Source organism: Erithacus rubecula (assembly GCF_903797595.1).
Source record: "Erithacus rubecula genome assembly, chromosome: 1".
NCBI classification, from domain to species: domain Eukaryota; kingdom Metazoa; phylum Chordata; class Aves; order Passeriformes; family Muscicapidae; genus Erithacus; species Erithacus rubecula.
In genome coordinates this window covers 81727232-81835940 of record NC_136658.1, presented here as the reverse complement: position 1 = coordinate 81835940, position 108709 = coordinate 81727232, and the positions used below count along the sequence as shown (strand labels likewise).

The following is a 108709-nucleotide window of genomic DNA, read 5'->3' as shown; positions in this document are numbered from 1 at the left end:
TCTGAAGCTTCAGTGAAGGTGTAGAAGGGCCTGGTTTTCCTCTGGACCTAAATCTGGCCAATGATAAAGAGAGAGTGTGTAAGATGAGCATGAGCCCCTACTTAGGTTCTGTAGAATTACAGAATTGTGTGCAGCAAGATATGAAGCATGCACTGAAAATGCAGTGGTTCCAAGTGTTTATGGATTATATTTTCATCTTGTATTAAGTTCTAATTTAATTCAATTGAAATTGTGACACCCTTCAGAGGACTAACAACCTGAGACAACCTTTGGATGGATAATAAGATCGAAACAATCATCTAGGGATATTTCTCCAGAATACATTCCCAACCTATGGGAATACATCAATGTCCTTTCCCAGGCCACATAATACAACAGTAGCCTCTTGTCATCAAAAAGCAAACCTGAAAAGCATGTTTCCTTTTCAGTGCATGCAACCAGTTGAAAAGGGGCAGGTATATAATTGCTCTGAGTTCCAGCAACAGCAGCAGAAGTTTTTCCCTTCCACTGATTTGGATTGTATTCTAAATGAAGTACCATATTAAGGAAAGATGTGATTAAATGCATAAGCAATAAGAATAATGTGCATTCTACATGCTTTGTTTCATGAATAATGCTTTAGTAAAAAATATTCACTCTCCAAAGATAATTTATTAGCAAGCTGAATTGCCATTTTTATGTACAAATGAGGAGAAAATTGAGTTATGCACTGGCAAACAGAGGAATTCTTTGGAGAAGTAACTGAAATGAATGCACTAAATGGAGTTTTGTTAGAACCCCTACTTTTTATGAGGGCATGGAAGTGTGTTTTCCAATGAAACTTGTTATTGTATTTCTAAAATAAATCCCTCCCTCCTATGTCTTACTTAGAGGGAGACACTTCAGCATGGGTGTGCACAGATCTAATGAGAAAGTGCTGACAATGTTGACAGGAACCATGCAGAAGCATAATTTATTTGAAAGGAATCAAAAATTCTGAATGCAGTGTGATACTAAATTCTCAAAAAGAGACCAACCCTTTATGCTGAGTGCTGGAGTAGTAAGGGAAAAAATTAAAAGGCATTTCACAGGTTTCCATGTTGACAAGAAGTCGCCAGTGCCCACAGATGTATTACAATGGTTTGGCTAACTCCAGTTCTGAATTGTTTGGGATTGTCTTTTAATGTTTTTGTGGTGTGTATTAGGGGTTCTGCTTAATTGACTAATCTTTAGAGGTATTAATGTAGCTCTTACGATTTTACTATGAAACATTAGTGTCTGTTTGGGGCACTTTTCTGCTGTCACTATGGAAAGAAATAGTTATAGCAGAATAAGCACTCTGCAAATGTGGTTAACAAGTTTAATATGTAAAGTAAAACACACAGCAAAAGGGTCTTTTTTGCCAATGTCCTTTCTGGAGTCAAAAGAGGCAGATACGATTAAGGGCCAGAGTCCTGTTTTAGGCTCTCCTTCACTTATTTTATTAGTGAAAGGAAAACTGTATTGTAGGACATTTATAGCCCTGTCAAATGGTCAAGAGTGTGAGAAGTCCTTCTTTTGTCAGTACTGTGAGATGTGGAAAAAGGTGAAATCTATGTCTTGTAAAAGAGGCTTTATGAGATAAATGCTTTTAGCTTTGTGGATTTCCTCTTCTGGTTTTCCAGCCTGAATGGTGAGGCTACAAAGCCCTGCCCTCACCTACCAGTGGAAGAAGAAGGAAGAGAAGAAGCAAAGAAAAGTCTTGTGAAGGAAAAGAGGGGGGGAAAGAAAAAGAAGAGAACAACAGTGGGCAAAAGACATCCCAGGGAGATTATGTCAGACTTTGATAATCTTTTGTTTCCAGAAGTGAAGTAAAACAGGATGAAATTCACTGTCTATCAATAAGGAAGAATTTAGAGGTAAAGATGTAGCTCTGGAAAAGTACAACTATTAGGAATTAAGCATTTACTGTAAGGGGCCTTTAGCTATTCCCCACACAAGAACCAGGTTTCTGCATTTCTAGGTGTTAGCCAAGTTAGCTTTCCCATGTCCTATATGATTAAATTCTTTCACCTCCTTTAGAAACTGTTCTTGACACTTTCTCAGCATGTTTTCACAGCAACAGCAAGAAATGAATAAAGCAGATTCCAGCATATGCCACGTTAATTTCTCTAACAGTTGTAGTAGCAGTGAGGATACAGTAACACCAACCCTTAGTACCTGCTTGTAAGCAGAGTATATATTCCAGTCCCTCTACTGCTTGTACTTTGTTAGATTAAAGTTATGTTTATATTGTGGGTATTAAATTATTGCACCTGTAGCTCAATGCTTCAGAGGTTAAATTGCTTTTGTTGTATGAGCTGGCTCAGTTAAAGCTAACAGCATTGCCCATACTCCCTGTCACTCTGGAGCAGAGGCTGGTCTAGTGTAGACCTGACATTACATGTCAGTCAACTCTTCATTTACAAGATCCTACTGTCAGTGGAAAGATAAACAGGGTTTTTATCCATACTTGCTAGGTGTACCTCCTTGTACCATTTAAAATAAGTTTTCAACAGCCCCATTGTTTATTTATGTCCAGAAGTGATGGGTTATCTTGTTTTCAATGAACTTGATTTGGCTCATCTGAATGTTCCTTCTGTGTTCTCACTCAGCCTTTAAAGATTGCCTGCAAATTCCATTTACATTGCTTACAGTGGGTATTAGGGTGCTCATTATATAATGGGCATTTTAACAGTGGTCTGATCAGAATTATATGAGAGCAGAGGTGTTGGCCTTGTCCAGTGGCAAACCATGTTTTCCAGAGGTAGGACTATGTTACTGGAAATGCTCAGTTATCCAAGATGCCTTATTCTTGGACATTTTGAGATGCAGATGCTGAGGAAATGTGACTTAATCCTAATGTGATCAGCAAGTCCTGTAACTGATTCCTTGCAGCTTGGAGGAAAGATTACACAAGAGCAGTGGTTATCTATGCATTTTAATCCCACCTAGACTTAGCAAATAATCTCATAGTGTTCTAACAAGGCTTCAATGTCATATGCAGGTCAAACATGCTGAAGAAAGTACCTTGTCCTCTTCTTACATGACAACATAAATATTGAATATGGGTTTCTTTTTCTAGAATTTAATTTCATTTACATGTCCTTCTGTGTTTTATCAGAAAGGGAAAATCAGAGTTGATAAAGATGTTACGTAACACTATATGGTCATCCTCACATGATTTCATTAGAGATCTCTTTTTCCAATCCCTCTATGTGACTGTGTATTTATTCTCTTTGAGTGTAGATAGTTGCTCCATTTTCATACTGTGCAAATGTTTCACAGCACTCTGTGTATAAAATTTTGTAAGTTATATCAAATGTGCTACCTGACCTCTGATGTACACATCTCTTTGAACTGTGTTAGTGCTGGATTTCATTTTAAAGATGAAGAGAATAAAGATAACAAATTTGCCTGGCATTGTTTTTTTCTTTCTGCTTAACTTCCAGTCAAGTATGAACTATAAGTTTACACTTACTGTTTGTCAGTTTGATATGTGTTGAAGACTAGATCTGTGAGATTTCCCTGTGCAGGTTAACATTTTTCCTTAGAAGTTGTCATATTTGATTACATTGATGTGGGTGGCTGTTAAATAACATGGATGAGGAGCTGGAAAGCCCTGCCATTCTAATGAATTATTCAGTTAGTCTCTATGGACCACCTATTAAAAATATCAGGTATCTAACAATGGAGTTTCCATTCATGGAGTTTTTGTAGTGCTGAAATAAGGCTGGATATTCAAGTCAGAAGCCTAAACTGCACAAGTGAAACACCCTGTTTTCCTCTTCAGACCCCTGTAGCACTCTGAAGTCTCAAGTATTGCCTTTTATATGCTGGACATACCAATGTTCATCAGAATGATCCCTTTCCACATTTTCCTAGTAGTTGCTTTCATTACTTCCGTATTTCTGAATTGTTTATAACAAAGGCAGATTTTAAAAAATAGTCTGCATCTCAGATAAATGTTTTGAATAGCTGTAATATTAACAACATTTGTAGTTAGGTTTCTTTTACAGAAAAAAGTTAATGCTTATTTTTTTAGATTTCTAAAAGCAGTCTGTTAAACTGGGTTTGTCTGAAAGATGTATATTCCTCCCACATATTATTTTCCTTGTCATGTCAAATGCCTAGATAATTTGGATATCTTTTAACTTCTGAAAAAGCTCAATAGTCCTGATCTGTTTGACTTAAGTAAAGGCATTTTCTTCATATATATATATATATATATATATATATATATATATATATATGTATGTATGTATGTATATGTTTGTATATATACATATATATGTGTATATACACACATATATATACTTAATAATCTGACTGGGCTATGTCTTGTAACTATTTGGTGTGTTAATCAACACTCCTGCCTACCTTTCTGCTGCCTTCATGTGTACATTTATCAGTTATATGAGGAAGTAAGTTCTCCTAAACTTGAATGAGCATTGCCAGATACCAAGATGGATTTTTGTGCTCCCCAGGTTAATGTGGATTCAGCTACATGGCTTTTATATAGGTGGTTGTTGAAGCCTTGTTTTCCCATAAAGCCTCATATTTCCACAGAGCTGTGGGCTTTATATGTATTAAGGGAATTTGGACTGTTTATGGTTTGGTTTATCCTCAGCTAAAATATTTCTGATTGTTAAGAGGAATCAACAATCAGAACAGCCCATTCCTGTTGCTCCCTCTCACGGAAACAGCATGAACAGAAGTGAATAAAGATTAAGCAATTGTGTTAGTTATTTAGCATATATTAGCTTCATTGTTGTGTTGAAGTGAATTCTCTTTTATTTTTTCCAGAACTGCTATATTTGAAACATTATTATTTTGGTGTCTATACTTGTCTCTCTTACTGGGTTAGTTAGCTCTGTGTGCTTATAGGAGAGTGAATGAAAGCCTGGCAAATTCCTGCTGACTGTTGTCTAATCATTCTTTGTTATGGTAACTCAAATAATACTATTTGATGTAGCAAGACCATTGATACTTAACCCTGTCCTTGGTTATTGCAGTAATTGTTTTTATAGGTGCAATAAAATAATATATCTCTTTCTGTAGAAAAATTCTTCTGCCTGTCTTTCTAGTTTTCTCTCTGACAGAGAAATGTCTGTGTTTGTAATACCTAATGTTTATTAATGTAATAATGTAATGCCTAATGTTTATTCCACATAATTTGTAATTATGTAATGCCTAATGTTTATTCCACATAACTTCCTTGTCAATTTTCTAAAATGTGTATCTAGTAAAAATCAGAAGAAAATTGAAGTGCAGGTATGATACAGAGTAATACACTGCATTGCCTGATGCATTAGCTAATACTAGCTGCCAGAGCCAAAATCTCCTTTTCCATTTGTAATGAGATGTGACTTGAAGCAATTATGCTAATAATTACTGTAACTGCCAATATGGGGTAGTTGGGAGACCTTTGAAAATGAACATTTTCTATTCTTTTCTGTGGCAAACGTAGTTTGTCTGAATTGGGTTCAAGAGTGGAGCAGCTGTGGCACCTGGCATTCTAGTGGATTGGCTGGATTTCCTGCAGTAGGATTTCCCATTTTTAGCACCCACTCATTTTCCAGTCTCATTTTCCATCTAGTTCATTCAGCATTTGGAGAAGGCTATCATAGTAAAACAGTGTTCCCATCTGTTGGTCATGGCTTATTTAATGAGCAGTTGATGTCAATGCAGCTATGCCTGCATCTGTTCCTTGCTGCAGCTGTGTGTGGCTAAGGGCTCCCCAACAGCATCCAGATTTAGCTTTTGTTTGTCTCTTGATACCATGGTACAGCTTGGCCAGAAACAGTCTGTTTTCTCTCAGGGTTGTCTGCTCATGGATAGAGGAAAGTGTGCTAAATTCTCCATCTCTTTCCTCATAAAGAATGAAACATGGAGACAGGCAAGGGAAAAAAAGAGCAGTTCATTGGTTTAGGAGGTGTGTTTGGGGGTATCTGAGGGTAGAGATGGAGGACAGTTCAGTCTGGATCCCGAGAGCAAGACCAAAATGGGTTTTTTCAGCATCTTAAGAAGAAACACAGAGAGCCTGTGCACTAGCTGAAGACAATAAACAGGTTGTGAACTGCGTGTGATGGGGAACACTCATTTAACAGTGCAGCTTTCACTTTACTCAGGGAAGCAGCATGGCCACAATACCTTTCAGTATTTTAGTCTGGCAATGCTTTTGTATTGCAGGCAGACAAGACACAGTCAAAGAATTTCTTGACCCTTGCACATGTGAACTCTATAGATTTCTGTCTCTTAGAGTGCTGAAGAAGAATCTGAATGTTCCTTTTGTGTATGTAATTGCTGATGGTGCACATTTATTAGACAATTTTCAAAGGCACATTTTTGATTTTTAAACTGCAGCTTCAGAGTTTCAGTGGTAGCTATGGATGACAATCACTCCTAAAACTAATCATACTCAAATCTCATACTCTGTATGCATTCAATCTGTGCTGTTGCTTCTCCAGCCTGTACATCATATACTTATCCTTCTTTATTCTTCCAATTCTTTCTGCAGTATTGTTTTCTACTACACAAGTGGTTTTTATATGATCATTGAAAACCAAAGTTTGAAGCAAAATAGATTATATGCTTTTGTTTACTTTGTTTTTTCCTATTTTATTCTCTTTCATTTTTCCTCCAGCTTCAGGTCTTGTCATTTATTATGATTGTCATCATTTTGTGCTAGGAGGGTGCCTAGTAGTTGGTGATCTTGTTTGATATGACTAAGAAGTGACTTTTCAGTGACCCTTCAGTGACCACATAGCCTATGCCTGACCCCAGCAGTTCCTGGAAGATGATTTTGAGAAAGAGTAAGAGAAGTGAATAAACATTTAAAAAATTCTCAAGCTTGACTCTGCAATTTCAAGGTAGATGTGTGTATTTATCTTTACTTCTGAAGTGGTGTTGAAAAGATACATTTAATCAAATAGAAATAGGTGAAAAATTAAAGTATATACATTTATACATTGACACATATACAGGGGTACATTTATATTGGGCAAATTCCAGGTTTTTGGTAGCCAGTTCATCACAGATCTTTATTGTGTTCCAGATGCATGACACATTTATAACTAGGTCTGACGACTAGGATATTACTCTGATGTAGCAATAATATCTCAGGTCTTATATTTTCCTTTATTACCTCCTCTACACTTTGATTCTTCTATTTTAAATGCCTTTATCAGATGAAGAATATTCTTTGGTTGATACTACATTCTGCATTATGTTCTGAGCGAATTAGCAAATACTAAACATTGCTGCATGATTAAACAAAGAGTAATAGAGACAAAAATGAGAATAGCCTTGCACCATCATTTAAGAGACAGTATATATAAAAAATATTTCTATAGTCAATGGAGGCAGAGTTTTTGAGGATATTTGTACATATCTCTTGAGTGCTTCCTTTAGGCATCTTTCAATTGCCTGCTCTAGGTAGCTAATTCACGTGTACACTTGGCCAGGAAAACCCTACACAGTGGCTGTGCAGGTATTTCCCACGAGAATGCTGGTTTCACTGGAGATCAGTTTTCTGGAAAATCTTGAGGGTTTGATACCTGCTTTTGTCTCAGTGTGAAGAAAACAAACAAACAAGCAAAAAAACACAATGGACATTTTTATTTAGAAAAAGAGAAATACAGAGTTTGTGCAGCTAAAATCACCATGAAGCCAGGATAGGTCAGTGGGGATGTGAGAGAGTGTGGAAATTTTTTGCCTGGTATAATTTAGGGAAGGCTCAAATCAAGGAGAAACTGAAATGGTCTGTCCTAGAAGTTTCAGTTTGCATAGGTCATATCACCTTCTGTTCTTTCCTTTGTCATGTCCTAGAGTTTGCTCTTGGAGAATGGAGCTGGCACACAGATGGAGTCCCTGGTTACAGGCAGTCACTGAGGGTCTTTCTATACAGTGAAGAGATATCACTATACCACAGCATTCAGGAAATTTTAGGACAGGGCATTGGAAAGAAATACTTTACTGTGGATATAAACATTTCATTTTGTGAAGGAAATGGCACTACCAATGGTTACAAAAGGTCCATACCTGATGATAGAGGAGGTATTTAAATGAAAATTTCAATATTTGTTGTATCCCCAAGAATGGCTTTCAGTCACACAGACTTTGAAATCCACTTGCTTACATTTTTTTTTGAGGAAGATGTGTCTCAAATTATTCTAGCATTGACATGATCATCTCACCTATATCTCTTGTGATTACTGAGTGTTTGAGGCTGAGCAGGTGCAATTCCAATGACATGAAGAAAATGGAGAGTAGGCCAATTTTGTATGTCAATACTGTTAAGTATGTGCAGATGGATTATGTGCCCTCTCAGAGTGACAAAGACTCGGATCCTGTTTCAAAAAATGGCTGAAGAAACTTACCATAGTTTACATTGGGTGCAATACAAACTGTGAGAAATACAAATAGGAATGTTAACCAAGCACAAGATCAAAATAGTCAATACAGCTATCTGAATTGCTAATTCTTTTTATAAAAGGTGGCCATAAATCACTGTTAGTTATTTAAATAAGTTATGTTTAAAAACCGATGTATTATAGAAATATGGATGGTGATGGATGAGTTCCCTTTTCAGTTGTTGTTCTGGATGTGTTCTTGTTCTCAAGAACCACCTGTCATGGGATAACATTTATTAATTTTCCCTACTGTGGCCACAGGACTTTCCTGCTTGAGTTTGGTTAAATGTTTTGTTGAATTGCTTTTCAGTAAGCTTGGGAATTGTTAGGGTGTTCTTTTCATTCAAATATTCCTGTTGGTCCATTTGCACTCTGTCCTGAGTTCTGCACCCTATGTGAGGTTATGTTTTCATATGCTTGTGTTTGTCCTCCATCTCTTTTAACAAGATGAATTTTTCACTTGGATTTACCAGATACCTGAACCTGACCAGGAGGGTCTAATTTCAGATTCTGTCAAGGGAGCATAACCAGACCATCAAAAATTCAGGTTGCTGCTTCATCACACTGCCTCACACAAAGTTGACAGAGGTGGGCTTTGGGTTGTCAAGACTATGCTCAGACTACTTGTTTCTGTTCTTTTCCAGCTACTAAGATGGTACTTTTCCTACTTGCTAAAGAAACAGCCTACATAGCAAAAACAACTAAACACAAGCCCCAAAACAAACAATTAGAAAAGAATATTCACCTGCATATGTATTCATCATTCTGGACCAAGGCTTGGACCCAGGGGCTGGGACTCAGCCCCTGGCATTCAGGTCTGCAGGAAAGGCACAGGGAGAGAACACTTGTTAGCTGTCCTGTTGGTACCAGCAGTTAGAAAGGCAGGAAGTAGAAAAGTGAGACTGAATTCCTTTAGAAAGTCATCAGTAACCTCCTAGCCAGTTGTGAAAATGGGAAATCAGATCAATCATTCTCATATCTGAGAAAAAGAGAAGCTTCATGGAAGTTTGTATAACAAACTTTGTCTCAATCTGCACAGGTATCCAATGGACCACTTTTTCCAGGGCTGTTTCTTTGCTTGCCTAGGGCTTGGCTGCTGCATAAATACAGCAACACTGTGAGAGAGCACATAGCTCCTCTTAATCACACATGCCCATGGCTCTGAGTGCTCCAGGGCCAACTGTAACCCTCTGCTGTTGATAAAATGAGTGTTGGCATCAAAGCTTAGGTTTTCCTCCAGCTGGGAGGTGCTTCTCCTGGGAGATAGGAGTGCTCAGCAGAAAAGGATGCAGGTTTATGCTGAGTGCCCTTGAAATCCAAGCAGTTAGTGATCTCAGTCCTCCCCACAGTGGCTCTGGAGCCAGGCCAACAGCATTAAGCAAGTGCTGTGCCTGCCCAAGCTATGAGACAAAGTTTGCTGATGCAGCTTTGCTGGTTCTGCACAGACACACCTCAACCTGGCTCAGTGGTGCCCAGGTTCCAATTTAACAGGAAACATAACGAGGGCAAAGCTGGGTGAGTTTTTTCAACCCTTCGTAAGCTCAGTCTTCTATTTACAGGGCTGTAAGAAAAGGTCAGAAGCAAACAAATACAAACACATCTGTGGCCTAAACTGAACACCAGCTCTTTTTGCTTAGTTCTTCTGCTCCAAAAGCTATTAAGGTTGAGGTCTCAGCGCTGCCAGTGTCATGCCTTCCTGTGAAAGTTACCCTATGTCTTGGTTCTTAGCAGGTTTAGAAGAGGTAATTATCCATCTCCCATGGTACTCCCTGCTCCAGTTTCCCTCACAGGAAACCCAAAGCTGAGCATTACAACATCCAAGCAGCTGCTTTTCTGTGTCTTCCACGATCTTTGGTCCCTTTGGTATTTAAGGTGAGAATGTAGGGAAATTTGTGACACAGGCTTTGACATGCACGGATCCTGAGCACAGATTTGTGACCATAAGCTGTGTTTTTGCTAGATCAGGCAGTGATGAGGACAACGGAGACCTCTGCACACCTCACCTTTGTTTTGTGTGGTATGTATGCAAATTTATTTTTTGCAAACACCTCTGGCAGTCCCCTGAGTCAAACAGAAGCCATCTGACAGTGGCTACTGCAGCACTGATGCTGCATTGATCAGCCCAGATAAGAAGCAGCCTGCCCTGGTTTAAGCTCCACTCTACAATACTGGTGCTACACAGTTGCTTGTAGACTCAGAGTTAATGTAGAGCTTGCGTGCTTGTGCTTGAAACCAGAATCTGGGACAGAAGTAAGTAATAAATATTTGGGGATGATGACTCTTCAAGCCCAACATTCTCCTCAGATGGGTCACTGACATGACACATTCCTGCAGTGTGCTGTTAGCCGCAGCCGGAGGGCGCAGCCGGTGCTGCAGCGCCGCTGCCTCTCCTGGCTCCGGCCGCTGCTGGAGCTGCTGCAGCTCTGCCTCTTCTGCCTCTTCTCTCCTTGGAACATGCTCTCCCTGCTGCCTGGGGTGGTGTCACCGTGCTGGCAACGTGACAGGCGGTCCTGGGCTGAGATGGTCTCCTTACATGCCAGAAATTCACAGAAGCACCATCTCCCCATCTCTCTTTCTAATACAACATGCTTGAATCTACCCGCTTTTCATAGATGAAATGGGAACTGAAATCTTTAACCAAGAAATGTGTGAGGGCAGTAAATTCAGGCAATGCAGTGAATACAGATGGCAATTATAGAAGAAATGGTTTTTGTTTTCTTTCTACTATACTTCATGATTTCAACCTTCTCTGCCTGTCAGCAGAGCCTCATTTTGTTCTGGAAGTATTTTCACACATACTGCATTGGTCTACTACCCACAGATGCTGCCTGTTTATTCTCTTCTGCTGTTTTCATTGATCCTACATGAAAGTCATCTTGAAATGAAAGAGCTTTGCCCTTGCTAGGTGTGCAAAGTATAAAAATATGAATACAAGCATAAAAAATACAAGGACTAAGCAAGTTTTTGTAAGGATTACTGTTACAGGAGGTCATGGATACTGAATCTGAATTGTCCATAAAAAGGCAAGATGCTCTTGCATTTAATAGATAGATCATAGAATGGTGGCAGACTAGACACCAAGGGAGGGTGTGTTAAATGTGTTATACTTTTCATTATTTATCTTGGTCCTTTTCTTCCTGAACTGAAGCATGGTTTGGTATTTACTGACCATTTTTTTACTTACACATTAATGGTAAAGAGGTAATTTGCCTGTGGATAAATTATAAGAAGTACAACACCAGAGAAAATTTCTTCCACAAAAATATTCATGCCAGTATTTACCATCAATCTTTATTTTATGCAGCTGCTTTACAGAAGAAGGAAACTCAGATCCTTCCACGACAAACAAGAGGCAGCACTTCAGCCTAACAGCTTTGTATTAGGTGCCTAAATATCTTTTGCACATGAATTTAGAAATGTTTCCAGATAATTACATTGTGAGTATGCCTGCAAGGCTGGCAGCTGAGTGTTGGCCTGTTTGTTCCCTTAATTAAATGTATGGCTAAATGCATTCAGCCACGTTAGCTCTGGCTGGGATGAGCAATGCTGTGATTGCTGATCCCCTCAATTCTGCCAGCCCTTGAGGTCACAGAGCAGCTGTACTCTCTCACTGTGTGTTTTCAGCCTGAGCACAAAACCAACACAGACTTCCTTCATGTCCTAAACAACAAAAATTAATTTTCTTTGCCTCCTCTTTCTCATTTTCTTACTGTGGAATCTTTAGCTTAATTCTGGCTATAAGAGCAACAGGAGATTGCAGGTTTTAACTCCTCAGAGAAATGGGTTACACTGGAAAGCTTCAGGGGATGTGCTTTATAATTGGCACAGAACAACAGAGCCCAAACATTTTCCATAGTTGGCGGGAATTTTGGGAATCCTTTCTCTCATAAATGTGTGAAATTTTGTGCAGGGTATCTGATCCACCAAGAGGGACTTTCCTAGTGACAAACTGGCAGCTGACTAATAGCTCATTTTTTCTCCCTCTTCCAAGCCTACCCACTTTGTGTTGTTTAAGTGATCAATACAATCAAATGACCAGTCTGACCAGCTTTGACCATTACCCATAAAATGGGCTGCAAAAGCCTTGAAGTTCTCAGCATTCCAAAGCACTGAACAAAAAAATTCCTCATCTCCTACCAGTGACTAAAATTTTTGCTCCTGTATAAATGTGACCTTGTGTGTATGTGGTTTGCAGGTGCTTTGCAGTGGCAAAAACTTTTTAACTTCAAAGAAGTCAGGGAGAAGCTGAGAGGACAAGGCCACTCCTGCACAGAAACCAGCAAAGACAGATCTCAGAATATTTATGCAGTGGCTCTGGCAAAGTAGGTAATAATAAAATTTTATTATATGTTGTATCTACATGCACATCTCTTGCTGTTTGCCTTTTTTTCTTTAATGAAGCCACAAACACTTCTACAAGGGCTTTGGACTTCCTACAAGCTGTGTAATGCTGAGCTCAGTGGCACTGCCCTTTTGATCTTCCCAGCAGTGGCCCCAGATAAGTGTGAGGGCTTGTTGTTACAGGAACTCTGGACACCAATGTTCAGTTAATTCCCATAATACTTACCTGGTACTTACAACTGTACAATACTTCAAAAATGTGTCTCATTTGTTGTGTTCATGGGGTTTTATGAACTGAAATGTACATGGAAATGTACAAAAATAAAGGTAGCCAAGTTTGTGGTAAGACCACACTTGACAATTTTAATCTGAGAGTTGAAATCTAAATGCAAGCCCTTAGTGTGTGTCCAGGACACAGATTTGGCATCTAAGTGAATGGAAAGGGAGGAAAGTTCCATGATTCAGGATTTTAGATGTGATACTCATGAATGCTGTAGCCATAAATATGCTTCCTGAGGAACTCTAAATAAGTAATGGAATTTTAAAAATCTCTCTATATGTTCTTTCTCTTAAGACCCACGGAATTGAAACAAACAGGATGAAGTGCAGCTGCCCAAACATCAGTCCAGAGCTATCTGAGATGTCTAACATTCAGGCTGGCATATATGACATAAGACTTATTAAGGATTCATTTTGTCTGGCTGCTAGATGCTGGGGGAAATAATCCACAGCACCTAAAATAGCACTGAGCCCTGTCAGTAAAGTCATTCCCTCTGGTGAGTACTGCAGGAGAAGCTTAGGTTTGTCCATTTATATCCATTACCATTTATATCTCTAATTATGTCAAGAGTGGAAGAAATTGTTTTGACATTAGGAAGCTGCAGAAAACAAAGGCAAATCTAGTGATACTGAGGCATGCTACAAAAAGAAACAAACAAAACCAACAAAACAACACCTAATTGAAAACATTTTCTGAGCTGCTATCCAGAAAGTCATCAAAAGAATAATTATCCAATCTGCAAGCTAGATTGAAAAATCATTCAAGTCTATTAATTAGTCATGAACGACATAAAAAACAGGGGGACAGTCTCTTCTGCCAGGTAACAAATGACAGAATGGGAGGAAATAGCCTCTAACTGTGCCAGGAGAGGTTCAGATTAGATATTAGGAAAAACTTCTTCATTGAAAGGAGCACAGAAACAGGCTGCCCAGGTGAAGTCACCATCCCTGGAGGTATTTAAAAGGTGTGTAGATGGGACACTTGGGGACATGGTTTAGTGATGCCAGGTTAATAGCTGACTCAATGATCTTAGAGGTCTTTTTCAACCTAAATAATTTTAGAATTCTATGATTTTAAGAGGGGTTTGTTTGCAATTATTTTTTTTCCCCTTTACTTTGCTCTTGAGGTAAGGTCATGAACAGGTTCCCTAGTGCCATTTACACCAAGAGACTTCTCAGCACCTGATTTTTTTCTTTTTGGGAATTGTATTAAACAGGACATATTCCACAGAGTTAACTCAAGTTTTCCTTTAAGCTAACACCCTCTACTGTTCACTCCTGCATATTATCCATAAACAAAACAGCCACAATTAAAGTGACTACTGACTTTGGTGTGGTACAGCAATTTCTAGAGTATTGTCCTAATTTTAATTTTGTTATTCTTTGAAATGAGTGCAGCAGTGGCTTAGTCACCCACCCTCCTTACATCCTTCAGAAAAATAAACATGCTGCAATGTCCCTTTCCAATAGTTTTGATGTGGTATACATCTTTATAAGTTATTTTTTGAAAATAACTGTGATTCCTGCAGTGCCAAGAACAGCCTGATCACAATTTGATGTTTTTGTATGCTGGGGCTTTACTTTAGCAACCAGAAGGTTCTGAAGTTGACTTCTCTCATTTTTTTTTATGCTGTATTTTTAACATAGTTATGAAAATTGAATGAGTTTCCTTGTGAATGATGATTTCTCACATTTCAAGGTTTTGATGTAGGAGAAGACAGTTCTCTTCTGTATTTAGAGTCCATGTGAATGAGTTACCTGATTCAGAATTGCCATGCAAACCAGACATGTGTCTTGCCTACCTCTGAATTACAGCCATGTGCTGTTCACCAACTGTTTCTATACTGATCAGTATATCAATATCAGGATATTAATATATTAATATTGAGGATAAGGACAACATAAAGGATATAGCCCTAGAATTAAACATTATTTGTCACTCAAAGAAAGGTACTAACACCAAATGGACTCAGCTCTTCTCTAGAAAAGACCACTGCATGGCAATGCAAGGGGCAGAAGAAACTGCAGAGCTCTCCTTTCCAGTCTCTCAGTAGCGTGATACAAGTGTCTGAAGCTTGGTTTTAACCTCCTCATTTCTGTATAAAACACCTAGCACATCATGCTTTCTAACAATCCCCCCTCCTGAGAAGGGTTTAAGGATAAACTTTAGGAATGCTGTTTGCTAAGCTCATGAAACTCATCCTTCAGGGCTATTCTTTATATGTAAGGCAATAAATGGGAAACTAATTTTAATGATTATATTCTGTGAAATTATTCCTTCCCCTCTAACCATTACCAGCATCAAATCAGCCACTATTTGTTGTTCTGTGCATGAGAAGGTAAAAACATTATTAAGTCCTATTATTAGGATTTTAGCAGTGTTAATCTTGTAAATTCTTCAGTCTTAATGCCAGCTTCTGAAGGTTTTCCCAAAAACTCTCTGGGTCTATCTCTAGCCCTCAGGAAAACCACTCAGGGTTTTCCCTGAGTTTCTCCTGTGCTGAAAAGAAGACACCATTCTGGGAAATCCCTTTTCCCAATGGCAGCTGTGCTGCTATTTCTCATTTGACTTTCAAGTGACATCAGAAGATTAGTTGCAATCTCTTTGCAGGCTGCTAATCCAGAGTGCTGCAGTGTCTTGATGTCCCTCTGGATATGACTTTAAGTTGATAAGAAACAGAATAGTGTTCATAGGTGCTGCACAGATATTGGCAAAGACATCTTGACACCCCTGTCTTGAGTCCCCTAAAATAGCTGTAAAACACCCAAGGCAATTCCATGGGTCTGCTTGGGGAAAGATTCACAACTTGAGGCTGTTGAGGTTTTGTCCTGTCCTGTCACTGGTTGTCTGGGAGAAGAGGCCAACCCACACCTGGCTGCACCCTCCTCTCAACTGTAGACACCAAAAATGTGCCCCTGAGCCTCCTCCAGGCCAAACAACCCCAGCTCCCACAGCTCCTCCTTAAAAGTCCTGCTTATTCCTCATGAACTGGCAGCATCAACTTTGAAACAGCTTTTGCTGCTAGTTATTGCTATGGAAGGCCTTTGATCACTGTCATAGTACTTTCAAGTGTGCTATTTGCTGAAATAAAACCACAGTTGGAACCAGGACAAGCTGGCTTGAAACCAGGATGATTTCACTGTCTGGGGGAGTATCTGCACTCTGGTAAACTCTGATGGGCTATGCCAGGCCATGGTGAGTTATGCTGTAGCCATGTGTGTGTGTAAGCCAAAAGGAGATAGAGCATTGGTAGCCTGGCACTCACACTACACAAGAAGGCATGTCCCCAAAAGAGAGGCAAAAGAGTCATCCAGCAGGAACCTGTCCCTCCCACCAAGATTACAGTGAGAGCCAGTAGCCTGCCCAGCTCAGGCACATCAGCAAAGGAGCACATCAGTCAGATCCCAACCCTCACACAGCTTGTTTGTTCAAGCAAAGCTTGTATAAAGAATGTTCCATTGGCAAAGATTTCCTGAGTCTTTGCCTTTGTTGTCTGTGGTTGTTTCCATTACATAAGACAACAGTTCCCACCTGTCCCAGCCACTGATATTTGTTCTTTAAAAGCATTTCTTATTTCAGCATTTTGCCTTTGCCTTATCTGACTTGTATGAGCTGGACTGTTCCTGCCCTGCTTTAATCTCTGGTCCACAGAAAGCACTAGAAAGACATTTAACAGTGCCAGATAAATGAAGGTATAGCAAAACTCAGCACTCTACTGAAATATTGAACTTTCTGTCACATTTTCAAATGCTTGCTATTTATGACTACTGTAACAGGAGTATTAGTGAGACAGATCTCACTTGGAGCTTTTTATACAGCAGATGGAAATAAAGGGTGTTGCCTGAAAAAACTCCAAGGCAAATAATAGAATCATAGAATGGCTTTGGTTGAAAGAGACCTTACAGATCATCTAGTTCCAACCCCTAAAATGAAGAGGTTAGGGTTTTTTCTTCTCCTCTTTCTTCAGTTGTTGAGGTAAGTCACTGCCTCACTAAGAGGCATTTGACTACTCAAACTGCTGTTAAAATGAGGATCAGAACGATGAGGGTCAGAACAAGGACACTTGGAGCTGCTAGCTCCCAGTAGCCTCCTATACACATATTTTAGTTCTTTGATTTCTTTAGTTCTAAGTTTACAGCTTGGCACAGTGCTTACAGACAGCAGTCAGAGATCTACCATTCCTCATCTGGCTCCTGTATCTCAGAGCAGTCCATCACAGAGCCTGTGCAGGCTGTTGTTAGATCTAAGTAAAGGTATTTCTGAGTTTATGAAAGAGACTTCTTTAATCTGTGATTGCCAACATTTGGCTGTAGACTGTCAGCTGGGCTTCCTCAGACTCACTAGTGAGGCCCAGCAATGGCAGTGATTGCCATCATATAGCACAATGGGAAAGGCTTTTAAGCCTTAATTTATATTTCACATAAGTGTCTCTCTTTCCATTAGCTTACTGCTAATGGACCACAATTATGTGACTGGAAATGTCAATTCATTCTGTTTGGAGTATCTGGGCTGTCTCCCTATCAGTGCCTCAAGCCTGACTAGCATTTTACTGAAATTTCCCTAGGGACAGCAGGATAGTTTTATTTTCATTAAGAGAAAAGATTGTCCTGAAAACCAGCATAAAAAAATAAGTGCTCTTGTGTGTACTTATTACCTGAAGCTAGGGAATGTTCACCTGGGGGACATTAAAAGGCAGCATTTGTAAATGTGTTTGTTTAAATAGAGGAGAATGAAAATTCACAGGAGGATTGCACAGCTCCCTGATTGTCTGTAGTGTTTCTGCATGGCTCACAGAGCCTGATTGTCTGTAGTGCTTCTGCATGGCTCACAGAGCCTGTGTCTTCGGGCAGTTTGGCTCATGTAAGATGGTGAGGGAGCTCACAGCTAGGCTTGCAGTCAGCAGGAATTTCCACACCTCTCCTAGGCCAGAGCAGTGTCCCAATTCCTGTGGGAGAACAACCTGAGTTAGAGGGTCACCATTCATGCTTTGGATAGTTCAGCCTGTAATGGCTTGCACTGTGATCTTGCTTGGAGAAAATCACTGGCTTTAGGTGAATGCTCAGGCTTTTGTATATGTAACAAGGACCCAACCCTGTTACACCAAAACCTGTGGGATGCTTTCCATTGATTTCAAAGGGACACAGCTGCTACTTTGCATTCAGCATCTATTTTTAGTCAAGCCAGGTAAAAACACATTAAATTTGGTTAAAAGAAGAGTACCAGACTCCTGTCTTACCCCTTTACTGTATCTCACTCCAGTGGTGCAGAGTAAGGTAAAATAAATAGATCTCATTCACTTATAATTAGGACAACATGGAGATTGCAGTGTAGAACACTGAACAGGTATATGTGACCTTTTATGTATGTGTGACCTTTTATTTATCAGGACATCCTTAGCTCTCATGGGGCTAGTTTATGAAAGCAGCTTGGCTATGTTCAATTTTCTACAGTAGTCAGTTCCTCACAGGATCAGGCTGTTTAAAAACTCTGAAAATACCTGTAATGGACTTCCCATGCCTCATCTGGTTGTTTCTATTCTTTGTTTCTATTTATTCTGTCTTTTGAATCTTTCTGTCTTGCATTTGCACATCATAACTTCACGGTTTTGTTCAGTGGAGCTCCAATTTTGCAGGTCCTCTGCAAATCATAACTCACATTGTTCAAATGAGAATGGCTTTGTAAGGCAGATATAATCAGTGTTTCTTTTGAAAACAAAACCAAATGAGCTTTTCTAAGGTTGGCAACTCAGTCCAATTATTTCACGGATCTTTGTTCATTTAATTCCTCTGAAGTGGAACAATCAGAAGAAAACAGGGCAGAGCTACAATGCAAATGGGAAATTATGATTTCTCAGATTGAAGAAAATGAGATTTTATAACACATTTATTTATTTATTTATTAAGTCTTATTCTTTTGTCATGCATCTCAGCAGTGCTTTATTGCAGAGCACTGCAGTCTTGAGGGAACTATCAGAATAATGTCAGTGCTCCTCAAAATGGAGCTGTGTAGACAAAGCCACAGGTACTATAAATAACCTCAACTCCATTGATTACCTGGGACTTACATTATCAGTTTAGAACAACTGAGAACTTGCAGTTTACTGCAGTGAAAGGATGTTTTTTTCACTCCTTGGATAATAACATTATATAGAATCATAAAATATCTTGAGCTGGAAGGGATTCACAAGGATCACTGAAGTCCAGATGTGCTGGAACTCCAGACTTTCCTTGTCTTATTAATTATAATTTCCAATCACAAACAATCATGGAGGTTTTGCTTAATTCTAAGCATCATGTCACAAAATTAATCTTTAGTTTCCATATAAAACTGAAAAATACTTTGTTGAAATTAGACATGGTAATTCATGCTTGTGTTTTAAAGAAATGTCTATCTAAGACCAATAACTTTAAGCCACTGAAATAAATCATCAGTAGTGCCCTGATGAACATAGTAATTTTGATGGATGATATCTTGCAGCTGCTAGCAGGTTGAACCTACTTGTTGATGATTCTCAGGGGACTGGCTTAATGATTATACAAATGAAGCAAGAACTAAACTTGGAAAGAAAATTTCATGGAAATTATGAAAATGTTGGAAAGAAGCAATATTTGCTCCCTGAATAAGCATGTTTTAATTTATACCTAACAACTCAGAAAATGGAAAAGGAAAACAGAATTTTTTTTTTATTGTTGTCTTCAATTCCTTGGCAACTGTTTTTGAGGTACTGTGAAGATGTATTACAACTTTAACACAGTCTTTTCTCCAGAATTTATTGCAGCAGCACCAGTAAATGAATGCAATGACAGACTTTGGACAGTGATGCCATTCTGGATGTGGGCATTCATTTTTGTCTATTCAGCCTGATCCCTTTCTGTCCAGATCTGGAAGTCTCCACAGGTTTTTCCTGTGTTCCATTCACAGGCTTCCTTCACGTGGCAACCAGAACATAAGGGCAAGATGTACAGCCAGACCTTCCCTGAGGAGGAGGCCAGGACCTGTAAGGGGCATGTGTCTACAGAGACACTTGGGGATGTGCAACCAATGCTTGAGCCTTTGGAGGGACAGCAGCAGCCTGGCACTTGGTGCACGCCTGGTTGGTTAGCTGCAGTCCCAGTGCTTCCAAAATGCTGCCTGGAGTACTCCTGAAAGATCAGCCCAGCAGGAAAGGACATGACAAAGGATGCTCTTCAAATGTTTCTGCTTTTCTGCCTAGCGTTTCTATTCTGATCTTCCAAAACCTTGTTACTCTGAAGACTGCTGGGACAGCTATAGGAGGCAGACACCTGGAGTTTCTGATGGGGTTTTAAGAGTTTTAGCCATGGTCTTTTCCTCTCCTCAGTCCTTTTTGTGTGACGTGGTTCATCTTTCAGGCAAAATAACCCGAGCACTTAGAATGCCTTTCTAACATCCCATTGTGTTCAATCTGGCTCAATTGACATGCAGCAAAGTGCAGCAGCCTTTCAGTTAGGAATGACATGGCTTCTGCTGACATTTCCCAGCTGAAGAATCATTTTATGAATCATACACACTCTTTGTTTCCAGCTCTTCTGAACCCTGTGAAAAGCAGAATAAGAACTGAACAGGTGGAGATCGGGGGAGTATGAAAGCCTCGAGGGAGCTTCAGCAGAGGAAAATGAGGGTCAGCACCCTCAAGGAGGTCAGGGAGCGAGCACTGAAAAAGAAATTTACCCTGGGTACCGCGAGGAGAAGCGCCTCTCAGGATGGAGAGGGTGTCGGCCCAGCAGCAGGGCTGGGAGCGGCTGTGGGCTGCCATCCTCTCGCGGCTCCCCTCGGGCAGGACGCGCAGGGACAGAGCCAGAGCCCGGGACATCACTCCCGACGGCTGCCGAGGGGGAGCAGCGAGCTGGCAGCAGCGGCACGTCCCCGCCGCCTTCCCGAGCATCCGCGCCGCCCCCGGCCGCTCCGCCGGCCCGGATGAGGGAGCCGCGGGCGCTGCGTGCAGGGGAGGCGGCGGGAGCCGGCCGGGAACGCCGCCGCACCTCCCCGCCCCGCACGGGCTCTCCCGGCGGACCGGAGCGGACCGGAGCGGACCCGACCAGCGGCTGATGCGCAGCAGCAGGCGGGTGGCCGCAGCCAGACCCTGCCCGGCCCGGGGCCGCTGGGGCCGCGGCCAGAAGGGCTGAGCGCCGCCGGGCACGGCTCCGCCCCGCCGGGGACAGCGACTGCCGCGGGCACGGGGAGTGCCTGAGGGACAGCGAGCACCGAGGAGTGCCTGAGGGACAGCGACTGCCGCGGGTACCGGGCAGTGCCTGAGGGACAGACAGAGGCTGCCTTGGGAGCCAGAGCGTGCGGCCGCCCGGGGCTGCACATCCCCGCTCCGCCTGCGGCCCCGGCCCTGCCCTGTCCTGCCCTGCCCAACTTTCCTCGGCGTGGCACGAAATGTGCCGGGGCGCCGCCGAGCCGCTTTGACGTCTTGATCCTCTCCGAGAACTTAACAGGATCGCAAAGCCCTTCGAGCGGCTTTTGCCGTGAGCCGGGCTTAGGCGCCGGGGCTGCGGCTGTAATCCGGCCGGGCCCCGCGGAGGGGCGGCTCGGCGGGCGCTGCCCTGCCCCGCCGGGCCCTGCCCTGCCCCGCCGCCCCCGCCGGGCCGCCCGGCTGCGCTCCCGGCGCTCCGGAGCGTGTCCGGGCCGGCCAGGGGCAGCGCTGCCTCGGGGAGATCTCCCGGGCCCGCATCCAGGCAGGCGGACCGACGGACGGACGGACGGACGGAGCTCCGGAGTTCGGATGCTGCGGAGGAGAGTGTGGGCAGGTGAGTCTGAAGCAGTAACCCTCTCTATCTGTCATGACCGTGACAGGGGCATCATGTCCTGCATCAGACTTCAATCCCAAACCTTAGCTCAAAAGCTTGAAATGGAAACGTAAACTTTGTTATTTATTTAATTTTAAAGGAAAGTGTTAATTTGATTACTCAACGCAGAAATCTATGTATATACAATTAATTAATTCAGGTCACAAATCTGAACACAAGTGGGGCTGAGCAGACTTATTCCGCTCCTGTCGTGGGGCTCAGGGGATTTGCTCCACTCCTGTTGACTGATGCCTAATTTTACTAGCTTGATCAATGTGTCTCTTAATTTCTCCACTGTCTGGTGCCTTGGAGTAAGCATGAGGCTGTCCAATCCTTTATAAAAATTGCCGGCAAATACTACAAACAATGAAAGGGAGTAATTTTCCGGTTATTCCTGGTGCTTCCAGTAAATTGATCTTGGTTCTGGAAATACGGCATCTTTTGAAAAAGTCTTGTGCTGTAATCCACGCCATAGTCTGCCTAAGAATGTAGAATACATTGTCAGTGTCTTTCTCCAATGCAAGGTCCCCTCATTTGTCAGAAGGAAAAGTCTAACAAAGATAAGGAAAAGTGACATGAACATTGCTTTAGGTCTCTGAAGAAATTATATTAAATGTAAATGTTACTACCTGTTGATCTATGTTTTAACTGTATTTTATTTTCCAGATGTGTAGTTGCTACATTCAAAGCAAATAGTTAAAGGATTGTTGTATTTAAAATCTATAATTTTTACTTTTGCAACTGAGTAAAATTACATCTGTAGTTTCAGACGTTACAGATTTTGAAATAGCATAACTGTGTATCTTCAGTCAGCACAATCTTTGGTTTTTTCTCTCTGATGTTTTTCATGTTTTCTTGGAGTATGCATGCTAAAACCATCTGATTAGAAAAATACATGTTGCAAATGAAAATGGGACTGCTAGGATGTTGAATCAGCAAGGGTAATCATGGTAGACAATTAGTGAATGACTTGAGGGAAGAACACATCAGCGTTAAAAAATTATACATCATCCTTCCATATCAGCATGTCTCAGCTGTGCCGTCCGTGTATCCCAGCCCTTGTCATCCAATTTGCACCCAAGCTCAGTCATTTCGGTTCAGCACGTTGTTCCTGCAGCCTTCTCCAATGTTGCCATCTCATTTCATTAGCATCTCTTAAATCCTCTTCGGTAAGATGCCTCGTTACCACTTGTGAAACGTGACACGATTTACCTCTCGTACCCAGCCAAATGGGATAGCTCCCAAAGTGGGCAGGGAGTGAATTTGCATGGGAACATTCACACGTATGCACGTGCACGCATGCAAACACACACATTTATTTTATAGGCACACACTCAGGAGTGTAAACCTGCTGTGCTCATGCTGCATTCGTGCCCCTGCTGTGTTTGCTTTTAAGAGTTAATACGTGAATGCAACTGACAGGAGACATCGGCAGAACCCGTGAATTTTAGAGTGGCTACAGAAGCCTTGCACTGAGCTTATTTGCTGTATAGAAACATGGATATCTGCACCATGCTAACCCAAACTGGCAACAGAATGATGTGACTTGATTGTTTTAATTTGCTGTGTTTCATTTACTATGTTAAATCCAATATCCACAGCAAGTTTCTCCTGAGAAGTTTCCAATCTAAAAAAGAATTTGTCTGCAGAAATCTTCAGTAAATCTTAGAAAATAGAACTATATTGCTATTAGTTCATAGTTACAGAAGAGAAACTTGGTCCAAATAATTCAATTTATTTAAATTATTATTTTGGTACTACAGGAGGCCAGAGACTCAACCATCAAACAGATCAAAGGTAATCATGTGCATTTCATTCTAAAACTACAAATTATACATACATGAATAATTCAGTGCTTTGTGAAGTGCATGCACATCCAAAGTACCTGTGAGAGGTAGAGTATTTGACATCCTTGGCTGGTACTGAGGCTACTAGGTTATGCATATAAATTATGTGCATTATCAGGAGATGTCAGTACTTATAGGCTGTAGAAAATACAATATGATGTAGCAGACAGTAATTTGGAAAAGTGGTCTTTTAAAAGAGGTCCTAGAATTTAAGAATTGTTGATTTAAACTGTAATTAATTCATGGGGGTAAGTTGGTACTGCTGATTGTTTTTTTTTTACTCCCTGAGCTTGATCTAATAGCCTTCATACAGAGCTGATTTCCATGAGTGTGCCTGAGTCCAGTCTGCAGGTGAATTTACAAACCTCCAAAGCATTGAAGAAGAGGTTGTGCCTTGTCTTCAAATCATGTCGTTGTTTAAAAGTTCAGTGTCCAGTCTTTGATTTGTTGCCGTTGGTGGTTGAATCATTGGAGCTGCAGCCTGTCACAGGGCACACACAGAAGATACATAATGCACAGCTGAGCTACAGCTATTAGCAAGTGATATAACAAGGATCATGTAGGTGGAGGTCAAATCCCAGAATAAATCCCAAAGATTTATCAGGGTTGAACCTGAGAGGCTGTGCGAGGATTTGGAACATGTCTTAACTAAAATGATGTAAGTGATCCTATGCAGCTTATCACTGCTTCCATAGCAATAAATAAATGTTGAAAGCTTCAAGACCAACAATATTTTAACAACTGCACAAACACATAGGATGTATTGTAAAATCATATGTAAAGTCATCTTTTTCTCCTTAAAAAGGAGAAAAATATTTCACCTTGAAAAGCTCTTTTTTGAATTCTGCCATATTTTTTCTGTAGTCTTTTTACTCAAAACAAGCAAGCTTTAAGAATACTAAGTGATGGTAAAAATAGCGTGATCTGTCATTATTACTTGATATATTTACTTTGTATCAGGTGTATTAATTCTTGGTTGATATGCAATTTGAATTAAGTTAGGTTGGGTTGACATATTCTGCTCCAGAAGGGAACTGCTAGGGTCGCCCAAACATGAACTCTCAGTGGTCTAGAGTGGGAGACTAAAGTAATTCAAAGATCCTTCACAGATATTTGACAGGCTGCAGAGCTCAGTTTGATGCCCTAGCAGATAGCTGTCAACTCCCTGAATTTGTTATAATTTATAACAGTAAAGTGAGTGCCTGTGTGTTGGGATTTTTTTCCTGCTGAGAAGTTGCAAAATTGTCTGAAACCCAGCACAAAGCTGCTCAGAGGTCCTGACTGTGTTCAGATTGCAGTGGGTGCTGAAAACAGATTGTCCTGATGCCATAGGTGTTCTCAGAGTACTGAAAACCCATTAGAAAGTTATTGGTATCCCATAATCTACTGGTGGTGGGCTCTGAAAAAGGAGGAAAACTGGTTTTGTCTTGCTTAATTTGAAGCAGACTTGAAAGGTTTCTAAATTTTGAGGTGCAGCTGCTCAGCACAATGCAATTTGCTGCAAACAGGTGAATCAACTTGGGAGAGAGGAGAGTTATGGCCGTGGGTTGGGTACCACTCATTTTGGCCTGGAGTTAGAAGCCCAGTTATTCTCAGCATCCCAGTTTAGTTTCAGTCATTTCACATCTGTAGCTTCCTTCTTAGTGCCTTATTCCTGCTTAGCTGCATTTCTGCATTCCTACTTCAGGAAATCCACTTGATGGCAGAGCTCCTAAAATTTAGATACTGCAGTATTCGTAGCTCTAGTTCTAGGTCTTTAATGATGTAGTTCTAAAGAGATAAATAGAACCAGATTTTCAAAATTAGGAAATACTTATGTGAATCCAAAATTTTCATATGTTACTTGAGCTCATACTTGTTGTCAAACAACTGTCTGTATTGTTAAAAATACTTATTTTATACCAGATAGTTTGACACAAAACCTCAGTTGATATTGAATCCAAAATGAAGAAGATAAAAGAGTTGGACCATTTGCATTTCAAGCAGGGAGTGCTATTGCTAATGTATGTAATTTGTTAAATTTTTAGTAGGATAATACATCTGTCTTATTTAGCTGTAGTTTCAGTCTCAGGGATTTAGGCACTGAAAAGCAATGTTCTTGAGTGTGGAATTATTAATCTCTCTCAGGTAAGCACATTTGGTAGCAAAAAAAAAAATACTAGGTGAGAAAGCATGTTAAAATACTGCTTAAGGCATTGGTAGAGATGCCAATCTTTCAAGAGCTAGGAGGGATTCAAGTTTTATTTGCTGGGTGACTACATTGAGGCTCAGAGGTCTGTGTCTGTCCCTCTGTTTCTCTTGTTAAATCACTTGTGAGCTAAATACCTATTCTAAGTGCCTAACGTGGATTTGCCAGCCTTGTCAGCCTTTATGTAATCAAGTTTTACCCTCAGTGTAATTATTAGCTTTAAATATTTAGAGCAAAGAGCATAGTTCCCAGGTAGGAGATGTTATTTATGAAGGGCAGGTACCAGTGTGGGATGGGTGCAGCTGGGAGGGGCTGTGGGGCCAGGTGTGAGCAGCAGCCAGGGCTGCCTGTGCTAACACAGCTCCAGCCAGCTCCAGCTCATCCCCTGCAACTTTTTTTTCCAGGGCAAAAGCACTTGAGAAAAAGTAGGATGCCACAAAGGCAGTGTGTGGGGACTGAGGGGTTAAAAAAGGGTGAAAACCATCTCTGCAGAAAGCAAAGTCAGAGAAGAAGGAGCAGAGGTGGTGGTGTGGGCACTGGAGCAGAATTCCCCTGCAGGCCTTGGAAGGGACCATGATGGAGCAGACATCCACTGTGGTGTCCATGCTTCAGTGGAGCCAGGATTTCCTGAAGCAGACTGCAGCCAGTGAAGAGGAGCCTGTGCAGGAACAGGTTCTCCTGACAAGAACTGTGTCCATGAGGAGCTTACACTGGAGCAGGTTTATCCTGCAGGACTGCAGCCTATGGAGTGGACCCACACTGAAGCAGTTTTTGAAGGACTGCAGCCTGCAGTAAGGCTGGATCAGGGGCACAGTGTGAGGGGGAATGAATAGCAAAGAGGAAACTTTATGGGCTGACTGCAGCTGTTTCCCATTTCCCAGTCCCTGTTCTGCTGGGTGAGGTAGAGGAGTTGGGAATATAGGGGTAAAGTTGAATCTGGGGAAAAATGAGGGGGAGACTGTTTTGTCTTTGTTTCTCACCATCCAACTCTATTTTAATTTGCACTAAATTAAGTTTTCCAGTTTGAGCCCATTTTGCCTGTGGTGACAATTGGTCTCCCAATGTCTTTTTTCTACCTGTTTTTTCTCTTGACTCATGATGAGCTTTCTTATCTTCTTTCTCCCACTGGGCTGCTGAGGGGGGAAGGTGCAATAGCAGCTGGGTATTGGCATCCAGCAGCAAGCCAAGGCCAACCCACCACTTGTAAGGATCATGGTTTTAAATATGAAGCTGAGCTCCTCTCACTTGTTAAAACTGCCTTGTGAGAGCCAGTGTTTAGTGGCAGTTTTGGAATTGCAGGTCCCAGATGGTTGGAGCTATTTTCTGTGGCCCTGCAGAAGGTGGTCATGGAGCCTCATGTCTCTTCAGGACTTCTCTGCTGGCTGACTCCTGTTAAGCTGCTCCTCAGTTGGTTCCTTGCCATATTTTGGATCTAATGTTGAAATGCCAGTCTCCTCCCTAGACTATTAAAAACATTTATAATTAGAGTTCTTAGAGGCCTGGAAATAATTTTTCTTCATCAGATAGCTAGTAATTTGTCAGAACATTATGGGCTTTATTCAGTGACAAACCATGTTGCTTCAGGAGGTCTCAGCACCTCCCCTGTACCTGTTTATTTCTATCAGTCCTGTGCTCAGTCTCTCTCTTCCACAGCTGGGCATATATAACACACTTTCATCCACTCTTCCTCCCTCCTTCCAAAATATATATTAATATATATTATTGCTTAATAGTAGAGTTGTATTTCTGTGAAAAATTTTCCCCTCCTTTCTTCCAGTACAGTGCAGAATAAGAGCTCAGACCTCACTGTATATTGAACACAAAATTTACAGCTGAAATAATTGTAAGGGATCTGAAATGACCTGAAATTTTAGCTACATATTTTTATTTATAACTTTTTAGTCTTCACCTTTCTAGGGTGAGCAAGCCTCATTTTCCTCTCTCTCCCTTTTCCATATCTTTAATCATTCTTGCCATGCTGTTACCTTTCTGCTGATATTCTGCTTTAGCTTTCTATTTAAGAGAAGGACTTAGAGTGTTCCAGATAAGTTGTCACTGTTATTTCATGGAGCAGTTTTAGTGTTGTGTCATTCACATGTTCCATGTATACATTGTCAGTTGTTGTGTCAGCAAGCCTGCCCTGCAGTGAGCACATTGTTTCACTGAGCTGTACCTCTGTCATAAATTCATAAATTGATCTAGGTTGGAAGGGACTGTAAGGACCATGTAGTTCCAACTCCCGTTCCACTAGACCAGGTTGCTCAAAGCCTCATCCAACCTGGCCTTGAACACTTGCAGGGATGTGGCATCCACAGCTTCTCTGGGCAACCTGGTCCAGTGTTTCAGCACCATCATTGTGAAGAATTTCTTCCTAGTATTTAATCCAAAACTGCCCTTTCAGGTTCCCTTTCTGAGAGCATATAGTTCAACTGGAAGCATGTAGGGCAGTAGTTTTCATTCTTTTCACCTGTATTCATGGGTTTCCCCTTGCCCATGTTGCACATCACTTACCATCAGATTGAGAAATTGCTGTAGTTGATGTTGGCCACCCTGAGGTTCCCTGCACTCCTTTTGTTTCTCTTGCCTGTACCATTTTTTGCTGTCCTGAGATCTTACTGTATCACCACTCCTTCTTTCCATCAGCATCATTAACCACAGCTTTTCCTACAGAGCCTTGAGGAATACTGTTATTAAACTTCTGCAGTGGTGAAGGTGACTATTTAGTCCTGTTCTTCCTTTCTGTCTTCTCAGTTTTTTAATCCAAAATAATGTTTAGCTTCATATGCTATTATTGTTTTTTCTTCTTTAGTGGCACAGCTTTTGAACGTCTAAATAAAGTTTCCTGTATTCAGTGCTCCACTGGCACACTCAAGCATTTCAGGAGGTTTGGAATATCTAATTCCAGTATCTATTTGAAAGTGTTTAACTCCAGACTAGTAATACCCAGTTTCAGCCATTTCAGTTTTAAGTTTAAAGAAGTACTGTACTTAGAGCTTTTTAACCAAACTTTCAGGAGCTGATGCACAAATGCATCTGAAAATCCATGTGCCATACCTACAGCATTTGAAACATAGAGAGGGATTGTTCACTAATTCCAGTTTCAGAAGCAATGTGTCTTCTCAGTGAGGGAATCCATGGTGTTGGTAGCAAATTATCTACATCATCCCAAGACTTCAGAAGAGTTTTATCATATCTCATGATTTTATTGTTTGAACAATTTTGGTTTTTTAGCAGAGTTGCTTACTTTGTTGGAGACTCTAAACCAGGTGACAGTTGTTTTTAACAACTGCTGTAGGTAGACATCAATCCAATTATGAATCATCAGAACTGATAAGGGTAACTGTTAAGTGTCAGAACTAATCAAAAACTTAACTCAGTATTAAATTTGCTCTGAAAGAACATCTTTAGAAAAAAGGTTAATGCTTTGTTGCTTATCTTATGAATAATTCTTCCCATTATCAAGCTTTTAAAACTCTGAGTTATGTTTTTAACATAAATTATCTACACTTTAGAAGTTAATTCTTCTGAGTGAACATTCCAATCTGAGAGTGGGTTGAAATAATTCAATTTTTTCATATCAGTGTGTAGTAAAAATGCCTGTCTTCTCCCCAGTAAAACTTTGGTTAATCACCATGAACAAGGCTCAGTTTAAGGTGAGACACAGTTAGACATTAACTGGTCTGCACTGAGGCAAAATTAGTAATGAGAAATACTAATAAAAATAATTAAGTGATGCCCAAAGCGCTTTCTAGAGGAATTTCACTATTTCTGGATTAAAAAAAAACCCCAAAACCCAATACTTTAAAATATATTAGATAATTTTAAATGTTGCATATTATTTTCTTTAAATGTATGGGAAGTGAGTGGAGGATAAATCAGGTATCTGGTTTTTAAGAAAGTGGGTGCATAATGTTCTAATGATGGATAGTGAGCTTTGCTTCAGGTATAATTCAGGTCACAAAATTTCTGAAAGATCTTTTGGTGTTGAAGGTGGATCTTGTGTAGCCAGTGAGACAGAGGATTATAGGTGAAAAGTGGACACAATCTAGTGTGAAGGAGTTGATTGATCCTGAGAGAATTTCATTCTAGTCCTATTTCAAACAAAAAAGGTTCCTGAATGGAGTTTCAAAACATTTTTTTCCTTTTTTAAAAATGCAAAGCTTTCACTGAAATCTTTCAGTCCTTCATTTGTAAGACACTTGTCTTAAAACTCATTTTGTAAATGGTAGATGTGATATGAATTTGGAAAGGCATTGAAGGTCAAATCTGGAAAGGAATTCAGGCAAATTTTTAAAAACTTGTAGGAGATGAGCTGCTAAATATCTTAACAGAGACTGTTTTGAAGCATTAGAATAAAAACCCCTAGTGTGTGTTTAGTGCAGTTTTAATAATATAGAATTATAGGGTGGCCTGCATTAAGGTAAGGGGTAAATGTCATTAGTTATCTGCTTGGTTAATATGGATTTTTGGAATAAAAGCTTAATCATAAAATAGATAAAATTAGCATAGGGGAATCAATGTAAAGTGGAATGGGTTGTCCTAACACATGTATTACCTGGCTCCTTTTGGTTGGCTTTCTCTCTAACCTTCTTTTAATGAGATTTTAAATGCAATTTCACTATGGATAATAGGTATGACAGTGTGGGTAGTCCATAAAGCTCAGAGACTAAAAGAATATGGTGTCATGTAACCCTTTTTCTTTGGTCATAATGAATCTTTACTAACACTTTTCTGTCTTCTGCAAATAAATCAGGAAATACATGTCATATGTGTGTGTAAATATCACTGACTGTTCTGCAAATGGTTGAAATTGCTTTTTGCTGTTCCACTGGTTTAATAATAAACTCTTTTTAAGTACTGAGCAGCCTTCATAATTTTTTTCTCATTTCAGCTGTCATTTAGATGTTGATATGTAAAGCAAAATGGCAAAAATCAACACCCAGCACTCCTACCCTGGTATACACAGCCTGTCTGTCAGAACTGTTGATGAAGAAATTGAAAGAATTGAAAATGGCTATATCAGGTAATATCTTCCTTTCATCACAGACAAGAGTACAGATTTTCTTCATAATTTGTGGAATTCCTGTAGCTCTGGGAATGGGAGTAAGAATTATGGGACTATTGTGGTGTGATATTGTTAGTCCAGCACACTTAACAGTGCACCAGACTTGACAACATCTATCCAAAGTACAGAAGAGACAGACACAGGGAGGTTGTCATGGCTTGCAGTTTTAGAACTTAGAGCTGTATTACCTCAGGGGAAAAAAGCCAATTTTCACCTCAGAGGGAATTACACTAACTCATTAAAGAGAAATCTCTTTCTCAAGTCAGCACACAGGTAGCAGACTTCCAACAGAGTATGTAGGATTCGGTGAAAAAAAAAAGATCCTTCCAGTACCATGCAGTGAAGGCTTGGGAAGGTTGTTTTTTTTTTTTTTAAAGCAACCTCTGCAAATTGCCTATGATATTTTGAAAGTTCCTGTGATAGGGAAAATTTTTAGGGTATAAAGAATATCAGCATTTTTGTTCTGGATTTTCAGACTGTCTCTCTGTACAGAGGAAATGTAATAGTTTCTTTACATGCACCTTTCTCTAGTTTTGGTAGTTTTAAAGCAGCTGTTTGAAATGTGCCAGTGAGCTTGCACTCACCTACTGCACAGTGCCAGTCATTCCTCTAGACTGGGCAAAGCCTGCTGGGCCTGTGGAAAGATGCATGAAGATCCATGGCATCAGTAAAGGCTGGTAAAAGTTTTCTGCTTTTGCCCTGTTATGGCCAACCACCTCCTCTATGTGGATCTTGTCAGGCTGTTTAAATGCACACCCAGACTAGAGCACCCAGAATCCTGATGGGCTGATGGGACTCCCTGCATTATGGTGAATTTTGGATTGCATGTCCCTAGCAGCTACAGATGCTCTGTTTGAATTGGTCCTTTTTTTTTTTTTTTTTTTTTTTATTTCTCTCACATAAATGTGCCTACAGTAGTGAAAATGGATCTGATTTGCTTGCACAGTAAGGCTTGGCTGTTGTTACACTATCCCATGGTTCCTTAGGGTCTCTCCAACAGTGATTTGTTAGAAAAAGTGAAAACACAGGTCAAAATGAGCCTCTTCCTTTCCCTTTTTTTAAACGTCCTATTTGTAGCAGATGTCAGTGATTGGCAGCTCACAGAATGGAATTACTGACAGGGATGTGAGAGTGGGGTTATAGAGGTTTAAATGTAGAATTAAATCCCTGTGATCATCTGCAATTTCAGAGGCAATGACTTTGACAGATAGAGGGACTGAAATAGGAATTGCACTTTATCATCATGGTGATGGTCTTGAAGAGGCATTTTTTAGAGGAAAGTTTGATATTATCAGCATTAATTGCAGGACTTCATAGATGGGTAAGAAGATACAGTCTTTCTCTGTAAAAGAGATCTCATATTTAAGGTTTTTTGATTGTTGAAATGATTGTTGGTAAGTATATACAATATCTTCATAATACCATTCAAAAATTCTGTTATTTTTTAAAAAATTCAGATTTCCTTTAGGATATGTCTGTACCAAAAGATAGAAACCACCCAGGACTTCAGCTCTTCTCTATCTTATATCAAAATATGCAACTATAGATATTGGTAAAAAAGCACATTTGCTAGAGTAACAACATTTCTTCTTTGCCTTTACCTTCCTCCAGCTCCTCTTGGCTATAGTTCAACAAAGCAATTAAACACATTACTTAATTCTTATTAAAGTCCGTGGGTGTTAAATTTATGCTTAATGCTAAGGATGTACTTAAACACTTTTCTGCTGTGAAATGAGGTGTTGCCAAGAAAAAGCATTCACTGCAACAATTAACAGAAACCTGCTACTGATCTTTAAAATGCTGTGCTCATTTATGCTGCAGTGATTCATGTGCTCACTTTCTTATTCCGTAGGGTGTTACAACCTTGGTTCATTTTGTTGAAACAAAAATGAAAAAAACCCCAAAAAATAACAAATGAATCTCCATCTTTAAGTGTATAGAATATATAGAAACAGCTCAAATAGGTGAGTCTGCACATTAGTTTGTAGACACAGGCTGGCTATCTAAAGTTGAAAGTAGGATTCAGCTGTGCCCTATAGGCATCAGGATTTCAGTGTCTTTATGTGAAGAGGTGCCTGCTGTCCTGAGTGGAGATGAAGACAGTACTGATGGTCAACAGCACCCAGGGAACTGCTCAGCTTATTCTCAAATTCAGTAACTCTTCAGGCTCCTTTGGCTCTCTTGATTATGAGAGGTATTTAGTTGCCTAAAGTAGGCATCAAATGTTATTTGAGATACCATTTGAAGCATTTAGCTGGTGCTAGTGGATGTGAGGAGAGACCTATGTATCTGGAGAGGTCCAAATAAGCATTCTGAGGTGTTCCAAATTGTACCAGACTCTATTCTGAAGCAGCTGAATCAAACCCTGAGATGGTCATTGGCTGTAATGGGAACTTAGACACTTACTAGGCAGTGCCATTAACAATATCAGAATTTATTGCTAAGATCACATAAAATATGCTTACTCAGTAAATGGGAATAAAAGTACTTAAACCAACCATAGTAGTGCAGTCTAAAACACTAACTAGTCCAGGATCCTTTCTCCAGCAGGTCTGTAAGCAATTTCACCAGGAAATACTGAAAAATGTGGGCACATTCTGCTATTCTCCCGGCATTCAGCTCAAGAGAGTTCTTGGGCTGAATGTGGGCTCTGTGTCTGGTAATCTATGATGAATGCCTGTTCCATAAATTTGTTCATTGTCCCTTGGAAGGTTGTTAACTTTGGCAACCACAATATTCTCAGCACTGGTGACATAAAGTAGGTTATAAAAGTTTTTTCAGTACCAAACGGTGTTTTGTTATTGGAAGAGAAGAAGAAAACAGCTAACAAGTTGAGAATACTGGGACCATCAGGTTCTATTGTTCTTTGAGTAGAAATAATAAAAGTTTTAATTCTTTATCTGCTAGTTTCTCCACTGTGAGTGCACATACAATTGAGCTGCTAATTATCCTCTTGTGTGCATTCAGAATGCTGCTGCCAGCTCTTATGAAGATACTGCAAGTATCATTTTAGTCAGTGTTTTCCTGTCTATACAGATTAACAGACCCATGTGAGAATTTTTGTTTGCATTACAAAGGTGGAAAAAAGTGATCCTTAATGGATGTAACAAAGTCTTGTAAAAGTGATTATTAAAGACAGAGAAATATTGAGAAAAACAAGGAGTACTATAAAAAAATCTGGACCCTAATAAAGTTCAGGTTCAAGTGAAGTCAATTTCAAAACTCCACTGCTGGAAGACAAGGCTAATTTTTTTTTTTTTCTCAAATGCTATTTTTTTTTAAATGCTAATAAGTAATATTTAGCTTCTTGCTGGAATATATGACCAGTTCATATTGGATGGCTCCAGAAGAACAGGAACACATGCTTAGCAATATGGTTATCAAATATCCACTGTATTACTAGGGAGAGGACACTTTTCTGGACTGTTTCCTGATGCAGTGGTGGAGAGAACCAGATGGGGGTGAGTCTGGTGAAGGCTGTATGGAATTCCTTAAAAAAAAATTTGTTTTTGCAGAGCCCATTCACTTCGTGAGGATGCATGTTCAGAGCTGCAGGGTGTCATTTCTGTGGAGGGAGGACATGTACCTGAATCCCAGGCGAGCTCCTTCACCGGTAGGGGAGCAATGGCAAGGTAAATTACTAACTAATATAATTTCCAGTATTATGTTCAATTTGCTGAAAGAGACTAGTCACAACTGGGAGGCCAAAGAAATCACTTTCCAGAAAAAATGGAGTCCAGCTGAAGTAGGTCTGTAAGAAAGAACAGAAGTTGCATTTGACTTATTGCTAGTAAAAGTCTTAGAATCTGAGAGAGACTGAATAAACCCAAACAAATCTGTCAAATATAAAAAAATAAATTCTTTTTACATAACTGTATCTGAATATACATTGAATTCTGGGGAAATGCATGAAGTGAGGCCAGACTGTAAAATAAATGGGTAAGTGTTTGGTTCTGGCTGATAGCTGATGCAGTGTTTGTTTCCTGTCAAATAAAACAAAATGATTGTTTCCTTCTGGTAAATGGCTCTGGAAAGGGAGGAGATGAGATCTTTGTGTTTTGAGTGTGAGAATTTCTCTCAGTTTTTAGAATCCAGTTATGATGGATTTGGAGCCCTAAAGCAAAACTGAAGCTGACCATTGTCTTAAGTTGTTTAAATTACTAGGACTTAAATATAAACCTGAAGTGGAGCTTCAAAACCTTCTTGTGTCTGCTTTGTGTCTGAGACTGCAGTGCTCTGCTTTCAGATACCATTGCTACACACAACACAGACCACAATCACTTTAAGAACAGTGTATTTCAAAGAGCAAAGAAAAAAATTATTGTAAAACTAGGGTATTTTAAAGAGCATTGTTCACACTTCATCATTTTAGGTAGTGGAGAACAAACTTGTATTTCCCCGCTTGGTTTTCAGATAGTGACACCACCAGATGTAGATGACAAACTCTGCAGGAAGTTGAGTTTACATGAAAAAGGATTAAAGGTGTGTGTTTTGTGTAAACATAATGCACACAAATATATAAAGTCATACTGAGAGCTTCCTTTTTAATTTTTGTTTGTAGTTTCCTTTACCCTTTTCCAGGATAGATTGAATTACACGTGTGTGTAGTGACAGTAATGAACGTACAGGGAAGTTTGTGATGTAAACATGAATCCTAGCAGTTTAAATATTAGGGTAACATAACATGACTCTTGAATGGAAATTCTCAAGCATCTAAGACAACTGCATTGGATGGATGTCACAAAGTATTAATTTTGAGATGCAAAGGCCCAACTCAGCAAGAATATTCTGTTGTTCCTGCTGTGATGATATAGTAGAATAGGAACTGATGTGGGAGGTGTTTTCCTGATCCACTGCAGAAGGTGATCTATGAAATTGTGGCAAGTGGCTGGGTTCACAGTTACTCCATCAAGTTTAATTTCAAGACAGGTGGAGGTGTGGAGAAAAATCCTGGGCTGGTGTTTGCAGGGATGTTTTAAACCCCCTCATGTTTCTGTCTGGTTCAGTGGATTTTGTGTGTGTGTTCCATGCAGGCTATCACAATTTGTCTTATCTGTGAGGTCATGGGCCACAAGGCACTCCCACCACAATGACCAAAGGCCTGATTCTTTCTTGGAACGTGTCAGAGGGCCAGAGCTTGTGGAGGTGTCCACCAGGCAAAGCAACATCCGCTCCTTCCTGGGTGCCCGGGAGCGGCACGGGGCAGTGAACAGGTAAGAAGAGGTGCTTAAATTCAACTGAAGATGACTGAGGTTGTCATGTTTTCTTGGTAATTAGAATGTAAGTTGTATTTTAAGAAGATGGCAAGGAGCTTAGCATGGGAGATGGACAGAGTATTTAATGCTGCCCAGGAATCTTCACGTAACTGAAGTATTCCACTTTCAAAGACTTTATCTTTCCTCCTCAAACACACTGTGACCAAGATCTTGAAGTAAAGGATTTTGATCATGCTGCTTCAGGTAGAATGATTTCTCAGAACTGCTATTTTATCAAATGTAACTTGATGTTGCTAAACTGCTCTCAACTGAGGAGAATGTAATTTCTATTTCAAGATCTAGGATGCCTCTACTTTTGGCTTTTCAGAATCTTAACGTGCATTATTTGTAAATGTTAGGGAACAGTAAAGAAGCAGTTGTGCAGAATGTGTCATTGCTTTGCTACATTGACTAAGAAGTCCACTTGATAACATTGCAGAAAATTTCTGATGTAGAAATGACAAAATCCTTTGGATGCTGACTTCACTTATTAGCACATATGCAGTATTTGGTGTAGAAGGCAGGTTCAATCCTAATTTTTTTCCAATAAAACAAAAGAGAAATCTTTATGTTCTTTGACTCGATGTGTTATTATTACTTTATAAATGTATGATATGGTGTTTTAAATTTAACTCCAACTAAAATGGGAACATGAAGTCTCCAGACAAAAGCTGATTTTTTTTGGCATTAGGTGTTGAAGAGAGACTCCAATATTCTTTTGCATAAAGATTGGTAAGTAAGCAAGTAATTAGTTCCAAAAATCTCAGCAAGCAATTCAGATTAAAGCAAAAATCTTTGAAGGTCTGTGCATTATGCAGGTTACTTTGATTTGTTGTAGTCCAGCACAGCCTTGTTATCTTCACTTGATCTGCTCTGTACAAATTCATCTCAAGAGCGTGAATTAGCCAGACTGTTGCCTGATTTCTCAGGTGTCTGGATCAGTAGCAACTGAAGATAGGAAGTAATTGGAGAGAACATTGATCATGGACCAACAAACCTCTGTATAAGTCTCTTTGAAGTCAATTTGAGAGCATCCATCCTTGCCTTCTCAGTTTTATGCTGCTGCTGGTTGGCAGGAACTCTCAGTTGTTGTATCATGAAGGCTTAATTCTGCAACAATGGGTAGGTATGCTCATTACTTATCTACAAGCCTTGACACTGCATCTGTGAAGAGGACTTGAAAGGATTGAAGAAAGCTTAAAATAGTAGCCCAATGATTACAGGGCTAAAAATAGTGAGGTGCATCTTGCCATGCACTAATACGCCTAAGAACAGACTTCAGACATCAGATGTGGTCACAAATGTGTATGCCAGGCACATGACAGAAAGGAACTGGTGCCTTGAAGCAGTTATGCAAAGGGGCTTATCAGAACAGTCAAAATTGACCTTGCTAATCTTATCAGTGCATATGTGAGAAGCTCGTGAGTCAATCTGTCGTGTTGGTAAACACGTGCATGAAATACCAGCAGCCTTTACAGTCTTTAATGTGTTTTATTTAATTTGCTTGCAGTCACTGGCCCTTGGCCAGGTTTAATGTCAACTTTAGCAACAACACCAATGAAGAGTAAGTACTGTTAACTTTCAAAGACCTTTTCACTACCAGCACCTTCTCTTTTTCCCTATCCAGCCTAGTAACATTTGTAGTATAAACTCCTTAGTTTGTCCTAATCCTTTCCTAAGAGCATAGCTTTATTATAGAGAAAGGTCTAGTTTTCTTAGTATGAAAAACATCCTTTGTGCTCCCTGTGAACTTCTTTTTGTCTGAAAGTACCTCTTCCTCTCAAGGAATGAATTTGACTAAGCATTGAGTCCCTACCTTCTGTAGTTCAGCTGGCTGATTTTAATGCATTACCAATTGGTGCGCTAATTTTTCAGTTTTTAAATGAGATTAAGGTATTAATTTTCTAATAGTGGTTTTCCTCTTTTAACACACTGGTCCCTTTTGGCAAATCAAGTGTCCCTAAAATTTCAGGTTGCCAAAAAGAAGTGGATACTGATGAGGGCACCAAAACCCATTTATATGTCCCTATTTTAAAAGTCTATGTTTCAATTCATCAGGTACTGTTGTTTTAGAAGACAGACACCATAAGGCTGGTATTGCCACTGAATGTCTGACAGAAGCTGTTCTTTTGAGTCTGTTTTATAAAATTGACAAGCTATTTCACAGTGTTACACCAATGAGAAATTTATTAAACAATGTGAAGAGCTACTGTAATTTAAAATCACCAACATCAATGTTTTTTGCTTGTCTTAGACCACAATAATCTGAAGACATACCTGCTCTTTACTATCCAGCAGCAGAACTGTTCTCATTCATAATGATAGTAGTTTTTTTCATTCCTTTCCAGATGAAAAGAAACAAACAAACAAAAAATGAAAAGTAACTAGCACATCTTCTGATTGTGTCAGAAGTACTTATAGAAAACTCTTGGGGTTTTTTTTTTTCCAAATAATTCTATCATAGACAAGTTTAAACTATACACTTTAAATGATGCTGCAAAACCTTTGTGCATGTAGCAGAACAAAAGATCCTACTGCTCCTAAAGCAACTTTTTGGTTTGGTTTGCATAACTTTTGTTCAAAAGGAAAATCTGTGTGCAGTGAACAGTGACAGAAATATGCAGAGTTTTATTTAGACTGATATAAAAGAAGTGCTATAAGCTTGGAGCTGAGCTTGATAGATGGAGCCCACAGGACTGGTTTGGACAGAAATACTTCTGCCTTACTCTATTTCTGACAAGGGCTCAAGTACCATGGGCAAGACTTTCATCCTTTCAATGTTTCATTATTTTTAAATAAAGACGAGACCTGTCTGTCTACCTGCCCAACAGTCTGAAAAAAATACTTGATTTGCAAAGTACTTGACAGATGAGGGATGTAAATATTTGAGTCTCTCATATACTATGACAGTGTTTTTATAAGGGTTGATGTAGTAGGTTTCTAAGTCTGAAGCTGCACACAGCTTAGAAACAGCCTGGATGCCACAGTGTTGGGGTCAAATAGGACAGACACAAACTGTTTTATTAGTTACTGGGTTCCAGTTTACTCACTGTTAATGGTAAAGAAAAAGAAAAATGGACTTTTCATTATGTTAAAGACCTAAGCATGCCATGTCTTATGGAACTGTACATGATGCTTTCAAGTCTTTGGTTATGGCCAGCCTTTTCCTCTGAGCAACTCCCATTGCCAAGTAGATGAGAGTATGATAAGGTGGGAGTTACCACAACAGAAAGATGAACAGAGGCAACATAAATAGAAGAAAATCACTTAGGAAAGGTACCTTGACAGAAGAGTTTGTGGGAGATCTCAGGCAGGAAAACAAATATCGCTATCAGATGCTGTGTGAAATAAAGTTTCTTCACTTTTTAAAAAATAAAACACAAACATAGGAGGGAATTGGAATTGTCAAAATATTCTCTCCAAAGTTCACCACTACTGAGACTTTTGGACTGATTCTTGATCTCAACCTACTTCTACCCGCATAACAAGGTCCACCAACGTACAGTGGCCCTACTCTTAGAAAATTCTGTCTATTTGTAACTCTTCCATTCTGATAAGAATGCCAGGCATTTGAAGTATTGAGGAACTACATTAATGCTAGCAGCAGCAAGTGTGCATTTGCCTTTAGATGAGACACCATGCATGGTAATCTGACATGAAATTCTGACACACATGTTTTTTTAAACAGGAAGGGGTTTTGGGGGCAGATTGGAAAATGAAGCAGTAAAATTCTGGACAGTCAGTCCAGAGAAATAAATTCTTGAGAACCAGTTCCTACTGCTGTGTAGGAAACAACCTTGGTAAATGAAAAAATCTTTCTTTGATTTGAGACGTGAGTAGAAATAGAAGATCAGTCAATCCAAAGGTTCTTTTCTCCTCCAGTTCTGCTCCCTTGCACTATGTACTTTCAAAGGTTTCAGTTCTTGGTCAACTTGGTAGGTACTCCCCTGGATGTGGCAGAGGGGAGGATCTCAGCATTTTTTAGCAAATGAGTCTTGGATTTTCCAAAGTACACTGTGGTGGTGCATTGCCATGGAAATGTCTAAGTGTAAAAACTGGAACAGGTGCTCGTTGCTGATTGGGGAAAGATGCTACTATCTTAAAACTGGTGGCTGTCATCTCCTTTGGAGAGCTTATTTTTCCCTGTAACAAGCACATTCCTAGATGTGACTGCCATTTACAGCACAGACCATTCTGAGCAATATGAGGAACTGTACACAGAAAGCACAGGTCCTGTGGACAGCATGATTCCATATTCTGTCCTTGCTCTGGGATGTTGCTGTCATTAAACTCATTTGTCTTTCTTGACACCAGTGCAAAGGGAGACTCAGGCCTAGTCTTGGCAGTTCAGAGGAGAAAACAAATCTCCCATGGGAGCAGGAATCCATGGCCTTAATTCAAACCAGATATTATGTGTATGGGAGTTTTGTTATCTACATACAGTGTAGTGTGAGGAATATTTAGGCTTTTCTAAGAAGGACATGTTCTGCTTCAAGGATTAGACAAATTTCAAATAAAAAATTATGGATTTTCTGCTTGTGCAAATGAGCACTGTTTTTCACATCATATTACATGATTCTTGACCAAGGCATGTAGTATATCTAGCTTTAAAATTGTCAGAATCTCGAGAAGGATGTTAGCTTCCTGTAGGTTTGAAATGTGTTTCTGGGCCTGTCTGCAGAAGTTAACATATTTCAAGACTCTTCTGTTCAGGCAAGCCTAAGAATGGGGCAATTCTGATCCAGAGGCAATTAATTAATTAAATTTTTTCTGGATTTAAAGAACTATGAGAGGAGATCCTAATTTTTATAATTACTATGAAAGCTTCAGACAGTCACATTGAGATTTTGACTGTGCAAAGAACGTTGATAGTTTGGTAAGCCATTTCACATTCTGTCATAATTTGATAAATTTCTTTTTAAATTCCTGGATTCTTTAAGAGTCAATCAAACTGAAAGCATTTACTTAAAATCAGCCTGGTATACTGATGTCTGAGAAAGTCAAGAAGGTGTGGGCGACTAATGCAGGGAATCAGCCAGCTGGTTACCTGATGTGATAGTGTGGTGGTGCCAGGTTGAAAGGTCTTCAGCCTGTAAACTCTTTTTTCCAGTTGGATCCCTGTCCTTCTCTGTGCAATCTAGTCTTATTTTCCAAACCTCCACCCTCTACCTGAACTGCTTAGTATTGGTAATATTTCTAAGCCTTGCATTATGTTGTGCAGCAAAAAGGAAGAAAAGAAAGAGGTTAAAGAGGAGAAAAAAGAGGAGAAAAAAGAGGAAAAGAAAGAGGAAAAGAAAGATGACAAAAAAGATGACAAAAAAGATGACAAAAAAAAGGAAGAGTAAGTATAAAGAATGAATGTAATTGTAGCACATCTCCTACACTACAAAACATAGAATAACATTTCATTGTAACACTTACTTATCATTGTTCAGTAAACTGCAGACTCTTAGCCTGTCAAATATTTAATACTTTTGCCCCTTTGGGAAGGTTTCAACTGCTGAGCAAAGTTGTTTTATTTTGAAGACCTTTGCTTAGGTGTTTCAGAAACATCTTCCTGTGTCAGTAAAAGGGAATTGAGCTATCTCTAGTCCTTTGGTGTTGAAGATCACTTTTTAATTATACTTTAGGACAGCAACCTGCTTTACAGAGTTGCACAGACTTTTCATAGTTCCAGAATTTCCATAATGATACAGAGCAGATGAACCAAAAATCTGGTTCATCCTACCATGTCAAAATATCTTATATATAGAAAATGAAAGTTTGCTAGTAAGTTTATTTATTTCACTGACTGGTATATTTAATTACTTAATGTGGTCCAATTCATTGCTACTAATCACTAAAATTTGCTTCTGTTGGTTAGGGGATATGGTATTTTTATAACAAAATGAAGTAATTTGAATACTTTTGGCAGAAATGTTCTTGCTTTGTTCCAGTAAAGCTGACCCAAATATAGCACAATTTAGTATTATCAGTGATTAAAAGTAACAATGATGGCAGATAAAAAAGAGAATGCATTTGGCCTTCACAGTTATGGAGTATGTTAGAATAATATACTGTAGGTTTATATGTATGTATATGGTGGTACCTGCTATATAGACTTGAGGGCATTCCAGATGGAATCTGATTGATCTCGGGATCTTTATTAATCAAAGCTTTTAATTGTTTTTTTTTCCCAATTAGAAAGCACTCTCTTTTCAAAGCACTCTCTTTTGACTTTAATTACTGTGTTGTGAAAGCCTAAGCTTTGCAGTAGCCAAGAATGTTTTAAAACATTTCATTGAAGAAAATTAGTCTGCAAGGTAGTATACTCTGACATATAACAACCATATTTCATGGTCACCAGTTTTGAGGTGGTGACCTGTATTCTGGAAGAAATGGTTTAAAACCAATAGTGAATATAGTAAAGTAAATCCTTTTTAGATTAAAGCTGCTTCCTTTGCTCACATTACCTGGACATTCAGCTGACAGCAATGGTAATGTCAAAAATACACACAGATTTGAAATAAATTATCATTACGTTTTAATATATTTGCATTCTTGGAGATTAGGAGAAGTCCCATAAATACATATTCAAGCATTGCCTGGTCACTTATTCTCCACATTATTATACAGTCCACAGATCACACTTCTACTGTTGAAGTAATTTTGCAGCTGTGGGCCTCAAATCCATCACTGTTTATATCCTCTGATTACATGTCTAATTGCTCTCTGTTCCATATCAACCTTTCTCATGCTGGAGGTGGGCACTTCTGCACATACCCTGTGCTGTTCTTTAAATCTTTACATTCCAGGCCTGTGTGCTTCCTTTAGTATCACTTCCTTGTTGTGAGGCCTAAGGACCAGGACTGTGAATGTGTGAAATTTCCTTTTACATACTAAGACATGTTTCAGCTCTAGGCACACACACTGTGTGTGCATATGCACACAGAGATTCTTACTTGTACAGATATCCATTTGAATGCACATGTGTTTTACTTGTTCAAATGCATGCTTACACAGTCATTTCCATAATAGAATTTGCTAAAAATCAACAGCCTGCAAAAGAAGGCTCTTTCTTTAGCAATGAAGTGTAACCTTCTAACTGGAGTGATAGTAAGAAACTTTTAACAAATAACTTTTTTTTCAATGTGGGGGTTAATACAGGAGGCTGTGGGCTTCAGCCTGGGAGATATGGATGTCTGTGTTTTTCTTTCCACTCTTATTTACTTTTTCCAAAGTTGAGTCAAATAAAGAAATAGAGCTTGTCAGATGGGGTGCCTGTATCTCATCTGCACTGCCTGTATGGATACTTCCTGTTCGTGGGCATCTGTAAGTTCATGGTGAAATAAGCAGCCTGAAGAAGAGGGAGATCTAGCAGGTTGCTTGCTTGTATTTCCAGTGTAAATCTGCATGTTTTACTTTCCAGGCCGAAAAAGGAGATCTTTGTGATAGATCCTTCAAGCAATCTGTACTACAACTGGCTAACCGTAATTGCAGCACCCGTGTTCTATAACTGGTGTATGCTAGTGTGCAGGTATGGACTTGAGTTAATAACAATTTTACATTTCAATCATAATGTTTCTTATGTAAATCACCCTCTTATCTCCCTGCACTATATTTTGTGTGACTTACCTGGAAGATTTACAGTTCATATGCCCTTAGGGACATATGACATGCATACCACTGGAAATAGATTGCCAGCGTTTATTTTTTTTTCCTTTTTCTCTAAAAGCAGGTGGATGTAACTTGCAATGAGTGTCCTCCTGAGCACTGCTGTGGCCTTTGTGTGCCACCTGCTGGCTGGTGGCTGAGCTGTGTCCTGGCCACTGCATCCCTAAGTACTGCCAGGGATAAGGGCTTCCCACCACCCGGGAGAGAACAGAAAGGAAGGATGTGGGCAGTGGGGAGGCCTCTTAAATTCATATAATGCATCTTTTGAATGCTCAAAGGGCAGGCAGATTTAACTCAAGTATTTCTTTCCCATGGTAGAATGTAGAAATCAGTTTCAATCAAAGTGATGGAAGGCTGTAGAAATGGTTTTCTTACACTGTGTAAGATGGTGGGGATGAGGATGGCTTGCCAGTGAGAAACAAATATTTTATTTGGGAATTATCTTCATGGAGATGTGTATCATGTGAAACCTCATGCACTTTTAGTTGTAGGGATATGTGTAATCCTCCCTAAGTGTACTCGTATGGCATTTATGTGTTTGAGTTGTATTCCTGTCCAGAGCACCTTTGAATTCTGAAAGATCCTGGTGTCTGTTTGGACATAGCTCTAGTCTGCAGATGTCTGGACATGGAGATTTGCTGCCTGTAATATTTCTGTTCCAGAAATATGCACTAATGTGCAGCTAGGGCACATAATGCAAGTACTCTGCTTATGCAGTTGGCCTAATTTTTTTTTAATCTTTGTTACTTTAGAGCCTGCTTTGATGAGCTACAAATGGACCATATTAAAATGTGGCTATTCTTGGATTATGTTTCTGATATTATCTATATTATTGACATGTTCGTCAGGTTCAGAACAGGTGAGTCTTTCTCGGATTTTACAATGTTTCCAAATACCGCATGTATATAAAGGATGGAAACAAAAATTGCCCTGTGGGGTCTGACTACTTCAGAATACAACAGTGGAGGCTTTTGGAAGATGAAGTATCTGATCAGTTTGGATTTTTTAAGGCTGTACATTCCAACACTTGCTCCTTTTCTGTAAATTCAGTTCTGTCAGTAACAGGTGTGCCAGATGCTGAGTGCACAGCCACTGTAACAGGCTATGTGGGAAGGGACAATAGGGCACTTGGGGCAGGAAACCAACTGCACCCCACAAGTGCTGTTTTTTTAACCAAGCTGTGCAGCATCCTGGTCAGAAGTGGTTATTGAGTTGGTCAAGTGCAAGACCTGGCACCTGGCTCAGCCTTCAGTCTGTGGTGCTATGCCTGGCACAGGCAGTGTGGCCCCTCTGCCATCGTCTGTGCTTCCTGCAGCCTCTCTGAGGTCCTGTGTGGCTTCCCCACTGCCTCCTGATGGGATAGGGTTAACCCAGGAACCTCTGATTGTGTCCTGCCTTTGTAGAGAAAGAAGGAGGATCTGTGAGGGCTGTGCCATGCTATGTGTGAAGTGGTTCTCTTCAACTTCTTGTCCCTGTTTCTGTAACCCAGGCAGGCTGAGATCCCAGCCTTAAAGTGGTATCTGTTTTAAACTGAACAGAGTCATAATACAGGCCTAAGCAATGGCATACAGTGATCCATATCACCAAATTATTGAACTTTGGTGTCTGGGGACAGCTAGGAGGACAGCAGAGGTTGGGTGTTGTTCAAGGTGGTGTTTTTGGAGGGGGCTGGAAGAACTCACATGCAAATAGAAGCTGTTATGGTAGCTGGTCTTTGGCCAGAAAACATCACCAGTCTCATTCTCTTCACTGCTGCAGACACAGCTTCAAAACGTCCCTTGGAAGAATCCAAAACACACTGATCATTAAAAAAATGACAGTAATTTTCAATCTTTCATTTAAAAATCATATCCTTTTTATCTATTTATTTAAGTCATGCTGACAGCTTGATGCTAATTATGACCTGTGAAGCACACAACCCATGGAAAGCTAAATTTTTAAACTTAGCAAGAACCTTGTTCAACAGGAAAGTCAGTTTCAGGTACCAGTCTAAATCACAAGAGTGTTGTATTTGGGGCAGGATGGGGGCGGGGGGAGAATATTCATCTTCTTTGTGTAGTTAAAATGTCAACTGTGCCAACTAAATTTACCTTTTGCATTTGCATCTGTTAATGTAATGAGAAAGAACAGAGCAGAAATAAGGCATGTCCCAGGAAACCAAATTATAAATTGTCATGGCTGTCCTGATAAAAGCCTGACTGGAATTTGAATTTTCAGGCCTGGCTTGCAACTGCAGAATTGCTGGAGCTGTCTCCTCAATAGTTCAGTGCAGGTGTCTGCTGTAGTTCCAGGCACTCCATGAAAGAAGTTGCTTCTTTTAGGTGGCAGAATTTTTGTCAACTCTCTTTACAGCCTCTCCTGGCTCTGCCTTTGCCTGCCGCCTTTTCCTGTGTGTCTGTAAGGTCCATTTGCCCTGGGGAGAGCCTTTGGAGAAGAATGAGACTTTTTGCTGTCTGAAGGCAGGGTCTGCCTTTGAACTGAGATCTAGTTAGCCCCACAACTACTCTGATCATCAGCTTCTCCATGGTGCATTTTTGTCCAGCTGCAGGGCCAGTTGGTCTGCATTTCACCTATTTGGTGCACTGTGAAACAGAAAGGATTCATGTCTCAGCAGATGGTCATATTTAGCATACACTGTGTTCTAATGCTTTCAAAAGATTTACTGTATGACTTTAGTTCCATAAGGGATCAAAAAGCTGAGAGATTTTACCCCTTTCAGGAGGAAGGTGTTTTCAAAGTTATTTTTCAAAGCTGTGTACCAGAAATTAATCAGTCTGGCCAGCTTTTCTGTTCAGTTGTATAACTAAAGGGCATATTTGAGCCATATTTTACCAGCTTTTTCAGCAGTTTTCTGAGAGGCAACACATGCATGGCATAGGAACTACTTCCATTTGTATTTGCCATCAGATCCAAGGCCAGATACACACAAATATATGAGCATTTATGGATGCACCACACATTCCAGAAATACAGCCGTGCTGTATGGAGCACAAAGAAATGCAGCCTGGTGCTCTGCATGAGATGCTTCTCTGAGAAAGCTTTAGATGGCTTTTAGATTACCAAGGGGTTAGTAAAATGTGATAATCACAGATACACCAGGAATGTTTTGTTTTTTTCTCAGTGGACTTTTTCTCCTGAAGGGCCTAATGGGCTGACAGATATCTCCATTGCAATTGCAGCAAGTATTTTGCAGTGCATAGGCTGTTCCTTGTGGAACATTTTTAATGATGTCAGAGGCACAAAAGAGCACTGTGGGTGGACTGGCTGCAGTAGAGGTCTGTCACTGCAGTTTATATCTACTTATAAATTTTAAAATTCTAATACTTTTCAAAGTCTTTGGAATGAAGAAAGACTGATGTGTGAAAGTCCACTTAGTAGCTCTCTCACTAGAAACACCAAGTGCAAACCTAAGAAAATCATGTCAGTTTTAACATTCAACACAAGAGGAAAAACATGACTTAGAGAGGGGGGTAACTACATTTATCTATCTCAAGGATATCTGTATGGTTTGGGAAAAGTTTCCAATAATCCCTTATACCTACTTATTCTTTGTATTTATTTTTAAATATTCCACTCCTATTTTATACACAATTGCTTAACGCTTGCTTAACTTTATTAGGACTCATGCCAATGATTAATGAAAAATTAGACACTTGAATCTCCTTTTTTTTTGCAAAGATACCTACTCTATTGTAGAATAGAGTGGAAAGCCTCAGCAAACACTGTTGTGATAATAGAATTACTGTTCTTAGTCATTATATATCAGATTTGAAACTTGATTTAAATATTTAAATATGCCATTAAATGACCTCAGTGTCTCAATGCTAAGCATAACAGCACAAATTTTAACATTCTTAGGCCTGAAATGTCACTCTCTACTGTTGATGGTGTTTTTATTCTAACAAGTAAAATCTTTTTATTCTCTGAAGGCTTCCTTGAACAAGGCTTGCTAGTTAAGGATGAGAAGAAATTACGAGATCATTATACCCAAACTACGCAGTTCAAACTGGACGTGCTGTCTCTTGTGCCAACGGACCTGGCATATTTCAAGCTTGGTTTGAACTACCCCGAGCTCCGATTTAACCGCCTGCTGAGGATTGCTCGGCTCTTTGAGTTTTTTGACCGTACCGAGACCAGGACAAATTATCCCAACATGTTCCGTATTGGCAATCTTGTGTTATACATCCTTATCATCATCCACTGGAACGCGTGCATATACTTTGCCATCTCGAAGGTGATCGGCTTTGGAACCGACACCTGGGTGTATCCCAACGTGTCTGTTCCGGAGTACGCGCGCCTCTCCAGGAAGTACATTTACAGCCTGTACTGGTCAACGCTCACGCTGACAACCATCGGAGAAACCCCGCCCCCCGTGAAGGATGAGGAGTATCTCTTTGTGGTCATCGACTTCCTGGTGGGCGTGCTCATCTTTGCTACCATTGTCGGTAACGTCGGCTCCATGATTTCCAACATGAATGCTTCCAGGGCAGAGTTCCAGGCCAAAGTGGATTCTATTAAACAGTACATGCAATTCCGAAAAGTGACTAAGGATTTGGAAGCCAGGGTTATTAAGTGGTTTGATTATCTCTGGACCAACAAGAAAACAGTCGATGAGAAGGAAGTTCTCAAAAATCTGCCTGACAAGCTGAAGGCTGAAATTGCCATCAATGTCCACTTGGATACGCTGAGGAAAGTGCGTATATTCCAGGATTGTGAAGCTGGACTTCTCATTGAGCTGGTGCTGAAACTGAAACCTACGGTCTTCAGTCCTGGTGACTACATTTGCAAAAAAGGAGATATTGGAAGAGAAATGTACATTATCAAAGAGGGAAAATTGGCCGTGGTGGCAGATGATGGCATAACCCAATTTGTAGTCCTAAGCGATGGCAGCTACTTTGGTGAAATCAGCATCCTAAACATCAAAGGCAGCAAATCTGGCAACAGGAGGACAGCCAACATTAGGAGTATTGGTTATTCAGATTTGTTCTGCTTATCTAAGGATGATTTAATGGAAGCTCTCACAGAATATCCAGATGCCAAAAAGGCTCTGGAAGAGAAAGGACGTCAAATTCTGATGAAAGACAATTTAATAGATGAGGAGGCAGCGAAAGCAGGAGCTGACCCCAAAGACTTGGAAGAAAAAATAGGGCGACTCGAAGTAGCTCTGGATACACTGCAGACTAGGTTTGCAAGGCTCTTGGCTGAATACAGTGCATCTCAACAAAAGGTGAAACAGAGACTTGCCAGAGTAGAAACCAGAGTGAAAAAATATGGTAGTGGCAGCTTATCAGTTGCGGAAGCAGAGGCTGAAAAACCTGAGGAGGAGAAAAAGCAGTAATTGAATATATTTCCTCATTTATTGGAGAAGGTTGAAGCACTGAAAGCCATAAATGTATGTAAATATGTGTGTGCATACATAGACATAATTATTTTTATATGAACTCAAGAGAATGGTTTTTAGCATTTTTAACTGAAGCAGTATTTTCTTGTAAATAGAACACTGTCACCTTCTTCTTGGGGGGAGATTTGGTCCAGCCCTTGGTACTTTTTTGTACTGAGAGTGGGCTTCTTACAAGTCGTGCTCAGAATGTCTGTTGTATTTGGCACCTGTAGGTCTTGACACACTGTCTCTTCCTGCACATCATGCCCTAAGAAGGCATTGTACTTGAACTAGAAGAGATTATGTTTTTTTTCCTTTTTAAGAGCTTAAAAAATGTTTATAAGGTACCCTGCTCTAATTTGCCACTTTAGTAGCTGATTGAATGCATGCATGGATGGATGTCTGGGTTTCTCAAAATCTTTGTTCTTTCACAGTCTGTGCAAACAGTTGGATGACAGCTAAGCAGTGCCAGGTACCTGGCCATTGCAGTACACCCTGCACGTGTCTGAAATAACTGTGCTTTCTGATGCTTTAGTCTGATTCTCTCTAATGAGCTGGGCTCTGCAAAAAGGACCATGCTGACAGAGAAGCAGTGCTCATTCATGTCCCTTCTGGCAGGGTCTGTGACAGCCTTTGCTACTCTGCAACGGCTTCACCAGGGGAGCGAGCAGGTGGTCCTCCCTTGTGGTTTTTCTGCCCAGTTCCATCCACACTGGTAAAATCCTCACTTGGAAAGGAGTCCCCTAAAGCTCACTGGTGGAAGGGTAATATGTCTTCACTGAACCTGGGAAGAGAAAAGAGGCCCTTATGTGTGCAGCTCCCATATGAAGGGTGCTGAGTGAACTCCATGGCAAATGAGCAGTCCCCAGGGAGGCTACTGAGAAATTCCATGGGCTGTCAGGGCAGGCTGTCCCTGCCTGCCAGGCAGCTTGCTCCCACAACAGGGTTTCTGCAAGGCAGGGAAAAGTCATTTCAGTCACTTAGCCCTATGTTTTCTTTCTTTTTATTTCTTCTAAGGATAATTACTCCATCTCCCTTTACTGTTTGCCACCATCTTTTCTCCAAAGTAGTTGTCACACTACCTTGTTTCCATTAGTTAAGGAGAATGCAGAAGATATTAGCTTTCATTTTTTCTGTACAGTATTTTGCTGTCATGCAACCTTCCCTATGTTACTTTCATCCTCCTGCATCTCATTGGCTTTTGAAAAGTATGGAGTAGCAGGGGCTGTTCAGCATGTATGGCATGGGATCCTCCAGTGGCATTAGGTATTACTATGGGCAGTGCTGATTTTGGTTGTTCCTTAGGCCTGACTTATGACAACATCTGGGATTGATGCCCTGTTGGAAAATTGGTGAGAAACCCACTGAGAAGAGAGTGGTTTAACTGGGTGGTAGTGGAATGAAAAGAGACAGTTCTGCTAAACTGAGTACAACTGCTCAGAGTAACTCCTCATCTCCACGCAAGCAGCTGTTCCCTTCTATTGACATTTCTGAGCCTGGTAAGAGAGACAAATATGCCAGTGAATAAGGAATGGGGGCTTTGCCAGCAATACTGGCAAAGGGACAACTGGGTAGTAATGTCCACACATGGCCCTTGTCTAAACTGCTTTTAGCCTAGAAACCAGCTACACTTATGGATCTTCCTTAGATTTGGCTTAATCTCCATAATCAAGATATCCACTGATTGTAACAAGTGGTCTGGAAAGTAGCCAAGATCTGTTTGTGTCAGTGGCACTCAGGAGTATTGGTCCATCAGCTGAATCTTGTCCTTATTTTCTCTAAGGGCTTGAAGGAAATGGGGGAGCTCCAAGAGGCTGATTTTGGCAGGGCTGAGGTGGAGCTGGGCTCACTGCAGGGTACCCCTGTGAGCACAGACAGTGCTGTCACAGGCTGCTCAACTCAAAACTTTCACCTCCCGACAGAGGCGAGTACCACACTCACCTTGGCTGACATTCACTGCTGTGTGACAAACCCACTGTGTCTGGTAGGGGTTTTGTGCATATTGACATGTTCTCCATCAGTCATCATTCTCATACCTATCTACCCAACATAGCACAGCTGTTCCAGTCCACTAGGTATAAATGAGTAAAACTTTAAAGTACTCGTCATACCAAATTTATACCTGTTAAAAAACCCTAAAAAACACAGGACTGCTTCTTTACTTGATGGATTAGAACAGCTAATCTCTCAGTTAAATACATGTTTTCTCATCCCTTTCTGTGCCTCTTGATCTGGTTTTCATACACCAGAAAAGAGCATTTTGATACTATTGGCTTCAGTCACTCTGAAACATACAGCTTCTGGCATCACATCCTTTGACGTCTTTCATCTCTGTAAAATGTTTTTTTCCTTTTCTTTAATGTGGCTACACACGTACATTAAAATATTTTGAGTAATGTTCAAGCACCTCTGTGTTTTCTTTTACCCATATCCCTCTAGATTTTAGTGTTTCATGACAGACTTTGATCATGTCACCATTACGTGGCCTGGAAAATTGTTAGTTTGAGCAGAGATCTGAAGTGACAGAAAACTAAGTGGGAATGGTGGTGTCCCTCACTACAGGGCAGCTAGCACACAGCTTTGGTCCTGGGCCCAGTTTTGACACCATCCCTGCATTTGCAGATACTACTCAGGCACAAGAACCTGACCATTCTCCCACTGCCTAAGGGGTGCCAGGTCCCCTGGGGCACAGAGCCTATCAGGCTCTTCATGGGCCACCACCTGTCTCCTGCCTTCCCCTTCCCAGCTCCAGGAAGGGCAGCACAGCCGGGACAGTAGCTTGTCTAGCAGAAATATGTGTATGCTAAATCTAGAAATAGGTTTAATGGCCACAACACTCACTTCACGTGGGCCTAAGCAGGTAGCCATGGGCTGGCACTGCTGCTCCAAACTGCCTGTGCTGAGGGAGACACCAGACAGGGAAAGGCTGAGAGGTTTGAACATCTGCTCCACGTGCAAAAGGAGAGGAGAGGTGATGGAGTGGCACACTGTGCTCCAGCTGCTGCTCAGTCAGCTTTTCCAGGGAGAGGGCCTCAAGCTGTGGACCCTATACCCTGACAGCAAACGATTTCAGCCTTGCTCCTCTCTAAAGTGCTCTCAGTGCCCTCCCTGTACTTCTACCCTCATCCCCTACTATTATTTTACTTTACAGTTTTTACAGCAGAAAACTGCCCTGGCAAATCCAATGAACTGGACTTCAGAAGGAGCAGTGACAGCAAAACAGCTCATGTATTTGTACAGCTGAGGGTTGGGGTTTTCTTGGCAGTGCAGCTCTTTCTTCAGAAACATCCCAGGGAAGGTAAAACTGTGCTTTTAAAACTCTTCTCCAAGGCATTGGTTTTAGAGTTTCATTCCTGCCAAATTTTCATTAAAGTACAATATGAGGGCTTGACTTCACCTTAAAGCCAAACTGCTCATTGTCCTTTCCTCCACAAAAGCAAAAGCCTTAGTGCTTTCTCTGAGCTGGTCCGTGTGTTGCTGGCTTTGGAAGACACACTCGTGAGATATTCACAGGCCAAACCCAGGCCAGGCTGTCCAGCGAGATGACACAGGCAGACTAAAGGAGAGCTACTTTTCACCCTCAAGATTTGCAAGATGACAGCATTTTCACTTGGCTTCAAGGTCCCCCAGCTCTTCTATTAATGCTTCCAACCTGGAACAAACAGAAAGAATCAAACCCTTGTCTACATAATTCAGTGTTTGCAAAATCCCCTCATGTATCCCTGAGAGCAAAACAAATTTTGCACTAAAAGGATCTGGCAACTGTACAGGCAGTTAAGGCATAAGACTGCAGCTGTGGCAGCTTTCCTGAGGGAAGCCATCAGTCTGGGACTCCTCTCTCCTTCCCAGCCCCATTCATAGCCCAGACCACGAGAAGGGTGCTGGGGGGGGGGGGGGGAACCACACCAGCTCTGAGGAACAAGCTCTAGGGCTGAAGATGGTCAGGCCTTTTGTTTCTGAAATTCAGATTTTGCAATCATTTCCAGCTCACAAGGGCTGAGGCTTGCTGCTGCCAATGGGCCTTGCAGCTTCACTGCAGCAAATACAGTTCTGCTGTTCTGTGTTTGCAATCCTCCCCTTTCCTAGGAGCAAAGGGAGGAGGAAAAGCTTGCACTCTTTAAGCAGTTATTTAAGGATGAACACAAACATCAGCTTTACTCCTGAAGCAGCAGATCTTACAGATTTCCTTCATCAAAAGCTGGGAGATACCTGGGCTCCTACAAGGACATACAGGTTGCAGTGCCAATGGCTCAGCTTCCATGGGCTGTCTTCTCAAGAGGCTGAGGACACTAGCCAGCTCTAACAGAGACCTGTCTTATTTGTGCAGGTGAATCAAGGGTAGAATAGTAAAACTAGAAATGCAGAAACATGGCAGGAATTTACTAATTGATGCTCTTCAATTTTTTTTTTTTGTTAGCATTTGCAGTGTCTGGTACCAACCTTTCTGTAAGAGGGTATCTGAAGAACACTTAACATGGAAAATCAGGCAAAGCATGGCTGTATTCTAAAGCAACAGGCAACTTAATGAATACTATTAATTTCTTTGCTTTTTGACTGTTTTAATATATAATTTCTTTAGCTTTCTGACAAGGAAAAAACCCCACACCATTCTGTTCTTACTGCCAAGAATTATATCCCCTCATTGCCCTGGAAGGGGAATCACCCCAAAGCAGTCACCCCAAAGCAGCCCCTTCAGGTGAGCAGCATGGCAAGAACCCATGGGCACTACTTGCCTTTCCAGAGAAGAGGACAGAAAAGCATAAAACTTTTTTTTTTTTTTTTTTTTTTTTTTTTGGGTGTAGCCTGACTGCAGTGCTGATGAATCAAACCATCCATGCTGTAAAGATCTACTGTTTTTAGGAGAAGCAAGTGCCAGTTCCTCACCAAAGTACAAATATTTTACTTGCAGAATAGTGCAGATAATTAATCCAACTTACTGCAGTGGGATTCCCACTGTTTTCAGATTGCTTGTAGATTTAGGGTGTTTAAAGCAAGTCCTCAGGCTGCTTGTTCACTGGTTGGCATAGGAAAGCTTCTCTTACAGCAGCAGCCTTGGGTACTGTCAGTGAAGGAAATGATCCAGAGGTGGGAATTATAAGTTCTGACTACTAAAAGCCCAATGCCTCATCTCCTTGCAATAAAAGCTGCCTCTGACCATGCTTGCATCAAAGTTAGGAAAAAAGCTCATGTGTAGCAGCACAAAGCTGCAGAGCTTTTCTAGCAAAGCCTCATGCCTTTCCAAACACACTGGCTGCCTCCACAGCTCATTTATCCTGTCAGCCACAGCCAGGCTTCTCTGTGTATGGCTCAGCCTGAGCACTGACAGCACAGGCAAGGCTCATGGCTCAAGGCAGATTGACAGAGGAGATGCCCCAAGCAGAAACGCTTTCAATTCAGGGCTCCAAGGCTGACAGTTTCATTGCCATAACCTGACTGCTCCAGCTGTGAGCACTGGCAGCCCAAGAAGGATGAGTGCAGTGAGGAAGAAGGGGAGCAAGAAAGAGCCATGCAGCACCTCTGGGCAGCTGGTGGCAGTTCAAAACCACAGCCAGGAGCAGGGGTGACAGATATCCTGGGCAAGGGAGACACTCCAAGCTACTCAGCTTCCTGCCACTGGAGAAGGGAGGCTGGCACAGAAGGGATGCTGCAGTCTGGAGCCAGAGAAAGAAATCAGACAGGGGAGCCTCTATAGAGCTTTCTAAACTGATTTACACTGGTGGCAAGAAGAGGCCCAAGCCAGGCCAATGGGTGACAGGGATAACTCCAGAAGGGGAGGTTCCTCCTCCCCAGCCACTGGCACTGCTGAGGGCAAACCACAGCAGTGCTGCCTACTGCATAGAGGGTTTAGTCCTACACAGCTTCACTCTTACTTGGGCAGGGCAAAGGGACAATTTCAAGAGCAAACTCAGGAGGTGCTGAGACCAACCGGTGCTGCCATCAGCTACTAGGAGACCCCAGAGGCTGCAATCATCCTTGGGTTCCAAGATTCCCAGAGGAAAGGTAAAAAACAGCAGAGTATGGCTGCTGGAGGCTTCCACCTTGCAGATGCCAGGAAAAAGACTGCTGGAACATGTTTTTCCCACCCACAGACCTGCAGCAGTGAAATCATTGGCACCAGTGGCCCCCAGTGCCACTGCCGGGCTGCAGCAGGACATGCAGTCCAAAAGTGTCCAGGCCAGTTCTTGTTCTGCAGGAGAAGGCAAGAGAACAAGAGAGTGAGAAGGGACTAATCCATCCTCTGAAGGCAGCAACAGAGGGCAGGGGTGGTCCCAGAAAGAGAGCCCCAAACCCAAGAAACCTTTGCTAAGGCTTAAACCCTGACAAATCCTCTCCTCCAAAATCAAAGCTAGCACAAAAACTGGATGACAAAACTTCTTGCCCAAACTGCTGCAGGTCTGGAGCAGGATTGTTTCTGAAAGGCCTGAGGATGTTGTCTGGAACAACTCCTGGCACAGCAGCAATACTCTCACCCAGCCTGGCTGCTGGTCACTACAGCTAGAGCAGAAAACAGAGGCTGGTGGCTCCAGCCATCCACCAAATGAGCCAGACAGGAATTCTGTTAGAAAGGATATCCTCTTGGGGATTTTAGTTTGGGAATGAGACCCTTCCCAGAAATTCAAGGTATAAAAAACAGGGCAAGAGCAACAATTATCAGATACTCACAGCAGTCTGTGTCAAGCTTTTAAAGGAAAGTACCCATATTGGTGAAACCAAAATGTAATTTATTTCAGGTGGCTTGCTACAAAATTCATAGCATTCTTCATGCATAGATGACAAAAATAAAAAATCAGTGTGCATGGCACAAGGGATTTTTCTTTTGAAAACACCCTTTCATCTAGAAAACATTCTTGTGCTGAATTTTCCATTTTTATTAAAATCAGTTATATTAGGAAACAAAACCCTTTCAATTGTAACATATTGGCTTACCTGATCATTACCCCTTGCTGCTCAAACAGAGTGCTTGCAAAAGGAAATATTAAATCAAAGGTAGCAACATATGATGTATGGCAGCTCAAAACAGGGAAGTTCAACCACTTGTCATTTCACAGCAGTTACTCCTGAGCACTGTTACTCCCTCTGCCATCCTACACAGGTCTGGAAGCAGAAGCTTGCAGCAGGAAGAGTTTTAAGGGATTTTCTCTGTACATGACTCCAGTGGCACAGCAGATACACCTTTGGTGACACTAAGAAAGGCTTCATGTCAGCTTTGCACGTAGAGGTTGAGCTGCAAATCTCTGCAGTTTTTATCTTCCCTTGACATTGGCTAGTCCAAGCTGTGAGCCAAGGCTGCAGGAGCAGCAGGATCCCTGCACATGCAGTGGGTTTGTAGTTGACCTGTGCTGCCTGTCCTTTGAAGGACAGAAGTCTAACTCCAGCAATTGCTGTCTAACTTTCACACTCAGCTCTGCTCTCAATTTTTAAGTCTCAAACTATGCACAAACCTACCCAGCAAAATAACATAGGAGTTCCTATTGCAATCTTGTTGTCCTAAAATAGAATAATGATTCCCACCCTCCACTTGCATCTCCAGTGTCTTTGTCTCTTAGACATTTCCCCACACAGAGATCCCAGCACAGGATTTATATTGAGCAAGACATTCATAAACACAAGCACACTAGACAACCTTCAGCTATTTATCTGAATCACTCTCTTGAGGTATCCTACAAATACTGCAGAAAACGACAAAACTAAACTTGTGTATCTGCAATTAAAACCATCTTCCCACACACTTTTTAACTTAGTTAATGAAGAACAACAATAAAAATCAACAGCTGAAAACATCTTCAGATGGACCACTAGAGAAAAATACAATGATATTTCATGGGTATTCCAAATAAATTCACCTGTGTAAGAAATTACGTGTCTAAAGACTAATGCCAGTATCAACTTCTATTTCCAAAGCAGTGTCCCTTCCATGATTCAGCATAAATATAAATTTTTCAAAATTAATTTTATTAAGTCCCCGATGGCCTTACAGATTTTATGACAATTTAATTAAACTTTCAACTATGAACAAGAACTGTAAGTAACTTATCAGAAACCCTTGTGACTCAGACTAAGCATCTTGTTAGGAAAGGCTTGATTTTGAATAGCTTAATTTGGAAGAAATTCCTGCTCCATCTTGCATGCTGAAATAACGGGAGTTTTTCTGAATAAATAAGGCACAGCTCAAAACATTCCACCCAATTCATATTCATCATAGAAACTCTTGAGGCAAGCAGGAAATTTTTAATCCTCTTGTGAGATTAAAAATTCACCTGGAGATAACTGGCTACAACAGAGCGATGGAAACACCTTAAAGCTGATGATGTGGGGGTTGTCCTCTTCTGGAACATCAGCAGAACAGGAACTAATTCCCAACTCCAACTCCCTGTTTCACAGAGCAGGAGCCCAGTCAAGCACCTGGGCAGCTCCCACTGCAGCTCCCTGGAGGCTAAGCCCACAGGGCCCATCACACCTGTGTGGTGTCAGATGTGACAGGAAGCTCCTGCTTCAGCAGTGAAGCCACTGTTGGATGACAGGCATGGATTCACTACCATAACATGGAGTTCCTTGGAGCCCTGGGCTCATTCCAGCATCAGCTTTCCTCAGAATGCAGGGTTGGAGGGGGTCCCCTTGCCTGCCACCATTCTGTCTCAGGCTGCTGCCTGCCAAATGGAAGACAAGCCCAGTGAGAAGTTCACAAAATACTATTCCTTAGTTGAACTGTGCTCACTCCTGCCTTTTTTTAGCAACAAGGAAAAGCTTTGATCTTGTAAAAGGTGATGTTAAGTTTATGCAGCATTATGTGCTAACATACTTCCAGAGCTAAATAAAACCATTTCTTCACTCCTAATTAAATCTGAAGGAATGCCACATTAAGATGACTCTTTTCAGGGCATTACTTCTCTTGCACTATTATAACTATATAACTTTTGAAGCATGTCATTGTATAATACACAGAAGCCTGATGGCCCCTTTGCACTGAGGTTGGAAATATCCAGGCAGTCTGTTAGGGTGCAGAAGGAGATACTTGAAGAGGTATTTTTCTTTTGTCAAATATAGCAGTGCTGAGATGTCCAAAATATCTTCTTGTCAACATATTGAAGACATCCTGTGGAGAGAACACCACCACAGTGGCATCAGTCTACTGCCTTGGAAGAGGAATCTTGTGTCTCACTCAAGAGAGGTATTTCCATCACACATAAGTACATTTAAGTCTCCAAGTTTTATAGACCTGAACTTTGCTAGACACTGTGAAAGACAAGTTTGGTTTGGGGTTTTTTCTGGGCTCCAGGCACACCCAAAATAACTTAAAACGAAATTTTCCCCTTCAAACAGAACATTAACTTGAAAATTCTGTAGGACAGGAATGCAGCCTGCAGCTGTAAGAGTTCAAGACTTATTTATTTTAAACCTTATCAACTGGTGCTGCTGAACAACTACTGTGCACACACCAGCATTAAGAAGATAAGGTTTCAATACAGTGGTATTTGGAGGGAGGCAGTATATATTTACATGAGAAATCAAATATTAAATATTTATATCTTACCTGAAAATGATTCCTTGAAAAACAACTTATGCTTTTGAAGGCCAATGCAATTATGTATTATTTTAATCCTAATGCTAAAGGAAAACAGAAAGACCATATTTACAATGTCAACAGTTAAGAGAACTTTGTACTGCTATCCAGTTATGCTGTCTGCACACCTTTTAGACCTATATAAAAAACCCCAACGTGAATCACATACACCTGTCAGCTGGGTGAACCACAATCCACAGCTAAATCAGCAGAAGAGTTATAGGGATAAGAGTTAAGAGCACTGGACTGTGAACAGCAGTATCACATAGTGATAGCACCTCAAGGCACTCAGCAAATGTTCTTATCACTTACAGGAAGAGCTGCTCCAAACTTGAAGGGCTCAGCAGGCACTGTTGTCAACCACTCCAGTGAGAGGCAGGGTATCTTCTGTTTTCCTCCTCTGGGACATACAACAAGGTGGGCATACAAGAGGGCAGGCCCTAAGGGACACCTCTGAGATAAAGGCCAGAAGAGACAACACCTCTCCCTCCCCAGGAAGCTTCAGTCCCGTGTGTCCAGGCCATCTGGCACAGGCTGGAATTTGAGAGGGGAACATCGCCGGATCCCACATCACTACAGTTCACTTGTGGAGAGCTTTCCGTACCTGCAACCCTCAAATTATGCAGTACTACAACAATTTCTAATCAAACCATTTAATATCTAATTTATCAAAGTAAGAAAGTAACTTGTTTTCTTTTTCACTGAACCGTGGTGAAAAAAGGTCATTGTTTTATTCAGCATCATAGTTACATAACAGTTGTCTGTTTCTATTACTAGAAAGAATTTATTAAAATAGTCCTGAAAGACATCTTTTCTTTTTCCAATGATTTCAAAACTAAGCCTTTTAAGCCAATTCCACACAGTCACGGGTTTGATCGGTAGTAGCCAGTTATAGCAACTGTCAAGGCACAAGCTCAGCTCTGCACACCCGCTGCAGCTTGTATTGGAAAAGAGATATGCCAGTTACATCTGCACTTACAAATGCATAATCCCTTCATTGTATATTGCAACAGGAGAAATTAACATTAAACACAGACTAAGAAAGGTAAAGGATTTATTTCTGATATGATTTGTAGAGTTAAATTAAAAACCTACTGAATACTTTATGTAGTAGATGAACATAAACTTAGTACTTACTTTCTAACAGTTTATTTAATGGTTGGAAGTGTACAACATGAAGTAGGCCTCACGTTTAATATTGTTCAATTTTTGCTTATTGTTAGATGAGATTAAAATACAGTAGCCATCCCTTTAGACTATGGTGCAACACTGATCATGTGCCTTGATAGGTAGGAAAAATGATTCATTAAATAAATGATGATGACATAACATGTAGGGAAGACTTTGGATTGTCTATTTTAAATGTCAACATAATAGGCAATTAAGAATAGAACTTCATTTTAAGTGCACTTCCACATGCTTTGTTAATAATATAGCAAAAACTTCCTATATTTTTTCCAGACACTTCACTCCCTACTCTAAAGCTGTTCAGTTGAAAATGCACTTTCCCCAGTAAACTTCTTTTTTAAAAAAAGTAACTAAAATTTCTACCCTTTCATATGCTAAGAAATGTTTCCTAATTAAAAACACAGTTTGTTACAAGACATGTGAAGACAACATATAGTGAAATGAATTTTAATTGTTGTGCTGTGACTAAAGTAAAGTTCTCAAGGCTGCAATTTAACATTCCAAGTTCTCCCTTCCATCTTTATTGATTCTTAAGATTTTGCACAGAAACTCTTTGGGGGCTAGAACAGCAGTAATTGCATCACACTGTTTTTCAAGACTTCAAGTTTCAAAAGCAAACTCTTCAAAAAGTACAGTTCTTGATTTGATTAGATACAGGGACAAAAATATAGCACATACTTGAAGGTTACATGGTCTACAAATGATGGCAATATTTTCCTTGGGAGAGTACAGTTTGTTTTCTTGTAAATACTCAAAAAGGCTCAACTTCAAGCAGTAATAAACACAAGCAAAAGTGATTTAACCCTTAAAATAAATATTCAGGAAAACCTCTCTGTACATACAAGTGAAAGAATATGTAACACTTTCACGCTAAAAGAAAAAATAAAGATTTTGTTCATATAAGCAGCTGAAATCTGCTGTTCCAGCCCAATGTCCCCAGTAAAGAAGGGAGGCACAAACACAGGTGACTACTGTAGCTCACTATCTTATGGCCTTTTTGGACAGGGACATCATCACCATCATTTTTAAATCCCTTTTGTTATACTTATTACAGCATGCCAAATCCTTTGGCATATGTGATGGCCTTCAATAATCTTTCTTTAAGCTTTTCTTTGCTTGAGTACTCCGGAAGCAAAAGTACATTAAAGCATGTGTGAGATGTAGGTAACCTGTGGGATAAAAAATACAAGAATTCAGATATCAGAACATGCAAAAGAAATACATCTTTATCTTAAAAGTCCAAAAATAATGAATCTGAAGAAAATAAACTTTTCTTATTGATTCAACTTTCAGATTTAATTAGGTTAATAACTTAAAAGCAACGAATTCACTTCCATTTATAAAAAACCCCAACCAAAATGTAGATTTTTGGTTTTTTTCTTTACCTCTCTGTATCTGGGCCATTTTTGGCGATGATCATCTTTAACTTTCCAAGTCCTCCCACAGGGGCTCTGTCTGTGCCTGTTGTAAACTGTAAGAATAGTCTTTTCTGCTCATCTGTAAATGAATGGACTATTTCCCAGAATTCCCTATCAAAGAAGAAATCAAAATGTAAATTAACTGTAAACTTTCTTTGGTATAAATAAGAATTTCAAAAGTAATTGAGCTTTGCAGGTGTAATGATTCTAATCAGTCTTAACATGAAGTTAAAAAGTTGCATTCATAAACCAAAACTCTCAGAATATATTTACCAATAAATGAGATTCAGAAATAGAAACATCACTAAACACTGCAGTTTAACTGTCTTTAAACATTAATTAGGCTGTGTTCTGCAGATATTTTATTATTCCTATTTCCTAAGGAATTATACTGATTCAACAATGCTTATACCATCTCCTCTTCTCTAATGACAGTACCTGAGAAAAGCAATATTACACATAAGACATTTGCATCTCCAGTACTACAAAAATACTAAATCTTACAATATTAAATTCATTATGAAGAAACAAGCAGATGAAGTGCTTTTTATCTTTACAAAATTAGAAAAAAATTACCTAATAATAAGAGAGTCTCTTGTATAGCCACCATCATATTCTGTAGTTTCTTCTAGTGCTTGAAAATCTAAATTCTGTAAGAAGACAATATTTTTAAAGATGACCACTAATTATATACTCAGGGTTAAAAAAAAGCTCCATTCTCTAGTGTATATTCAAAATTCTTACCCTACTTCCACAAATTAGTAATTCAATTTCCTCTGGTCTAAATAAATATTTCAAAGGAGATTCATTGGTCACCATGTGGAATCCTCTCCGAAAGGCCTTGAACTGCTTTTCTACTGATTTATTGAGTATGTAGTCAGCATACAGATTGACAAATTCCTGTAAGGAAATAAACCCCAAAAAAAACCCTTAGTGCTTCAACACATGCCACTCGAAGTACTTCCCTAAAATACAAGACCTCAAAATACATATAATTCTGTAATTCTAAGCAAATTATCTGAGCTCAGCTTTTACACAGCAACACAAAATAATAACAAAAAAAAAAAAAAAGCCTTTATAATTTAAAAATTATGAGACCAAATCTTGGTAGGATTCTACATAATTCTACATCCAGTATATCAAAGAACTACAGATTCAGTTTAAAAAAGTTGAGTGTACCTTTCTGTTTTCATTTGTAATAGGAATTTTATCACCGTTTTCCTTTAAATCATGCATCATTGGATTGCCAAAGAGATCCGTGTGAGATATTTGAAACGTTATCATCATATCATCTTCCACACTTCCTTCATACTCTAGTAAGTCTCTCAAACTCTGATACAGAACCTAAGAGAATAAGAAATACATCTGTCAAAAATAAGCTTTGATGGATTCCACTGTCCACAAGACATGAAACCACCTGCCTCAAAAAAAGGTTGTTATATTCTATGACACAAGTTACCTAAAAATCTGCCGTAGCAGTCCAAACAATTATTTATTAATTAATTTATTATTATTATTTATTCCCTTGCAAAGGGAAACAAGAGCAGATAATAAGATGAAACATGACAATCATTGAAAACTCCCTTAAAATAGCCTTTTAGTACCCACCAATCTTCCAAAATGCAACAGTCAAATCTGCAGTTTAAGAGCCCTTAATAATGTTTTCTTAAGTCTTTTGAATCTGTCTTTTCTTAAAGCATCCAGAATATGTTACACTAGTAAGGAGAACATTTATGACTTAAAAATCAAAGAAACCCCTGCATTTATATCAGGTAAAATTCAGAGAGCAGGTTTTTATCCTCTACTTCTTATTTAAAATCAAAACCAACTAGGAAGTAATCCTGAAGCAACTCTGATGGGATAGTCTTTAACATAAGAAAACATTTATGAACCAAAAACACAAGTTGGGTCAGAATCTACCAAGCAGAATCTGAAATTACCTGTAAGAGTTTGCTCTTCAAAGGAGCAACCAGCTTTCCTCCCTGCTATGTTTAGGAAAAGCCCAAGACTCTCTTGGAAACCAAAGACTATACAGCAAAGGAACAATTATTTGGCTGCAATAGAGGTGTAGAGGCTAAAGAATACAAAGTGAAGGTAAAAATGACAACTGTGTGCAACTGTATTTTTATAGTGAAGTAGAAAAAATAAATTTCCCCCCAATGCTTTATTTGAAACATGGAAGTGAACATGTAATCCTCTGCCTCTCACTATCTGTGTGTTTTTGATTCTTCCACAGGACATTTAAAAAGGAGCTTGCACTGAAAATCACTGGACTTGGAACCATTGGTGGTGAGGGCTGGTGAACATCCATGCTCTGCAGTATTAGAAAAAGCATTTGGAGACTTGACTACTGTGAATTTCATTTTAGGTTTGAAAAGCTCTGAAGTGTTTAAGTCATACGAGAACACAAAGAGTTAAAAAGGATTATTTTAAAAGAAATCAGTGTAGGTGTTAGAGAAGAAATGTAAGAGCAGGGGAGAGAAAGTATGAAATGCCCTTACTACCCTGCTCCATAGAAACACATTCACTTTTTTTTTGTCACAAAAAGTTTTGAGTATGTAATAAAAGCTAGAAGAAACTCAGGGCACTGTTTCTCAACATCATTATACAGAGAAACTGGTTGAATCTGGCATGCTGCTGTATGTAGCCCTCCAAAGCAGACCAGATCATGTATTTTTGATTACACATGCCCCATTTTCAAAAATGAAAGCCAGGTTCTTTTTAGACAATATCATTTTACTAATCTTTTTTGAAAAGATGAAGATTTTGTATAACTGCTGATAATAGGGAAGTGTTCCATCATTTGAAACAAAAAAAAGTTGCTAACAACATGAGGGGGAAGTCACTGGTGATCTCTGCAGGCAGAGCAGGGCCAAGACATCCTGCACACACACTTGTGTGCTCCATCTATTAAAGCAAAAACATGTACAGCTCAGTGCTTGTGTACAGCCACTGGCTGGAAATGGGTATGGGAAGATGGACACTCATCATTGTTCTAATAAGGATATTCATTAACTGTAGGGATATACATAAACTGCCTCATCTGTCTCTTGCTCTAGACAAAAGCCAGTAAGAACATCATACCTTTGCATATTTACTCTTATTTACACTTTATCATTGGTAGAAATTTATTTCTACAAACAGCTATAAACAGCCCAATTTTAGAAGTCTCTCTGGGAAGAGACATACTTGTTTACTTAATAATTCTCAGTAACATTTAGGAGTTTATGTAGCAAAAAAATAATGCTGTATTGATACTGAGCCCTATTCATTAATGTTACAATTTTGCCTCCTCCAAACAAAATGTAGCAAGAAGTTTTATTGCTTCTGCATTTATTTTAACCAATACAGACTCTTAATGGAAGTCACTGGTTATTTCACTTTCACTTCTGACAGTGATCTTGTGTTTAACTGAAATACAGATTCAATTATTACACATTTAATGCACTATTAAACTCAAAGAACATAACAAACTCACAGGATGAGAGTCTGCCAGATCACGGAAAGTTCCTTTTTTGCCCATTAGCTTCCTGTAGACAACCATGGGGAAATGTACATCCAGTATGCAGTTGTTGTAAATAGCCAGTCCCAGTACTATGCCAATCAGGGTAAACTGACCCTCAGTTTCAAAAGAGGACGGATTAAACCAAAACAGTTTTGTAGACTCATCATATGTGAACATCCCTGTTAAAAAAAAAAAAAATTGAACAATTATGGTTGCAATTCAATAAAAATGGCACATAAAACATACCATTATAAATCCATTTGCACTAGCCTTTAAGACCTGTTTAACTTAACACTATACTGAATTGAGTGGCAAAGAGAAACTACTTACCTTAGGGTCACTGGAGCTGCTCAAAACACTGCTACTTACATCACCACTAAAAGTGTGTAAGAGAACTGTGACACAACATCCTGCAACACTTAATGAAGCTGCATGTACACAAGCTTTCACCCCCTCCACTACTGAGGAACCAGCAGCACACTCACAACAGCGATTGTTACTAATAAATACAGAAGTACAAGAAAACACAGTGAAAAACATGTGGATGAAACAATCCTGAGGAACTCTTAATTACTAAAAAGTGACAGCCTTTCCTCAATGTCCAGTTCCAGCAAAGGAAGAGGACCAGATGCAGCCCTACTACTTCATTAAAAGCTATGATGATGGAGCAGAGATTGAACATCACACATGATTTTAGAGTTAGATGTCCAACAGATTGTTTGCTTGTTTCAAGGACCATTACTTTGAGGACCATTATTGCAGCTATTACAAACATCTGAACTTGAGGGGAAAACGGACCATGGCCTGAGCAGGGGTTGCAATTTTAACAGCTTGTCACTGTCACTAAAGGGAGTGGTTTTGCTTCTCTCATTCAGTTTGCCACTTCAGGTGACCAATTTCCTGCCCAGCTCATGAGCTGAGCACTGAAGACTTCAACAAACGGCTGAACTGGTGCATGCCAGAAGCTGCAGGGAGAAAATGTGAAGACAAGAGACAGGCAGAGGTCCTTACCCTTTTTGCTGTAGCGAGACACAAGATAACTCTTGTTTATGAAACTGGAGTGTGTACAGGCTATAAATTATTTAAATAAAATCCACAATGAAATCCATTGCTTACCTGACTAGATACTGAAGCAAGACAAATGCAAACCCCATGGACTTAAGGTGAGAGAGAGAGAGACCACCCTGGCCAGGTACAGTCACAATCACCTATTGCTTGTACAGCTGTCACCATTTTCTGGCAGAGCTTGAGAAAAACTGTCCCAGGCTCCTTATACTCAACATACCATAATTCAGACTCATGTGATGAAGAGTATCAACTACATTTGCTACAAGGATTTATCTAGTCATCTCTTAAAAGATACACTTGTTTACAACCTATGAGATGCACAAACTCATTACAAAGCCACATCAACACAAAATTGAAGACTGAAAATATCATCTTCATTCAAGAGACAAAGACTCTTTCCTCATTCCATGTAAGGCAATAAACTGCAAGCTCATTCCAAGACTCTGCCTATTCCCCAGAATGTGTCTCAGTAAGTGACTAGGGCTGGATCAACAGTTAGGGGAACACACAAGTAAGAGACTGACCCATCAGATAACGCAACTGGAAATCAAAAATGGATGGGCAACTCAGGCATATATAGGCCAAACATTATATAGAATCCTGTATGCCATTTTCTGAACTGACTAAAATAACTTCAGGATTACTAGTACATAAAGCAACAACTTGATCTTTTTGGAATATGATGGAAAAGTTAAACTGTCAAAACAAACAACTGCAGCAAATGTCTAATAATGAAGGATCAACAGTTTACCCAGATCCACATCTGGAAACACTTTAAGGTAAAATACAGTATTTTTACCCCCTCACCAAAATTAAGACTACAATACATTAAAATGATAATAAAACACTAGAAGAAACTGAACTCTGCAAGAAGGGGAAAACAACTGCCCTTGAAGTGATATGAAATTATCAATTTTTTCCCTTTACCATGAAATACCTTTACCAGTATTTTTTCTGAGTTATTGCTTCCTTTGAGTAAAACTTTAAAGTAGTTCAATATGGAAATACTCAAAAAGTCAAAGAAGCTATAATAACAATAGACATCTCTCCAAATACACCTATGAGAGGACAGACAGTTTAAATTCCACTTTAAGGATCTCCCTTGTTTTCTCAGGTAAAGAAAGCATTTATAAATCAACAAAAGTCACACTTGATATATCTGGTGCATTGCTATACTGCAATGCACATATATACATATATATGTATATACACACACACTGAATTCAAACTACATTTTCTGATTTTACACATTTATGCCAAAAGCCAATAAAAAGCTTTTTTCCTCCAGAGTTACTACGAATACAAAATGTGTAAATACTTGTTTTACATTTTTAATAGAGAAGTAAAACTTAAAATATGCTTGCACAGCTAATCTATTGCCTATATTTAAATGCAGGGAGTATATATACAGTGCTTGGATCTTAGGTAAGCACACTTGAGCATTACTAAATAAAGAGTATTTCAACACACCCACACAACTTCTGTTTAGATAAACTCAAGTTGAAAATGTACTTATTTTGCACTGAAAATAGATTTTCATCAACTGAAGGATGAGGAGTTCTTTATTTTGCTATACTTCAAAGTAAGCTAATTCAGATTCCAAATCTCCAAGTTAATTGCATTTTTCAGAGTGAGTAAGGCTTGTCTATGGTTCTGTACCACTTGTTATAAGAACTGGCTTGCATATGGTGAAGGGCTAGTGCCAAGATTCAGATTTTTGCTACTCATTCTGGGTACTTGATAATGATGCCACCTCTCTAATCCAGTCAAAAGAGATTTCTGTGTATGCTCATCAGTTTTCTAAGCTACAAAATCAAGAACAGCAGCTTTCTCTTTTAAAATAGTCCAGTGAAACCAAATTAACAGCCATGAGCTGTCAGGCTTCTTTAATGGAAGCCATCACAGGAAGTACAATGTAACATCATATTTCACATAAAATGTGAAATTAGTATAGGAACCTGGCAGGTCTCATTTCTATTCTAACATGAAGTATTCTTATTTTATAACATTTTTATCTTTTCAGAGTAACAGACAGCTGCACACTAAAAGAAGCATGTCCTTGCATAAACAACTGGTGCAGGGAGCAAGGGAAAAAAGAATATGATCGAAGTATGACTGCTGAAACACAAATGTAAAATTTTGGCTCTAGTATATCAAATTACTCTTGGTTCTTTAAATACAATCAAATTTGACACTGCTGTCACACTTTGGATCTGCAGAACTGAGACTATCAGATTTATTATGCTGGAGGAAGTGGAAGAAATAACTTGAAGGTCTTCCTCTTTAGTTTGATTAGTAATTCTGGAAGCTAATCACAAAGCAAAAGGAGGAGAAAGGTGAGAACAAATAAAGGAACCCTGCAAAAAAAACCCTCTACTACTGATACACATCCAAACAAGTATTGATGGTTCTCATTAACTGTACACAGTTAGTCCTTCCACCATTCCCCCTTTAAGAGGATGACTGCTGACAACACAGTGACCTTCAATGTACAGCAAATACTCTCTGGACCATCAATGAAATCTGGAGAGCTTCAGAGAGAAGCAGCAGTGGATATAGAAAGCACAAACATAGAAAAACTCAGTTTGGAAGATCACCCAGGCCAAGTGAGAAATATGTGTTAAATCAGTAAATCATTAGAACACATACCGATATCTGGATTGAATATTTCTTCCACAACCAGTTGAAAAAATTCTTTGGAAACACCTCCTTCATCTACCCCTTGCTCTCCTTCAAATTCAACATACAATTGCTTCTTCAAGTCTGCAGGATTTTCCATGGCAATCATCTCTAGCTATTGAGTGAAGAGACAGAAATATTTCATTAGTAATTCTATTTACTGCAATAGTTTAGTATCAGATGATGAAACCAAAAGTACCCTACAAATTTAAGAAGAAAGTGAGCACAAATCACAACAGTAAAATAAGAGAAATCAATAGTAATGCTAAACCACTCTAGGCATGTTTTAGAATCTGGGATTAACAGCAAGAAACTTACCACAGAACTGATCTGTCAGCCCATTAAAGCTCACTGGCTGTTAGCATTCTCTATTTCTATTCTTTTAAGCACTTATTTTAAACAAGTTATTGTGTTGCATACAATTCACCGAAAAAAGAAGAAAACAAGATGTATTACTGGGATAATTAAATTCATCTGACAATGAAGATTCTGCAATATGATCTACATGTTTGACAATAAACAGCTTTGTGAAGGGATTACACAAAGATATGTCTTCAGAGTGGGAGACAGAAAACATAACTTTGATGAGTAGTTGCAGCTCTCAAACAAAGAGCTGGGGAAAAAACCTAAAACCAAAAAAGACAGTATTACAGTCAAATCAACCCCTTCTCCTTGACCCTAATGAGGAAGCCTCAAAACTCTCTTGCTCTTATTTCTTCAGTGCCTTTGAACAGATCTACTGCACTGCTGCTATGAAAGTGAAAATTCAGTTAAAGCCAAGTAGAAAGTCTGATGTTACAAGAAGGGGTTTCAAGTCTATATAAAGACCATTAGAAGCCACAGAATCACAAAATAGTTCAGGTTGGAAGGGACCTGGAAAGATCATCTTGTTCCAACCCTTTTGCCATGGGCTGGGACACATTCCAGTAAACCAGCTTGCTCAAAGCCCCATCTAGCATCACACAGTTCCAGGGATGATGGGACCTTCCCAACTTTTCTGGGCAACCTGCTGCAGTGCCTTCACAGTAAAGAATTTCTTCTGAATATCTAATCTAAACCTCTCCTCTATCAGATGAAGTCATTTGTCCTTGCCCCATCACTACATGCTGTGTAAAAACTTCCTCTCCAGTCCTCATCAGCCTCCTTTACGTGCTGGAAGTTTCTATAAAGTCTCCCAGGAGCCTTCTCATCTCTGGCTGAGCAACCCCAACTCTCCCAAGCCTGTCTTTATAGGAGAGGTGCTCCAGCCCTCTGATCATTTCTGCATCTCTCCTCTGGACTCACTCCAACAGGTCCATATCCTCCTTATGGTGGGGACCCAGAGCTGGATGCAGCACTCCAGGGGCAATCTCACAATAGCAGAGTAGAAGGGGACAGTCACCTCCCTTGACCTGCTGGCCATGCTGCTTTTGATGCAGCCCAGGGTATGGCTGGGTTTCTGGGCTGTGAGTGCACACTGCCAAATCCTTCACTTGCCTACACCAAAAATATATCCTTTCAGTAAATCAGAAGTTAAGCAAGAATATTTTGCAGCTGATACGAAATATGCTACTTAAAAGCATAAACACACTGGTTACACTTATGCAGCACAATTAGACTAAACATACCTATGTGGCAAAGAAAACTCAGCAGTAAATTAAGGCACTGATGGACCTGTATACTCCTCTACTAAGACCATATTACTTGTGAGATTTGCCTCTGATCTGGGCTACTGCAAATTGTACTTACCTGCAGGTGTCCTTAACATGCTAAACCTTACTTTTTATGTCACTACCCTTATCCACATGTGCCAACACTCCTTACAGCACAAGCACAGAATTTTACTACAGAAGTGTAAAGTAGAACAGAAACAGAACAGAGAAGGTAAAGGCAGAAGTTATGATACCATTGACTCACAAAATCACACCACCAGCAAGACACATTTTTTCCTGCTAACTGCCAAGTCAGCCAGACATGATCCAATAAGTGCAGCAGGTCAGGATGTGTGAGAGTTAGGGGGGTTATCATAATGGGTTTGAAGACTTTGAAGCACCTCATGCAAAAGGAGCATGTGGAGAAAAATATTGCACTACCTTGTATTGAAAACTAAATTTGGAAAGAGAGTGTAACCTCATAGAATATAAATATCAGTTTAAAAAACCACAAAGGCAAGCCATGAAGACCCCAATAATGACAGCAAATGAGATGTGTCTATATTTCAAACAGCAAACCACATTTTCTGAAAAGCTTAGTTATGTACTACCTAAGCCATTTGTATAAAAAATCCTTTTCCTAGGCCAACAATGGAGCTTAAACCATGTTCCAAGTACAACTTGCAACTTTTGAAAAACAAAGAACTGGCATTTATTTTAAAACTGTAAATTAAATGGTCAAGCTGGACAGACTGAAATTCTCCTATTTGGATCCCTTCCACTTAAAACCAACAGCAATAAAGCTGTGGGTTTTTTTCTCCCCAGTCATGACTTTGTTGGCTTTGTAGTCTTTACTGCCAGTAATTTATTATACTTCAAGATCTATGAATTTTCATGAGTTCTGAGAAAGCATATGTTGCCTCTGCATTTCTTTTGGGACAGCAACCCTATGTCATAGTGTGAACATTCTCTTGTGTAATGGAAATGCACTAAGAAAATTGTCCATATTTACACATATAGAGCAGTTAAATTTCAAAATGATTTTTGGCTGACAAAAACAGCCTAAAAAAAACAGGAAGGAAACAATCTTAGTTGAGCAATGCAGGCTAGGCAGATTAGAACAGTGCAGTGGATGTCTGCAAGGGAGTCAGATAAAGGATTACCCAAAAGCCAGCATTTTGAGCAAAGCCTGATGCTCCTTCGAGTAGATTCTATAAGCAGGAAAATGCTGCTAAGCTGCTCGACTCAAAGTTGCAGGTTTAGCTGCTCCTTTGAATATCTGTGTCAACACTGATGCCTCACAATAAAAGCTGAAAGCAGTGGGCAACAGCAGCAAACAGGACAGTAAGGAGGCACTTGATTTTAGCAGAACTGCAGCAGTGTTTCTATAGCAGGGAAATATGAACTTCAGTTATTGCTGTCTGGCTCTTGGGTTTTTTGGGGCTTTTCTTTGTTTGTTTTTAATAATCACAACTACCTCAACCTTGTCAACATAGATGCTGCTAGATAAACACAATCCAGCTGTGTGAATTACCAAAGTTTTAGGAGTTGTTTTCTGTCATAATGGTTTAACTGGCCATGTCATTGGAACAATCATTACATTTTCCAGGGACTTTCTGAAAAGAAGATGTGTGGCATGACTAAAGCAGCAGAAGGATGTATTAAGTAAAAAGCTGAGAGCTGATGTAAGAAAGAACATCTGTATTTTGTTTGCTGAAACAAACAAAGTACCACAACTTAAGACATTGGGTGATTTTACTTTGTTTACAGAATAATACTGCTTTCCTGAAATATGACAACATTTAAAAGCTTAATGTAACACCAGAGTTTGGTGACCTGCTTAAAACAAACAGCAACTGAAGTAATTTCTATGCAGTTTAAAATGACCACAAACCACCTTAAGTTCTAACATAACATAAAAGTTCTCTTTAAGGCAGAGGCTAGAACACTTTTCACACTAGGTAGCAAAAATGACAGAACACAGCTAATTTAAGCTTGAAAGTACCAGTGGCACATCATGATGTCACAACGTCAACATGTTTTTGTTAAAACCAGCATGGAAAGTAACAGTTACAGTGACAAAGCAGCCTTTTCTCCAGCTTGCATTTGGAGCTTGCACAGCCACATGCTCTGCATCCAACCAAGGTATACCATTGCTGGCATTTTCACCTGAACACACAAACTTCAACTTGGTCTGAAACAATGTCAAATCTCCTGAAGTACTTATCTTCTATACAGGAGAGAATCTGCCTACTGGGTTCAGGTGTCACAGAAGAGTTTTGGTCTTCAATATACTCAGCAGTCACTTACAAGCAGAAGAGGGTTGCTGCCCACTAGCTGTCTGCATTCTATGTGAAATTCATCAAAATAAGTTTCTAATTTGTAAGCAAGTACAAGCCTGACCCTGCTCAAGGAATCCACCATGTTTTCCACTTGTAGAAGTTGTGTGTCCTAACTCACACCCTTTAAGTTATTGCTACCTGAGAAGAATGCCATATTTAACCTGGGCCATTGGGGTGGGGGAAAAATAAACTCAGAAGAAGGGGATGAAAGAAATAGCTCTTGGGGAATGAAAAGTGAGAAGAGAGGATTTAAGGATATATTTCCTTTCATTGCTACCACAAACAACGTGACTCAGCAGTACAGCTAACCTATTAAACCTGTTAGACTGAAAAAAAGCATTTTAACTGCTGTCAGGAACTGCAAATTGAGCTACCAGCTCCCAAACACAAGGGTTCCCTAAAAAAAGTGGGGACTAAAGTGTTACAAATTCTAACATTCCACCCTTGTCCAGGTGACTTTTCAGACTAACATACATACAAATATGTATACAGTAAGTATATAATATAAGGAAAGATGTTGCATTAAATAATTTCCAATAAAAAGAAAAAATACGTTTCTGAGGCAAGTTTCATACATACAAAGAAATTGAACAAGGAATTAGTAAATAAAATTTTTCTTTAGATGTATGTGTTTTAGGCAACTAAGATTCTGTCTTTAAACATGAAAGTTTTGACTTTAAACATGATAATACCTTAAAGGTATTTAAAAAGTATTTCTTCAAATTCTTAGCAAAAGGAAAAAGGTCCTACATTAATAGTAGTAACCAAAAATCACTTACCAGTGCTCATATTTGCTTTAATGAAGTCTAAGAAGTGAGAATATATACATATTGAATTATAAAAGCTAAAATATTAAGTACTGATAGGAGAAAAGCAGCTTGGTAATGACTTCATCAGCTCAACTAATTAGCAGAAAGCCAGTGTTTAGTGTGTTTGCAAGAAATCACAAAGGCTGATCAATGTATTTGTTTGAAAAATATTCACCATAAGTAAGGAAAATATGAGTAAGACTATCTCAATCTCATTTTTGTCAATATTCTTGAAGATGCCTTTATCAGGAAGTTACCAGTTATTCCACAGATACTCAAAAAAGTCTGCAAATATTCAAACCTCTAAAGTCAAAAAATATGAAATTCAAGGGTAAATGTGTTGGTACTCATAATCATTACCTATATATTAAGCATATCCAGAAACATTTTGTCACTGAACTAAGAGCATGCTTTCACTACTGAAGATTATTATCTTTGAAAGATCTTTCTGGTATTTTCCAGTGAGACCTTTCCTAAATTGAGTACTGTACACCTGTCCTGATATTAAAATGAGAACAAAAAAATTAAAGGAAATAGGCACATTGTGATCAACAGCTATATTAGAGGATTCATTCCTTAACACTTCCTGGGGAATATTTAAAATCTATTCCTTGAACAATTATACTTTGTATCATCAGTTAAGACATACCAGAAGTTACAAGGTAGATTCTGTACCCACTTCATATGATACAATTTCCCCTGCACCCAATCATCCCACAACAGCTACCTTGTAACCTTTCTGTCTGATACAGCACACAACTACCGCCCTCCACTTTGAATGGCAGGTCTGTGCTCAACTCCATTTTACTGAATATTGTTCATATTCCACTTCTGAGAAATGCCTGGGCTGCACTTGGTCTTGCTGGCTACCACTACAGTTTAGTACCTGAATTTAGAACAATTTTATACTTTCCCTTTATTTTCTGTCTCGGAATAAACAGTTTAAAATCTGTTTCCTCGGGGCTCTGACAGTCAGGTCACCATACAACAGTTTAAATTAACAGCCAGAGAGGAACCATGGCAAGTGCCCAGGCATGTAACTCAGGCTGAGCCAGTGCTGCTGCAAGTGCATCACAATTTAGATTAGAATGTTTGAGCTTAATCCGAATTAACTTTCCTAAACTTCCTACAGGCCAAGAGTGTGCAAAACAGTGACTGCTCTGGTGCCACTGCAACTTGATGTTGCCCACAAGCTTCTTAAACTACACTAAACATTTTTTTTTTTTTGTCCTCAAAGGTTTCAACTTCTACAACAAGCAGTATGTGAAAGAATGCCTTTTCTCATACTTATGGACTTCCTTCTTATCAGCATAAAGAGGAAGGTTTGCTTTTGCTCTGCTGGAAGTGACATTGAAAAGAAGATCCTAAAATTAGCTCTTATGCTCTTTCAGCTCATCCTCTTCTAAAGAGAAAATATTCTCTCTCCCTTTTTCCCAGTATTTATGTGCCCAAAGCTGAACATTCAGGGAATAAGCTCCATTGCAATAATATGACAAAAAATAACTGGATACAACTGTAAATCTGATAGGTAGTGAAATTACAAGGAGTATTCTTAAAAAAACTGGTACACAGTACTTTTATATTTATTTGCCTAATATAAACTTGAGTTTACAGGCAGAAGCCATTTCTGCACTGCAGAAATTTAATTTTTTATTTTGGTACTGAAGACAAATGTTTTCCCTGACAAGTCATAATATCAGCAATTCCCATGAAGCAGCTAACCCAGCTGGAAATTCCCAGGCATACAGAAAAATCAAGGTAGGAGATCATTCAGGGTTCTCACAATTGACCTTCACTGGCATTTAAAGTCATAACTACAAGTAATAGCTGGGCTGAGAAGCAAAATCAGGTAACTTCCCCAAAACCTCTCTAAACCTTTCTGGGTCTTCAGTAACAAGTTTTAAGCCACGAGAAAATTCAAAAATTTTCAAACCTTGTGCTTTAAGAACTGAACACGATAAAATGAGTTTTTGAAATTTACCAGTTTAAAAAAAAAAAAAAAAAAGGAAGGGTCCTAAAATTAAAGAGCATATTAATGTCATTTATGAACCTATTTACAGTAAAATAGTTTGGATCCTGTATGATTCTGCTCTTCCAAAAATGCATGAAGAAATGGCATTAAGTTTTAATTTAAGAAGTCAGCACATTCAGAATGAGGCTGCTCTCACATTTCTCTGGTATTAACAGGTCTGTCTTCCTTTCTCAGTAGTATTGGTGTTGCCACCAAATTAAAATAATGCTTTATTTCTAGAAATTAGTAACTCCACAAGAAGAGTACATAAGTAAAATGTTTTAATTCTAACTTCTATCTGAAAATCCCTACCATCAGAAAACAATCCAGAAGAGTGCAGAGGACAACGAAACAGAAGTTGGTCACTCTCACCATCAAGATCTGTGCAGGGTCTGATAATGGGCAGTAAGAGCTATTTGACACTTTAAAACATCTAAATCTGCAACCACTCTGAGCAGAAGTAGTTCTGCTGAACATAGCAATCTCCAGCATTATGCTTAGAATTCAAACAGTAAAGGTATTTGAGGTTGTTCTAGAGGAAATGCAGTATATATGCACTCACACTGAGTCCTTCTCAGTTACTCCAAGCCCATGTGGTTTGCAGTCAGATCTCACAAAGCCAGGCACCGCGTTGCTGCGGGACTTACCCGGACAAGCGCATCATCGATGATGTGATCACGTCTCACTTTCAGTCGCAGATAGGGGTTGAGCTGCTGCCCTTGAACTAAGCTGTAGAGCACAGTTATGCGTCTCTCACTGTACATCCGGATCCTATTGTCATAATACAATCCCAGGTTCTTGGTAACAGCATTCAATATGAAGGGACAGGTCATAAACGAGAATTTATTCTCTGTTTCTACTTTGAAGAAAGTGTAGTCTTTGTCCATTTCTAGAACATCATTCAGTGGTTCATTAATAAATTCTTCAAAAGGGATAAGTGGTTTTCTGCAATCTATAGTTTTAACACCAAGTTCAGTTTCCAGTGGGTCCACTCGAGGACCTTTTTTATTTCTTCTTTCCTCACCCAACAGCTCTTGAAGAGTTAGTTCACTTGATTCTGGGATGGGTTCTTCATCTTCCTCTTCATTATGATCTGTATCCACATCCCCTCCTACTACATTTGCATAGTAAACCATTTTCAAGCACTTTGAAGCAGCAACAACGGCATCATCATCATTCACTAGGTTACGACTATTGAACTCGTTGCTTATGACTTTGTAAGTAATAAGCTGCTGAAATGTTTCCATCATTCTCCGAATTTGATCTGCTCTGTACTTAGACCACAATCTGACCAGTTTTGCTTGAGCTGCAAGGGGTAGTTTGCTCATTGCTTTGCAAAACAACGGTAGAGCCATTTCCAGATATTCTGGGCTATGAAGATTGCCATTCTCCATAACGATAATAAACAAATTCAGATAGTTAGGATCCCGAGAGTACACATTATGGTAAGTCAAGTCACATTCCACATTAGGTGACAAGTACACAAGTGCATTTAAAAAGGCAGTTTCTATTTTTTCATTAGAAAGTAACCTATCGTAGACCCGTCTGACTGCTTCAATATCTACAGACACTTCATCTGGGCCTAGTTTTTGGAGGTTATTGTCTCCCTGTGTGTTATCACCTATTCTTGATGACGAAGATGATGATGCACCAGAATCCTCTTCCATAGCAGCAGCCGAACAGGCAGCTTTTTCCTTTTCATCTTCATCTTTGTCTTCATCCTTTCCTTGAAGAGACTTGAGCTCCTCCTTGGTGTGCTGCTTGGTTTTTCGGAAACTCTGCACCAGTGCTTCAGCACTAGAAAACACTCTCCCAATCACCCGGATTAAAGGGGAATAATCCTCTTTTTCTCGACATAGTTCAAGAATTTCATATATCTTGTCTTCTGTTAGAAAAGTCACATCTACAAAAAAGATAAAAGTATTAGTCTTATTAAGACAAAAATGAAAAATATAAATTACTTCTGGTTTGCCCTGCCCAAGAAATATGTGTGTCATATCATCACTAAAACTCCAAAAATAGTGCTGAATAAATTCAAGACGGATACTTTATAATTTCATTAGCATGAATAAATCATGATCTTATTCACTGACCTTATAAGATATTTTATTCATGGATGTCAATCAGAGAATGTGCACAATGGTGAAACTGTTTTGCAGCCAATTAACTACATTTGGTAGTTAACAGTACTGTATTGTCTAAACAAGTGTAATCAGTAAGAGGTTTAAACTTCACAAGACTTAATTAATAAGGCTGTGACAGTCTTCTAGTAAATCTGCACAGTTAATACGTAAGTCATTAAACTAAACAAACTAGACTGCATCAACCTCTTTTTTCAAATTAGACCTTGAAGAAAAGACTCAATCACTTGTTTTGTTGTACGTTAGTGGGAATATAAGACTTCTTATTTCTTCTCTTCATGCCTTCTCTAACTGTTTTTAGACTAAATTGATGTCTGAAAACCCTCCTAAAACTCCTAAAAAAATTTATGCTGCCTTCTAAATTACATATACAGTATGGCATGAAGATTATCTCTTTGTACATTAGGCCTCACTAAGATAAGCAACTTGGGCATACTCATCAACATGTTATTAAGATGAACAAGATGGTTTATACACATCATCTGCTCCAAGTACCTGTCTGTTCTCCCTCTCCCCAGACTTCTGATACAAAATAAGTCATTTGAAGGGTACACTTGTTATTTGAAATCTTCCTTTCTCTTTAGAAAAAAGAAAGAAAACTTTTTTTATAGCTTTCTCTGTTACTTCTCTAACAGAATCCACAGATACTTTCACATCAGGTGACGATTTACAGTAGGATTACCACATGATCAGAACCTGAAAAGATATTCTAGTTTAAGCAGATTCTTCTGAACTGACACTAATTTAGAACTAAAACAGAATCTGTTTAATAGCATCTCTTAGAAAACATTTCAGAACTGTATTCACCAACCATATGAGAACTACCTACCTCTGCAGAAAGAAGTGTAACATTTTAATAGACATTTACTAAAGATGTACATTGAAATATTTTGAAATGCGATAATCTACACTGATACTCATTCCAAGAAATCATTAAATTAAAAGCAGATGATGCAAACCAGATGATGCAAAGACAGCCAACCTTTCACAGAACCCCAAGCCACTCTAAGAGTACATATAACACAGGAAAGGTTAAGATTATTGTCTAAGCTTAGACTGGCTTCCAATCTGAAAACACTGACAAAGCTCAAAACTAAAATCTGTTCTACTGAAGCTCTATTGAAAACATTACGAAAGGATTCAAGCTTAGTGCAACATCAATTTTTATCTGCTGCAGTGCATGCTCAGGAAGCAAAACTTGTCTTAAAAGAAGGCTTAATTTTTTTGTGTTAAGAGAAATTTATCTGCTGATACAACTAATGTTCCATGACACGGGTCCTCAAAATGAGGATCACAGTCTCAAGTTCATTGACTCTGGATCACAGACATTATTCATAGCATGAAAATTATCAGCACAAGTTGACAATTTAACAATACAATGAATTTCAGATTTCCATACTTAAATAGGAATTCCTCATTCACTCTTTCAAAGCTTTTAGTATTCCAGGAACTCTAGAAAAGTAATTTAAGTAATTATTTCTGAAGGGTATTTAAATCAATTTATTTAGAACTGTCAATCTTATGTTAGGAATAAAAGCAAGCCACACATCCTTTTCCTTGGCTTTGCTAAACTTTGCTGCAGATTTCCCAGTAACTGTTGTAGTTACAAGTTTTAAGACAGACCTTAAAAACAATTCAGAGTGCTAGATTCCTTAAACATCACCCAATTCCAAAGGTAACTAAGCCTCAGATGAGCTTTAAGAATGCATTAAAGCCCTCTGTCTATATGGCTCATATAAAGAGGTCAATACTTGTGATGCTCCAAGAGAGAAGTCTGAGTCAGTGCTGTGACTTGGGGAGAGGGGATGGTTAGACAGAATAAGGAAAATTCTGTCTCCAAAAAGCTCCACTAAAAACTCAAAAAAAATCAAGAGACAAATCACAAAATAGACTTAATGTGCCTCTTGCTCATTTAATACTACATTGCCTTCCCTTTCCCCTTCATAGTGTTTGCCTCTCTCCTTATTCAGATCATAAATAATTTGGGTACAAATTTATCCTTGCATCAGATAAAGAAGAAACTGATGCTGCTAATTGACTGGAATACCTTATTATGGATTGCTTCTAACACAGCACTATGTTTTATTGATAGTTCTGTAGGATTTTTAAATCTTTGCTGTAAACAATTTCATGTTCTTTAACTAAAATAAATGAATCTGGTCTTGTGTTTATACCACTATTTGCCACAATACTTAAATGTGATCTCCTCAAAGGTTAATGGCTTTTAAAACAATTTGGCCTGGTTTCTGGGTGTGTTTGCATAATGGATTTTGGTGACAACTAATGTTATTCTATTAGTATGTATTTACTATTAGAGATAGTTTGAAAAGCTAAACAGAAGTTTTGAAAACATACATAGAACTGTATTTTATTTTACACTGGTTTAAAAATAACTGTGCTCAAACATTTTTTAGCTTAGTGAATGTATTGCCTATCACCCACTGTATAATTTTTTTCATCTGTTACTTTCCTTAACATAGAATCTGGAATTAGTTAAAGTATAAGTTTTATAATTTATTAACTGCAGAATAATTACAAAACTAGCAAAACTAAAACAGTCATACAACAGCATTTAAAGCTTTTCCATATCTGCAAAAATCATTCTCGTAAGACTACAAATGCAGGTCGATTAACAGAGATGTGGTCAGGATCCAGATTTGGAATCAGTGTTAGGCATTAATCCATCCATTTTCCTTAATCCATAGTAAAACACTCAATTGTCCAATAGTGTATTTTACTAAAGTCAGCAGAACACCACCAGAGTGAAGTCTGTTGGCTTGAACTCATGTATTTGAAACCCATTTTTTTTTAAAGAAAACTGTAAACATCTTACCTTTAAAGTCATCTCTTGGGCCTTGCATCTCCTTCTTGTTCATTTTTCTGTCAGTGCAGGAATTGTTATGGGCACCTTTGGAATTGTTTTCTAGGTAAGCTGAGCTTGTTCCTTTCTTGGAGGGATGAGGATCACAGAGTTTTGCATTAATCTTATAAAGCTCGAGGGCCTTAATGGCTGCTGCATTGTTATCCATACGGAGAAAAGTTGGACAGGAAGCACAAAATTCATTCGTGCAGGCTTCATTTCCACAGCCCTCGGTTAACTGGTGGTAGTAGCGCTCTATTAGATGCTTTGCAGCTGCTCGCTTCCTGTAGCAAACATTCAAACAGTAAGTACAAGGATTAGTGGAGCTTTCACATACAAAGCTCATTCAATAGCATCAGCAAGGCAGAGATTAGTCAGGCACTGAAACACAAGATTTCTGTCAGAGAGAACACAGCAGAAGATTTTTTTTAAATTCAGGATTCTCATCTTGACAAATGCAAATATATTTAACACACAATTTAATTTGTGGATTCTATGTAAGTAAAAGATAAATCCTGTTTATGCATAGTTTTCAGCTTTACATGGTAGTGCTACAGTGAAGACAATCTTGTAGAGTGCTGAACAATTTCAACTGCCACTAAAAAAGAGAGCAATTTGGATGCAAAACAAAGCTGCAACTGAAACAGAACTGGATGTTGTACAGGTGTTGAATCAAATATATAGTACTGAGGCATGATTGCACTGACAGATGAAAAAGGCATGAGACACAAAAATTCAGACATTTATTTAGCAATACCATCAATACTATACTATTTATCTATTTTAACAAGATTCCAGATGACCAAATTATCATATTTAGTCTATTTAAATCCATAGGAAAAAAATTAGACTGATGCTAAAAACACAATTATAAATAGCTTAAGGCTGGATATTTTTTCCTCAGCTTAAATAAATTATATTGTTGTCTAAATAAAAGAAAAAAAACCACCCCAAAAGCACTATCTGCCAAATCCTTCTCTTTCCTCTGCCATTATAGGTGGCAAGTATGTATTCTGAAAATTCACAGCAGTATCACTGTACAAGTCTAGTGCTCAGTACTATATATATGCACAAAAGAAAACATAACTGCCCTATTAATAAGGTCACAGACTTCTACAGAAACATGCAAATAGTAAAGAAATCACTGGAAAGATGCAGGTAATCAGGAGAGAAGCAGCTGCATGCAGCACCAAGAGCACCATGTTTGACCACATTTCAGAAAGAAACCCCCTAAACCTCAACTTCATTTAAGATTTTAAGTTATTAATGAAAACTACCAACTATGAAAGATTTCAAACATTCTGAGTAGGTTTAACATACAGGATTTTATGGAACTTTAGTGATACAGTACTATAATGATTACAGCATCAGAAATTGTGATATTAAATCAAAATTGCCTTTTCTGATGTTGATGCATGCACAGATTCTGCACAGAACAAGTACTTCAGAACTGAACTGCTAGACCCACTACTCAGCACTGGCTGCACCTCGCTGTTGATAATGGCTGGTTAAATAGCAGCTTCAATGCAGCTGCTTTAAAAGGGAAAATGTTCTGAGAGGGACTACTGAGGTGTGTATTACTTAGCAATAAGACCTCTGCCTCTTTCTTTTCACCCTTCAAGATCTCATGATACAAGAGAAGAAAATATATCTTACAAGGAAAACAATTACTTTGATGTCTACCTGAGGTTTCAAATGTCCCAGTACGTTCCAAGGAAAAGAAAACAAACAAAAAAACAACAGAGGAGAAAGATTTCCCAGGCACTTTGAGATGGATGTGGAAAGAAAAAGCAGCATGAGCAATACCATTAAAACAATTACTGTGTAAGAGGGAATAGCTGTTTTCTAATCTAAGGGAAGAGTTTTAGACTTTGACATTTTTATATACAGACTTAGGAATATCTGCCTCTCTCTACGTACATCTAAAAATAAGTGGGTTTTTAAAATCTCGTCTTTCATACTTAAGCCATCAGAATAAAGGCTTTAAGAAAAACCAGCCAAAACCCCCACCAAAGCAACAGTGTTTTAATAAAACTCAGACCAGTAAATTATTTCAGAGTCAGTTATTTCTGAATGCAAAATTTCATGCTTTGATCATTCCTGACTTTCAGTCATTCCAGACCTCCAGATTTAGAGTGTGATATGTTGTAATTTGTAAGCATGTTAAATATTTAACATGAAAAAGCTGAATTTTTACACCTGAGCTGTGGCCACCACACCTTTCTAGCTCACACATCTAATTTGAATAAAGTTATATCAATGTATAAACATTGATATAGTAACAACACATTTTATCATGTTAAACAGCACTCCTTTAATCAGGTCATGTCTGAGATGCCAACAGATAAAGCTAAGCTTAGACTTGTTTCTAACAGCTAACTTCTGAAGGGCTCAATATTTTTTTTTATTTTTAGTTTTTAGCTACCAATTACTTCCCAAACTTTTACCATGCTGTTTGTACAAACACTTGTGTTTTGACTTGTGGCTGGAGACTCACTGACTCAAGTTCTCTGAAACTCTATTAGAGACAGATCTGACTGAAGGTTGTATTTTTTTTTTTTATTTTTAAATCCAGTATGGAAACAAACAATATGGTGTACAACAGTACTAGAATACAGCAGTATTAGAATTTTATAGAATATCCCAAGTTGGAAGCGATCCACAAGGATCATCAAAGTTCAACTTGTAGCCCTGCACAGAACCATCAGCAAGAATCACACCACGTGCCTTACAAACACGTCTTGAACTCAGGCCTGGTGCTGTGACCACTTCTCTGGGGAGCCTGTTCCAGTGCCTAACTACCCTCTGGGTGAAGAATATTTTCCTAATATCCAACCTAAAATCTGCCCGAACACAGTTTCATGCCATTCCCTCAGGTCCTGTCACCACAGAAAAGAGATGAGTGCCTGCCTCTCTGCTTCCTGTGATCAGGAAACTGTTGACCATGATGAGGTCTCTCCTCAGTGTCCCTCTCCAGGCTGAACAGACCAAGTGGCCTCAGCCATTCCTCATATGACTTTCCCTCAAGGCCCTTCCCCATCTCTGTAGCCCTCCTTCAGATGCTCCCTAATAGCTTTGTGTCATTCCCATATAGCAATACCCCAAACTGTGCACAATATTCAAGGTGAGGCTGTCTCAGGGCAGAGCAGAGCAGGACAATCCCCTCCCTTGCCTGGATGGCCATGCTGTGTATGATGTCCCCAGGACAGGATTGGCCCTCCTGGTTACCAGGGCACTGCAGACTCACGTTCAACTTGCTGCTGATCTGGGCCCCCAGGGGCCTTTCTGTAATGCAGGTCCCAGGAGCACTTGTATTTATTGAACTTCATATGGTTGGTGATTGCCCAACCCTCTAATTTGATGAGGTCTCTCAACAACACCTCCTTAATATCACTGGCATATATTTACTTTGTATACCTTTGAGGTCTACCTTTGAGTCCAAGTCATTTATGAAAACCTTGAGGAGGGACAAGAATAGAGCCCTGTGGAACTCCACTAGTAGCAGGTCACCAGTTTGATGTCACCCCATCTACTGTAACCCTGTGTGCCTGATCTGTCAGCCATTTACTTACCCCTCACACGATGCATTTGTCCAGCTGTGTTCTGGACATTTAATCCAGAAAGATATTGTGAGAGACAGTATCTTTATGAGATTATCTTTATGAAAGACAGAAAAACTTTATGGAAAGGCAAAAAGATGACATCAACTGGCTTCCCTTGATCAACTGGATGTGTTACCTTGTCATAGAAAGAAATTAGGTTTGTCATGAACCCATGCTGGCTGTGACAGATGTCTGCAGTGTTCTTCAGATGTTTTCCAATATCTCCAGAATAATCTTGTCCATAATTTCACCAGGCACTAACATGAGACTGACAGTCCTGTGGTTTTCAGGATCATTCTTCCCACCCGTCTTGAATATTGGGCCAACATTGGCCAGTGTCCAGTTGACTGAGACCTCTCCAGATTCCCAAGATGAAACTCCTTGAGAGAGGCCTCGTGATGACATCAGCCATCTCATTGAGTATTCCTGTATCAGTTCTGTAAGGCCCCATAAACTTACAGGGACCCAGCTGGATCCTCCCTCCTCTCCCTGGCAGCTACTCCACAGACTTTTCACATTATCTCAGACAAATGATTTAGGTAAATAAATAAATAAATTTAAGTGAGGATACAGACCTCAGAATATAGAAGAGAATTTGCCACTCCTTCCACAAGACCTACCCTTACTGAGGTACATTGATAAAAGGACTTACAGAAAATGCAATTCTGAGCAAGTCAGTGTGTGATTTTACAAAACAGACATTCTGTGCCACAACATTCCCACTGGTGTACCTCAGATATTATCATCATTGCACATTGCCAAAAGCCCACATTTCCTACTTCTACATTATTCAGCAAAAGAAATTGTAGTATATTCTCTGTATTGGCCAAAAGTGAAAACTTGATCTCTTTCTACATTCTCCTGCTCATTTAGTATGCTGAAAACTAAAGTTCTTGGCCAGAGGCATTAAAACTGGTTCATCAAGCAAAGTAACATAAAACCACTCTCTATTCTTAGCTCATGCTACACCCGTGAAGACCGCAGCTCTCTAAGTTCCTATAAAGGGATCTGGTGAAGAGCAACTGGTCCCTTTGAAAATTCAAGGCCTAATTCTCTGTACATTAGCACACACAGTTACTGTGTAGCTTAGGCTGTAGTGACAGACTTGCATACATATTTCCAAATAGTCATTGTTGTTGCACATCCAACTATGGATCTGCACTGGTGTGGCTGCAGTTGTAAACATTTCACAGGCTTTTCCTTATGACTGAAGGATAGCTTCCCACTCAGTGGGCCTTGTATAACCTCCTTAAGCAATATGCACTGCTTTAGTGAGGAGGAGAGGCACCTAAAATAGACACCCAACTTCCTTCCTTGAAGTCCAACAATTTCACAAGCACAATTTTCTGTTTAAAATGAAATTACCATACACTGACTTAGTTTGTAGTAGTTACAGAAAAAAAGAATTGCCTTTAGGCTTTCCATATGTTCATTAGCTAATAAAAAGCCAGATAATAAGTACTTTGCATTTGTAATTTAAATGGTGCCAAAATTGTGGAGTATCACTAGAAATATACCACTGAGCCAAAGGTGAACTGGGCTGCATTTTCTGTAGTAATTTTTGCATGTCTAAAACCTGTAAAAAACAAGGATTGTACTGGTTCAAAAGTTCCTATGAAACAGAATTTAGTTTGCATTTCTCAAATATTTTAAACTAAATACAGAGAAATACCATGTAAAGGAATCTCTTGCCACAGAGAAAATCAGGAGTTAAAACATTAAAGGAATTTTTGAAAAATTTGAAGCATGCAATAATTTAAAGTTCCCCTACAAAGTGTTTACATTCAAGTTTACATTTACATTCAAAATGTGCCTGAAGTTTAAAATATCTGCATCACTGCATCATTTTTGCTCATAAGTTTACCTAAATTTTAGAAATACACATGGACATTTCATACTTGTCTGGAAATACCAGCACAAAATAACTCTCTTCTGAATGGTTTCTGCTTAGGACACAATAATTGTTTCATTACTTTTACACATAAATCTCACATTGGACAGGAGTGTTGATCTGCTGGAGGGCAGGAAGGGATCTGGACAGGCTGGATTGATTGGCCCAAGGCCAACAGCATGAGGTTCAACAAGGTGAAGTGTCAGGTCCTGTCCTTGGGTGAAAACAACCCTGTGCAGTGCCACAGGCTGGAGCAGAGTGGCTGGAAAGCTGCCCAGTGGAAAAGGACCCGAGGGGAGTGGTCCACAGCAGTTGCACGTGAGCCAGAGTGTGCCCAGGTGGCCAAGAAGGCCAATGGTGACCTGGCCACAATCAGAAATAGTGTGACCAACAGGAAGAGGTTGTGATCTCCCTGTTCTTGGACCTTGAATCCCATACCCAGTTTTGGGCCACTCACTGCAAGGAAGACATCGAGGTGCTGGAGTGTGTCCAGAATACAGCAATGGAGCTGGTGAAGGGACTGGAGCACAACTCTTATGAAGAGCAGCTGAGGGGAGCTGGGGGTGTTTAGCCTGAGCAAAAGGAGGGTGAAAAGTGACTTTTATCACTCTCAACAGCCATCTAAAAGGCTGTAGCCAGGTGAGGGTTAGTATCTTTTCCCACGTAACCAGTGACATGACAAGAGGAAAATGGCATCAAGCTGTGCCATGGGAAGCCCAGGGTGGACATCAGAGAAAAATTCTTCACTGAAAGGGACATCAAGCTTTGGAATAGCAGGGAACTGTTTTTTTATAGTACTAATAGCAAAGCAACAGTCAATGTGTTAACAGAGGCATAAAGAGATATATCTGCAACAGTTATACTACACTTTGGAAACAAGATGACCAGCATATCAAAAACTGTTAAAGAAGGTGTTGCAGGTGGTCGCCTTTTTGAAGTTAAATACTGCTTCATGCAAGTTTCAGCTTCAAACCTTGCATGCTGGTTTTCCTGCTTCTGTTTAGTTAGAGTAAGAACAGCAGTGCTAGAAAAGACAAACTTTCAGTAATAGCACTTCCCACACAGAGCTTTTCAAAACCCTGCACACCAAACTGCCAAACACTCCACCCACAGCTGGAGCCCAGCCCTTTGTTCCAGCAGTACTGTAACACCTTTTGCCTGCCTCAGCCTCTGGCACCACCTGCAAACATGCAAATATGCACCCTGTCAAATGTGCTTGTGCATGGAGCTCACATTTTCCAAACTCCATTATATCCAGTGTGGAGGACTCCACTAGCAGGAGTGGATTGTGAGCCCCCATTGGACCCCCTTGGGCTTAACCTAAGGGACCTCCCTTCCCACTGTATATTCTAGATCTGCCGTTTCTCTGGGAACATCATGCTGACAAAGGCATGGCACTTCCTCAGGAAGGGCAGCCCTGAGAACAGATCTGTTCTGGTTATATGGAGCAATGCAGGAAGACAGGGAGTGAAGAACACAAGTCAGCATCTATCTTGCAATCTTGTCTCAGAAAGATTGCTTTGCTACAGTCATATTAAAAAACAGAGAAGGGTTTCAAAATTCCAAAGAAACCCATCCTGAAAAGCAGAGAGAAGGAAAGATGAACACACAGAAAGCAGTATGAAGACAGCCATACCTTGCCTTGATATGTGCCAACATATCAAGAGAGTGAAAACACATGAACAGATAAGAAGCTACTAAACAATCAAATGATGTAATTTAGTGCTAAGGAGGTTTTAAGAAAGTTGTACTAATCGGAGGTGAAAGTCAATGGAGATGCATGACAGGAGCAGACAGAAAATGCTAACCTTAACAATTCTAAGACCTGCATGAATGCTAAGATAAAAAGACTCCTAACTTTGAGCTAGCATCAAGATGTTCATCACATGGAGACTCAGAATGGATAAGCAAGATTTACATATGGAAGATTTTGCTGTGTAAGAATCGGAATATTTTCTTTAAATTTCTTTTCATTCACAATGAAATCATATATGACTATGCTCTTGGTATAAAGCTTTGCAATTCAAAACATGGAAATTAACTAAAGCAATTATATCAGCCAGCCAGGGCAAAACCAGAGCAAAATTCATTGTGCAAACAAAAAAGCACTTGCTTTAGTCCCTGCATTTACTAATGAATTTTAGGCATGTAAATAACAGAGTAACTATTACAGCAACACAGCAGGCTTGCAGGTCACAACTCTACCACTCAACCTGCCATTCCACCTTATGTGGCAAGAGCAGCTAGGCAGTAGGATTGCAAAAACTCTCTGTAACAGGTGTAGAATACATCACATCATGATACAGTTTAAAAAACATTTAGTTTTGAAAATATATATATATAACTGCTAATCAAATATTTGAATTCCTACAGTTTGACTGGCTCACATTTATTTTAGATAGATAGCTAAAATTTATGAAGTCAAGGCCACTCTGATCACTGGTGTATATAAAAAAGTACTCAGCTACTACACAGAAAAGCTTACTACTATAATTTTTTTTTAAAGTTCAGTTTTAAGGAAGATAAATCACACACACACAAGAACTGTCAAACTTTTAGAAGGAAAAAGTTTTACTGCCTTTTCCTTCTGATTTATCCTACATCTTTGAAGTCTTTGTTTCACATCAGTCTAGGTGAGTGCTGCTGATACATCTTTGCTTAAAATGTAAACAAGAAAGTAAAATACAAGTAATTAAAAAGTAAAATACAAGTAATTAGTCCAGAGTGGACTATAGACAGGCTGCAGTCTGACTTCCCCTGCTTGTCTAGGCCAGGGAAACAAAATGACACAATTCAACTAGCTGCAGGAACAATAAACCACAATGCAGCATGGGCCACTACTGGAATAAGAGCCCATGTCAGGGCTTTTGTCCTGTGACCTCTAATGCAGCAACATGCAGAGTCCACGTAGAGTCACCTCTCAGGTCAGGATCCCTGCAACCTTCACTCCTGAGAAAGCAGCTGGACAGCACTTTGTTAGTAGATGGTATGAGTGAGGGAAAAGAAATCTGTCATACCAGGAGAATTGCTTCTCCTAGTGCAAGAAAAGGCTTCAGTGCAGTGAATTGCTAATAACACATTAGAAAAGCCCTCACTGTTTCCTCTTCATTTTTTGGGTACACACTCCAACGTGTGGGGAGGCTCACTGCAGTTTTTCTCCTCCTTAAGTTGGGCAGCTACAGCAGAGAAGCCCTTGAGCAATTCACAACTATGTCCCTAGCCTGCAAAACATCCTGAAAACTGCATCCAGCCCATGGCATGTAAAATGCTAGACTGCTGGGGGGAAGGCGTGAAGGAGACAGTTTAAGGTCAGAGAACAAGTTTGTGGCAGAAGAGAAATGAACCCAGATCCTTTGAAGCCTCAGACAGCACACCAACTACTGGGCTACATTCCCTCTATTATTTTGGAACTTATGCTGTAAGCCAGAAGAGCAGTTTGTGGTTTCCCTGCTTGAGTTCTATGACAGGATAGTTTGAATAGCTAGAAAAGAATTTTGTTTGCTAACTCACAGAAGAATAAAGTCTCAAATATTTTTTTTACTGGTCCTCTAATTCCTGCAACCCCTTTGAATTTTGAATTGAAGTGAATGTTTCAGCCCACCACAATGGTGATTTTAGTTCATCTTGGTTTCTAACCTAATGAAGACAGACAAAAAAAGGTTCAGACCTGTCAGCAAGATGCCCTGTGAATACTGTTTAGTGAAAGAGAGCTAGATTTTTGTTTCTAGAAGTAACTGGGATACAAATTCACCAAATTAAGTCACAATTTCCTTTTCTCAGTTCAACAATGTATCTGCCACAACAGATACCAGCACATATTGTGCTTTACTATGGAAGTGTCTTTGAACACATGCAAAATGTTAGTGAATGGCAGGTAGAAATTACATCCCATACGATTTCTGACACTGTATTATGCTACCATCTACTGGTTCACGTTGAATTAAAACTCTGAACCTGCCCTCCAAATCATTCCCTCAAAAAAATCAACCCTCAAAAAAAAGGAAAATCAGTCCCTGTTTAAAATTGCAAAATATTAATTTGAAATTTTCCAAGTTAATTTCACAGTTCTACTCAGCTTTTGTCTTCTTTTTATTAAGCAGATGCAAGAGTGACTGTTATATATGTTCAGAACATTTTTAATCAAGATAAACCAAACTCATCCACTCATTTACTTACATTCGGCTAGTTTCAATGTTCTCAGAGTGTGGTTCTCCTGGTGATCTGCAAAACCAGATAGAAAACCCTTAAGCACTGCTTGCTCCTTCAAGTCATCACAATATGAAGTTATGAAAGATGGAATGAGATGGGAGTATTATTTCCACTAAAAGCATCAACTTTTTGATACTTGCAGATTTAATCTTTCAAACTCCAGAATACAGTTTATTACACAAAACATGATAGTACAATTAAGCCGAATTTCCCTAAGAAGGAGAGCACTTTTTCCCCACTGCTGACACAAAAGGAGCCATTAGGGAAGGGATCTGCTGGCAGTACTTCCACATTCAGGCTGTATAGTGCTCCTGTTCTGGGCTAACTCTTCATAAACACTTCTATAACCAAAACATGTACTCAAAGATTATCAGTGATCAGCTGCAAACAACAAATTCTCTACATGTGGCTGGACTCTAAGAAGTAGCAGCTCAGAAGCAGGGTCCAAAAGAATCTCTCTCCACCTGAATTCAAGGAGCTAATCTCACAAACTGCTTTCTGTTTTCATCAATCCAGCCAAGAGATCAGCCAGTAACATTCAGAATTAAGTGTTATTGCCTGGCACAAGCAGTACCTGTGTTTAGCTTGGCAACCCCATTGACTTAATTCAAGGGGTATAGCTCAATACTTAGACTCAATTACAGTTATTTAGCTCCTCCTTACTCCCATGTTCCTTAAGACAGCACTGATTAGACTGTTAATTTTTTTAGATAGTATTTTTTTTCTCTTTGAGGGAGAACTTCCCCCTAGCCAGTGAGTTTGCAGCCAGACTAGCCAGAAGACAAGGCAGTACAAAATGCAGCAGTTTTGAATCCCATCATCTTAGGATGCCTTGAAATCAGACCTTATAGAATCTTCACATCGGTTCAAACTTTGGTACAGTTGACCAGAACTGCCATGCTGGAAATAGTGAGCAAGGAGTGGAAACTGAGCACAGCCATTACAGTAAAACTCTGCAGCTTAAATGAACAAAAATGTCTTTCATGACAGCTTTCTAAAAACAGAAGTGAGCTGAAATCTGCAAACAGAACTAACTTTGTAGGTTCCACCAGAGTCTGCTGGGAGACTTCAGTTAGGACAGCTACGCACTTTCCTGTAGCTTTACAGGGAAAAAAATATTGATAGGAATGCAATTTCTAAATTTCTTTATTATATAACTATAAATAATATTCTAAATGCTATTGGAAATCTCCCCATGTAGCCTGATACATTCCTTTTTGCCTGTTTCATTGTGCTATTTTACTGGATGGTCTCTCCTATTAAAGATTGGACTGCTCTTCAAATTCTCTAATAAAATTTTAATTCCTCTTCTGAAATACCATAACTTTTTGGATTCTACTAAGCAGACCCAATGCCTAGAAGGTATTTCTGGCAGACAGCTTATAATTCCTAAGGTAGCTGGATACTGTGTGGTGACCGATGATGCAGAACACAGGAAATTATTTGTTTGTATTTCATTAACTTATGAAATTTAATGGACACTAGGGACAGAATTCAGAACTTCCTATTCAACTAACCTGATACTCATGCTTAAAATGTAAATATGCTTTAACTGAAAAATAACATAGAAACTACCCAATCTCAAAATTTGGCCTGTATTTATTATCTCCAAAATACGTTTCCCTTACTCATTAAACTCAGGACTGACAAGGCAGCTGCTGACAAAAATAATGCTCAGCAGCAAAATGAAAACAAAAAAAAAAAAATTCCCTTTAACTCGGTGACCAAAGCAAGCCTCTAAATGCTTAGTGAAAAGAATCTCAATTTTTTTTCCCCCCTTATTCACATGAGCATGTAAGTGTTAGAAGCTGGAATAGCAGAAAGATGCATATTTATATTTATACTGGTTAGCTCCTCTACTTATTTCCAGGACTTCAGGAAATGGTGGGAAAATGTCTGGACATTTAAGACTTTGCTCTCTTAATTCTAGTATTGGGACATAAAACACATAGAAGCTTTGGGAAAAAGTAGTGCTTTTAGTTGTTATGAAAATGCAAAGGAAATCATGGTGTTAAAAGAAAAACATCAAGAATACTCATTACTTTCAGCCTTTAAAATAAAAAGCAGTATGAAGAATTACAGAAGAAGAGCAGATTGGCATCTAAACACTGCATATATAATAAGAAGCCTGGTGATCTGCAATACAGACATGTAAACAACTAGAAGTATATCCAAAATCTTTTTCTATCCTCATTATTTGTAAGAATATTATCAGGGGTGTAACGAGACAATACAGTTTGATGTATGTTACTCAAAAAAAAAAAAAAAAAAAAAGGTTGCATCTGTTAGATAAACAATTTCAGAAAAACACCATTTAGTTGGGTCCAAAAAGGTCTGGTCCTCTAAGGTAAGTGGTTCTGCAAACACAGGGTGAAAATTACTTTAGCTTATCATTTTCTAAAACATGAGCAGAACTACTATAACTATGATTTGCAGAACTATTAATGAACATATTAATTTGATTTTAAAAGGTTTCAAATGACAATGTAAGCACCTAATAAAATGAGCTTTGAATACTCAGTAAAATGAAGTGGAGGATCAATCTAATTACAGGAACTGTACTTGTTTGCTGAGAAGCTATTTATTTTGCAATACCCAATTGTTTACAAACAAGATACCTTGTTATTTCCTGTGAGCAGGCAACAGTACTGAAAAACAACTATATAGTACGGCAAGACGTCCTTTCATCATGCTTAAAATCTGAAACAAGAGTTCTGTTCAGAGAAAATCTCAGAGCAAATGCTCTTAAAATTTCAGCTTTGAATTAAATTGTAGTTACTGATCACAAGACATCAACTAATCTGAATACTGCAGTATGAGCTCACAAATTCAAATCGTGGGTCATTTTCAATAACACAGGGAGCAAATCCTCCATTCTACAAGTCACTCCTTTTACCACCAGTGTACCTCTCTAGATGAGAAAAGTAATGGTATGTAAGCTTACATACACTTCAATATCATCAAGCCTCCAAGATAAATACTTCAAAACAAAAACTGAACACATGCTTGGATAAGCATACTAAACAATTTATACAGAAATTCAGTATGACAGTAAAAACTACTAGATACTTTTAGTTGATAGTATTGTTCTTAAGAGGGATTATTATGGGGCACTACAATACTTGTATTTTAAAAAGCAGGCAAGGACAAACTAAGTGAGCTTTGAAATCACTGTTAGCAAAAGTGTAAGTCAAGTTTGCCAGCTGACTTATCTTAAACAAACAATGTAAATTAACATTATTTATAAAACTAACTTCAAGCCATACAAATTAAATACCTTAAAATAAACATTATAAAGAAAAACTCATGAGAAACAACCTGACATGCTTCATGCTTACCTTTTACAAGCTGTGGCCATTCGGTGACATCAGGGTGATCACAATTTTGAGTCACTGATCAAAACTGAGTTGTTGCACCAGTCCTGTATCACGCTGGGCTAAGCATAAGCTTAACAATTCTAAATAAGCAAAAATAATTTAATTAAAAGTCCTTAAAAATTATTTTCAGCCAATTCTCTAAATGAAAAAAATAAAAAAGAAGAAAAACATTGATGCTAAAGCATTAAGACTTACTTACATTCATTTTTTGCATGACATTCTAACTTCTAGAGTAACTCACTACAGTACCGTCAACTGGTAAACTTAAAAATTTAGGAACTTATTTTTAGTCTTTCTAAAAAATCAAAAGCCATACCCATCTCTTGGACTAGTGGAAAACACCCAATGTCAAGACAATAAGCATTCAAAGACCTGGAAGTGTGTGCATAAACATGAACTATAATTTCTAACTACAATAAAATTCTGGTAGATGTTTTGCTGCTACAACGCGGTTAACATTGTTTCTTAGCAAGGCTCTGCTCCCAGGGGAGCAACAACTAACCTGAACTCTGTTATGTGCCTCTTCCCAAAAAGAAGTAAGCTATAATTATGAAAAAGTTTCAGAAAAGCAATCTTTGCTATCTATAGCAAATCTTTTAGGTTCTTTGGTCCATTTATATCATGTGTCCTCTCTCCTCTCCCTTAAATTTTCAAAAGTATATTTTACCTGTCAATTGTTTCCCGTGATCTGGCTCCACTGGTATAAATTGAAGGGTTGGTCCTTTACTTTGTCACGCAGGTGGCAGCCAATGATCACTCAGCAATACTCGTGCCCAGAGCGCCCTGGGACCACCCCAGCTGATTACTTCCATGGCTGAAAAGGAACCAGTTAGTCTCTTACCTACTGCTATTATCTACTCTAAACTAAAGTTAATGGATAAAATATTTCCAAACATAATCCTCAACACTCAATTCATCCCATTCTCTCTCCCCCACCCGCCAGGCTCCTAAGTGTGCTGGAGAAAGCCAGAAAAGAAAAAAGGCTTCTGAAGGAGAATCAGATGATAAACAGCATTCTGCTTTCTGCTTATATAAAGTTTTGATAAAAATTGCAATCTTGATATTTCACTTAGCAAATAAAAAGTTATCTTACTTTCTCTCAAGAGCAGTAGCTATGAAGACAGACCTCTGTATAGTATCCTGACAAGTTTACTCCTGTGGTTACCCAGATGAAACCCCACGTTTGCAGGTTGCCATGCAGCAAAAGCCTCACACAGAATGAAGGTGCACAAAGCTATTGAGGGCACAGCCACAACTCTGCAACACCTGTTATGCAGACATAACAATCTGGTGCAAATACTAAGAGAGCACATCAGACAGCTTTAAATATTTAGTAAAAAACATTTATTTCTTTACTGCACCTTATTTTGTGCTTCAGTCCAACCTATTACAAGAGTATTGCAGCAAGACCTTGGCAAGGCCTATGATTTTTTAGTTTGTCAGAGAAGCTGCTTGCCATTCTGCCATAAATTCTGCACAGAATAATATTTGTCTTCGTTTCAGAATGATGCTTATTAGTTTTATCATTCCTTGACATAGGTAAAATGTCATGTTGATTTTAACATCAGTAGTATTTGAGTGTTCTCACCATAATACAAGTGCAGTTGAGACAAGGAAAGTAAAAAAGAAGTAGGCTACCAAAAATCTCCAAAACAAAACAGAGGTTCTCCAGTACTTATGTTTCATAGGTGTAAATTGTCAAAGTTTAACTGAGCCAATGCCAGGAACACAGAACAACAATTAAAAGTCAGTTGAAAAGGTTCCTCATCTGTCAACATTACACTACAGGGTAAAAATTTTCTATTTAATGTTTGCTGACCATCAGCTGTACAGAAAGGCAACACCCAAGATGATGATGCAAAACTAAGAAGATGTAAAACACTGTTATGCTTATGACATTCTGGTTAAGATCTGAAAATGTCCATTTTCAGGCAAGCCTTGGTTTTGAGAAAACAGATGTCTATTCTAACACTGCTTCTAGCACTTTGCCTAAGTAACTTTTAGTACATTGGTCAGAGGTCAGTGGCATCATCTCCAAAGCCTCACTGGTTGGGAAACCTCCATTCTGTCTGACTACTGGAAGTACCAGCTCATGTTCTGGAGTGTGCCTGATCAATGACTCCCCACCTAGACTTGGTCCTATATCACTCAGACTACTGACAAAAGCTTATTACAGTAGTCTTCCATTCAAATGGAAGCATGCTGGAACACCAAGCTGCCATCAACATTAGTAAAACAAAGTTTTCCTGAGGCCGTTTCATATGGGAGAAGTCATGAACATGACTGACAACAGTGAAGGAGCACATGAAATGCTGGTGCTGGATTCAAACTCTGCCAGATTTTGGAATGTTAAAAAAATATACATTAAGTTGGCAGTTTCACAGTCATAGTCTAGATAAGCTTGTGCCAAGGTCTGATACAGATCCAACTCAGTTAGTCTGATTTACCACACCACTGAACATAGTATCTACAGCAGTTCTGTGATGGCAGGCAGCGTCTCAACTGTCACAAATCTCACTGAGCTGAAGTTAACTCATCTAAGTTTTGTTGTGAAATTTGTATCTACAAACTGAATTTGTCATGGGTCAGAGCTTTGAGTCAAGTAGTACAATACCTTAAAACTAAACTAACTGTACTGTGGTCTAAAATCCTCATGCTTCTTTTCAGCAGTCTAGATGCAAAAAAAACCCCTTAATAAATAATTTTTCTCTTATCTCCTTTTCATCCTACTATCCCCACCTATCTTTGCTGTCAATCCTGTGGGACAGAGTATGATTGGCAAGGATTCAGATCAAACAATAAATTTTTCTAAAACTTCACTCATTCATGAATCAACAGAGTAGTTTCTGCTGGCAGAGACCAGCATGCTGAAACACAGGGTGGTTGGTGAAGGAGACTGCCATCAAACTTTTATTCTGAATATATTTCATAGGGCACTTTGACTGTTTGATACAAACGAGGCACAAAAATCCCCAACCTGGTTAAGACAGTCAAAAGACACTACATGATTAGGAAAGGAAAACCTCACTGATGAATCCACTAAGATTTTGGATAATGGCATCATGAATTGTGAACTGGTCTAAACCAACTGCTTTTCTGTCACAGGAATTTCTCTACAAAAAATCTCCTCTGTTTGTTACTCACCTTACAGAAGACAGAAACAGCAGCCCCAGAGCAGACATATATTCATATTACTCAAACAAATTTCCCTGGTCTTCACTGTTATGATTAGCATGGCTTACAGTTTAGGCTTTTACAGACACACTGAGCAGCTGAAGGTATGAAAGGAAGTTTGTGGGGTACATCCAAAAAACCCAAGATGGCTGCCAGGCTCTTTGGGACTGGGCAGGCTCCAGAACAGACACATTTGTGACTGTCCTAGTGACTATTTACTAGGGGTAGAATCAACCAGGGCTGCAACAACTCCTATTACAGTTGGCAAGACAATAAACAAGGATTCATGCCTTCAAACCACGTAACTGAAGAATTTTGTGACTTGAACTAGCCCTCATCAAAAAGGAATGGGATAAATAATGTTTATGCAGTGATTTGGAACACCTATTTCTCCAAGATGGCACAGGTGAATACTTTCTTAAAAGAATGTTCCTATCAACTCAAGGAGTTAAACAAGAGGGAAAGAAAAAGACCCCAGAAAGCAAGTTCAGATGCATCAAAAGGGGCTAAAACCAACTTTGTTGCATAATTTGATGAAAGATCTGGGCACATTTCCTTCAACCTTAAAGGTCTACAAGCATGAGGCAAGAAGAGGTCCCCAGCTTCAACATACAAAACCTAAAGCCACACCCTGGATACTTCAAGTGCTTTTTTTCCATCGACCAAAAAAAGGGCAAATGACTTCCAGGAACCAATAACTTATTTGAACATTGTTACTTACATGGATTCCCTAAACCATGTATTATCCTGGGTTATTTGATGGTAACCTTCTGTGAGAGTAGTGCAATCTGGCAGCTGACACACAGTATCTGAGGTCTAGGAAGATCCCCTAGGAACACTTTCCTTATTTAAACTATAATTTCTGATTGATTTATGAAAAGAGTAGCACTTGTGGGGAGTGGCACTTGCAAGAATTTAGGTTTCCTTTACAAAGGAATTTTAAGTATCTACCCAAGTAATCTTTGATCCAAATTTAAGATTCTCTTTTTGATCTATGATGAAAATAGGGGTGATTCACTGTACAATGAAGTACCATGATCTACCTTACCTTTCAGTACCAGAATTTGAGTTGCTTAATTAAATATAACCACCTCTCTCAAGAATATACCACTAAAGACAACTTTTGAAGGTCTTCTGAAGAGTCCCTCTGAATGCCCCAAGAATGAATTTTACATATTTTCAGAATGACTTTGAGCACCACAATGAAACAATCAACTACACAGCAGTAAGAAATTGACACCTAATAGGAATGCTGGCCTTTTATAATTAGAGATTGAGTCAAATGTCCTGGAGAATATTCACCAAACCACTAAACTCAATCTTAATTGTCACATGCAGAAATTAAAAAAAAGTAATGCAATAGGCATGTTTGAGCTTATATTTCTTCACAAACTTGGAAGTAAAAATTACTTTTCTTGACTGTATGCTGTTTCCAATGCACAAAACATAAAAAAGATATGCTTTTTTCATCTAATTAGTAGGCAAAATTATTACTGATTCTACAGTAAAATAGAACAGCTACTAATAAAACCTGATCTTATAAATCCTAACAGAGCCAAAAAAAGCATCAACCAAACAGTAATAAGGCCTCTATAAGAATTTTTTTCCCCACTACATGGTAAACCAAGCAATTCAACTAGTAACAACAAATGCAACATTACATTAGTTGGAAAACCAAAAGAATTGGGTTCCATCCTGGAAAATGCTAACCTAAAGTGACTAAAGCAGACTCAACTGACGTACAAATGTACATATGCTCCCATATATTACAAAAACAATGACAGATATGACTCATGAAGGGTCCCTGGAAGAGTGTCTGTTCATTTGCACAAAGTACTTCACACATCTTACAAACTTAAACCCAGTTCTCCAATAATTCAACACCCTTTAAGAGTGCTCTGGAAGTAGCAGAAAAGAGCTACAAGAACAGCATATCGATAGAAGAAAATGCCGTGTGATTAGACAATGAAAAGAGTTCAAAGTTAATCAAGCCTATCAATATAGATACTGGAAGAAACTAAGTCTTCTCATAGCACAGAAAGAATACATAAAGATCTTCCAACTGAAAGAATGCATATAAAATTCCCATGAATAGAAACTGAAGGCCCACAGATTCAATTTAGAGCAGGAACACAAGCATGCAGGATAATGAGAACACTTAATACTTGAATAAATTATTTGGGATGGGCAGCTCAATTTGCTACTATCTTCAAATGAAAGTTAGTGCTACTCTGGAATTTACATTTCAGTAAAAACACTAAAATGCTTACAATGAGAAGTTGTTACTGAGTTTCATAAAGGTAAATTTTTTGTCCATGTCAATACAAACAGATCAAACAGATTTACATGAAAGCTCCATCCTACAGTATCTGTATACTTACTTTGCCTAGATGTCAATACTCTTCACTGCACTGATTTTGGCTGGAATAGAGTTAATTTTCTTCATAGTAGCTAGTGTGGGACTGTGTTTTGGATTTATGTTGACACAGGGACGTTTTTGTTATTGCTGAGCAGTGCTTTCATAGATTCAAGGCCTTTTCTGCTCCTCACCCCACCAGGGAGGATGCTGAGGGTGCACAGGGAGTGAGGAGGGTTCACAGCTGGGACAGCTGACCCTAGCTGACCATAGAAACTTTCCACATTATATGGCATCATGCTCAGTGTACAAAGGTGGGGGAAGAAGGGAAAAGGAGATATGTTTGGAGTTATGGCATTTGTCTTCCCAAGTTATTGTCTCATATGATGGAGCCCTGCTTTTCTGGAGATGACAAAACGTGCCTGTGCATGGGAAGTGGTGAATGAATTCCTTGTTTCGCTTTTTTTTTGGTACAGCTTTTGCTTTACCTATTAAATTATCTTTATCTCAACCCACTAGTTTTCTCACTTTTACTCCTCCAATTCTCTTCCACATCCCACTGTGTGGGTAGGTGAGAGAGTAGCTGTTTGGTGTTTAATTGCCAGCTGGGGTTAAACTATTGGTATCCATGAATCTCAGAAAAACAGAAAAATGCCTAATGTTTGCTCCCACTCCCTCCCCTCAAGCCAAAAATAGAGGCCTAGGTGTTATTCCCATTTTCTACAACTGCCCCTGCAATTTTGGACTCTAGATTTTGCCTTCAACATCTGGTTTAGGTTTAATATTTCAGTGAGATCATATATGCATTTTGTACACCTTTGTAAAAGCACAAAAGATCCAAAATTATCCTTAGCTTCTGCGTTTTACACTTAGACCACAGCTGATTTTTCTTCTTCCACTACTGACAACCCTCTCTGATTTTTTGTTTTTTTGCATTTGTTTCTGTTTTAGTTATATTATACCTGCTACTTCAGGCTCCCTCCAAAATGATACACAGCCATGAACAAAAAGCCCCTTCTACACCAGCAGGCAAAATCCCATCACCTACGTAAATGTCTTTTAACTCTCCTTTTAGAATCTTTCTGTTGACCAAGTTCTTCAGCATGTTTGTTTAAATATAATTGGTATTAAAACCAAGCAACCATGCAATTCTGCAGCATGACATTCAGCTTTTCTGATGTTCCATTAGTATTTATTACTCACAATTTGTGAGGGATTAGAAGGGGATTCTTCATCAATTTATGAAGCACATACCATCACAAAGACTCTATGCATACATACAGTGGCAAGCAGTTAAACAATCAGAAGAAAAGCAGCCAGCAGGAATAATGGCAATAAAGAAATAATGGCTTAGGTCTGAAGAAGAGCCATCATACACAGAACTGGTATTGACACTGGAGAGCAAGAAGCAGGTGGGTGGTCCCAGTGGTGCTGTGGGTGCAAAAATGAATATACACTACCTGCCAGATGCCTGCTAGAGTAAAGGACCAATCTATACAATTCTCTCAGGAACATCTGGATTGTGATAATGTAACATTGTAGCTTTTTGAGAGACAATTTTTAATTATTACACGCTAAAGTTTCAGCATAAAATTAACAGTTTTATTAGAGCCTGTCTATAGCTTCCTACAAAACAGAACTTAAAAAGACATTAAACAATTTTTCTGCAAATTTGAGATTTCTAAACTTTATTTCTAAGTTAATTATCTTGAAAAAAAATTGAGACATAAATCCATGGCACAGAAAACTTTAATCAGCTGTTAGTTAGCTCTTCCCCACAATTTAAGTGGTTAAAAGATAAAGTACACACATGGCTTAGAAACTGTTATTGAAATAACTACATACAGTCTTGTATATGCATTAACAGACCTATTTAATATGGCAGAAAAATTAACCTAATTGTTGTTTTTCTGAATTCAGTGATGCTAAAAGTTTCAAAAATTCTTTATTAACCAAGTTGCAGAACTATAGAACTTAATCAGACAGTACAAAGCATTGCAGTAATACCAGGTACTACCAGAGAACTATACCAGAATAAAGTTAAGAAATGGCAATTAAATTAACTACAAGTTTAAATTCCAGCCCTGCCACAATATATGTACATATTTTTAAGCTGGTAGTACATTTAAGAGCCTAGACAAAAGAGAGATACCATGTGCCATGGGTTTATGTTAACACAGCTAAAAAATATTACATTTCTGTATTTTCCAGCATTCCCATTTGTAAACTTGACTTACACTGATGATTGTATAAATTTTCTGCAAGTTCTTAACTTGTCAAGTCATATCCTCACTATAATATTTTCAGTAGTGAATTAAAAAAAACAATACAGCTTTCAGAAACACACCAGTTCTTATCCAATCCATGGAGAAATAAATGGATGGTAGCAGCATGATGATGAGCTTGTTAAATCAAAAGGGAATTCATCAATGTTATATCATCAGTATTTATTTTCCCCAAGAAAAATCAAATAAGTCAGTTTTCTAGAGAATTATGACTAAGTAATAGATATAGTTAAAAAGGGGAAAAAATTAATATGTGCCTCTTCCTGAATTAATTTTCAACCTTTTTTAAATCTCAGCAAAGACAAGTATAATTATTTGCTATTACAATTAGCATACAAACAATGTAAGTGGAAACATAAACATACCATATCTTTCCAGAGCTGCAGAATCTTGGTCTTTCAGATCCTAAAATGGACTTCTACAGTTGTACCTATAATGCAAAACATCACAATTCAGTTCTTGCACTATGCTCCCTACCAATCTGAAGCTCAATAAAACTTCAAGGCAATACTTTCAAAAGTGCCTATTTGATTAGTCATAAGTCTGCAACTAAAGGAAACACAGAATCATAGAATATGTCAAGTCAGAAGGGACCTACAAGGATCATCATACTCAGCTCCCCACTCCTCAAAGGACTACCCAAAACTAAACCATGTAAAACTAAGTTACACTCCTCATAGAAAAGCACAACTGAAAACAATTATTATGTTAGATAAACTACAAAAGCATGAAGTTCAACACACAGTGTTCCCATTCTTTCCCCTGTAGTGATGCAATAGACTTTTACAATTCCATTCATCCAGTTCATTACAAATACCAATTTTCTTTCTCCTTCCTTCCCCTTATTTTGTCTTTTTTTTTTTTTCTTTTCTTTAAGAACTGGCATTCATAATAATAATAAAAAAATAAACACTCAAAAGAAGTCACACATAAAACCAAATCTTTCTTCTGGGTATATAAAACTGCTGGAGTTGGAGTTCAGTATACTCTTCCATGAATCCATTTTCAGAGAAGTTATAATTAACAAGGGACTAAAACATACTTGAAATACTTTCAACAAACACCTAAAAGCACAACCAGCTTTGAGAGAAAAGGTGACAGAAACAGACACACATGCATATAACTAAAGAAAGACAGGGGCTGTAGATTCCCCACCACTGGAGGTATCCAAAACCAGGCTGGATGGGGCTCTCAGTAACCTGGTCTAGTGAAAGGTGCCCCTGCCCATGGAGGGGATTTGTAGTTGCATTTTTCCTTAAGGTTCCATACCAACCCAAACCATTCCCTGATTCTATGAAATCTACTAATTACTTTCCAAAAAAAGTTAGTAATTTGGCACAGAATTTCACATTTTCAGTACTGTGAAGATTTAATATAGAATTTCTGGGTTTAAAACTCTATTAAGAACAAACAAATCCAATGCAGCTGATTTAGGCTGATCTCCAATATAGATCAGGGTTCCTACATAGGAAACCTCAATCTGGTTACCTTAACAGTACATTCAGTTTTATTTTAAAATATTTCAAATCATCAAGAAATCATTTAGTATCAGGGGCCAAATTATCAGGGAACTGAAATGGGGTGATCCTGGACAAGTTTTGCCACTAAAGCTCTAAGCACTAACAATGTCAGCACACCTTTTTGTGTTTAAAAATATTAGTTATGTAGGGCATCCTACAAGTTTTGTGAAAAAGACTGCTATTTCAACAAACAATTATGTAGATTTTATGCAATTACATAATAGATTTTATGTTATTACATAATTATGCAATTATGTAGATTTCTGTACAGTTAGGATTACTGTGTTAATTATACACAATTGTATCAATAAAACTACTACTACCATTCAGAAAAAAAATAAAATTTTATCTGAACAACATGAAAGAGTAACTTATGATTTTCCCTGTTTGCAAGTAGCACTTCCACTCCATATCCACAGCAGAAATCCAAAATACCTTATATTCTACAAAAGACTAATTCTTCATTCACAATGGTGCCATTAGACAAACTCAGTTAAAAGTATTCTGACAAATGTAACCAATATTTTCACACCTTGTGTCACAGGACTTCCAGATTCAATGTATGCATTTGTTCTTGTACAGATATAGAGCAGTGTCATCTGCATAAAATTCTCTCGTTCTCCTCTAAGATACAAAAGCACAAATTTTCAGTGTGCAAAGAAGAGGAGGAGGACAGCACCAAGTACAGCACGAAAAAGTATTGCATATGCATCTAGAAGGGATATTATGATTATTGCCCAACAATAGAGACAAAAAAATTGGTTCTCAACAGAACTGAAGCTATGGAGTAGTGTAGGATCATACAACTGATAGAGAAAACAGGACCAGGAGGAGATGCAGACAGGTTATTTGCATAATAACACACAACAGAAGAGCAAATCCAACACACAACTGAAGTTCCTGGACTTCTAGTTCTTCTCCTTCAGTCTCACCTCACCAGCTACCACTAAGGCAGAACAGAGTTCAGCAGTCTACTAAGTCTAAAGTCTACATTCGCTCAAAGGCTACATAACAACACAGAAGGAAATAAAGCTCCGTAACGCTCGTCTAACAGGAATGAAAATTATTACATGAAGTCAGGTGTACTTCAACATTCACCTCCAGTATACTTAATTAGGCACCACATCTGCCTAAAAAAATGCAAATGACAATGTGAATAAAAGTTTGGCCAACCTTACTGCTTCCATTCCACATTAAAAAAAAATCTTGATCGATCATGTGACTACAGCCAAAAGAGCTGCTTGTTTACAACTGTGTCATACATTTTCAATCAGAAAAGGAGACTTCAAGGCACACTGAATTATATCAACACAGACAGTAAAGCACTGAATCAATGACTGTAGCATACAGAATTACAAAATATTTAAGAAATGTATGAATTAAAAAAAATATTTTCCAGCTCTTGTGTCTGGCTCGATAAAAGATATCATAAAATCATTACTATGCGGTGCTTAGATTATGTTTCCCACTTGTGCTTTTGAGTTGTGTTTGTCTGGTTTTATCCAATAACTGTAATACAACAGGAATAGAAGAAAAAATTCTGAGAGCACTACCCTAAAGAAATAATACCTAGTATTATAAATTTTCTGACAATTCCAAATATTTAAGTTCAATTAAGAATAATTTTCTTCCACAGCTAATATTCTTAACAGTAAACAAAAATCACATTAGTCAAGTAAAAAAACCAAACAGGTATTCACAAATTCACCTTCTTTTAATCAGATATTCAGGTTATAGCAATCATACAAATGGAGTATTTTTCACAACCTTAACATGGAAAGGGCTCGATATTTGCAAGCAAAAAATGCCAGGGTTTCATAGAAGTGATACATTCTCTCTGGAGCTCCCTAGTCCTTGAAATCTGATGGGATCAGCAGGTTGTGTAGACTCGTAAGTATGTATTTCTACTGGCTACAATAAGCAAGTTTTGCTACACGAGCTGTAACACAAGGTGTTGCTACTCAGCCAGTTTTCCCTAGTATACCTTGGACTTTCTAAAAATAAACCTGGGTGTACACACATAGTAAAACACAATATTCATCACCAAGACTTTGGACATGAGATTTCACTATGAAAAAACAAATAATCATTATTCAACTATAGCTATACAAACAAAAAAAAAAGAAAAAAATTGTATTAGAAACAGAAATTCTGAGGTAGCGACAGACCTCTTCAGTATTACCTAACTTTGAAGAAGTTTTTGATTGCTTTTAAGAAAATAGCAAATACCACACTGTAAAATAAAAATATTTGAAGCACTAGTTAGCTCAAATATACAACTAACCATAATGGAAAAACAAAACTTGTCTACAACCATGACAGCCTTTCTTGAAGTATTTTGACCTACATTCCATTTGAGAAGTTCAGTTCCTTTAAGAGCTACTCCACCACCCACTAACAGCCCAAGCCTGCTGAACTGCAGCTGCTCCAACCTGGGTCTCAGGGTACATACCAGAGCAGGAGTACACAAGTAGTGCCAGAGCCTGGCTGCCTGGACAAGTCTGGCATCTCTCAGTGCCTTGCAAGATTGGCAACACAAGAGAGATCACTCTTGTGCCTCCCCTGCACACAGCTCCTAAGGGTAAGGGAGAGAGGGTGTCTGTCATCCTGATCTCCTAATTTCATTGATTTCTTTGGTGTAGTGATTATCAACAAAGTATTAACAAGTCTTAAAAGCGGTCTGCCAAAGGAAGCAGAGAGCATGTTCTTCACACCTAGACCTCTAGCTTGGGCAGAAGTCCTGTCACAGACCTGACACAACACCAAAATGAAACGCAAACTATGTGGACTAATCATTGCCAGACCATTATGCAACAATTGCCAAACCTGAACAGAGGTTCTGTAATTTTCTGCTTGTGATCCTACCACTCCACAGGCCATCAAGATCAAATTTCCTTTGAGTTTCAAACCACATTTTAGTTTTTAATACTCAAAATTTATCTTTAGTTGTTTAGGTCACAGCTTTGACATTCTGTCACACGAGGAAGGAACATGAAGGCATATGGAGGACAGGGAGATTTGTGACAGTCAGCATGGCATCACCAAGGGGAAGTCTTGCTGGACCAACTTAATGGGCTTCTGTGACAGTGACTGCATCAGTGGACAAAGGAACAGCTAGTGGTGTGATCTATTTAACTTCTGTAAGGCCTTTGACATGGTCCCCTGCAACACCCTTTACCCTAAACTGGAGAGACAATGGACAGACTCTTTGATGGATGAGGAATTGGTTGGATGCTTGCATACAGAGGGTAGTGGTCAATGCTTCATGTTCAGATGGGCATCAGTGACAAGAGGTGCCCCTCAGGGGTCCATGCTGAGACCAGTATTGTTTAGTAGCTTCATCACTAAATGCACCCTCGGGACACCTACAGATGATACAAGCTCTGTGGCTGTAGCTGATGATGTGGGGGATGAGGGAATTGGCAGCAACAGTAATTACAGAAACACCTGGAGATCCTGGTTATTGGCAGGCCAGCCTTGTCCCAGCAATGTGTGCTTGTAATCCAGAATGTATCCTCAGCTGCATCAAGAGCAGCATGGCCAGCAGGCTGAGGGAGACCAGTCTGCTCTTCTACTCCTCTGAGAACCCTCCACCTGGAGTGCTGCATCCAGCTCTGGACTCCTCAGCACACAAAGGCATGCAACTGCTGGAGCAAGTCCAGAGGAGAGCCACAAAAACAATCAGAGGGCTGAAGCAGCTCTCCTATGAAGAAAGGCTGAAAGAGCTGGTGTTGTTCAGCCTAGAGAAGAGAAGGATCTGGAGAGACCTGTTTGCTTTTGTTTAATACTGAAGAGGAGCTTAAAAGACAAAGGAGGACAGACTTTTTACAATGGCCTGCTATGACAGGACAAGAGGTAATGGCTTTTAACTAAAAGACAGTAGATTAAAACTAGACATAAGAAACTAATTTTTGACAATGACGATGGTGAAACACTGGAACAGATTGCCCAGGAGTAGGAGATGCCCCATCCCTGGAAATATATATAGTCAAGCTGGGGCTCTGAGCAACCTCATCTATTTGCAAATTTCCCTGCTTATTGCAGAGGAATTTGGACTAGATGACATTTAAAGGTCCCTTCCAACCCAAACTATTCCAAGTCTATGGAAAAAAAAAAGTAACGCACTCCATACCAAGCAGCCAAGTGGTACATCAGTTCAAGCTGTCCTATATCTACCACCACTGTAACCCAACTCTGGGTGACAGCCCCATTTCTGTCACACTACATAAGATAAACATGGTTCTCAGAAGTAAGTGATGTTAGTACACAGAGCATGTTTGTAAAATTATTTGAATGGATGCAAACAGCAGTGCTTTTCAATGAAAAGTAATGGGACAGCTACATACTGTGAATGCCCTTTTCAAGCCACCAGATTAAAAAAAAAAAATAAAAAAAAAAGAATTCAAAGCTCTGCTTTGCTAACTAGAAGTTTATCTAAAAAAAAAACCCATATATGCTTCTGTTCTAATGAAACACAAGTAGCTTCAAAAGAAGCAGATCACCCCTCTTACCTAAGACAGTGAAGTGAGGGTCCAGAAGGAAGCCACCCATTTAGTTCCACTCAGCTGAACAACTGCAGGTTCTCCTAATTCTTCACCACTCTGTAAAACACGGGTAAAGAACCATGCAGGATGGTAACGGAAAGAGTATCGGTAAAGACCGACTTCCACCCCCTTCCTCCATTCAGCAGTTTGCATAATACAGGGAAGCAGGCTCAACCTATTAAAGTAAGTAAGAAGTAGTTAATGCTTCCTTTAAGAGATTCATTCATAAGAGTATTTGTTAGACAGAGCTACCATAATATTTAATTTACAGTGTAATTTTGCACCCAGCAAGTCATGCTGTCAATAAGCTCTATCCCTCCTAACCACAGGAAGGTGCAGCTATTCAAAAATAGCAATTTTAAGTGCTATTTAGTCAGATGCTATATTGCCAAACCTGACTTTTGGATCTCAACATTACTTGATTTTCATATTCTTTCTATGAGGTTATTTTCCTGAAGAAATGTGTCACCAGTTGACACAATTAAGTGTTGCTTCATTGCAAAATGTTACCTTTAGACTGTATTTGCTGACTTTCTGCTAACCAGACAGGTATGTTACAAACATTACTATTCCTATCAACCAGCTTTTTTGCAAACTTTTATTCATGGGCAACATAACCTTATCAGGCACTGCCTGTTAATACAAGAAGTTAAAGCAGTAAATGTTAAGGTCAAAGTATTTAAGGTGACAAAATTCACTCCAAAAACGAGATTTGCTCACTGCTGTTGTCTCTGGGAATCAGCTATTTAGTACAGCTTATAGAACTTCAGTGAGGGGGTAGTATTTTTTTTTTTTTAGAAAGAAAACAGCATACTCCAGATTTTTTCATTACAAACCCTGAGAGCAAATGTATTACTCCCCTCCTTCCAGGTATAAATCAGAATTTGATTAGTGACAGAAAACCTTTTACACTGCTTCTTTAAAAAATTCACAGCTACCTTAAATACACTGTATAATTCAGAAAAATTGTAAAACACACTTCCATTGTTTAAAAATCAATATCAATTCATTAATTAGAGTGAAGACTTGGCCCACACTACCAGAAGGAAGATTGATGCTGGAAATAAGATCTATGCCTACATACTTTATGAATTCTGTTCCCCTTTCCCTCAATTGCATGTTCTATTTTTAAGAATTAGTGGCTTTCATCTTCAGGTGTATGAGTACACTGGTATAGGGAGGGAGAAAGGCACTTCCTGCATTTAATGCTCTCTGGACATTCACTAAGTAAAATAAAACTAAAAGTAACATAGGGAAAAAAAAATCTTTCCTGCACAGCAAAAATTAGAATGATGCATACTTACAAA

General features: G+C 39.1%; 2 protein-coding genes across 6 annotated transcripts; one reads left to right on the top strand and one right to left on the bottom strand.

The window, feature by feature from the left end:
- Nucleotides 1–21277: 21277 nt before the first annotated feature.
- CNGA3 (cyclic nucleotide gated channel subunit alpha 3) lies at nucleotides 21278–52011 on the top strand. Of its 3 annotated transcripts, XM_079314071.1 has the most exons (9): nucleotides 21278–21803; nucleotides 30769–30900; nucleotides 34458–34574; nucleotides 35976–36155; nucleotides 37708–37761; nucleotides 41419–41538; nucleotides 43606–43713; nucleotides 44603–44709; nucleotides 47780–52011. In XM_079314071.1, the coding sequence occupies exons 2-9, from the start codon at nucleotides 30800–30802 to the stop codon at nucleotides 49186–49188; spliced, it is 2196 nt and encodes a 731-aa protein (XP_079170197.1). In that variant the 5' UTR covers nucleotides 21278–21803; nucleotides 30769–30799; the 3' UTR covers nucleotides 49189–52011. The 3 variants fall into 3 exon arrangements, with proteins under 3 accessions (XP_079170197.1, XP_079170198.1, XP_079170199.1); XM_079314072.1 differs by lacking the exon at nucleotides 37708–37761; XM_079314073.1 differs by lacking the exons at nucleotides 37708–37761; nucleotides 41419–41538.
- Nucleotides 52012–59501: 7490 nt separating this feature from the next.
- UBE3A (ubiquitin protein ligase E3A) lies at nucleotides 59502–101768 on the bottom strand. Of its 3 annotated transcripts, XM_079304851.1 has the most exons (13): nucleotides 101704–101768; nucleotides 94191–94337; nucleotides 93485–93603; nucleotides 90114–90158; nucleotides 80418–80728; nucleotides 76091–77346; nucleotides 68621–68765; nucleotides 64877–65082; nucleotides 62578–62742; nucleotides 62143–62298; nucleotides 61975–62048; nucleotides 61366–61509; nucleotides 59502–61149 (listed from the first exon to the last, which is right to left on the bottom strand). In XM_079304851.1, exons 3-13 carry the CDS (start codon nucleotides 93502–93504, stop codon nucleotides 61029–61031), a joined length of 2643 nt encoding a protein of 880 aa, XP_079160977.1. In that variant the 5' UTR covers nucleotides 93505–93603; nucleotides 94191–94337; nucleotides 101704–101768; the 3' UTR covers nucleotides 59502–61028. The 3 variants fall into 3 exon arrangements, with proteins under 3 accessions (XP_079160977.1, XP_079160978.1, XP_079160979.1); XM_079304852.1 differs by lacking the exon at nucleotides 94191–94337; XM_079304853.1 differs by lacking the exons at nucleotides 94191–94337; nucleotides 101704–101768 and adding an exon at nucleotides 92765–92846 and having other exon boundaries at nucleotides 93485–93601.
- Nucleotides 101769–108709: the final 6941 nt, after the last annotated feature.

Coding starts and splice junctions, on each gene's coding strand:
- CNGA3 (XM_079314071.1), top strand. CDS start 30,800: ATGGCAAAAATCAACACCCAGCACTCCTACCCTGGTATACACAGCCTG. Junction 30,901..34,457: donor ATTGAAAATGGCTATATCAG/GTAATATCTTCC, acceptor TTGTTTTTGCAG/AGCCCATTCACTTCGTGAGG. Junction 36,156..37,707: donor CGGCACGGGGCAGTGAACAG/GTAAGAAGAGGT, acceptor ATTTGCTTGCAG/TCACTGGCCCTTGGCCAGGT.
- UBE3A (XM_079304851.1), bottom strand. CDS start 93,504: ATGGCCACAGCTTGTAAAAG. Junction 62,299..62,577: donor TTACAAATGAAAACAGAAAG/GTACACTCAACT, acceptor ATTTCCTTACAG/GAATTTGTCAATCTGTATGC. Junction 62,049..62,142: donor TACTAATTTGTGGAAGTAGG/GTAAGAATTTTG, acceptor GTCTTCTTACAG/AATTTAGATTTTCAAGCACT.